Source organism: Ascaphus truei, chromosome 1, assembly GCF_040206685.1.
Source record: "Ascaphus truei isolate aAscTru1 chromosome 1, aAscTru1.hap1, whole genome shotgun sequence".
Lineage (NCBI taxonomy): Eukaryota > Metazoa > Chordata > Amphibia > Anura > Ascaphidae > Ascaphus > Ascaphus truei.
In genome coordinates, this window is record NC_134483.1 from 413,505,383 (window position 1) to 413,649,561 (window position 144,179).

Sequence of the window (144,179 nt, forward strand, 5' to 3'; positions counted from 1 at the left end):
CCTCACACAGTAAAACCTGCCCTGTTCTGCCTGTGACAGTGACATCACAGTATATTATATAAAGTGGGGAGAAGGTTCTAGAGGGCAGGTCCTCACGGTGAATAGTGTATATATGTTTAGAATATAGATGAGCCTAGGATAGGGTAAGGATTCCCTTTATTGTTTTATAGTCAGTGGCAGTCCCCTACTCAGAGAGCGTCCCTAGTAATTGCTCCATACTACTATCATGATTCACATAGAGGAAGCCTATACCTAGAAAGGGTTCCCCAAGCTGAGGAAGGTTACATACACCACTTGAACATACAACCAGGATGAACTCAGGGCCGCCGACAGTTTTCTTCGGGCCAAGAACTACAGTACTGAACCCGGGTTGTTGAGTGGGGGGGAGTGTATGAGGAGAAAGGCTATGAGGAGAAAGGCCCTACAAGTTGTTTAGCAGGGGGGAAGGGCCCTAAAAGTTCTTGATGGGGGAGGGGTAGGGCCCTTTGTACCAGTGGTGTGGTAGAGGCCCGTACAGGCAGCAGATAGTGGAAGTTCACCCCTTCAGTTGCCGGGCCCTGGATGAACCCAGAGCACCGCAAAGTTTACTACCCCTTTCCTTTGTTGTCCAGCTCAGAGAATATCTTGGCAACTCTGTGTCTTCTGTATTTCTACCCTAAAATGAATCTGACCTGATCTGAGTAAAGCTTCCAGGAAGGCCAACCCTTCTCATCCCTGACCACTCCCCAAGTTCAACCTGAAGTACCCCCTAACTTCAAAGGTCATCACCACCCCCTGATCTGCAATTTTGTTTTCCTCCATTCCCACTCTACTTAGACCCAAACATGCCATGACCATGGCTACTGCAGGGGGAGAAGCCCCCATCTAACGCCCCCACACATTACTGTAAATAGTCCAGATCCACAGAGCTCCGATAACGTTACATTTCCTAAAACAGCAATGGATAATATTTTCCCTGATGTTAACACATATCCGCAAAGCTAATTAGATACAAAAAGAATGGCCGTTCTCACTAGCATAGGCTTAATGTCTCGTTATTGTAGCATAATATTGCATTATCTTCCAGTAATGTGACTTTATTCCCATTTTGGCATTGCTCCAATCCAGATCCTGAAATACGTCTTTAACTCAAGTTGAGAAGGAGAGGGAAAAAATTGTATGTTAATTAACTGTCGCGTTACATCCAAGCAGACACTGCAAAATCCCTATTTCAGAGTTTGAATTTGAGTAATACCAAGTTTAAGTATTACCTAAATAACGTAACATTACCGCACTTTTGTGTATATTCGATGTTAGGGTAACACCTCATTTGCATGTCATTATCAATAACAGCCATTGTATAGTTAACATTAACCCATGTTTTCTTCTGTAAATAGAATTATGTTAACAAACAAACAAATCCATGAACTCTCCCCTTGCAGCTTGGTCTTAAGTGAGTGCTCCGCTCACTCACCAAGGAAATCCAACCGGATCTCCAAAAGAGAAGAAAGACAAAAAGACAAAGCACACCAGGGATAAGTAATCAGTAAAATTGTGTTAAAAATAGCAAGCAGTATCTGCAATTTACAATTAAAAACAAGATACGGAGCTCCAGAGGTTTGGTTCCAAGCTACTTAGATGGAATCCAGCAGCAGAGACCAAGTGCACCGGGTCTCCGAGCCAGCCAGGGAACCCTAGACTCTGAACGTCTGTCCATACAGATGACAGTAAAGGCGTGATGACAAACAGTGACGCAAAAACCTCAATGCATTTCGCCTGCAGATGTGCTTCATCAGGGGTAGTCGTCACATTGTTACTCCGGCTCTTAATTTCAACAGATTGATGAAACCAATCCAGGTGGAGCATACTTCATCACATAGCAAATATCTCAATACCTTTTTATCTAAACAGGATCATAATTATAATGAAATTTCCATGTGTTAAAAATGAAAATGATATAATCTATTATAAAGTACATATGAAGGGGATTCGTCATATACAGTACATACAGTGTATATATACAGTACATACAGTGTGTATATATATATATATATATATATATATATATATATACATACATACATATCATGACATTTTAAGTTATGGTGGGTGAAGAAGGCACAAAAAACCTCCACCGTTAGCATATAGCCAATAAAGAATATCACTTGTGAGCACATACACATGTCTCAGACAGGTCTGCACCCTGCCTTTCAACCATTATCACTTAGCATACAGTGCTCCCACTGCAGCAAGGGATTCTGGGAAATGACATGCAAATGAGCACACAATGTGTCACCTTATGCCTGGAATATCCATACACATGGAGCATATTTAAGCAGATGCATCGCTGTTCACACAGCTTTTAAGTCAAAACCACTCACACACGTTTCAACCTTGATGAGTATCATCAGTGTGAGGTTGGTTTACACTTGCTTTGCAATATTTCTAGGCTGGGTAGGTTTACCCATATATATATATATATATATATATATATAAAAATATAAATATATAAATGTAGAGGTATCAGTACCGTGTTAGCCAAGCTTCAATAATCAAAAAATAAATAGACGATACCGTTCTGTGGCTAACGAAATGCTTTTATTTGTGCGAGCTTTCGAGATATATATATATATATATATCTCTCGAAAGCTCGCACAAATAAAAGCATTTCGTTAGCCACAGAACGGTATCGTCTATTTATTTTTTGATTATTGAAGCTCGGCTAACAGGGTACTGATACCTCTACATTTATATATATATATCGAATAAGCAAGAACAATAGGCACTCCGTCGGGAAAATCAAGATGATGGGTGCAAATCCTATATAGAATAAATAGGCAATACGATACCGTGTTTGAGACGAATAACATATGTAACATCACCTTGAGAAAGGTCCCGCACGTAGGACCGAAACGTTGGATATGATGTCTTGATAATACAAAGTTTTTTGACTACCTTTTGGAGTGCTGCCTCTTGATATTCGTCTCAAACACGGTATCATATTGCCTATATATATATATATATATATATGTAAGAGAAAAATAAGCGCAAGCTCCATAGCGTGAGACTGTATGAAAAAATGTAATAGTACAAAAAATCAAAAAAGGGCTCTTGAACTCACACTCACAAGATGATAGAATTAAAACAGCATTTGTGAGATAAATTCTCAGTAGCAGTGACATCACTATCCGTGGTAAACAGCAGTCCCAGTTGTCAGTTGAATAATATTCTCAATCAGATATGAGATGAATGTAGAGCAAGTATGCACTATACAAGTGTTCCAATGAATCCCCGATGCTCCGGAGTAAAGCCGCAAGGAGCCTGGATATGAACCCCCTGGAACTGCTCCACACCACACGCTGCTTGTACCGGGTTGGAGGGGCTTCCTGCCTCCCGCTATGGAGAGTGTATCCAGAGACTGACAGGGAATAACTGTTGTAAACGTGCAGGGACTTTCTCATGGGCTGCCGTATGGTGACATCAGTGCATGCGATGCTACATCCTGACGCGTTTCGTCACGTGCCGTGACTTCATCAGAGGCTGACCACGTAGCAGCAGTGACTCCCCTAAATAGCCAATGTTGCTAAGCAACATCACAACAACTGCAATCAGTGGATAATTGTGTATTAATTACATATGGCGATGGCGCTGAGGGGGCGTACCTGCCGCTAGTAGGTCTGAGTAGCGGATATAAAAAAAACATACACGGACACTGATTAGATAAAATGCATAGATAGGTTTGAAGTGCTTCAAAGGGAAATGGTACATCTTCTGTTTTCCGCCCCCTCAGATGCATCGCGCTTCTCTTGCGCGCGGCGCAAGCACGTGGCAACGTGCACCGCTCCCCAGCTGCGTGGCAAATCCCATCAAGCCCATTTGTCTCCTGCAGCCTATCCTAGCCTCCGCTCCACCCCATCTCATTGGTTCCTGTTTCCCATAAGTACCCTGCTCTCACTCCCAGTCATTGCTGAGCATAACCTGTTGTAGCCTTGAACTCCTGCGTTTGTTGTGCCTTGCTCCTTGTCCCTGTAGTTTGTCTCTTCGTGTACCGACCAGGCTTGACCTTGGAACCCCTCTGGATATTGACCCCGGCTTACCCTCGGCACCGCGGACCTCTCCAACCCAGACCACGGCTAAACGGACCTCCCCGATTCTAACCTCTCCAACCCCAGACCACGACAATACGGACTTCCACTATTCTGATCTCTCCAACCCCAGACCACGGCTACCGGACTTTGACTATTCTGACCTCTTCATTCCAAGACCCCGGCAAGTATCAATTAACCCGCTCTCTCCAACCCAGACCCGGCTACGTTTGACAACCCGCCTACCAGGCACGCTTCCGCTGCTGTGGGTGCGTGGTTTGCTACTTCCCCACCTCAGTACCGGGGTCTTGTCTTGCTCGTGGGCAGCACAAGCGTTACAGGACTTTACTTCAGAAATTCGTCAATTGGTTTGAAAATGTGTTTGATTATATTATATTGTATGTAATAATATAGGCTACCCTATGTCCATTGAGGTATATACCAGATTCTGGTCCTCTGTATATCTTATAATTGGGTAAAATTATTATATAGCCTTTTTATCTTACACATATTAAGGTGCATACTTTAGCGCTACTTTATTGTTTGTGTCTATATATATATATACACACACACACACACACACACACGTGTTTGACTGTAAAACTAATTTTTATTTAATTTTCTAGTAATTTTATAATACAGAGTCCTCATGATTGAAGAGGAAAAACATAATAGTATAAAGCAGGCCTGCACAACCCGTAAAGTGAGAAGGGTCGAACTGCTCCAAGGAAAAAACTTTGGGCCGCTCAGGTAAAATCATCATTATCATCTCTCCTCCAGCACCTCTCATCATCATCATCCTCATATCTCCCCCAACACCCCTCATCATCATCCTCATATCTCCACCAGCACCCTTCATTATCATCCTCATATCTCCCCCAGAACCCTCACTATCAAGCTTTGCGATACTCCCCACCTATCTCTCATACCCCCATCTCTCCCCCTCACCCACACACAATACTCCCCCTCCACATCAAACACACAATAACCCCCTGCACACCACACACATCCTACCCCCCCTGCACCTCACATCCCTCTCCCCCCTGCACCTCACATCACTCTCCCCCCCATGCAACTCACACAACTCCCCCCCTGCACCTCACATCACTCTCCCCCCTGCACCTCACATCACTCTCCCCCCGCACCTCACATCACTCTCCCCCCGCACCTCACATCACTCTCCCCCCGCACCTCACATCACTCTCCCCCTGCACCTCACATCACTCTCCCCCCTGCACCTCACATCACTCCCCATGCACCTCAAATCACTCCCCCCCTGCATCACACAACTCTCTCCCCTGCACCTCCAATCACCCCCCCTGCACCTAGTATGACCCTACCCTGCACCTCCAATGACCCTCCCCTGCACCTCCAATGACCCCCCTTGCACCTCCAATGACCCCCCTTACACCACCAATGACTCCCCCCTGCACCTCCAATGACCCCCCCCCCCCCCCACCTTGGTTTGCTGCGGAGGCAGCAGGCACGGAAGTGCCTCAATGCTAGAGCGCGCTTCCGCTGTGGCTCGAGGGGGAGAGCTGGTTTCTGGGGGAGAGCGGGCTCTTTGGGGAGCGGGAGAGTGGACTCGAGAGGGAGGGGTAGAGAGGACTTGGGAGGGAGGGGGACAGCGGAAAGCCGCCGCGGCCGCACAGTAAGTGCAGGCGGCCCGCGGGCCGCTTGTTGTGCAGGCCTGGTATAAAGTATTTACATAAAGATAATATCATGTATTACAATATATTACAAAGTGCATATATAAAGTATAATGTATAGTATTAATGTGTGAAAAATGTATTATCTCTGATTAAGAGAAGTAGACATTGTAATCTAAAGTGATGTAAATGTGTAAACTTATGCAGAACGTAAAAATTGTATTATTCCCCGCATCATCGATTATGTCATTATTAACTGGGATGGAGAGGAAATATCTATATATCGATTTTTGTGGGTAAATTAAATACCAATCAATTTAATCTGAGATTTACTTTGGATACCTCTGTAGATAAGGTACATTTCTTAGATCAGGAATTTTTTATTACGGACGATATGATTCAGAGTAGTACATCCTTTAAGGAGGTTTATGTGAATTCATATCTGGATCCAACAAGTAACCAGGATACCTGATGGATTCATAATATCGCATACAGTCAGTTTCTATGTCTCAGAGGAATCGAGATTCCTAGATCAAGCACATTTTTTCAAAGATAAATTTAAGCAGAAATAATACAAAGTATTGTAGAAGCCTTTAAACGAGCACACAGACAGGATCGGAAACTTCTTTTAGGATATAAAGTTAGGAGGAATTATCCGAATAGACACTCTGGTCAGACAGTTTTACAGTCAGAGAATACTACTTCTATGGTGGATAAATGTATTAGGGGAACAGATACCTCTGTTGTTACTCCTCAAGCTACCAACTATGAGACCCCTTCTTTCATCCCTCAATATAACGGAGCTCACTGTAAAATCAGAAATATTCTAACTCATCATTGTAATGTTTTCCAATTAGACCCTGTCCTAGGGAATAGTCTACCTTCACAGCCAAAAGTCATCTTTAGTAGGGTTAAGAGTCTAACAAGCGTTTTGGCTCCCAGTATGATTTAGTCCTCTACTGGTGCCGCTGGTGTGCCCACGTTCATTAAAGTGTCCAAACCTAAGGGCCGTTATAAATATTCAGGGTATAAGGCCTGTATGTTTATGAGACCATCCAAACAGTTTCTATCCAAGTTGACTGGAGAGGGTTTTGATATTGGTACTTTAATCAACTGTAACACCAAGTTTGTGGAGTATCTCCTACAATGTGATTGTGGTTTGTAATACGTGGGGAAGACCATTTGGAAATCTCAAAATAAGGATTTTTGAACACCATAGAAATATTAAAAACATCAACAAAAACTTTGTAGATAAAGTCTTCACTTCTAGAACACTTTGAGGAGTCACCAATGTGAACCACAGGCCCTGCACTTTTCGACTATTGAATCTGTGATGAACGATATTTGTTCTAATAACAAAGATCTAACACAATTACGGATATGGAGCAATTTTGAATTTTCAAATTGCATACCAAATATCCATGGGGATTCAATGACACTATAGATATTACGCTGTTTTTTAAATAGTTCTTCCATTTTTTGCCCCCCCCCCTTTTTTTTTTCTTTATTTGTGTGCTCTTGTCTACTTATTATTGTCCATTTGTTGTTCAATTTATATTTTTTTTAGTTTTCGAACGTTGTTTGTCTGTATTTTTTGACCTCGTGATCTTTGAATTTTAACAGGATCATTCCCCTCTTCACACCAGTATATTTTTTGATTTTCATGATAACATATTTAAAGGGATACCATTATTACGTTCTGCGTGTTTACATCACTTTATATTATAATGTCTACCTCTATTAATCTGAGGGTTGTGTATTAATTAATACATTTTTCACTCATATATTAATATGTAGAAGATTCAATCACTTTACATGTGCACTTTGTTTGCACTCTGTAATATAATGTAATACGTGATTATCTTTATGTATTTACTTTACTTTATACTATAATATTTCCCTCTTCAATCACGAGGACTCTGTAATCTACAATTACTATAAAAGTACCTAAAAATGAGTTTTTCACTTAAACACTCATGTATATATATTCTTATATGTATATGACCAATCCACTTCATAATAAATTATATCATTTTCATTCTTAACACATGGAAAATGTCATTATAATTATGACCCTGTTTGGATACAAAGGGATTGAAACATTTGTTATGTGATGAAATATGCTGCACCTGGATTGTTCCAATAAATCTGTGAGTTTCAGCCAATCCACTACTCACTGTGGATATTTAAAAGTGAGAGTAACTGTGTGACCTCAACCCCTGATGAAGCACGGCTGCGTGCAAAACGCATTGAGGTTTTTGCGGCAGTGTTTGTCATCATGCCTGTACTGTCATCTGTACAGACAGACAATCCTCCAGTCTAGGTTTCCCTGGATAGTTGTCGACCCGATGCACTCGGTCCCTGCTGCTGGATTACACCTATGCACAACAGGACTCACCCTTTTGGAGCTCTGTATCTTGTTTTCAATTGTAAGTTGCAGTTACTTCTTTCCTGATTACTTATCCCTGGTGTGCTCGGTCTTTATGGCTTAATGGTATTTTATTTTTATTTGAAGATACACAAGAAGAAAATTCACGTGTTCTGATCCCAAAACACACCTCCGTTAAATTCTGATTTTCATATTACCTGGGTGAGACTTTTGTACTATTTGATTGAAACAACATAAAGTGATAAATCAGCTACTGTGTTGATAGTTTTACGACTTAGAAAAAGAAAAAAACTACCTTTCGCTTTGATAGAGGATGTAGAAAGGGTTCCCAATGTGATTCCCCTGGACCTCATTGGGAGTTGGCGTTTCCCGACTTGTGGTGGCAGTAGAGTACCTGATGTCCGGGATTGCCACAGTACAGGCCGAGACCAGCGTTAAGTCTATGCTGTTTCTCGTAGGATGACATCTTGTTGCCCCCAAGTTGCATAGGCTCTGGGATGTCTGGTGGAAGAGGTTCAGCTGTACCAGCATAAGAAGAAGGGGACCTCGAAGTAAGCTGCCGATAATGGGATCTTTCAGCTCTCCTGCAGTCGTTGATCTACGCGAACACATATGGCGATGAGTTCGAGATCGGTAGGACATTTGTGTGCCACGAGCTCAACCTTTAAAGTCTCAGTAAGACCGTGCCAGAAGGTGGCTGCTAACGTCTCGTTATTCCATCTGGTCTCAGCGGCTATAGTGCAAAACTCCAAGGCATATCTGGCCACCGATTGACTTCCATGAGAAATGCGAAAAAAGAAGCGGCAGTTACCTTGCGACTAGGCGTATCAAAGACTCTGCGGAATTCCCGGGTAAATTGTCCGATATCCTGAGTGAGATCCAATCTTCGTTCCCAGATGGGGAAAGCCCAGGCCAGGACATCATCAGTGAGTAGCGATATAATGTACACCACCTTGGATTTTTGAGAAATTAATCGAGAAGGCATTAGTTCGAACTGTATGAAACACTGATTCAAAAAGCCCCTGCACCCATGGGGTTCACCACTATAACGGTTAAGTGTGGGAAGTCGAGGTTCAGAAGAGGACATAGGCGTGGGAGCAGCAGTTGCAGCAGACGGCCTCGGAGGGACAGGACTAGGAAGAGAGGCTTGTACCCGGTTAGTAAGAGACATGAGATTCTGATGCAACAATTCCATGCGATGGTCATTTTGCTCAAAATATTTATCGATTTTAGAAAACATGCTGGCGTGCGTGCTCAAGACTCGCCCCACTTCAGCGGGGTCCATGTTTGTGGGGCTGAGCATACTGTAACGGAATGCTCACCACAAACAAGGCGTGACAGTGAGGCCGAGGTGGGGATTTGATATAACACCAATCCACAGCCACGTGGGCGCGTCTGGAGTGTAGATTGGTCGAGGTAGGAGGTCTGGATGGTCAGTAATACTTGCCGAGGTCGGTGTTGGAGAGTAGCGGATGGTAGGAGGTACTTAGCCATGGTCTGGATTGGAGAGAAGCGGATTGTCGTGGTACTTTGCCGTGGTCAGTATTGGAGAGAAGCGGATCGTCGAGGTACTTTGCCGAGGTCGGGATGGAGTGGTGCGCGTTGTTGTTAGCCAAGGTCAGGATAACAGAAGAGCGGAGTCCTGAGGAGTAGCCAAGGTCAGAAGCAAGGAAGAAGGAGCAAGGAGCAAGACAAGACTGTGGAGGCAAGATAGCAGTACTGTAAACACTTTGCACACAGGAAGGTTTATGCTCAGCTGATGAGCCAGTGGGCCGGCTGAGCATATAAGGAGTACAGGGACCAATGAGGACAAGGTGTAAGGAATCGGGGAACACGTCCTTTACGACGAGTTCCCTCCTTACCTGTCTTACCTCAGACCTCCGCTCTGGCACCAGTGTTTGCGCGCACTCCCGCTCTGCTTACAGAGCGCACGTGCAACTCTTCTAGTGTGCCACGGAGCTTAGCTCCACCCCCTCAGACGCGCCGCGCTTCTCACACGCGATGCGCACACGTGATGACGTGCACCGCTCCCCAGCTGTGTGGCGAGTATTCAGTTAGCCCACTTGTCTCCTGCAGCCAATCCTGCTGCCGAGCATCCGCTCCGCCTCCTTTCCTACTGGTTCCTGTTTCCGATAAGTACCCTGCAGTTCCTGTCATACCTTGCTGAGCATAACCTCTTGTAGCCTTGAGCTCCTACATCCATGTGCCCTGCTCCTTGTCTTGTCTTTTTCTTGCAGTTAAACCTTTGTGTACCGACCCGGCTTGTCCTTGGAATATCTCTGGCTATTGACCCCGGCTTATCCTCGACTGCTGATCTCTCCAACCCAGACCATGGCTATACGGACATCTACTATTCTGACATCTCCAACCCGAGACCACGGCTATACGGACTTCCACAATTCTGATCTCTCCAACCCCAGACCACGGCTAATGGACTTTGACTATTCTGAACTCTATACTCAAAGACCTCGGCAAGTATCGACTAACCCACTGTCTCCAACCCAGACCCGGCTACGATTGACAATCCGTCTGCCAGGCACGCTTCCGCTGCCGTGGGTGCGTGGTTTTCTACCTTCCCACCTCAGTACCGGGGTCCTGTCTTGCTCGTGGGCAGCGCAAGCGTTGCACAAGGCAGGAAGAGGCGAGACCATGAGAGGCTGACTGGATGCAGGAGACAGGTGTGGGGAGGATCCCAGAAGCGGAGAGGGGACGCGGCTCATGCACAGCTGACCACGCGCCGCGCACTGATGACGTTGCCGCGTGGGCAGAGTCTGGATGCGTGACCGGAGGGGACAGTACTTATGTCCGACCGGGATGTGCGCACGCCCCTAGCCTTGCGGCTAGTCCCAGGACCAGCAAGAAGAGTGTTAGGAATGACAGAAGGAGCAGGGGGCTCGATCACGGGTTGAGGTGGGCACTAAGTGCGCCACGTATGGCACGATCACGGATCCTGACACTTTCTTGACATTTAAAGTCTGCCTAAATATATGAAAGACTTTTATTTCACTAATACTTAGACAGACACCATTTTCACCGGCGTCTGTGTACTTCACATACACGCCTGCATAACAAATGACAGCCTAACGTCTATTTTTGCAGGAGAATCTGTCATTTGTACCCCTTAATCATGAAGAGTGTGGTTTGATTTGATTTGTGTTATTGAAATGCCAAATGCGTACCTGTTATTAGTCAGAATAGGTGTAAGGGCAGGATATCCTACTTTTAATAAAGCCCTCCAACTATGTGGTGACCGTTTGTCACCTCTGTCTGGTATGTATAAGTGATAATTCAAGAATGTTACCGTTTTCTTTGAGGCTATCAGCCCAGGATCTGGCTATCGTCCCTAGCCTTTTAAAATACATATATTTCACATGTAGTGGTCCATCAGTGATAGCAAAGGGCACTGCGGATTTGAGCAAAATAAACTCATTTATTGAGCCAACACTTGTGTTGGCTCAATAAATGAGTTTATTTTGCTCAAATCCGCAGTGCCCTTTGTTCCTTCATTCATCTGTCTTGGACTGATTGCAGGCTTTCATGCAAACATTGGAGCACCGGTAATTGTATGTTTTTTCCATTTTTGAGGTGTGCTGCATCACTCTATTTGTTCTGGACCATCAGTGATAGCCCCACGTCCAGCACCCAATTAAGCCCGCTTTGTAGATCAGCACAGACAAGGGTCTTGACCTGTCATAAACATAATTTCTTAGACAAACTGTAACCACATTAACCTCTGAAGCACCAGATTGATTAAAATACTTCATATTCCCCACCATTTTAATTACATGTTCTTTTCTATAATATGTGAGGGATAAGGAAAAGATAAAAGCAGTACAATCCACAGCTAACTCCAAGTTACAATAATTGCAAACACTGGGAGTTATGTATTAATCTCCCAAATGCAAAGTGGAGGAAAAAAAAAAAACTATGCACCATATATATTAAACAAAAAACAAATATACTATATTCCAGGGGAGTGCAAACTTTTGCTGCTGCACCCCCGTCTTGCCTGCCCCGGTGCTCGTGCCCTCCCCCTACCTTGGAGTTGCATTTGACGCTGCGGGGTCATGTGACATCACATGACCCCGCGTTGCCATAGCATTGCGTCACAGACGTCTGAATCACGGTTTTGCGCACCCCTGCTATATTCCATTGGTTCTCAACCTTTTTTTGAGTATGGGCACCCCTGGAGGATTTTAAAAATCTCGGACCACCCCTGCTCATAAGACCACAATCAACTGTTCTCACTCACACTTCATACTCACCCTTATTTTCAACACTCTCCACATTCACTACTTGTCACAATTCATATTCACCATTATTCTTAACACACTCTGCATTAACCTCCCTTGTCACTCATCCATTTTCTCAAAATGACACCCCTTCTCACATAGCACACATCACCTTTCTCTATCACCGCTGTGCTCAAACTGGGGGCGCAAGATTTTCTAGGGGGCACGGCGGTTACAGAGGCCCCACGCCATTCCCCAAGACATTTAAATTTAATGCAAGGGGAGGCGTGAGGCCTCTGTAACGTCCCTTACCTGCTGCCAGCCGGGTCTTCGGCAACGCGGCTTCAAATGTGACGTGTCGCCATGACAACGTGCATCAAATGACGCTGCGGGGTCATGTGACGTGACGTCACATGACCCGCAACGTCATATGACGCCAGGTTCTAAGCGGAGGGGAGGGCGGGGCGCAAACGCTGGGGCTCCCAGACAGGGGGGCACACACCAAAAACTTTGCGCACCCCTGCTCTATCACACACTCCACATTCATGGCAGGGAGGCTGTGATTCACCTTTCTTTTCTCTGCTCTGTGCCAGACAGCACAGAACCCTAGTTGAGAGACACTGCTCTATTCTTTGTTAATTCTGGTGTATTTTTTGCTCTTTATTTCCCATTTACGAGACTTTGATGCATAAATCCCCACTATCAGGATAAACCTGTAAAACTATTTAAAAATATTGATATTTGTCATCAAACCTACAGTTTGTGTACATGCAGCATACTAGCTAACCCTTCCTAATATTGTGGGAGACTCCCTTATAAATTGCTGAAAAATAGGATATATTTTTCACTTATGTTCCCTGAAAATGAAATTCCCTTAATTCAATGTAAAAAAGGCAACAACAAAAAAATCACACTAAACCTCCCCAAAAATGTTTTGTATGTCAGTATGACATGCAGTGCAAACCTGTGTATCTATAGCAGGGCCTTTCAACATGCGGCCCAGGGCCAAATCTGTTCAGCAAAGGGCTTCAATAGTTATCTAACTTCACCTTCAATTGTTATCTAACAATTGAAGTTGATCACCATTATGTGCATTCTTCATTATAAATGTTTTTTTCTTATGATGCGCCCCTCTCTCCCCTTTCCTTTCTGCATCCCTCTGAAAAAGGTTTGTGAAAATAATAATAATACAAATAGAAGTTTAAAATACTCTTGAATCCCTTCTTCCGCTAATAACTCCTTTTTAGGATCTGCCCCCGGTAGAATACTCGTTGTAGAGCCCTGCTGTTCAGCATCTAGATATCTGTGTGTGTATGTCTGGGACTTGTAGTCCTGTGTGTGTGTGCAGCTCTGCGCCTGCCCAAGGTGATCCCAGCACTTCCTGCTCCTCCTCCTCCTGCACACACTGCTCTCAGCGCCCTGCCCCGGACACTCACCAAAACTGAAAACAAAACTTTTTTTTGTGTCCAGAGAACACTTTCGTTTCTTCGGCATTTTTTTTTTTGATGCCTATTTCCCTTTCAGCTGCATCAGAATAGCTGCCACCAGCAATGCGCTGGGGGTCCTTGCTTGCTGGTGCACAGTAGCAGGGGGCCCTGTCTGTCATCTCCTCCTGGCACTGCACGTGGAGACCTGTGCATGCCACCCTATGCCCCTCTCATGCTCTCCAGAGACAGACTCCCTGCGGGTTTCATGCCACTTTCCCCTCCTGCCGTGCCCTCCCTCTGCCATGCAGGTTAGATAACGAGCAGCAGTGTCTGTGCTTTTGTTTCAGTTGGAATTTGCCTTCCTGGAGGTGAACAGGCAGCAGGGATGGAGGGGCACAGGGACACTGCCGGCTGTGCCAGGGCTAGTGGTGCCTGCAGCCAGGAAGAGGCTGCTATGGACACACACCTGAGGTCTCAGGGGCTGTACAGGAAGAGGATTGCCAAGGATGGCTCATGTCTCTTCAGGGCAGTGGCTGAGCAGGTACTTGTCATCATTATACCCTACATCATGCTACCAACCCAAAATGCACAAATAACATACCAGGGAGTAGACAAATTACAAGTGGAGGGGGTAAATATAAAGCCCCCCCCCCCCCTCCTCATACCCAGGTAGATATAGGTTATGTGCCATTCTACCAGATTCAGACATTACTAGGTATTTTTTTAAATAATATTGCTTCCTTATAATATATAAAATCTTTAGTTTTATTATGTTTTGAAATACAATACATCTGTTATTCTACCATTATTATGGATAGTTGTTTAAATATTTTCATTTATTGTGAGAGTATAGGTTTTTATTTTTCAATGATTGTATTGACATTATTGGAGTTTATTTGATTATCTTTTTATTCTTGCTTAATTATTGGTGATTTTATGATTTTACTATTATTGTCGTATTGTCATTTTCTTTACTTTTTATAATACTTGGTACTATTTGTATGAGATTTTTTAGATCTAATGATTTCATATCGAGCATTATTATTCACATGTTCACTGTGTAGGCCTGCAATGCTTTGCAAAGAGATTAATATTATTAGAAATAATATATTGATATTTTATAGTGCTATAATTACAAAGTAGTATTGTTAATAATAGTATTTTTTTGACCATTAAATTATACTGTCTTACTGATCAAGCATTATTCTTATCACTAGAATTTTTGTTAGCAGTGTTGATAATGAGGTTATTATTGAATTGAGGCTATTGTCAATACTATGATTGATTCCATTTACATTGTAATCTCAGGCAAGCCGTAGACCCTCCGTTCCTATTGTAATCGGCCTGCATCCAATTGTTATTTTGGCTGTTGCTCCCCCATTTTACCACGCTGTGGAATGTGTAGGGACTATTACCATAGTACTATTATTAGTACATGTAGTAGGCACACCCAGGCAAATGGTACATTTATTATTTATCTTTTAAGCACCATAACAAAAATGTGCAGACTCATATAAGCAGCGCTCCAAAAATGTCAGAGACTCATCAGACCAAAAAAATTGTCACTTATTCACCTTTTAGGGTTCCGTGGAGCTGCCTGATCAGACGGAAAGACCACGGGTGATCTTTGGTCTTTCCTGCACCGTGAAGCAGCTTCACAGAACCAGCACCCATTTTTCAATTGTCTAGGACGAATGGCATTTTATGAACCCTGCACATAGAATGAGATTGAACTACAGGCAGTGAAATGTTTTCTACGTTAAAACAAATCGATGCGGTGGAGGGTGATTCCTTTTTCCGCGACTCCAAAATGAGGCTTCTAAACTAAGTTGTCTAATTATCAGTCTCCTATGCGCAAACCTGGGCAAAATTGGAGCAACTAGCCACCAAATTGATAAAATAAGAGAAATACAGATGAAAGCAGCGGGATGTTTTTCTTTGATAAATTAGGTACAGTTTATATTTTTGGGGTCCAGTTTTGCCCCAGATTTGCAGTTGGGAGACTTTAACAAATAAAACAACCATTGGGAGAATAATCCAAGATATTGCCATGCGCAGGTTTGATTTCAAGAATCTAGTGATGATTAAAGTCAAGGGTTTGAGGCCCTCAACCCTACTTGAACATGTATGCTAGTGGTTACCAAGTATGGGTTCTATGTAGCAAGGCAACATTTGTGCAATTCTGTGGTAAAAAATAGTTATTGATATGTAAGGTGCCAATCTTTTGCCCCAGAATTGCACCACTTTTGCGTTGGTGCATAGATCCCCTTATTTTGTTCTTTTCCATCATAACAAAGGAACAGATCTTACCGCCATCGCATGTTTACAGGTCTGTCAGTATTTACGGCATATGTACTTTTTTACTTGATTTGCACTCTTAACTCTACAAACACCCTTATTGCGTAACCATAAAGCTTTTTATAGCTTTACTGCTGCTCCAACAACCAGAAGCTTAGAAACCACGGGAGTGAGATGCACCACTTTGTAGGTCCTTTCTGTATCGCCAGTGGCACTCATACCACTTATGGTTTGCTTCATTTGATTAGACCTTGAAGGACCTTTTTTATGGAGATCTTGAATAAGGTGAATGCCAGCTATGAGTACTGCATATAGCTGCTCTTTGGTCTCCCATGATGGCATTAACCTTGAGGGTCCTTGTGATGTCCGGTGTTTTTTCGCTTGTTTCTTGAAGGGCTCGGCCTCCACAGCTCACAGTTTCTGACGTCCATGCGGGGTCGTCACCATCGCGACAGTAGTGATCACATGGTTGTGTTGTCAGATAAGTGCAATGGACCTTTGTAAACGAGTCCATCCCTGGAACTGTAAAATAACAACTCTCTGCAGAGAAGGCACTGTCAGAGCAGCTGAACCCGTGTCTGCTTTCCACTCCAGGACAAAAATAAAGCTTTATGAAAATGTATTAACACTTAATTGTAGAAGTCCATCAGGTCCAATACATGTGGTTTATTCAATTGCTTGATGAGACAATTTCACATTTTTTAAATCTTTCTGATGAGAAAACTTGATCCATTTAGCACTTACAAATGCTAGTAAAATAATCAGAGGCAAAATAGAAATAATATCAGCATTGTAAAACTTATTGGCCCAGAGACAAAGCATAATCCGAGCTATCGCACTCAGAATCAGCGATGCCAGCCATTAAAGTCATTGTCAGATATAACCTATTTAGGCTCTGGCACGGATCGTGCATTGATGATTCCTGACCGTTGAGAACTTTTAAGGTCCTTGCCTTATTCTTTAATGTTTGCTTACTTTGATAAATCTCAAATGATGTCGTTTTCAGCGTGTGTGTATACATATTTGTCTGTGTATCTATCAATTTAGCTGTATATATGAACATATAGAGGGAGATATAGTTTTTATATAGAGCTATTGATGTTTTACAGAGATAAACATTATAATATGGGAGGTCTCAGTCACAGCGTAGGATCTTATGGGGTTTATTTACAGGGTACAAATCAGGAACAAAACATAAACAAAGAACCTAACTCCACTTTGGGGAGTACTGACTTAAGCTGAGTCCATGGTCAGCGCTTATCCGCTGGCCCGTGCTGAGGCGCGCTGACGCTTGTCAGTGAGCCCCTGCAGCCACAATGAGAGCGGCTTTAGCAGGGGCTCGCGCACGTTTCCGCAGGCGTGCGGAGGCATAGCTCTTAAAAAACCAAGAACCTAACTCCACTTTGGGGAGTGCTGACTAATGCCGAGTCCCCGCTGACGCTGAGCGCGCTCATGCTTGGAGAGCGCTCCAAGCATGAGCGCCGGGTGTCCTGGCATTTACACGTGGGGGGGGGCATTGCGGGTAGTTGAGCGCGCTAGAAAGTCTGTTTTTTTGTTTACATAAGCGCCGGACGCGGGTGAGCGCATGAGCGGGGACTTACATATATAGATATATGTAAGTAACCGCGGAAAGCGCCGCGCTCAGTGCTAGCGGGGACGCAGCCTAATCCATCTTAGTCGCTGACTAACTGTGGGAGAGCTAAGCTCTTTCCCCACCTTGCACTCTGTACCTATGGACAAGCAGCAGCTCCCCTTGCAGTCTCACAGGGCTGTCTGTGTATGCGCCTTCAGATCAGCGCAGCAGCAAACGGTCTGTCTTGCCTTTTACCCCGAACCTCATCAATTAAGGCTCATATGAGAGGGAAGGGAACACACCCTGGAAGGTGCTGGGTCCTATGTACCTCTCCTCAAACACCTTCTGCTTGAGCACATCACAAATATATAAATATTTATTTCTGCATGCGTTTTACCAGTAGTGTTTCCTTGTAGCAGCAGAGGATTGAACACCAGTAGCTGTGCTGAATTTCTGACTAATATGTGGAGCTGTACCCCTGTGCAGAGCAATACATTGCAAGCCCACCTGATCTGTAAAGCGCTTCAGTAAATAAATGTGCGGTCCCATGTTCTCAGCAAACAAACTTGTTTTACACATTTGCTTTTTATTGTTTCCACTTTCCCCAGAGCACATTTTCAATGATAAATACTGGCAGTAGTTTTTTATTTTGGAGCAATATTTATGCAAAATAATTTGTGATGGTCTCAAAAATGGCCACTGTTGTGAATTTTCAAACAGTGCTTTACGGCTCAGCCCTGATTAAACGTAGCTATAAACATTCTTTCTGTAGTAGGTAGTAGTCTTTGACTTGATTGCTAAGGAAGTTGGTATGTATTGTGGTTATGCTGTTACAACATAGACTTGATGGACAAAAGAAGCTATTCGTCATATACATATTTAAATAATGTACTTAACGAACAGTAAAAAGTACAAATTGTAAAATATGTTGTAAAAGGCAAAGTTATTTTACCTTATTGCACTTCCATTTATACTTTGACATGGGACTACACATTTTTAATGGGTGAACCAGCTTAACAAAGACCTGTTGGAAGAGGCGGTTATGTCTGCAATGCTGTTTTGTGTGGAATTTGATCTTTAGAAGGAGGTATTCCCTCCCCCTAATTTGCAGTCACAGCAAAGTAGATAGTTAGATGTTTGCTCTCATGAATTCTCATCCAACCATAACTAGCAATAAAATATGTTTTCCCTGCTTTATTCGTAGGTTCTGCACTCCCAGACACAACATCTGGAGATCCGGAAATCTTGTATAAATTATCTGCGTGCAAACAGAGGGCAGTATGAAGCGGTGAGTAGGACATTGATTTACTCAGAATGTTCCTGTTGCTGCAAGTTGTAACTCTGTCTTAATCCATCAAGCTCTGTTAGGATTTAACATACCCAAAAGGGTGTTAACTTCTATTCAAGTCAACAGAAGTTAACACCTGTTCGAGTGCATTAACACACAATGGAGCATGATGAATAACGCCATAAGGCTACGGTCCCGCTGCGCGTGCACAGCGCTTCACTGCGGTCTGTAGGCAGCTATTTAGGCGCTGGGGCGTGGCCAAAACGGGTCGGGTGGCCGCGGCAAGGCCAGGGGGTGCATTTGGCATACTACATTCCCTTCCTTTACACTATGTCCATTGGTACTGTTTTACAGTCCGTTCATTGTTTTCAGTGTAGTGTGTGTGTGATATTTATGCATGGCATACGTTACTTTTTTACATATGGCGCCCACCATATGCTGAGTGCTTTACTGTTGGAGCACACATAGAAATAACGAAACATAGATGGAGAACAGTATTAAATATAAGTGTGAAGAACAGGAAATGGGAAACTGCAACAAAGAGATTACAATCTAGTGTTTTTACAGAGATTAGTGTTTCACTCATACAGTGCTCTTTATGGTGTTGTGTGGTTCAGTGCTATCGCCGCCCTTGTGGCGTTACCTGAACATCATACCTGTTTTAGTGTATCTGCTGAATCTGCAATTGGAACAGTGGAAGAGAATGACCTATTCTGTTTCTGACTCAGAATCCTGACCACGGGATTGCTGTATCCTACCCAGGAGCTGGAGTGTCTGTGGCCCTCTGATGCCATGCATGTGACTGCAGAGAAAGTTATTCATGGACATGTTTGTTAATCCTTATTTTTTTCACTTTCTGTGTTTTAGTTTATTGAGGGGTCTTTTGAAGAGTATTTGAAATGTCTGGAAAATCCGCAGGTATGTAGAATACATAAGCTTTCTAAGGCGATTTTGTTTTAAAAAAATACTTTTGGCTTTAACAAGTAGTCGAAGTGCTTTTTATTCATTTGTGTATTTGTTTGTAAGTACTTTTTCAGCTTAGGAATAGTCATTGAGTTCTCAGTTCCAATTTCTCAGCATTTGATGACGAGAAAATCTCTATAACATATAGATGATAACATTCATACAAGGATATTAAGGTTGGAAAATTGAGCAAGATAAGCTCATGTAGGACATTGTTTAATAAAACACTGCTGAAGCAAAATAGATATATGGGGAGCATTCTGGAAATGTCATGGTGTGTTCTTTAGCGTCCCTATCTGGCGGCCTTCCCTAGAGCAACCACAACCTGAAAGAGACTTGGGTCCTATCTTGGCCCGAGGGGAGGGGGGGGGATCGGAATCTGGCCTAATCCGGGAGCCACTGGCACCCGGACACTACCTTCTCTCTTGGTGTTCCTGCTCCAACTGTCGCAACTGCCAGCAACATTCTATCCTGCATCTGTGGCTCCTTGATCCCTATTGGTTCTCCTGCCCACGTGATATTGCAGCCCCTGAGGCTGCTGGGACTTGAAGTCCCTAGGTCTCCTATGCGGAGCCTGCTCTAAGATGGCCGCCACTCGCGGCCGTACTGCGCATGTGCAAGACTGCTTGGCGCATGCGCCGCGGAGCTCCGGGGACCCGATCGCCACACAGCCCTGCCCCTGACAACCGCAGCCCTACCAGAGTGCTCCCTGCACCCATGCCGGGTACCCGGGTAGATCGGCAGCCGTTCCCCATCCCACAGACCTGAAGGTTGGGGCCTGGCTACAGTTAATATTGACCCCTCACTCGATTGCAATCATATCTATCCCCTACCACCACCCAATAAATATTTTTTTCCCCATGGAAACAACAAAAGACCACCTCTGTCATCAGCAGGTTGATGGTTTTACGATTTAGAAAAAAAACATGATCTAAAAAGACGTTTAAAAGGTGCCTAGGTGTATAAAAGACCACATACTTAGACACACCTGAGTTATACCAATAGATTCAGGCGAGTTTGGTTAATGTGATAAGACTAACTTTGAATGGCATGCTCCTAAATTTAAATGACAAATGGATATCTGTCCCTGCCGACCTCCTAGACATGAAGTGTCTGGCCTTATTGCATTCGTCTCCTTGAAACTATTAACAATATCAATGTTATCATTTAGAATAGAGGTGACATCTTCATTTTAAATAAAGTCCTGCAAGTAAGTGGTGATTTGTGTGTAACCCCCCTCAATGTGATGCACAAGTGATCACTCAAGACTGTCACAGTTTCCTTTGAAAGTGGCTTGTTTATACACGTCAGGATTTAATCCCATCCCTGGCAAAACAAATACCCTTATTTCTAGATTCTATCCGTCCCATACAACACACATGGTACTTTTAGTTGGCCATAAGTGTTAACCTACCAGTTAAGCCCTCTTTGTAGACCTGCACAGACCCAAGGAGCGTCTTGACCTGTCATAAATCCAATATATTGTATTTTTAAGACAATCAGTAAGTATATTCACCCCATAAGCACCAGATTGATTACAATACTTAATATTACCCACGCAGTGGAGCCTCCATTCCTGTACCTTTTTTCATAGACCACGTGGTACATGTTGTTGCATTATTGTGATAGAAAACATTTTTGTGTTATAAAACGATTAGAATGTGATCATTATTATTTACAAAACTAATAACATAAATTGATTTGAAACGTTTTTGAAATTTGAATAAATGTGTATATTACTGTGCATGTCCAAGAATAATTTTCAGCACGGCAATCTGGCAGCGTTTTATGCTATGTCGGACTGCACTTGAATGTTTTTTTTTTTTTTCCGTGAAAAGTGGTTGGTGGTGTAAATAATGACATGGCAGAAGCGACACTGGAAGCAGGAAGCTCCATTAGTTCACATGAGTTTGAGATTGATGATGTCATAGTGTGATGCATAGATTTTTGTAGCCAGACAGACACATGGCATTTGTTTTTCAAGTTATATGTCGAAGAAACATTTTGTTGCAAAAACGGGATCCATCTTTCCTTGGGGTGGTATGTTCCACACACATTTTGGCTGACCTTGTACTTTCAGATAGACTGAACTATTATTTCAGAGGGTAAAGGTCCTATTCAATATGTGCTGAAACGGTTTGCCTCTTGGTCAGGAACATTTAAGCCCTTTTTTAAATAAATGGAGCTGAGCTCTGCCCCCAGCATGGGAGAGACTGCATCACGGCATATTGAATGGGGTCTTGGAGCAGGCTAAGGCCTGGATTACAGTCCGTGCTGGCGCATGTCCGCTCGTCAGCATCGCAGCCGCCTCTCGCCTGTGCGATGTGTGAATATCACTCGTGATTGGCTGAACCGCTCACATGACGCAGCCGTCACTTAAAAAGACAAAAAATGTTTTGTCTTTTCAAAACGCGGCCCAGTTATCGCGCTCCATCGCTGCCACATAGGAATTCATCAATTTGTTGCTGTCGCGCAAACGCCATAGCATGGACTATAATCCCAGCCTAACTAGTGACTTCAGCTATAAGATAAAAGATCATTAATTAATTGGTTTCAAGGAAAGAAATGACACACATGTTAATTCAAGCAGAAAGCAGAATACTGTAAATGTGTATCTGTATAAAACAGGGATGGGGAACCTTTTTTTTCTGCCAAGGGCCATTTGGATATTTATAACCTCGTTCGCGGGCCATACAGACACAGACAGGCAGGCACACGGCAGGCACACAGCAGGCATGCAGGCACACAGAACCTCCCGATCAGGCGCGCGGCGGCCATTTTTTTTTTAAATTAGCGCGACCCCGGTTATAGCAGTTGCCTTAGCAGGGCCAGGCCAAATGATTTCGAGGGCCTTATTCGGCCCTCGGTCCTAACGTTCCCCACCCCTGGTATAAAACAAGGGTAAAATTGTCTATGGAAACAGAGTTTTAGAGGTTGCATCAACAACAAAAAAATGTTTTCAACTTTAAATGTCCAAATTAAGAATGTAATCCTTTCAGCGTTGTTGCATATACATTTCAGCCTAGAACTAGTTGAATTGTTAAAGCAGCCATACCCATTTTTTTTGCTTTTTATGTTTATCTTTATTTATATAGCGCAATCCTTGTACACATACACGACATGATAATATAACACATAATGGGAATAAGCGCTTGAGACATAAAAGTAACATTAGGAAAAGGAGACCCTGCCCCGAAGAGCTTACAATCTAAATAGTAAGTAGGCAGGTAAGTGTGTCTGCAAGGGTCCATGGTCCGTGCATATGAGATTTATAGTATCAGCCAGCGGATCTGCTTATATGCTTTGTTATAGAGATGGGTTTTAAGAAAGGTCCAAAAGGGGGAGAAAGAGGGTGACAGTCGGATAGTGTGGGGAAGGACATTGCAGAGGCGTGGGGCAGTGAGTGAGAGGTTTTAGATGCAAAAGACATCCTTGAGCAGAAAGCAAGAGTCGGGATGGTGTGTATTGAGAAATTAGGGCTGAGATGTAAGGAGGGGCAGAAGAGTGTAAAGTCTTAAAAGAGTGGTGGATAATTTTGTGAGTAATACAGGATGTAATAGGAAGCCGGGAGAGGGATTTCAGCAGGGGAGACGCTGAGACAGATTTAGGAGCACTGGTTAAGGTAATAATAAACCAACAGCATCACAGACTCCTGCATTAACACGTATGACTGAGTGGTGGTAAATAGTTTACTAATACAGGGAAAAGATAAACTGGGGGGTTACTGCTATGTAGAGCAGGAATGTCTCTTAGTGGCATGACTTATATTAGAAAGGAAACTTTTTTTTTTTTTTTTTTCACAGGATGAGGAACACAATTAGGGAGGACCTAAGTCAATCTAATGTGTGGTGATTGGTGTAAGAAGTTCCAATTTTAGGAACTTGGGGTACAGAAACCCCAAGTCAGGATAGGTGACACAGGGAAAGGGTCATACATACCATGGGTGTGATAGCATCTGCGTTGATGTACATCCGAACAAAAACACCAGTTAATTCAAAAGTGACCTGTTTTAGGAAGATATTTTTAACAGGTGTCGTAGTCCTGATGGCCTAGAAGAGTGGCAAATGTCACATTTGTCAAAACGTATGAAAGAGGCTGTGTGCTACAGCACTGGTACCCTTTACTTCAGTAAAGGGGAAATGAATAACAAAAGTGCTCAATGAAACATTTGCTGAATAGGTTATAATTAGCTGTTTAATAATGTCTACATCAGCATTGATTCCAACATTGATTTTAACAGACTGGGCAGTGGTATTGTGTTTTTCCTTTTGTATTTTTTGGTCTTTCTAGTATTAGTGGAGCTTGAATTAAGGCACAGGAATTACGTAAAGTTTGTTTTCCTTGGACTGGTTCTTAAAGTGATTTGAATTTAAAAGACATTGGTTTAGGGATCGATGGCAGAGTTGAGGTCAATTTTTTGATTCTTCAGAGAGGACGATGAGCAGTGGAGTGCTACGTAGTTTAGTACTGGAGCCTCTTGAGTGTCTTTATTGTTAACATTAAAGATGAGTTGGAACAGAATGTGTGTTTTTTATAGAGGTCTTAAAGCTGTAAAGTAGATGCAAGGGAAATGCACTTGCTGGAAGGTTATATAATGGGAGGAACTGCCTCTCGGCAACAGTAATTGAAGCAAATACACTAATCAAATTCAGACTAGATAGAGTACATAGACCACATTATAATATCTGCAGTCCGTTTCCATGTTTTATATTTACGTGTCCTCCCGTGTCGATATATATCTTCATTCTAGTCAATGGGTGTTATCCATGATCAGCCGCTTCGGGATCCGAAAAGTGGAGGAGGGACAACAATGCTCTAGATTTCTAGAACAAGGGACATGGGAATTTAGAAGAGGTAGAGGTTGAAACAATTTTCCACTGTAGTAGAAGTGACTAGCCTTTCATAATGGAATCACAAAAGTTAACAATTGGGGAACAATGGATGAAGATAAACTATAGTATGGTCTATAGCAGGGGTGCACAAACTGAGGGGCGCGCTAGATTTTCTGGGTGGGGGTGAACGGCAGTTATAGAGGTCCCGCGCTCTCCCCCAGGCATCTATAACACACTTGCCTTCCCTTCCAGCGATGCGTTGTCATGGTAACCCGGCATCAAATAACACCGCTGGGTCACGTTACCATGGCAACATGACGTCCCATGACCCCGCACGTCATTTGATGCCGAGCAGGGGTGGGGAGGGGAGGGCGAGGCGCCGAGGTGAGCAGGTAGGGGTGCGCATAGGGAAAATTTTGCGCACCCCTGGTCTATAGTATTGAAGTGAGTAGGTTAAAGTAAATGTAGGTTGTCCAAGTAAGTCTACTTATGTATTCAACTTATGTCTATCAACCTAAGCAGTGGGACATGGCTTAAGTGCTTTGTAATAATATACAAAAGTAATGAGTGTAAATACTATTAATTTCTGTGAATATTCCTAAACCCGCATTTAGCAAATCCATCTCTAAACACATTGTATAAAATGATTATTGCACAAAATGTATTTTAATTGTGCATTGTGTATATATAGTTTATTATTATAGATATTCTTTTAACAGTTATAGTGTATTGTTGTATGTAATGCAATACTCTTTCTGGAGATGTTTATTATAATGCATTTTTCTTATTGGCTTAATCACATGACAAGTCAAGGGTATTTACCCATTCCTTTCTGTTAAAGTGATTACGCAAAGAAATGCATTAGAGGAAGCTGCCGTATTTTACTACTTCTGGCAATTTCTACTCTTAATTCCATGCACTTTGGAATAATGGCAAATTGATGACGCAACTGATGATCATTTTAATTGGATTTCTAATTAATTTTCTTTCTTTCTTTTTTTTCCATCCAGGAATGGGTTGGTCAAGTGGAAATAAGTGCCCTTTCGCTAATGTTTAAGTAAGAGCTATATTTATATTGCAAATTAAAAGAGGGCGGCTAACTTGTTTGAAAAGTGCCCTGTGGCATCTATGACTGCTTTTAATAGGGTTACCATGTAACACACATTGTTTAGAGTTTTTAGTAATTAATTACTGTTTCCTTTAAAAAAAGAAACGCCTACTTTATTAGTTTCTGTAGCTTTACTCCAATATTTATATCAGTGGGTTTGTTTAATGTTCTCATTTATTGCAACATTTGACGTAGATTGCCTGTGGCTGCATTTCCCCTTAGGCTCTGTCCCATGTTGCTTCCACATCCATTCCTTGCTTGTGCCCACAATTACTTAACCATTGTTGTCCGAACATTGTACACACATGCACCATGGGTTAATGAAGCTTGATCAATTTGCAAAATGTACAAGTCGTGTGTTGCAAGTACGAGGAGCACAGGTAACCTGAGGCGAATATGAAAGCTGCAATATACATCCACTGCGGGCTGTACTATGTTATAACCAGTGGCAAATTACTTAAGATCTGCTGCGGACATTTTATGAACATTCTTTGTTTTTATTTCTTTTTTTTTTTTTATATATATATAGGAAAGATTTTATAATTTATCAAGAACCTAATGTTCCTCCTGCTTATGTCACTGAAAATGGCTTTTCTGAAAAGGTGAGTACAGTAGATGCTTCACGTGTTCTGCATTGATTAATGATACCAAAAGGTTAATCAATTAATTGTAGTATAGAAAGAACATGTACAAATGTTGTCTGTGAGAATGTAATTCATATTAAATTATCAAAGTTTTGTGCCACCAACTTTTTGGGCCTTGTAAAAGTGTATATATACCTATAATTATCTTACCTATGTGTTCAATACTGTAGTTTTTTTCAATTTTAGTCTTAGTCTTAGTTATTAAATGACAGTATAAAGAGACCCACCTCATAGGTAAAGTTATGCTACTTTGGAGATATATATGTATGTATGTGTATATATATATATATATATATATAATGTATGTATATATATATATACATATACACATATACATATACACACACACACACACACACACACACACACACACACACACACACTTAAAGCCCTTCCTGGCTGCACATGGGGGACGAATGTTCATGACATAGGGCCCAGCCTGACAGTCCTCACGAAGTACCAGGTATGTCACAAGGGCTCCTGAACTTCCAGTCCTCAGGACGTACCAGGTATGTCACAAGGGCTCCTGGCCTGTCCACCAGCCTTGTCAATGGTGCACTGTAAAGCTTAAATCACCTGAAACTGTCATAGGCCTTTTTAATGGATGCATTTCCCCTTAAAGTCTTCATTATGTTCAACTCTTTCCATGTAATTAATGAGTGTTTCACTTTTTTCCTATTGTAGATATTGCTGTGCTTTTCTAATGGAAATCATTATGACATTATCTACCCCATTGGTTTTCAAGAGCGCGCTGCTTTATGCCAATGTAAGTATCAATGCTATAGGACCTGACTGAATATGTACTTTAGCCTTCTTTGTTGAATCTCAGAAGCAACATTGCCTTCTCTGTTACTTAACAGATGAGTATGTTCTATTGCTTCCCAGAAAGTGTAATGCTTGTTCATTGATGCAGACATTGTATTGTATGTCTTTATTTATATAGCGCCATAAATGTACATAGCGCTTCACAGTAGTAATACATGTTATAATCATATAAATAACAAATAATATATATAACAGGTCATGGGAATAAGTGCTTCAGACATAAAAGTAACATTAAGGAAGAGGAGTCCCTGCTCCGAGGAGCTTACAATATAATTGGTAGGTAGGGGAACATATAGAGACAGTAGGAGGGAATTCTAGTAAGTGCGTCTACAGCTTTATGTATCGTGTCCAGGATAATCCAGTGCTATTCATATGCTTCTTTAAGCAAATGTGTCTTAAGGTGGGTCTTAAAGGTGGATAGAGAGGGTGCTAGTCGGGTATTGAGGGGAAGGGCATTCCAGAGGTGCGGGGCAGAAAGTGAGAAAAGTTTAAGGCGGGAGAGAGCTTTAGATACAAAGGGGGTAGAAAGAAGACATCCTTGAGAAGAATGCAAGAGTCGGGATGGTGCATAGCGAGAAATTAGGGCTGAGATGTAAGGAGGGGCAGAAGAGTGTAAAGCTTTACAAGTGAATTGAGTGTGAGACATGGGATTTGATCGGAAGTCAGGAGAGGCATTTCAGGAGGGGAGACGCGGATACAGATTTAGGAAAGAGTAGAGTGATTCTGGCAGCAGCGTTTAGGATAGATTGTAGGGGAGACAGGTGAGAGGCAGGAAGGCCGGACAGCAGGAGGTTGCAGTAATCGAGACGGGAGAGAATGAGGGCCTGAGTCAGAGTTTTAGCAGTCGAGTAACAGGAAAGGGCGTATCTTAGTTATATTGCGGAGGATAAAGCAACAAGTTTTAGAAACGTTTTGAATGTGAGAGGAGAATGAGAGAGAGGAATCGAGTGTGACCCCTAGGCAGCGTGCTTCGGCTACTGGGTGAATGATCGTATTTCCAACAGTAATGTGGAAGGAGGTAGTAGGGCCAGGTTTGGGAGGAAGTGTAAGGAGCTCTGTTTTTGCCATGTTAAGTTTCAGTCGGCGGATGGCCATCCAGGATGATATTCCAGAGAGGCAAACAGAAACGTTGGTCTGTATAGCAGGTGTAAGGTCAGGGGTTGAAAGGTAAATTTGTGTGTCGTCAGCATCGAGGTGATATTTAAACCCAAAAGATGTGATTAGGTCACCTAGAGAGAGAAAAGAGAAGGGGTCCCAGGACAGAGCCCTTGGGTACCCCCACAGAGATATCAATGGAGGAGGTGTTGGGAAAAGAGACACTGAAAGTACGATGGGAGAGGTAAGAGGAGATCCAGGATAGAGCTTTGTTCCGAATACCAAGAGTATGGAGAATGTGTAAGAGAAGAGGGTGGTCCACGGTATCAAATGCTGCAGAGAGGTCGAGTAATATGAGCAGAGTGTAATGACCTCTGTCTTTGGCAGCATGGAGGTCGTCGGTTATTTTAGTGAGGGCTGTTTCAGTAGAGTGAGCAGTGCGAAGCCAGATTGTAGAGGGTCTAGGAGAGAATAGGTGTTGAGAAAGTGTTGCAATCGAGAGAATACAAGACGTTCAAGGAGTTTGGAGGCAAAAGGCAGGAGGGAGACAGGTCGATAGTTAGAATGATAGGTAGGGTCAAGCTTGCTGTTTTTGAGTAATGGTATAACGGTTGCATGCTGGAAGGAGGATGGAAAGGTACCAAAGTAGAGGGAAAAGTTAAATATCTGTGTGAGAATAGGGATTATAGAAGGAGCAAGAGGTTTTAGGAGATGAGAGGGAATGGGATCAAGAGGGCAAGTGGTAGAGGGAGAAGAGGAGATCAGCAGTGACACATCCTCCTCAGAGATAGTGGAAAAAGAGTCAAGAAAGGCAGGAGGAGAGTTAGGAAGCGGTGTGGGATGGGAGGAGGCAACAGATGGGATGTTCTGCCGTATGGATTCCACCTTTTCCTTAAAAAAGTCAGCAAAGTCCTGAGGGGAGATGGAGGAAGAAGAGGAGGCAGCCGAGGGTGGTCTGAGTAGAGAGTCAAAGACAGAAAAGAGTCGGCGTGGGTTATACTTGTGTGTGTTGATTAGTGAGTTTGTTTAGCCTGAGAGCGGGCAGAGTTGAAACAGGACAGCATAAATTTGTAGTGAATGAAGTCTGCGAGCGTATGAGATTTCTCCCAGAGGCGTTCAGAGGAACGAGTGGAGGAACGCAGCATGCATTTGTGGGAGTTTAGCCAGGGTCTGGGGTTAGAAGGGCGAGGACGGCAGAGAGAAAGCGGGGCATGAAGATCAAGAGAGGAAGATAAGGCAGAGTTGTAGTTCCTGACCTGGTTGTCAGGGTTTGAAGCAGAGGAGAGGGAGGAGCGTAAAGTGGAATCAAAAGCTGGTAGGTTAATAGAGCACAGGTTTCTGCAAAAACGAGAGGTAGATGCAGATGGAGAGAAGCGAGAGAGAGAAAATGAGATGAGGTGAGGGAAAAGGGGAAATTGAGAAATCGGAGAGAGAGAAGTTTTTAGTGAAAACCAGGTCTAGGTAGTGGCCATCCTTGTGGGTGCTAGCTTCAATCCACTGTTGATGGCCAAAAGAAGGTTAGAGAGAGAAAGCGGGAAGCCCAAGGGAGAGAGGCGCCATTAATGTGGCAGTTGAAGTCCCCAAGGAGAAGAACATTAACACAGTACCTGTGTGAAGCACCTACAGCAGGACAACTATGTTGTTATGTAAGACAGGGTGCACAAACTTGCTACGCACCCCTCCACCCCCCGCATGCTCTACTCCTTGGTCGCCCGCCCCCCCTTTCCTTTAGTGTGGCGTCAAATGACGCTGCAGGGTCGTGACCCACGTCGCCATCTGATGTCACGTATACATGGCAATGGGCGGCATTTGACGCCGCGTGGCCATGGAGACGCATGACTGAAGCCGGGTAAGTAAGTTTACAGAGTACAGCCCCTCTGTTTGCGCACCACAGATGTAAGACATACTCCTTTAAAGCAGCAGTCCAAGCTGCCTTTTTTTTATTTTTAAATTACATTTTTTTCCCCCCTTTAATATGTGCATCAATACAATCCACACAATGATATGTAATTAGCTAAGTTGCAGAGCGATCGGTGAAGATTCGGCTCGGGGGTTCACTAAATGTCTGTCAGTGCAGCAGAAGAGGACCCAAGATGCAAAGTTCTGTGGGGAAGATCATGTGACCAGGCAGTCACTAGATACCATTGGTGCACTACCAGAGAGAGGGCAGGGAACAAAAAGGGGTGTGCCAGGGCCTGTTTCAGAAGAGGAAGGTGACTTTGTAAATGGTTGCTGTAGAAACAAAACGTGCCAGAAGTGTGACGGCACAAAGTGCCACAAACTAATCCCGTGACTTGGTTAGTGATCGCGTTGTAGCGACATAAATAAAAGAGGAGAGTTTGTTGGAGCAATGAGTGCGATATAACCTATCATTTCTTTTAAAAGACTTGTAAAGGTTCAGTGCGCGCTGTCCTTTCTTTCTGTCTCTTCCTGGTCTCTGCACTTCCCCCTGCTGCTCCCAGCCTCCCGTGATCAGCGGGGAATATCCAAACGCAAACACATATAAAGAGGCGCATAAGAAAAGAAACAAAAGACAAATTAGTCTATTAAAACACAATTTATAAGTGCGCTAGGAACATGTACAGGCAGTCCTCGTTTTACAACGCTTCGCTATACAACGAATGGCTTATCCAACGCTGTGCAATGCATACCTATATTCATTTTTACAACGCCAAAATGGCTTATCCAACGCTCTTACAACGTTGTGTATGTGTGTATATACATACACATTCACATAAACAACGTTGCAAAGCGTCGTAAGAGCGTATATATATAATTTTATACTATATCATATTATATTATACTATATAATATATTATTTATTATGTTATATTATATATATAATACAGTATATACACTATATAATTTATGTGTGTGCTGCATATCTTATTGCCTGCATAAAATATTTGGTGTATTTTAGTGTTAAAAATGCCTTCAGGAACGGAACCTTTCATTTAAACAGTATTCCTATGGGAAAGCGTGTTTCGCTTTACAACGTTTCGCTTTACAACGCCATTTTGAGTAACGCATTGTGTCGGATAACCGAGGACTGCCTGTACAACTTGCATAAAAATATGAGGTGGATCACAGTGATCCCAAACGTCCGCGATATCCCTGAGGAGGGCCCCAGATTCTCTGAAACCCCACGCCAAAGTTCCATTATTTAAAAGGAAACAGCTTCTGTGATAGGTATAAGAAGCCGGATCAACTCTCAATGGCGTCCTCGTGGGTATACGCGACTGCAGCTTCCGTGGTTCGTCATCACGAGACACGTCGCTGCTTGTGACCTCACCGTGACGCGTTTCGTGTCTTAAGCGACACTTCTTCAGGGCTTCTTATATCCATCACAGGGGCTGTTTCCTTTTAAATACTGGGACTTTGGCGTGGGGTTCAGAGAATCTGGGACCCTCCTCAGGGATATCGCGGACATTTGGGATCACTGTGATCCACCTCATATTTTTATGTTCCTAGTGTACTTATAAATTGTGTTTTAATTGACTAATTTGTCTTTTGTTTCTTCTCTTATGCGCCCCTTTATATATGTTTTCTTTTAAAAGAGCCATGATGTTCACTGAATGTCAAAATGGCCTTTGGTGTGCCTGATCTTATGTGCCTCAGTGAAAGCTATAACGGCATTTCAAGGGGTAATCTACATTTGTGACATATTGCTGCACACAATACTCCACACTGAGTCCATTCCACAACAAGCGGCCACTTTTACCTTTTGTTCCAACGTTGCCCCTTATTCCCTCTAGGTTGTAACTCACACGACCGGGCCCTCATTACCTTCTGCATCTGTTTGCACTTGTTTGTCCTTCTTTGAATGTAACTCTGTATGTAATATACACAACTCTGTACCCCCGTTATACCATGCCGTGGAATATGTTGACGCTTTACAAATAAACCATAATAATATTAATTGCTGCTTAGTCGGTCTGTTACATACCCCCTCTAGAGTCATGGGGCTGTACCTGTATGCAAGGTCATAAGTAGATGCATTGTTAGTGGAGAGGGAGGGGGAGGGGTGGGGAGTGGGGTTAGATGGTAGTCTATACATTTTAATTCATGTTGCTATAAAAGCTTTAAAAAGGAGAAAAATGTATTCTGCGCCAACATTCAGATTCTAAAATGAAACCTAATTTCTCACCTCCGTCAGTGTAGCAGTGCACTTTGGGCACTGTTTTTCAGCTAAAAGCTGCACTACACTTATCTCTTAACGCTCTCTGCAAAGTCGTAGATATCCCTAGAGAGCTGCTTGTGCTTAAAGTGCAGGGGAGGCCAACTCCAGTCCTCAAAGACCACCAGATATCCCTGCACAGGTGGCAATATCTTAAGGAAAGAAACCGTGCGCGCTGTCCTTTAAGACTCCTATCTCTTCACAGTCTGTGTAATTCTCCCTGCAGCTCCTGATCTCCCGTGATCAGCGGGGCAAGGTTTCCAGCTTACGTGAAGGAAATTAAGACACCGGATCAATACTCCAAGTGGTGTCCTTGATCCGGTGTCTTCATTTCCATCATGTGAGCTGGAAACCTTCTGTTCTTTTTCTCCAGCTGGGACTTTGGCGAGGGGCTTCAGTTACTGGGGGCCCTATCACATGTGGTGTTGCGAACGATTGGGATCACTGTGATCCACTCTCATTTTATGTGTGGTGTACATGGTCTAAGTGTACATATAAATTGTATTTTATTTACCTAATTTAGTCTTTGTTTTCATTCCTATGCGCCACCTTTATGTTGGTTTTCAGCACAGGTGGTGCAGTCGGTGACTGAGCCACTGATTGAGGCCCCTGTGCTGAAGCAGAGATATCCTTAAAACCTGACCTGTTGGTGACTCTTAAGGACTGGAGTTGTCCACTCCTGCACTATAAAACACTCAAACACAAACACTCCTGTCCACTCCTATAGTGCGACATGCTCTGTGGGTCTATGATACGCTGGAAGCTGCTCGTGTGGGTCTTATAGTGTGTACATTAGTAACAAATAATACTTTTTTTTTTAGTGGTTATGCAGTGTGCAATTCTTTCCCACCCTTTTATCTATAAAAGATCTTACTTAACATTCTTTTCATTTCCCTACAGCTATAGTTTTTGAGATGCTCTATGAGAAAGTCTTCGGTTTAGATGTTGGGAAATACAAGTTGGAAGCAGACACGGGGGACGTGACCGCTGAAGTGGATCGCTATGGCAGTGGCGGGTCAGGATCTGATACAGAAGATGACGACGCTGGGTAAGGACAATTAGAATTGGGGCGGGCACCGAGTAGTTTAAAGAATATTGCACATTATGAACATAGTGGTCATTTTGATGTATTTGTTTTTTCATCAGCAATGTGAATGATTAATGCAGGATAATTTAAATATGCCATGTGAAGAATGAACACAATAATACCAGAAAAGAAAATCTCTTTGAATTGAAAAAGTGTGTGTGTGTGTGTGTGTGTGTGTGTGTGTCTATTTACTTTAAGATATGCAAGATCTAAAATACATATATTAATAAACAGGTCATAAAATAAGTGATGTCAAAACTTTGCCCCTATATGTGTTTTATTGTGCACCAAATGGGAAGTGTTCAGCTGCGACATTGAAACTACTTCACATATTCATTTTTTTTTCATTCATTCATGTCGATCCTCTCTATTCATTGCAGGGATGAAAACAAAACCTTTGCTGATATGAATGGTTTTAAATCTCACAAAAATAACAAGGTAGGTCTAAGTCATTTTTTTAAGCATCTAGGCTTCGAGCAGTGGCTTACAGACGTTTAAAACCAATGGAACCCTTTACAAATGTATAGTGACTCTGTGGTACCCAACTCACCCTACGGTATGTACGTAGACATAATGTTGCTGTTGTAGAGTGTATATTCCCCAATGAAACCTAAAAGGGTAACCGCTTTCTATATAATCTAGAGTGTTAAAGTAATAACAGTGAACACATTTTTAGACATATTAAAATAGAACAAGAGGGCAAAATAAAATAAATGGCTCTTGAAGAACAAAATGTCAGCCATTACCAAGTTTGGTGTCATGGCGTCCCAGGGCTTGCTCACTGGCTGAAAACCACAGATTTAGCGCACTACTAAAAGCAGAAATTCCCCTATTCAAATCCCCCAGAGCTGAATCGTGCTATTTTGTATCTCCAGGGACACCGTATAGGACATTTGGCCGTGACCAAACCGCTGCGCGCACTCCGAAGCTATCTTTAAATAGCAATGTAACACCTTAAGCGCCGCCCGTTCCGACAAGCCATGTTTTACATGTCCCACTGAACATTTAAACATGGACGGTGCGGCAGTATGTGGAGCTTGTCAGGCGGACCATCTGGCGGGACGGAAGTGAGCGTGGCGGGACATTGTCATTTAAAGATGGCGTCTGAGCACAAGGTAGGTGCCCTGTGGCAAGGTGTTAGGCTGGTGAGTTGTCCTGACGGCGACATGCACCGGCAAAGCACCGGTAAAGCACCGGTGGCGTTTTGGTGGTTGCCAAAGGTCCCATTCCGCCAGGGACATTCCGATTCCCAAGATACTTTACCCGTTTATGTGCCAGTATTTCTTATCCTTTTTAGAGAGAGGAAGCCTCAGTCATCAGAGCATGACATCACGGCTTCCTATTCGATGACACCGGCAGCCATCTTTGATTATTTAACTTTTTATGTGCCTGTAAAATGAAAGCCAAATCCATTATGGTGAACAAAAAAAAGTGGGATTGCTTCTCTAACCGTTTCGCTGCTGTCTTGAGCACTTCTGGCAGTGAAAGGGTTAATATGTTTCTTTGTTTCCAGTGCGATTTTTATCAAGAACTACGACCTGCAAGGGAGGCTCCAAATAACATGATTTTTGTTATCTTTTTGGGGTTAACCTTTTCAGAGCCCCCGGTGTCACGTAGGGTCAGGCGATAACTACAAACATCCCTCGATTTAACGATATTAAGCAATTTATCTTGATAACAATATTTATTGGGATAAATACCAAATAGAAAACTAAAAAAATCGAAAGGCATCAAAAACGGTTTCTGGTCATTTATTGTGAAATATAATTCTTATAAAAATGCATTTCATGCTTAATAAGTGGGAGGGAAATCAAGAACAGGTGGGTCCCGGGTTACCCGCCGGAATCCACCCCGCAAACCGCCGTCGGATAGTGGACCGTCGGATTGAGGATCCCATGTTTATCCGCGGCGGTGAGCGTCGGATAACCCGGTCCGACGTCGGATAGCGGACCGTCGTATTAGGAGGACCACCTGTATATTTAATATTTCATTTTGCAAATGAAACGTTTATCAATTAAAAATGTATTTTACAATCAATGAATGAAAACCCCACTGAGCACTAAATGGATTGAGGAAGTTCTGAGTTTATTCTGAGTTGAATACATAATTAGTTGAGCTTTCTGATTTTTTTTTTTTTTAAATAAAATGTCCCCCTTCGGACATAGGAAATCTGAAATGGTAATTGATTATCACTAGGGAAATACTTTTTGGTTCTTCATTCTTTCCTCCTTGTTTGGTAATGTAATATGAATGATTACAAACTTTCCTGCGTTATGTGCTTCTACCGGTTACACTACCATCAGAAATAGTCCTCTCGTAGTATCAGGCAAAACAGAATGAGAAGATTCAATTTTTAAAGACTGCTTCTGAATGAGAGAATTGAACAAAATTCTCATCATCTCTGTATTTTGTCAATTTTAGCACAAATTGACCAAGCTGTATGGTTAATGCTAAGCCCTAGTCTCCCAACATCATCCCAAGCCATTTCGCAACTAAATATATTTATACTTGCTCAGTACCACAAGATTGGCACAAAGCAGATGTGGTGCTTATATTTAAAATGGGGGCTAGATCACAACCGGGGAAATCCAGACCTGTAAGTCTGACTTCAATAGTGGGGAAGCTACTTAAAAGTTTATTAAGGGATACAATCCTGGAATGCCTATTGAATAACAACATTATTATTATAGGCTAAAGCTGGTAAATTCAGTGCATTATTGAAATCCCTGCTCTCTGATTGGTTAAAATTCCGGGCATTATCCAATCAGTAATGGGCCGGAATTTTTGGCAGCTTGCCAAGTTTTTCAGCCAATCAGCTTTCAGGTTTCATTCACAAAGAGTGACATTTTCACTTAGGCAGGGGAGGTGATTGGACAGAATACATCAGCAAGGCACTGACTCCTCCCCCAGCCTTTCTGCAGAGAGCTCTGCTCAGGAGAGTGAAGGGAAAGGTTTGTGTGTCTGCTGAGTGTGTTTTGTGGGTGTAAAGGGGGTCAGCAGAATGTTTTATTAGTGTGTGTGTCTTCTGTTGGTGTTTTTTTGTGGGTGTAGAGGGAGCAGCAGAGTCTTGTTGGTGTGTTTTGTTCTTGTAGAGGGGGGCTGCAGTTTGTGTGGCTTCAGTGTGTGTTTTGTGGGTGGAGGAGGGGTGCAGAGTGTTTTGTTGATGTGTGTGGGGTTACAGGGGGCTGCAGTGGGTGAAGAGGGGTTGCTGCTGGTGTGTGTTTTTGTGGATGTAGAGGTGGCAGAGTCTGTTTTGTTGATTTGTGTGTCTGCAGTGTGTTTTGTAGGTACAGAGGGGTGGCTGCAGTGTGTGTTTTGTGGGTGGAGGAGGGGTGCAGAGTGTTTTGTGTGTGTGTGTATCTGCAGTGTGTAGGTTTACATGGGGGCTGCAGTGGGTGAAGAGGGGTGCTGCTGGTGTGTGTTTTATGTATGTAAAGGGGGCAGCAGTCTGTTTTGTTAGTGTGTGTGTGTAGAGGGGGGCTGGTGTGTGTTGTGTGTGTTTTGTGAGTGTAGAGGGTGGAGGAGGGCTGCAGTGTGTTTTGTGGGTGTAGAGGAGGGGGGCTGCACAGTGTGTAGGGGGGACTGCAGAGTGTGTTTGTGTGTACAGGGGGGGGTTGCAGTGTGTGTGTGTGTGCGCGCGTGTGTGTGTGTGTGTGTGTGTGTGTGTGTGTGTGTGTGTGTGTGTGTGTGTGTGTGTACAATTTACTTTTAATAAACTTGCAGTAAAACCATAAGATAAAAATCAATATGACTACAAAAATTTATCTTTTTTATGAAAAATTAAAAATAAGTCTACATTTAGCCTATAATAGTAATAATCCCTGAAGAACAAGGCATTACGGGCCAATAATGCCCTGGCTGGGTTAAAGTCCCTCGGCTTCGCCTCGGGCCTTCAACTCTTCCAGCTAGGTCATTATTAGCCAGTAATGCCCTGTTCTTCAGGGATTATTACTTAAGTAATCTTCTTTGAGGAGGTAAGTAGGAATTTAGACCAGGGTAATGCAGTTGATGTGTTTTACTTAGATTTTGAAAAGGCTTTTGATACGGTTCCACACAAGCATAGTCTACAAAATAAAGGAAATTGGTATTGGTAAAAATATTTGCACCTGGATTGAAAACTGGTTGAAGGATAGATGTCGGAGCGTTGTCACAAATGGAACCTTTTCGGGGTGGGGAAAAGTTGTACGTGTACCTCAAAACATTTAGCTGAAATGACTTGTAGTATTTGAATTGATCAAAATCTTTTGTTTAGAACAGTGCGCAAACTTTTCCCCTGTGCGCACCCCAGCCTAGTCTCCCCCAGAAAATCTAGCACCCCCTGGTTTAGAACAACTGAGCTCATGCTTTTCATACAGTACACCAGTGTGCCCGTTCGTTTGTACACTCCTTGAAAGAGGCAATCCAAGCCGCACTTACAAATAGACCTAGCACTGCTGGAGAAGTGTTTAAAACCCGCTATACAAATCAAAGGATACTCATTTATATTAAAACTCATTAAAAATGGCATTAAGAGCTGAATAATAATAGTTTTTTTTTTTTAAATGCAGTAAGTATTATCTAATACTACTGAACTCATTTATTTTTAGAAAAACACGCGTAGGATATTGCATGGATCGCCCCTTGGAGAGTACAGACTGGCCCAAGATAGCAGCTTGCAGTCCTTTTATATCTTCCTCTGTTCTCATTGCTGCCCATGGTGACCTGCTTGAAATGTATAAAGGCTGATTCATTTTGCCTGGCAGCCGTTACAGTAAACAGCAGGGGTTGCTATGTGAACCCTCCAGGCTTTTGGCCATTTTAAATACAATTTTAAATAAAATAAAAAACAGCTAGGGAGAAAAAAAATGCAAATAAAGTTGGTTGCCTGCTTTAACGCTTTGAGTGCCAGACGGGCTGCGGCTCAAGTGCCACAAACCCTGCAGCTCTCCGATCCTGTGACCGCTTCATCGCTGATAGGAGTCTATCCCCTTCGGTATATCGCGTCGGAGTTCAGGACCCAATCTCTTGGAGAGCCAGTCCCCGTGACATAGTAGCTATGTTCTGGGGCACTCAAAGGGTTAAAGGGCATCACTTGCTCCTTTAATATACAGACTGCCCTGGAACGCTACATTTCTTAGCAACTTGCGTACTTAACACTAGAAAAACACGGATATGACGGAAATTATAGGCATATTTTGGAATAACCATTCATATTTGTAAAACCAAGCAAACGGAGTACAAGCTATACAAATAGAAGATCTTTTATGTTTCTATCCGATTTTGTTGGTCTTGGAGATGTGTATGCTCAATGTAGTTTGTGATCCTTTTTTTTGACCATCATGAGAGTTCTTCATACTGTAGATGAAATTATAGTGTACAAAGCTTTCTGAAAGCTCGCCGGTTTCTACAAGTGTTGCGCAACTGTATACTATCATTTAATCTACTGTATGAAGAACTTTTTCATGCTTTTTTTTTTTTATATAATGAACATACCTTTAAGGTTTATGTTGGCATCTATAAGACAAAATCGGTTAAAAATAGGTACATTTGAGAAAAGCCCTCTCAAATGTAAGAAATAAGAAGAAAGAAAAAAAGCATATAATAGTTTAGAATGCTGGCCAGCATACAGAGCATGAATAAAACACGAAATACGTCACTTTGTATCACTGTCTAAGGCCTGTAATATAGTGGGTGCGCTTGCTGCGCCGTGCGAGCATGCGTCAATTATAATTGGCTGCGGTTAGCCAGCCTTTCTATATATAATATGGCCGTACGTGCGCATGTTAGTGAGCGTGGAGAAGACAGGAAAAAGTTTTTTTTTTTTGGCAGTGTGTGTGTGTGTGTGTGTGTGTGTGTGTGTGTGTGTGTATCAATATTGCACAATAAAAAAATTTTTTATTCATATATGTCATTTTTTTTTTTTTAAATAATATTTAATAAATTATTAACTCACACAATCTATATATACACACACACACACACACAGTACCTTCCCAGTCTGTTGCTCCCGGCAGCACGGACCGTACACACAAAAAGTGTGCGTCGCACGCCCGCACCTACTATAGAACAAGTGCGGCGGCCGGGTCACGCGTGCGGTTCAGCCAATGAGGGCAAATCAATCACGTGACGTCACGGACCTCGCTCCCAAACATTGAATGGGAGCGTCTCCTCCTCCAGCCCCCACAGGCCACGGATCGCCTGGACACGTCACACGCGTCATTTTTATGTGCAAAGCCCAAGACATATCTAAAAACAAACCTCTTTAAGAAAGCTCCGCTGCCTGATGCTATACATTGCGCTTGCAGTGTGTGTGTGTGTGTGTGTGTGTGTGTGTGTGTGTGTGTGTGTGTGTGTGTGTGTGTGTGTGTGTTTATCAACATTGCACAATAAAAATAATTTTTATTCATACATGTCATTTTTTTTTTTTTAAATAATATTTAATAAATTATTAACTCACACAATCTATACACCCATACACACAGTTACCCAGTGACACACACTGACACACACAGTACCTTCCCAGCCTGTTGCTCCCGGCAGCACGGACCATACACACAAAAAGTGCGTCGCACGCCCGCACCTACTGTAGAACAAGCCTTAAGTACCCACATTTTGCTACATCACAAATGATACCCAGGAGTCATTTGTGAGGTCATGTAAATAGAGGAGTCATTTGTCACCACAGGAACAGAATCTTGATGGTTGTGTTCTTTTTACAGGGAAGGCATGTTTTAATTTACTGTGAGTTTACATTTTTGACTCTGCGTATGCTTTTTTATATATGCTGTGAATGGCTCCCCATTTAGTCCCCTTGTTTGATTTGCGACCACAGTGTCAACGTTGAATTAGAATCTTTCTGTTTGTATGCTGTCCTAAAGCAGCTCTTTATATACGGAGTCTTATCCCCACCGCCCCCACAAAGAAATGGGCTTTAGTACATAGCATAACAATGTGTTTGTGTGTGCTTGTATTAGTTTAACGTTTCCTCTCTGTGGAGAAGGAAGACTCATTACTGTTTAGTAATAAACCATATTGATGTTCAAAGGACTAACATTTGTTGCCTTGGAAGCGGAAATTTTTCTTTCACAGGTACTGTATGCTGAGCCACTGCTGTGTGCGTTCCATTCAATTTCTGTGGTTCCTGAAGGTCCCACAGCTTGAATATCTAAATGTGTTTTGTTCCAGAAATTGAAATATATTTGTGTGTGTGTGTGTATATATATATCTATAGATATAGATATGTGTATATATATATATAAATATCTCCCCGTAGTGGTAGTGCTGACATGTAATTTGGGCGCCTGTGCTATTTTGTTTCTTATGCAGAATCAGCAGAGAAAGAATGGAAATCCCGCTGTTCCCCGACATGTTCTGCATTCACTTAATCCAGCCGTTTACAGAAATGTTGAGTATGAAGTTTGGCTGAAATCCCAAAGAGGTGAGATAATGTTAAAACTCATGTTGCACATGCTATGGGCAATATCCCAAGATTGAGGGGCTATTTTTGAACTATACCTGTTTGGTAGGTTCGGTTTTCAACTTGGCTACTTAACCCTTAACCCGATATTCCACAATGTAGTAGCTATGTATAAAAAATGCTCGTTCTCTTAGGGCTCAGGATACGATCTCCAATGATGGCGGGCAGAAGTGGGATGACTCCTCCCTTTCTGTTCCATCATTGTGACGAAGCGGTCACCTGATTGCGAGTGCAGGAGGGGACTGGGCATTCTGGCCCTCTGGCACTCAAAGGGTTAATATCAGCGAATTATAATTCATTGTAAAATTGTTGCTTCCTTCCCTCTACACTTTTGATGGGGGGAGGGGGAGGGGGAGGATGTGATGTCTCAACCTAGTGGTACTATTATAAAGCACTTTTGAATGAAAAGGTGCTAATTAATATAATTTTTTTAAACACATGCAGAACCTTTTAATTAATGCCATCTTTATGATACCAGCAGGTGCATAGAAATAAATATATGGGTTGGTTTTAGGGTGGTCTCTTTTTTGCAACTTCAACATACTGTGGGGCTTATGCAGAGAAGTACCTCCCAGAAAGGCTGAAATTCACTGCAGGATTGGCAATACATTTGGTCCTATGCAGAGTACTCCGTTAGCACGGTGTGCTTTAAATTGCTATTTAGGCGAGTTTCACTTGGCGTGAAACTCGCCATGTAGTGGCGCGCTGTATTTGCCCACAATACAGCCAACTTTTGTTGGCGGGCAAAATTTCCCCTGAACGCGCCATTTAGTAGCTCCGATTGACGCGTACATGCGCATCGGAGCTACTGGAATCGTGCGTGTTTCAGCATTGGCGAAATCACGCTTCTCGCCACACGTCTGGCGAATTTGAATTGCCCGCCATGGTCTCGCCAGGACAAGCTTCTCGCCTGCCTATTTTCGCCAAAAGATGGCGCTATTTCCTTTCTCTATCCTCTGCATAAGCCTTTGTATGTCTGATAAATAGCACTGTTCATTTCATCCATTTGCATGCTATGTGAGTTTCTTTTTATCATTAGATCATCATATCAAGGCCTTATAGATCGATAATAGTGGATTATCTATTGGTAACCAACCTCTTACATTGCTTTTCTCCCTCTACAAGCCAATACTTAATTCACACACAGACCAGTTTGTGTTCTTCTTGGTTCAGTCCTAGTTGGTCTAATAAATCTTATCATTATATGTATTAGAATTTTTTCTCTGCTTCTAAGCTTCTTCTATAGCGGGGACCCCTTATCCCCATAATCGTCTGCCCAGAAAATTTCTTTGTAACTAGACCGTTTCTTAGACAAGTGTGATATTTTTTTTTTAATATAAGGTTTTCCTTTGTAGCTGTGTTCCCTTTGCAGTGATGTATCGGTTAAAAATGATGTGTATGGTGCTTGGAATTTCCTGTACCAAAAACGACATCGCCAAATTGCAACATGGCACCCCCTGTTCTACTTTTAATTTTTTTTTTTAAATCCTTTGTAATGCAGCCATCTCTGTAATCACTTTGTCCAGTATGTTTTGAACCCAGTGCTTATCGGAGTTAAGGGAACACCTGAAAAACAGAACGTTGGGTGTAGAAGTCTATTCTCGGTCTGTCTGACTGTTCTACTGTTCTACTGAGCATTTGGCTGCGATTCATTTTTTTTGTGAGACTTTTGGCTAACAAAGGTCATATTGATATAGGTTCCCAAGTAGTACAATACAGGTTTTTGCTCAGAGATGCTTCAGTATGTGGATGCTTGTAGTGATTAAGCTATTGAATAATAATAACCTCCATGTACGTAGCACATATCGCTTCCATATATTAGCTACCTCTGAGACAGAAACTGTGTTATTCGTACTACCAATCTAATAGTAGGAAACTATGGCACAGAGATCTCGCCCAATTTTTACTAAGTAGACCTGATACAGAAGACACCTTCCAGTTTATTCACTTATATGGTGTCTTCTGAGTCTGAAAAGTGTCTTAAGAAGACAAACCCTTCATAAACATGGGCCAAAATGACTTGCGTGAATGTATATCTTTATTTAAATAGCGCCGTCCAGGAACATAGTGCTTCACGGCAGTAATACACATGGCTCAAGACGCAGCTTGCTTCACTCTGCAGCACCACCATTCATATATTGAATTTCTATAATTTTGCACATTGCCCTTATTGTAAGTCCATTTTTAGTGCCAGCCCTCAGGCGACTCAACACTGAACTTGCAACACTGCCATGCCTCCTCTGCTATTTATATTCGCTCTAACCTCACTTCTTTCCAAAGACACTTTTCTTTCTATAAGCCTTATATCGCTCATACAAACTTCTTTCCTATCTACGCCCCATGCTCTAAAAGAGGGGTGCGCAAACTGGGGGGTGGGAGATTGTCTGTCTGTGGGGGAGGGGGTGGGGTTTACAGAGGCCCCGCCCACTTCCCGAAGGCACTTAATATATGGCCAGGGTAGCGGCGAAGGCCTCTGTAAACTGCACTTACCTTGGCCCAGAAGGCGTCTAGAGACGCGGCGCCATGGCAACACGGCGTCATGATGCCCAGAACATCGGAGCCGAGGTAAGGGGCGGAGAGGGGGACAGCTGGCAGGGGGGCGCCGGGAAAATACACCCCGACAAGTCCTTCTCACACATTCGCTTTCTTGCCTTGCTTCTCCTTCTTGCTTCTCTGGATATTTCTCCCATTCCTGGTCCCTGTCTGATTTCTACATGCTCTGGTCCTCGCCTGCAAAATGCAACTTCACCACCTCGTGGAGTAAACCCCTCTAACCTCATACCCATCCCCTGCCACCCTCCCTCCTCTCTCCCTTTCTCCTGTGCCCTTTGGAATGCTCGCTCCCTTTCTAACAAGTTCCTCTCTGTGCATGACTTCTTTCTCTCTCACTCCCTGCTTCTCTTTGCTATAACTGAGACCTGGCTCACTCAGTCTGGCTCTGCACTGGCAGCTGCCCTCTCTTACGGTGGCTTTTCTTTCTCCCACACTGCGCGCCCTGATGGCAAAGGCAAACTGATTTGTTTGAATATGCCGCGCGGCGGCCGGGTCACGCGTGCGGTTCAGCCAATGAGGGCGAGCCAATCACGTGACGTCACGGGCCTCTCACCCGAACATTGAATGGGAGCGTCTCCTCCTCCAGCCCCCACATCGCCTGGACACGTCACGCTCGCCATTTCTATGTACAAAGCCCAAGACCTATCTAAAAACAAACCTCTTTAAGAAAGCTCCGCTGCCTGATGCTATACATTGCGCTTGCAGACACACTTACCGCAACACCCACCTACGTTTCTGCAAATTCTCCCTAATTACCACTTAGATTGTAAGCTCTTTGGGGCAGGGACTCCTTTTCCTATTGTTACTGTCATGTCTGAAGCGCTTATATGTGGTATATATTATGTCACGTGTATTACTGCTGTGAAGCGCTATATAAATAAAGCTATAATCATATAAAAGCTATAATAAATAATAGCATAATAATATAACACAATGGGAATAAGCGCTTCAGACTTGCCACAGATCACTTGGTGTGCAAATGAAATACAGTACAACAGTACTACACTATGTCTGTGTTTTTTAAATAATGTTCTGAGATTGCTGGAAATGAGGTACGACATCTAAATTATGGGGGTTCAGTAGAAAAAGAATATAGACTAGGTTTTTTTTTAAAAAAAATAACCTAAATCTAGGGGGATCTGATTCAATTTGTTTTCTAGGGAATGGTTTTAGATAATTTGCTAGATTAGAAGGTTTATGATGGTTAACTAGTTCTGCAACGTTTCCAGGTTGCTTTTAAATGTTAAAGTTGCAGTTCAAGCTGCCGTCTGGGGAAAAAAATATATATATATATTGGGTAACCAAGAGAGACACCTTTTCATTACACCTATATCTCTGGCAGCTGCTTTGATGACGCCTATGCTCCGATGCAACTTTGTGATTGGTTGACAACCTAGGGAGGCAGCACTGCAACTCCTCCTGTTCCTGTATAAATATCTGCACACCTCCACTAAACTTCTTAATCACTCCGGCATGAAGCCCCCCGCTGGGCGAAACTAGTAGAGTGTGTCTCTTGGTTACCCCCATGTCACTATTTGTTGCAAGATGAACTTTTTTGGGTGCACCCCCTGTGAATTTTATTTACCATCCTGACATATGGACATTTGGAGGAAATCTCTACCATCAGGATTCCTATGGACTCATCATCTCCATTAGGAGCTGAGTATTTCCCTGCTTGTCATTAGGGCTTTTATCGTTATGGGACTGTTTTTTCCACATTCAATTTAGCACTTGTTGCCATCAGTATTTTTTGTGGATCCTCTCATGCACCTTCATTTGTTCATGGATATGTGTACTATTTTTCTCATGCTATGTTTGCCCAGGGTATGAGTTTTTTTTCCATCTTTTTTCTCCCCCGTGTCTCCCCCTTGGTTTCTGTGTACTATATTTTTAGTATATAAGTTTATTGTAATTTATATATTTCTTCTGTTTCTATCAGTTTTTCTTGATTTGAATATTAGTTTAGGAGTTTAGTATTTAGCTTTTCTTTTTTCTTATTTTCTGGTAGTTAGGATTATTAAGGGGTGTCTGTTCTTTTATTGGCTGATTTGTATCTTTCCATTTATTTATTGGATATTTACTGAGATATGTTTTTTGGCTCATTAGTTCAGTTTTTTACTTAGCATGTGTTGATACTGTATATACTCATATCGTTTCTTGCTATTTATTTTTTGTTAGGTTACCATTAGTTTATGTATGTTTTTATGTTAGTGTGTTTCACTGCTTCTTATTAAAATCTTTGACGCATTTTCACTGCTGACTCATGGTTCCAGGTTTTTTTGTTTTCTTTTTTGATTTAGTTATTACAGGCTTATTGTGAGTGCTTAATATAGGGATCTTGTCAGTCTTTTTTGTGTGTTTATATATATATATATATATATATATATATATATATATATTTATTTTAATCAATATGTGCATTAATACAATCTGCACACTGATAAGTGTTTAGCTAAGCTGCAGATCGATTTGTTCTCCTGTAATCAACGGTAATAGGTTGCTTGCTCAGGGTTTTTTAATTCAGTTCTTGCACAGCATTTTGGGCAATGTAGTTCCTAGAATATGAGTGACTAGGCAGTTACTAGATACAATTGGTTCAATGCTAGAGAGAAGGCGGGGCTCAAGAGCCAGAGCCTATCAGAAGGGGAAGGGGGCTGTCACTTTGGAAATGCTTCTTACATTAGAAACATTAAAACTGTCTTTAAAACATTAATTTTTTTTTAATGCTACAAGTATTTTCTCATAGTACAGAACTGATTTATTTAAAAAAAAAAAACACATAGGATATTGCTTGAACTGCTGCTTTAAGGACAGAATATGCACAGCAAAGCTGCGTTTCAGGGATGTATGGATTTGTGTAATTTATGCATTTTGCTGCAATGGATGCGAGGTGCAGAATCGTATACATGGTAGACAATGACTGCTATTAACATCTGTTCATTAGTGCGTGTCTTGCTAACATTACAGTATTGGGTCACATGTTTGTTTTGCACTCTCAGCTGTGTGTGCCCACTATACCTTACAAAGGTTATTTGTTTTTAAATTCTTTTGTGTTTGTTTGTTTTCTTTAATCCTTTGTTAATTAGCAGCAAGTTTAACAGTAGGCAGAGTCTCAAAATGGCCTTTCAATCGATTTTATGCAGAACCAAAGTTGCTTGACTACTTCTGTGTATTCACATTAACCAGAAAACAAGAGCACCCTAAAGCTAACACTTTTCTATTTTGTGTTTACAGATCAGCAAAAACTTGACTTCTCCATCGCAGCTGGCATGCAGTATTCTGTTGGGGACAAATGCCAAGTGAGTATGGCATGTGAGGGTGCGCAATCAAACACATGGAATGTAGTGGCTATATTAACTTGTAATACTTGTACTACTGTAGCATATGGCAGCCTAACATCTGGTTATATTGGACTGAATATGATCAAATATAATATTGTATAAATGTGTGAAGGTTTCAGGGACTATCGCCCGGTTTCACTAACCTCCAACATCGGTTATCACACTTGAATTGCAGTTGATGTGGGGTTGCGGTGCGATAACCTATATAGGAGGTTAGCGAATTTCCCCTATGTTCGTTATATAATTCAGTACTTGGTAACCTTTGTTTTGAATTGTGTTGTGGTGTAGACACAATATGATACGCTCATGTTTTGTGTGGATTGTTTTTCGTCATTGCTGTACATTTCTGTCTTTAAATACTTGGGAAATCACCGTGAAATAAGTCTTAAATATAAAAAATAATGTCTACGAACCACTGCTACTAACACCACATGGTAATCTTTAGAATGCCAGCCTTCTATGATAATGGAAACCCATTTTGAAAGACTTATTTTGTTTGCAGGTTCGTTTAGAACCTGGTGGAAAGTTTTATAATGCCCATATCCAAGAAGTTGGTGCGGAAAATGGACCGGTAGTTGTGTTTGTTGAGGAGATGGGGAAGAAGTAAGTTTCCATATTTTAAATTAAAAAAAAAAAAGGTATTAAACACTTTAAGTACTGTTGTTTTCTTGTTGTCAAACAACTAGGAAGGCTGAGGAACGATGAGAAAAACTCCAGTTTTTATGTCCTTTAGCCCTGAATAGACTGGCTTTGCATTAAGTTGCCGGCCTCTCTGAAACGGAAAATGTTAAACGTGCAATCTCTCAATTTTTTCCTTTCTTTTAAAAGGTGACACTATACACTTATTTACATGTCCTTACCCAGAATCCTTGGCAGCAGTGGAAGCACTGTATGCTAAGAGAAAATGGTGAAAAGCGGGGTTGCAGACCTGTCTGAGACATGTGAATGTGCGCACAAGTGATATTTGTATTTACTTTCTTTCAGTAATACATAGTAAAGCACAGCATTTACAGTGTAAAAACGTGAACCCCTCTCCCCACCCCCCTTCTCCCCACCGTAACACCAGGATAATTCACAAATTATTAGGCAGCCAAACAATTATTTTCGGTGAAAGCTAATGGCTTCCAATTTTTACATTTCACAAGATCCAAGAATTTTTTTTTTCTTTACCAGACAGCGTTATTCTGCTCATTCAGGCATCCTTGATGGATTTGTTAGGTTATGAAATTACAAGGAATGTCTGTTGAATGGTTGGGAAATGCAGTGACAGGGGTATATCAGTGATTCCTTTGATGCAAAAGGGTAGCAGAGGTCTTAAGGTCTCGAGTCAGAGGGCAGCATTAGCAATTTACGGCCTGTACACATGTGACGCTGGCTAGTCTGAGAACCTTCCTAATGGCAACAGTGGCAGGGTTCTTCAGTATTCGTGAAAAGGAGTTTCCTCCTTTATTTGTAATTGTCTTCTGATTGGAGCGGTCAGGTCAGGAGGCACAAGAAAAACAACTAACATTTTGCAGAAGCTCAGGTGGATAATCGTTTTTTTAGTCATCTCATCAAATACGATGCCCACTGCTTTGTAAAATAGTCAAATCTAATTACCAGGAATAATGATGCAGACTTCTATGAAACAACCAATTACTAGTGTGGAATTCCTTCCTCACAATGTTGATATTTGTGTGGAGGGGCTCAGGTACAAGATACTTGATAAACAAGTACTGGGATTGTGTTGCTTATTATGCATCAAAGGTGTAGCCAGAAGCTTTATTTATGGATTGGAGGTAATAATGTTTTTTTGGAGTCTTGTGTTCTAAATTAAAAGTGCAGTTTTGGACCGTGTGAAGCGTGAATGTGTGTGCAATATTTCTGTACACTATTTTGTGTGTTTTTCTGATGAAGATAAAATGTGGCTGTCCCTGTACTCTACTTTCACTGTGACCAAGATTTTATTTTTTGTTTCAATATTTATTTTTGTAGACATGATGTTCAACTGAAAAACCTTAAACCACTTCTACAGACAATCAGCACTAGTACAGATACCTGGAACACTGTAGCAGGAAAAAAAATTAAAAAGGCTACTGCAAGTAGCCCAAGTGTGCAGCTTGGTAAGAAACTTTAAAAAAAAATAATAATGTTGTGGTCTTCATGCGAGTGGTTTTTGGTATTGGACGTAAAGTGATATTTTCTGTTTCTTATCTTTAGAGAAAGATTACAGAGGACAAAAGGGCTCTGGTAAACCAGTAAAACCCCCTCGTCTGCAGCAAGTTGCTGGAAACAAGCAGCACATGCTTTCTTCTCAATCACCAGATCAAGCCACCCAGTGTGAGACTAAGGGCCGGAGCAGGACTCCCCCAAAAGTGCCTGGAAGGTAAGCACATATATGTTATGCGGGGGTGGGGGGGGCGGGGGGCATCAGACAGTGCTGAAGTGGAAACTTGGATTGGAGTTTTTCATTATTAGGCTGTTTATTTTTCCCTGAAATGATACATTGAAATGTACATCTATGATAGGTTGATTTAAAGTCAAGTCTCTGTTTCCCCATCTTGGTTTCTGAGACCAAGGTTTTATTGTCAAGACCTTGGCTTTAGGCCTTTATGCAGGATGCCAGTTTCATAGCACGTGATCATATTCCGTTCATTCCTCATAGAATTGCTCAATTTGGTGTTTGTGGTATAAAACGTATACATTGCCCATGTCCACTGAAAATATTTGCAACAACTGTAGTGGAGAATACTGACAGAAAAACCTTGACCAGTGCAGAATAGCTGGCAAAAAAACATTTATTCACTCAGATTTGCAGTACTGCTGTCTTATCACAGGTTGTCAATCACCGGTGCCTCTCTCATAGTGATGGTCCATTTAAAGTACTATTGATGCAAGCTTTGCACATCTTCTGTGAATGGGCGAGTATTTTGTATGGCCTTTCCCAATATGCTTATACTGTTTGCTCCTACTGGAAATGTATAATTGTTACCATTGTTATTAAATATTGATAGATCTGGCAGCATACACATGCTGCACAGGATATCTTAGGACTTTGAAACTAAGTTTGCTTGTAGAATTCTTATGACCTTCTTTCCTAGCTGCTCACACATGGATATTGCTTCCATGTACTTATGGGAGTAAGTGGTGACTAAGTTTGATGTCTCCCTTCTGTCTGCAGGAAGGTCGAGAGGGAGCGAAGTGAGGATTCTAATTACTCCAAACGAGAGAGTGTCCACTTTGGTCTGTCTCCGGATGAGCGTAGGGAGAAACAAGCCATTGAGGAGTCTAAGTCTCTGTATGAAATTCAGAGCAGAGACGAGGATGCATTTCCTGCCCTTTCTGTAAGTGTCATTTCAGAGAATACAAATTTGCCAAACATGGAATTATATTTTGCTCTGATCTACAATGGAATGTATGAACTTAAATTCTTCAACTACTGCATTTCTTACTGAAATCAGAACCAATTGCACCCTTTCCTATTAAGGGCAGTAACACTATCATCTATCTTGTTACAGATGCACATTTCTTAAACATTACATTTTTCCTTTTTTACATTCACTTGAACTCTTGCTAAATCTTGCTGTTCCGTGGTGACTTTCACTACAAAAAAAACCAGCAGATGTAAACTGCTGTCCCGTGTTGACTGTTGCATCATTATATTAGTGCATGTTCCGGAATCACCGCTTTCTACCCCTACCACCTATTCAAAACAATGACTGCTTCGCTACTCATCTGGCTCTCGCCAATCTCTACTTCACCCTCCTGAAATCACTTTGACTATAAAGTTGTACAGGAATTACAAACGTCTCCTTCTTTCCTTCAAAGCTTTCCACGTTTCTGCCTCTCCTTTCATCTACAGTAGGTCTAATATTTCACTGTCACTACTCACGTCTTGCACTCTGCTTAATGCGATCTCCTCTCTATCTCCTATGTCTACTGCCATCTCAAGCCTTTAGACACGTTGGTCCATACCCCTGGAATGTTGTTCCTTTCTTTTTCTACCACGTTTCTTGGTTTATCTAATGGACCCATGTGAAATCTCACCCCAGAACACAACTATGCTACTCTCTCCTAACATCCTTACTTGTGTTCAGCAGGGCAGGGTCTCCCTTCTAATGCTCATTTGTATATTTGTCAAATGTTCGGGTTATGTCTCCAGGTATATCTAGTAATTAGGTCTTATTTACTATGTGTGTGTGTATCTATATATATATATATATATATATATATATAACACACACACACATATCTGTTAGAAAAGTCTTTGCGGTGTAATACTCCGGAATCAGGTTTGCAGTTCAAATCAAAAGTCTTTTATTTCTTCAATCGGCTTCAGCGTTTTATGTAGCAAGGACACATATTATTAGATACATCTGTTAGTCTTCAGTATCTAAGAAGGGAGTAACTTATGCTATATTCAGAGTGATTCTTATACCCTCAGAACAAAGAGATATAAATGTTCCCTCTCAGCTTCCATTATCATAGGTCTTCCAGTAAAAGACTAATACCAGTTTTATCACCCAAAAATCTACACTGTCTCAATATTTACCTTTAATTCTATTTGAAGCTGAGATCCTTCTCCTGATCTAACTATACATTCCTGAGTGAAATTCCGTACCTTATTAAAGATTTGTCAAATTATATTATATATCCAAATCTATCATAATCGTATTGTCAGATAATACTTCCATACATTTTACTGTATTAACACATACCATCCCTATTATTTTCCATTTTAACCAATCATTCCGATCAGTATGAACTACTGCAACATTTTCTACTTCTGGTGACCATCTTGATACATACTTTTTCATTCTATACCTTATTTGTTGGGGATGGGTATTGAAATTTGGAACCCAGATGGATGCTATGGGTAACTATTAATCGTTGCTGAACAGTTACTCCCTTCAATATTATTTGTTATATACCTTGCTCCTGTTATTTCTGATGGCATTATAATGGAAGTACTGTGTAACATCTGGCATTCCTTTTCCAAGGTTACCTGTACATCAATAGTTAATTGATTATACACATTGCTGGGTATCAAACAATTTACTTGAGAATCATAGTCTGCACGTTTAACCTGATTATCACTAATGTTGTTCTATTAAATCCTCCAACATTCTATATTATTTACTCTTACTACTCCCTGTATTATTTGATAAATTCTATCTATCCTTCTGCAAATCCCAGTGTCTTGGCTTTCTTCACCTACAATTCCTGTAAAGACACACTCATAAGAATATTGCATACATCTAACAACATTAGATTTTGTTTCACAATCCTTTGCTGTCCCCAAAGAAACGAGTATACTGTACAGAATATAACAATAAATGTCATTGTTCTGTATACTGACATCCCTCAATTCCAGATCTTTCGTCTTCATACTTCTTTCTTAGGTAAAAAGTTTCTTTGAGAGGAGTTCATCCGAATATTGTTCTGAATCGGTTATTGACTCGTGTCCTTCCTGTATCATGGATGCTTCACATCCAAATACTCGTACAGTCCATCCTCCAATGTTAAAAGTCATATGTAACATAAAAAACTGAACTGAATCATTGTACTTTAACCTTTACAACTAGCTTGTACGAATCAATGTGTAGTAACATTGAAACATTTGCCTTGGGTTTGGCATGAACACATTGTATTTACAGAACTGTTTGACCCATTTTCTTGAGAATAATATAAGATCCATCCCAACCTGCATACCATGGGCCAGGTTTTCGGAAACTTTTTACTATAACTTTCATTCCTGGAAGAAACTTATACATTGGATTTATCTTGGCAATCCCCTTTTTCTGTGGGGGCCATGTTATCTGCTGCAAAATATAAAAGTTTAGCTAACTGATTTTGCAATACAGACAAACATTGAGTATCTGATAGAAAAACTAGTCATTTGCCTTCCAGTCATTAACTCATGAAGCGTTAACTGTGTTTTCACATTGGGTGTTGCTCGAATAAACATAAGAACTCATGGTAAATAATGAAGTGTTTACCGTATATTGCTAGCATCTTTTTAAATCTTGATTTCAATGTCCTATTCATCCTTTCAACTATCCCCGCTGACTGTGGATGATATATAACATGAAAAAACTACTGGATCCCCAGCAGATAACATAAATGTTAATAATAATAATATTGCAGAATCTCGAACATTTCTCTATTCTTTCCTCAATATTTTAATTACCAATCATAATTAATTATAATTAATATCCCTAATATGTTTAATATATCTCCCCCCCCAACAAATATGTATGTTTTATAACCATATTTGTTGTGGTAAAATATACAATTTTTTTCCTGCAACTGTTTTTATATCTGCTGCAATCTTCCTGCTGCTTGAAAATCATACAGGACATGTTCATTTACAAAAACAAAACAGTCAGTTTCCTGTCATGAGTCTGAACAGAAAAACCTTAATAACTAAAATAAAACTTTGACCAAAAACATCTCTAAAATCTTCCCTATAAAACAAAATAAAAATTAATGTATTCATTATTAATAACCATTTATTTCTAATGTCAAAATACTTTTCTTTTTCTTAACTACTGTATTCCTTCCATATAAACCTTTGACCTTAAAAACAAATTCACTTATTTTAGTAGCGTCCTGGCCATGGATAGCTATCAATACAAATAACCTGTTTTTTTTGCACAATCTTTCTCTACTTATCACTGCTTAACTACCATCCTCCACTTTTTATTTTTATGCGGAGGAAAAAAACTTTTGAGTCTAAACAACAATCTATAAAGACATCGGACTCCTCCAATTTGTAAAAGAGATCTGTTCCATCTCCAGCATCTCCGTACAAATATGTTTTACCTTTATACTGCATCGATGCAATGCCATTAGCTGTTTAATACATTTAAACTGTCATCTTTTTACTGGTGTCATTAATATAAAAGATGTAAAAAAAAAAATCTTAAAACAAATAATTATTCCTAAAAAAAAAAAAAAAAAAAAATATATGTTAATTTTAAACTTCTACAGTGATTCTGTAATCTTACTTCACTCAGTATAACTTTTTTTTTTTTAAATAATATGACCACAAAAAACCCTTGGCTTAAAATCTGGACATATTGTCAATTGTCTATGAAAAATTAAACTCATCGAAAAAAACAAAAACGTTTACTTAACTTATTTTGGGGGGGAAAAAACTTGTATTCCAAATATATTTATTTATATACACACACACACACACACACACACACTGCAAGCGCAATGCATAGCATCAGGCAGCGGAGCTTTCTTAAAGAGGTTTGTTTTTAGATATGTCTTAGGCTTTGTACATAAAAATGACGCGTGTGACGTGTCCTACACACCTACACACCTACACACACACACACACACACACACACCTACACCTACACACACACACCTACATACCTAGACCTACACACACACACCTACATACCTAGACCTACACACACACCTACACACACACACACCTACACACACACTAGCTGAGAGACCCGGCGTTGCCCGGGAGTAAAATGTCCCGCTCCCTCCTCTCTCTCCACTCCTCCTGTCTGTTTCTCCGCTCCCCCCTATTTCTCCGCTCCCCCTCTCTTTCTCGGTTCCGCCCTCACCCCCCCTATTCCCATGTGCAGTACTGGACCCCCCCCCCCATGCGCAGCTCCTGTCCCTCAACCTACAGTGTCCCAGACACACACACACCGTGTCACAGACACACACGCACACACAGTGGACAGGAGATGAAGGGGGAGGGAGAGTGGAACGGCCGCCGATCCGAACAGGCGGCTTCCCCCTCCCCCCCGCACCCATCTCCCGCACCGCGCAGGCAACCAAGGGAGCGCCGTGGGCAAGGGGACCGGAGGGAAGGGCATGTACACACGGGACAGCCGTGACTGCACACACCCCCCCCACGCCCATCTCCCGCCCCATCGGGCGCCCCAATCTTCCCACAAATCCTTAGCTTCTTGCCACAAAGTGGTGCCTCCCACCACTTTGAGGCAGTGAGATGGATTTGTGGCAATGGGTGTTCAAGAAGATGTATAGTGGCACCGGCTAATGTGAGAAAGACTCTTGCCAACATGCTAAAATGAGGCCGGCATGGCAAGTAAGGCTTCAGCCCCCAAATATGCAAAACACCAACCAAAAAGCAATGGCCTTCATTCTCCAGGTGCCAGATTGTCCCTGGACTTGATAGTATTCAGGAAGACGGCATGATGGTGCTACGAATCCCCCAGAGGTTAAACAAAACTGTCATTCAAACCTCAATCTGGCTACACACAACTACTGGACTCTCACCAGTGAAGCAGCAATGCAAGAACTGGACAACGAACTTAAAAGGATGAAATGGGATATTTTTTGCCTTGATGAATTAAGAAAAAAAGCATGAAGACCTCATTGAGCTCAAAAGCGAACAACTATTCTATTTACAGAGGCACAGAAAATGGAAGAATCAGGGGAGTAGGCTTTATGGTTAACAAGAGATGGAGAAACAACATAGTGGACTCTGAAAGCTCATCGGAAACAGCAAAAATCATAATTCAGTTGACAAAGCATAATAAAAGTGCATGCCAAACATCGTCACACAGACAATGAAGTAGAAGACTTCCACCATGAAATCAACCAAATTGACAACAAAGGAAACTGTCATCTCTGGATCATTATGGGAGATTTCAATACAAAGATTTGTGCCGAGCAGAAAGACAAAGCATTAGTTAAGTATTGTTACGGCAAAAGGAATGAACGAGGAGACATATTGGTGGAATTTGCTGAATGGAAAAACTTTTACATCATTAATTCATTTTTTAAGAAGAATCCAAACAGAAAATGGACATGGAGTGGACCTAATGTAATCAAGAATTAAATTGACTATATCCTAACTAACAACAAATACGTGATTGAAGACTGCACAATCCTTAACCGTTTTGACACAAGGAGTGATCACCAATTGGTTCATTGCAAATTACATCAGAATTCGAAATTGAAAAAAGAAACCTGATGAAAAAGGGGGGAAAAATCAGCTTCAAAAACCCAAGAACAACGGCGAATAATTTCAACGAGAGCTGAAACATTGCTTTAGCTTGCTCAAAATGCACCGAAACACTTAACTGTTTGGTAATGAAGAACTTATTAAGATTGTAGTTAAAAGCGCAGAAAACTGTGGCAGAATCACCAACAAGAAACAGGTTTAAGAACATAGATGAGACAAAACAATTAATTAGGAGACAAAAAGAAATGAAGCAATCCCAAGACGAAAGAACAAGAATTGAATATGCAGAGTTGTGCAAGGCAATCCGCAAGCGTATAACAGAAAATGTAACTGTGATATGGTGAAGAAGACAATTGAAGATAACTAAAGCTTAAAGAAGACGAAGCTGTGATTTCAGTGCGATGATTTGCTTCTTCAAAATCATCAAACTAGACAATGGATTAACAATAAATGACTGTGTACTTTAAAAACAGTTAAGGACTTCTACGTGAAATTGTATGAGCATACAGATAACATGGCATAGTCCAACAGAGTGAGAAGAAACCACCAATGATGTCCCATGTGTCCTTTCAGAAGAAGTGGCAAATAAAATCCATGAAAAATGGGAAGGCCCCTGGGCCTGGATGGAATTACAACTGAAACCTTGAATTAATCTGGGGCAGAATTACAGAAAATCCTCAAATTCTTAACATGCTACTTGAAGAACAGGAACTCTCCAGAACAATTGAACAATATCTTGGTTATCTCATCCACAAAAAAGGCGACACATCAGACCTCAAACTACAGACCAATCAGTCTACTTCCAATCACTTACAAGATTTTTTACGAAGATGCTTACTAATCAACTGCAACAGACTGCTTTGCCCACCTAGAGAACAAGCGGGATCTTGCAGTGGATACATCAAAATGAACCACATCCATGTCGTATAGGATGTGATTTCCTGTAGTAATGAATACGATCTACCACTTGTCTTTGGATTCGTAGGGTCAAAAAAAAAGCATTTGATTCTGTGTACACCTCACCGGTTTTAAAGGCATTAAGAAGACAAAGTGTTGAAGAAGCGTACATTGATATTATAAGGAACATTTATGAGAATGCCACATCAACCATTACATTAAATGAAGATACAAGCAAGATGAGGATCAGCAAGGAAGTGCGAAAGGGAGACACCATGTCACCAAAGCTTTTCACAGCAACACTTGAAGAATTCTTCAAGACATTGAATACGGAAAAAAAAGGAATCAAAATCAACGGTTAATATTGTCACCTACGATTTGCAGATGACCTTGTTAGTGTTGCAACAAGTCCAGGAGCCCTCAAGCAACAAATCAGAGAGGTCACCGAAGCAAAGGAGAAGGTGGGCCTCCATATGAATCTCAGCAAGACCAAAGTGATTTTCAACAAATGAGTCAACACTGTGAAGATCGAAATAAATGGAAAAGAACTATAAGAAATCAACCAGCAAGTATCAATAGACGGGAACTTTTTGAATTAAATTTATAGGAGAATGAAGATGGAATGGAGCGCATTTGGAAGAAACAAGACAATCTTAAAGGGCACCTTCTACTGTATCTCAAAAGGAAAGCATTTAAGTAGTGTTGTCTGTGTCATGGTGGACCAGAACTTATCAACACTTTATATTTTTGGGATTCTCGATTGAACGCAACAAGGAGGGCAAAATAAATTGTCATTTATTTCCTTGATAGACAAACACACGATAACCTCAGAATACACTTACTGGGATGGGGAAACGAAATAAATTGTCCTTTGAACGAAAGATGAAGAAACAAAGTTTCTGGGTTACAATCCTTTGGTTAGGGCGCAACTTGCCTGCCTGATATTTCCATCAAATGTAAAAAGTTTATTCTGGTTCGTTCTGAGATCCCCAGCGCTAACGAATTCCTGAAGTAGGGGTAAATCCTTGGTTATGATGTTTTAACCCCTTGCATTCTGGAACCGCTGCCGCTGTACTTGGATGGGATCTTGAACCACGCTTGAAGAAATCATGAATCGCCACACTGGGAATAACTCGACAGGCATGGTTATAGAGTTTACAGTCCTATCCCTAACATGTGAGCCCAATCCCCTCCGTGGGAACATTTAACCCACCAATCCCTGTTCTGCCCATGCTAGGAACTTCTGGCAAAAGTGGCTTCATGGTTTGCACAGAGCATGTGCAACAGAAATTTCATCTTCCCTCACCTGGCCACTTGCTACTTAGCATATTTCATCCTGTTTTCTTCCTGAATGCCGCTCAGTCTAGCTAGGCCAAATTGGGACCCTTTTGATCTAAGATTATTGGGGCTTCAATTAGCATGGAAGGGCTAACAAATTATTTGGTCTTTCCTGTTAACAAGAGGTTAACACCTTTGAATCCTGCTAAGCATTTCAAAGCCCAGGATTACACCCCCCCAAGTGGCATCTCCTGTCTAATGTTAATTTCCTTACTCTTAACATATAAGCATGTTAATACATTCCTTGCTGGGCACAGGAACAGCTTCCTGGTGGTACCTTTTAAAATATAAGTAAAATACAGTATGTATATATATATATATATATATAATATATATATGTATATATATATATGTATATATATATATATATATACACACACACACACACACACACACACACTTTATGTATGTGTGGGGGACCCCAAACAATATGTATGGGCTTTTAACCCCTTCTGTCCCAACACGATTTAGGGTTAATCAGCCGGGCATACTACCTTTATTATTGGCCTGATTAACCCCCGATCGTCACAGACTGCCTTACCCACTTGCTATATGTATGTGAATCGTAGACCCTAAATGTGAAGTCAATTCAGAAGCATCAGAACTATGTACCGGCAGGCCCCGCTCGTATGGCGGATTACGTTCCCTGGCGCCGAAAAGCGAAAATCGTCAAAAAGCAGAACCGCCGATTTTCAGCTTCTGTGCATGTGTAGACTTGTAGTCCCCCCTTCCGTGCATGCGCGAACTCGACCGCACCCCCGTTTTGTACATGCGCGGCCTCGGGCGTCCCCGTTCTGCGCATGCGCAGACATGGCGGCCGCCTTCTCGGTACCGCCGTATTGGCGGATCGCCGAGAAGCGGGGTCCTATTGTATGCTTTGTATTACCCGAAGAGACAGGAAAAATTAATGATCAAAACCAAACAAAAGTCTGTGACATCATCACTAGGGTGAATACTTTATGAATTAATTCCTCAAAAGGGCTATGCTAACTGGTTTGGTACTTAGTTTGGTACTTAGTAAGATTTGAGCTATACTAAATAAAAGAAGCGCTTCGCTTCTCGGCGATCTGCAAATGCGGCGGTACCGAGATGGGGGCCGCCATGTGTGCGCATGCGCACAATGGGGACACCCGAAGACACGCATGTACAGAACGGGGAAGCGACAGAATTTGTGCATGCGCAGAATGGGGGGACTGCAAGTCTGCGCATGCGCAAAAACTGAAAATCACCGGTTCCGCCTTTTGGCGATTTCCGCTTTGTGGCGGCGCCAGGGAACATAACCCGTGTACGAGTGGGGCCCGCCTGTACATAGTTCTATAATGTAACCACAAAAGACAAAACAGAGTTATAATTCCAATAGTCAACATGTTGTTTATATTATTCCTGCTGAATATGTAAATAATGTAAATTTTAAAAATTGTTTTATGTAAATAATTTGTATGATTTGGAGTTGTAGTTTTTATTTTTTAAGAATACTATACTATGATTTTAGTGATTATCATTAAAAGTAATTTTTTAATTCGTAATGTTTAACTTTCACTCAGCATCAGCAGAAAGACAATTTACAACATATTGGCATATGCCAATTAAAGCATGCAACACGAGGTCACAATGACACATCCTTTACTGTTCATGAATTGTCTATTACCAGGATCTATAGCATAATTCACTTTTTGCTATCAACTTTTGGTCTATTTCCATGAACAATTAAGAATATGGAGTAAGGATTACGGAAAAAGACAGGTTTACTAACCCATACATTAATGACTAGTGTGTGTTGTAAAGGATCTCAACTGTTAAAGGAGCAATCCCGCATAGCTGACCAAAAAAAACATTATTTAGTAAAGCATTTAGCAATGTAATTGGCTTCTAGAAACTATTCTAACTGTGCTTAAAGCAAAGATTTGGCGGGTTTTGTTTCTTTGGAAAAGTATTACAAATTTAACTTCTTGGGGGTCTCTGAATAGGGAAGTATTTGTCAATCACGTTTTTTATTATTATTTTAATTTTTTTTTCCGCCTGCCCTTGTCAGTGGTCTGGGAAGGAGGAGGGACTCAGGCTGGGCAAGGTCTTAGAAAGTAGTGAGATTTAAATAAAAAAATAATAATTGTAAGGGTCATATTTCAGTAAAAAAAAATAAGGCATCAGTCATCCAGATTTAACCCCTTAAACATGTCATTACCATCAGTGCACTTTGGTCATAGGAGGGATTGCACCTTTTAATCAGTTAATACAAGTCTTTGACCGAGTACCATCTTGTGTGACCGTGGGCAAGCCTCATGCTTCTACATATTAGACTGTATATCCCTTTGTTATTATGCAGTAGTGCAGTATATACTGCAAGTGCTACTTGAACTTCTAATGCATTGCTTTGTGCTTTTTCTCAGACTCCACCAGTTGATCAGACTGCCACTCAGACTACTGAAGCCTTCCCTGCGAAAAAGATGTCCAGTCTGAAAACTGAGAGAAGCACCAGAAGAAAATCAGAAGGAGACGATCGTAGAGACAAAGGTTTACTTTATTTACAGTACTAGGCAGCCCTAATAAAATATTTCGGGAGTATAGGGGTATACAAGTGATGTAACATTTATTAAACAATGCTTCAATCATTCACATTTAATCCATTACACCCATCAGTGATATCAGTCCATTTTAGTCGTAGGTGGGGCTGCATTTTTGAAGATTCAGTCTTCCGCATTCATTATTGAATGGTTGTTTGACGTTCGTGACGAGCTTAACCCAATAAGTAAAAATGCTATTCCAAAAATGTGAACATTTCCTTAAAAAAAAAAAAAAAAAAGGACTTTCTATGGCAATTTTGTAGTCAACCCAGTGAAATTCATACATCGTCCTTTTAAAAGAACTTTTAGATAATACAATTTTTATTTTTTTAAGAATTCCCCTTTGTTTAGTTAATATTTTTACATGAGAAAATATGTGGTGGTCGCAAAGAGGAATTCTTAAAAAAATAAAAATTGTTTTATCTGGGGCAGATAAGAAATAAAACGTTTTTTTTTTTAATTTATTTTTTATTGTGTGGCTAACAAGAGTATTGTTGGTTAAGAGGCACAAGTCATATTTTCTGTAAGTAGATAGAGCGGAATCCTGGAGTGGGTGATTTTGAATTCTCATGTAAAAGCTGATGAATTCTGGTTTGTTTCATGTTTGTTTATGAAGTCATTGGTCAAAGAATGATGATAGTAGGAGGTATGGAGAACCACTACTTTTTATTTACAACCCACCACTTTCTTATGGAGAAATGGATAGTTCCACTGACTAATGAAAGAAAATGTTTCCATTTTAGGAAGCCTTTTCTCAGTTTGCTCTTTCCAGGCTTTAATATTGTATAGGAGCTGAACAGAGAACTGATTATTAACTCTAGGAGGACATCAAAAAGGTGTGGTAGTAATTATATAAAATATATATTAAATACATTTGAGCATGTAACTGGTTGTGTAGGTGATGTTAGGATAAATTAGAGGATCAAAAATAGGAGGCGACACAGCAATGGGGTATGAGGAATAAAGTGGGAAATTATTTTCCTGCGTGGTCTGAGTGAAGCCTCACAAGAGCCTTGTACCTCAGTTAGCAGCCCTGTGTCTCTGGCACACCCGGTGTGGAGTAGCGATTGTGCACAGTCTTGCTCCTCCAGCTGACTTGTCTCCGTGTGTAGATCAAATAGATAGGTGTTTGTTTTTTTAGTATTTCTTGTTTTTGAATGTTTTTTTATGTAGTTTAATAAACCATTTATATCCTATTTTGCTGGCGAGTTTTCCACATTTTTTTCCTGGAGCGGCGGTCTTCCCGATCTATGCACCTTTCTTTCCTTGTTTAATATTATATACATCTTTCTAAACTATAGCCAACACAGCTTTTCCTCATCTACGTCATACATGATACCATAACTTGTTTGGAGACACTTCAACTACTGGCCAGGTTACTAGAGTACTTTTGACAGCTACCCCATGGGGAGTTTTATTCTTCCAAATATGTTGGTTCCCTTGTAGAAGAGAGATCAATGTCAAGCAAGGGAAACCACACATTCATGGGCATGCAAATGTGAAAGAGATTTGACTTTAGAGAAGCCCCATGCAGGGATTGTACTTGCAAACCTACGAAAATACTCGTGATTGTCACGAATCTCATAGTCAATAGTGCCCAAATGTAGAAGAAGAACATTCTAGCTGTGAGCCCATGTCACAGTGACTCCTTCCTTAATTATTTTCCGGGGTTTTACCTTCGCTGTAATCTGAGCTGGGTGATGCCGATTGGAGCCTCTTTTGTCGCTTCATGTGCATTTTGCTCTTTGTGACATGCTACTTTTTCTCTTCTGCCCCAGTATATGATGGGTACTAATATTTAGCGCAGCAGAGGTCACAGGGCAAATGCCACAGCCATAAGGGCGTCCTGCACATGAAGCTGTATAGAAAGCTACAATCAGAATCCTGTCCCACAGAGCTACATCACAGAAATGTCAGATATCACAGATTTGCATTATTAAGGAACCAAAAGGTGTGGACATTAGATCTCCTATGTAATAGCTAAGTTATTTAAGTTTGTGTTCTATCATTTCATTTCAGCTTCCAAACTGGTGCAGCCAGCAAAAGTGAGAGACCTGAAAGTAGCCAAGGTGAATTCTATCCCCCTCATTTTTTTTTTTACCAAGGGTGTAACTGAAAATCCCCAAAAGGTAGAATATATCATTCTTGTATAACATGAAAGGTAGAATACATCATTCTTGTATAACATGCCTGACAGAGGTCATTTTCAGAAACTAAATGAGGAAGAGTGGTAACTTCCGACAGCTCGTTGGAGAGTTCTGGTATCGAATGTAATTGAATTGATGAAACGCTGTTTTAATGACTGATGGGTATAGCAAAGTGAATATTGGAGAGTTCTACTTTGGTTGACATCAGCCAAATATTTTTAAGTCTCCTACCACCACTGAAGGGCATCAAACACATATGTAGGGTCACGAAGCATACATTGACAGTGCCAGTTTCGTTCATTTTAAAAAAAAAAATGTAAAAAAAAACCAAAGCATTTCCTGCATTAAAAAAAAAAAAAAATGTATTTAAATGTCACCAGGATTGTAATGCACATATAAGGGACAATGACCTGAAAAGAGAATATATACTGTAAGCATTTTGTGGAACACCGAAATAGAGAAGATATGTAGACTGTAGTGATGTGCTTTATAATAGATATTAATTACCTTGTTTGGATGCTATAACTAGAACATTCCTGGCCTTTTTGCAACTGAATGTGATTAACGTACGATTTAAATAAAGTGTTTTTACTAAGAATGGGGACCCACATTTTCTTGTGGCCTGCGTGACGTGCATTGGTAGAGGGAGGTGACTCCACTAACAGCTGATCTTTTATTTTGTTGTTGTGTTGAACCCGGAAATGTTTGCCTGCTATTTCCAAGTTAAAACCTTGTGAAAAGGAGAATATCCGTTGGTGTGGAACAAATCTATTTATGACTTGGGTTAAAACTTGTACCTTGTGATGTTGTTTCAAGTAATTGCATCTCTATCAAACTATTTGAAGTGGTCTCCACGCCTGTATTTTATAGGGTCACTGCCTTGGAAGCGGCTAAACTAATTACGTCTGAAAATGCTATTTACAGCACTGTCAGAAAAAGAAAAACACATTAATATTATTCTATCTTTACTTCACAGGAAGGAATGGAGCATTTTGCTACCTCAGATGATGTTGGTTTACATGGTAATGCCCCTGCTCTTCCAACCCCTGCTGAGCACCAGACACTAACCACAGTGCCTTCTATGCCCTCAACTGCACCAACCTGGTCAGGTCAGTCTAACATGTCACTAGCGATACACTTGGGTTCTTGCTTGCCACTTGTTTTCCAGCAATGCTGGTTAACTGGTGGAAACCGTTAACTGGAGCAATGTTCTCAGCTCCACAATATCAACAAATAAGGAGTTCCAAGTGATGGACTCATTGTAATCGGGAAGATGCGATCAGACCATTCCAGATCTTTTGGCTTATAACAAATACCACGGCAAGGCATTCCAACCACATCTCATCTCTTACACGAGAGGTTTCCAAACATAAATGTCCGTAGAATCAAATGTTATTTCCTTAGCTATACCACACATTCATTGTCCCTCTGCCACTGAGACATACAGGCCCAGATTTAGTAAGTGGTGGTATGCTGTAAGAGAGGGGTGCGCAAACTTTCTGCGCTGCGCCTCCCTGCCTGCTCAGCCCCAGTGCCCGCGCTTACCCCTTACCTAGGAACCAGCGTCAAATGACGCCACTGCGTCATTTGAAGCGCTTTGCCATGGCGACACGGCATCAAATGACGCCGCGGGGTAATGTGTCGTCACGTCGCATGATAAATGACGCTGCGTTGCCATGGCGACGCATCAACCGAAGCCAAGTTAAGTAAGTTACAGAGGCCTCGCGCACTCCCCGACATTTAATTTAAATGCTTTGGGGAGGCGCGTGGCGCCTCTGTACCCACCGCATCCCCCCCAAAATAATCTTGCGTCCCCCGGTTTGTGCACCCCTGCTGTAAGACACCATATGGCCCATCCACTTGAATGGGCTGATAGTCAATCACTTGTTTGAATATTAATGATTCAAAGGGGCAGTCACTCCCAGGAACAAAGTAAACTAATGGCAGAGGCCTGTTTAATACGTTAAATGTGGATAATAAGCGCCACTTTTTACAAAATCAGAAATGTTTTAACTATTTTTTTTTTTTTTGTGAACTTGTTCTTTATTTGCAATTTCTTTAAGAAAAGTGGGGGGTGGGATACAGAACAAAAAGAGGGTGACGTGTTGCTTTTGGATTACATACATTTGTATCATATATATAACACATTTAATGAGGTAAACATTAACGACATCACTGTTAGGACAGCGTATAAAATAACTAATACAAAAAATCAACTAAAAAGACTGGGAGAAGGGAAAAGAAAAAGAAGAAAAAATGTCATTGCTTTTGGAATATTTTTCCACTTGTTCGTATATCGTAAGAACGTACTAACAATCGTACAAAAACTATTTTTTCTTAACATTTCAGAAGGTAGTTGAGTGACAGACGATCCTCAAAGTAGATTTAGTTTTATTTAAACACAATACACAATTAGGGTTAATAGTATTGCTCTGCCCTCCTGTTATGAGGACACGCATCCTGGTCTAGGCAGAGAATATCTCTCAAAGCACCAGTGTATATATACTTGTAAAAAATAAACATTAATCATTCACACCTCATCCTGCACATGCGTATTTCTTCCCCCCCTAAAATCCCTCTATCCTAATCAGCCTAACCTTTTACCCTAATCCCCTAACCTAAAAACCTAATCCCTTACCCTAAAACCCCTATCCTTAACCCCCTAGCCGCTAAATTAACCCTTAAATTAACTTACCTTTTTGGCGATGAAACTGCTGCTGAAACCTTACAGATGTAACAGACGATATTGCTCCCGCAGGTGAAAGGTCATGACAACGCCGCCCACTTTACACGCACAACTAATTTAAAACAAGGGCTGCTTCTCCCACTAGCATGTTGTGCATGTCCCAAAGGAAAACACCAGTACAATAACATCTGCTGCATCTGTATTGCTTGTCCCTGTATATTTGATTGTCCGTTTCCTTGCATTTTAAAAAACTCTGTGGTTGGCCCTCTAACCAATCAAATAATAACAATTACATGTTATTATAGAACAGAAGCTACGGAATAAGCAGTTCTCTGTCTCTTTACACATCCTACCTTGAACCGTAAAATAATTGTAAAAATAAGCTGGTCAGCTACATTTCTGAAATTGATCACTGATGTTTTTGAATTCTCAGGTATTTCAGCGCAAATAGCTGCTTCTCCAGGAACGGCGTCTGATTTTAGCATGTTACAGGCGGAAGTAGCATCGGCTCCGTTCCCACCACTGCCCGTTCCAGTGCCAGCAGTTAACCAGCCTCTACTGCCTTTACCTCAGACTATGAGTCCTTATCAGGACCCACTGTATCCTGGGTTGCCTTTTAATGAGGCGGGGGAAAGAGCCAGTGCACCTCCTTACTCCTTCTGTAAGAGTGGAGAAGACCTTCCTAATGGTAAGTAGCAGACTTTGTTTATTATTGTTTATGTTGCTTCAGCTATCGAAATATTTCAACATTTGTTCAAGATAACAAATGTACGATATGCATTCTGAATTTGTATTTTCTTAAATTTTTCTCTGTTCCGATAATGTAGACAATGTTTCAAAATAGGTAAAAGTTGTATGTGTTTTCTGAAGTGGGGAACCTGGCTTGAATTCCGGGTGGGGTGGAGTGGAGAGAGAGAGAGATAATATTTGATTACATCTTAATTTAAATCCTAATAATAGGTAACGATAACCTTGTCAAACAAATTACACAAAAACATGATACTTTTTCAACATTTATCCACAAATGAAATGATTCAACATTCAATATCCATGTGTGAAAAAGTATGTTAACCTTTAGATTCAGTGCCTGACAGCACCCCCTTGAGCAGCAATTACTTCAACTAAGTGTTTCCTGTAACTGCTGGTCAGTCTCACATCGGCTTTGAGGAATTATGGCCCATTCCTCCTTACAGAAATGCTATGATATTTGAGGGCTTCCTTGCATGGATAGCTCGCTTCCGGTTCTGCCACAACATTTCAATGGAGTTTAGGTCCGGACTTTGACTAGGCCATTATAAAACGTGAAATTTCTTCTTCTGCAGCCGTTCTTTTGTAGATCTGCTTGTATATTTAGGATAATTTTCTTGTCGCATGAAACACTTTCGGTTCAGTTTCAGCTGACAAATGAATGGCCTTCTCCTATAGAATCTTCTGATACAATGCAGAATTCATAGATGTGTTAATAATGGCAAGCCATCCAGGTCCTGAGGCATCAAAGCAGCCTTAAACCATCACATTCCCACCACCATGCTTGACGGTTGGGATGAGGTTCTTTTGTTCGAACGAGGTGTTTGGTTTTCGCCAAACATAAAGTTTCTCTTTAAGGCCAAAAAGTTCTACCTTTGACTTGTCTGTCCATAGAATATTGTTCCAGAAGTCTGGTGGATCATCTATGTTCTCTTTGGCGAACTTCAGACGGGCAGCAATGTTCTTTTTAGAGAGCAGTGGTTTCCTCCTGGCTATCCTTCCATGACCACCATTCTTGTTCAGTCTTTTTCTGATACTTAAGTCAGGAACACTAACATTAGCTCAGGCGAGAGCGGCCTGCAGATCCTTGGGTTTTACTCTGGGGTTCTTTGTGACTTCCTGGATGATTTGCCAGTTTGTTCTTGGATAGATTTGGGTAGGATGACTGCTCCTGGGTAGAGGTACTGTGGTCTTGAACTTTTTCCATTTGTAGACTATCTGTCGGATAGTGGATTGTTGGAGCCCAACATCCTTAGTCTAGAAAGGGTTACAAAGCTATATCTGAGGTCCTCAGAGATTTCTTTTGACCGTGGCAAGATGTTTCCACACACATGTACTGTATGGCGAAGACCAAACTCACTAAGCTACTGATCTTTATATAGGGTGGGACCTTCCAAACTCACATCTGAAGATCTCCCTAATTATTTCAACACCTGATTCTAATTATCCCCTTTAATTTAGCTGATAAAACCCGGGTTTCACTTACTTTTGCACAATAATTTTGACTCTTAATTACTCATTGTTTGTCCAATTCATACATCATTTTGTTTCAAAAGACATTGAATTGGTTAATATAAACCCTATTGGCTATTTAAGAAAATAACTTTTGTTTCAAGAATGTTATCATGGAAAAACTATGGAATTTCTGTGACTATCCTTGGAATTCACAAACACTTTCTCGCCCCTGTATACCCAAAAGTACTTACCTTGCAGTGCTATGTTGTCTTGTTCCTGCAGTTGTGTTTGGGTGAAGTACTTTTGAATTGATATATCTGATTATCGTACATGCACTTGTCAAAATATTTACCTTCATATTGTTCCTTAGGTGTACCTTACATTGTTGCTATTTTTTTATTTTATACATCATCGGTGTAGAGGTAAAACTCATTAAGTGCATTTTTGCCAACAACTCATTATATGCACTTCCTGACTTGGAATTTCTTGATATTTCAATTAAAAAACCCATTGAGTGCCTATTTAGTCATAGTTCAGAGTTACCAAAACATGACACTCATTAAGTATGATTTTGAAATGTTCTGGCCTGGGTACTCTAGAAAGTGGGAATATGTACGTAGCTCAAAATAGGAAGGTACTGTCAAGCTTCTTTGAAAAAAAAAAAAAATGCAAAAAGTGTTTTGTTCGACATATATATATAATCGTTTCAGGGACCATTCACCAACTATCTTACACACAACCTTTACAAAACCATGTAACCGTATTAATCTCAGCATTGCTTTGTTCTACAAGTGTTTAATTCTACCATTATCAGGAATGACATTCCAGCAGGGCGATGTCATTAGATAACATAATATTGTTGATTTTTCTTCACTACACCTTCTTCACCTTTTTATTTTTGAATCTTTTAGATAAAAGCATCCTTCGTTTTTTCTTCAACCTTGGCGTAAAGGTATTTTTTCCACTTCTTCAATAATTGTTCTTTTAACGGGTGGGTGAGGGGAGGGGGGGATACTGTGTCGTGAAATGCTTTGTGATGTAAGTTAACACAAATAAGGGGGGGTGGAGGGGGAAAAGGTCCATACATTGATGTATCTGACACATTCCTGGGAAGTGACCTTGGCTTTATTACCACCACCAAATCACCAGTATTTATTTACCCTTATTAAGATCTACCATGTGCATTGAGGCCTGTATGATCAGGACAAGGTTCAAAGACACAACTTTCTATTGCTATTTAATTTTGAAGGAGGCTCATGATGTTTCCTAAACATAGTTACGAAGTAGAGGAGGTTGAAAAAAAGACACATGTCCATCAAGTTCAACCTATGCTAAATGGAGACGACAGATTTTGATCCAGAGGAAGGCAAACTCAAAACCCCAGTGAACCATCATCCAACGCTGTCTCATAAGGGGAAAAATAAATTCCTTCCTTACTCCAAATAATGACAATCTGATTTCTAACTGGATCAACATCCTTCCCATGTTTACTTATTTGGTATATCCCTATATACCTTTCCTTTCTAAAAAGATGTTGAAACCTTTTTTTAATAATTGTTTAGTTTATTTTACAATGGACATAAACATGTCTCTGTCTGCCTGATCTATTGGTGCATACATATTTTTATGCATGTGTGCTATAAAACTAACTGCAATTAAGTGTTTAATGCAGCCTAACTTTTCTCATTTATTTATTCCTACAGGCATATTCCTGTCCCATGTGGGCCCCGCATTCTTATTTGTACCCTCTTCATCAGGCTTACTGGAACATGTGCAGGATGTACCCCAACATTCCTGTGTACCCACATAACCATTGGGTGCAGGAAGCTTCAGTAAATCAGAGTGAAGTAGATCCTTTGCTCCTAATCCACCAGAATGAAGTGAGGATGGAGGGTCAGTGTTCACAAGCTGCAACTATATCTTCTCCAACACTGGTAGCTTCGCCGGTTCACGTCCCTGGCACTGCAGGACAAATATCGAACCTTAGTGGAGCAGGGGTAATGAACCAAGTCCAGCCTCCAAGCTGTGATTTTGAAGAGCCGTTGGCTGGCAAGACCATGTTTCCGCAACCGGCATTTGGGCAGGGCACATATTTAGGAGCTGTCCCAATAGCACCCTCTTTCTTCCCTCACTTTTGGTATGGATACCCATACCAAGGGTACATTGAGAACCAAGTGGTAAGGCAGAACGTTTTCATGAACCCTCAGGATCTAGATTCACCAGAAAACCTTTTGTCAGGGGCCGGTGAAGAAAATAATTCTTCCATTCAAGGAGCAATAAAGCAGTCTCTGGATGCACTGGGTGACCGCGAACCTGATATGCCGCCACTTTCCAACACTACCACAAGCACTGAGTCTGGTCCGTACTCATCTTCTGGCAAAATAGAACTGATGGCCATGAACGCACGGCAGAGCGTTCCAGCACAGATAAAGGACAAAGACAACCAGTTGGCTCTACCTGTTCCTATACAGACGGAAACTGGTGAATTTGGCTGTGCTGCACAAGAATGTAAGGAAACAGCGGAGAAGGAAATAGATGCAGTAGCCGCAGGCACCGTACAGATGAATCCCCCTGAAGAAAAGGCACTCAGAACAAGGGAAGAAAGTTCAGAGGATGAGCGTGAGGTGTCTAATATTCTGAATAGTGGCAGATCAAAGCAGTTCTACAGTCAGACATATGGCACTAGGAGGCCTAGGAATGATAGGGGTTATCAACCCAGCAGAGGGGGCTACCAGCATGTGAGAAGTGAAGAGGGCTGGAGAGGACAGAGAGGAAGAGAGGACGGCTTTCAGCATCACCGAAACATCAGGGGCAGGCCATCTAGAAGACGGCCTATGGGGGACACGTATAGAGCATATCATGAATAGAGATTCCAGTGGGAAACTTGGAGTTGGTTTATTTTTTTGAATGTCGGGAGAGTCTGTTCGAAAGAAAGTAGAGACATTAATATCCTTTCATGATTGGGTTCAGGAAAATGTTTGAGAAGACGGAAACAAAAACCCCAAACTTTATATTTTCGGTCTTTTCGGCTTATTTCTTATACTTTTTCATTTATTTCATAGAATTGCTAATACGATAAAATGGACAATGATATGTGGGGATTGTTTCAAATAAAATGAAAATAAAATGTGGCCACAAGGTCATATTGAGCTTTTTTTCCCCCCCTTTAAATAGGGGTTTGAATTTGAGAATTAGTAGGGGTTATATGGGGTTGGGAAATTTCTACTGTGGGGACGGCTGTAGTGTGCCACGAACTTCTTCAACAGTGAAGACGTTTCTTAAAATGGTGTTGCAGTGGAAAATTGGGATTAAGTGTTACACCAAATATAAGTGTGTTAATTTGAGTGCATAAATGCCTTAGATTTATATAGGGTTATAATATAGTTCAGCCTTTATGACTGTTACTTTTGATTGTGCTTCCATTCCAAAGGCCTTTCATCCCTGAATCTTCTAACCCCTGCCAGCACAGAAGGGGGAGGAACTTGAATGTTTTTTTTGCTCCAGAGTGTTCCTTATGGTGAAATAATGTAAATAGCTATTGGTTTAACTACTTAAATGCTGGAGAGACCTGGAATGTACTACAGCCTCCACAGCACTGAATGAGTTGGGCAGAACTTTAGACCTTACCGCATGTCATCCTGAGACTATAGGCTTGAGTTTGTCTTCATTCTCTGTAACCATGCAGGCCTTTTCCCAAGTGCTCAGAACTGGGTGTTAATTAAAAATAAAAAATACACGAGGACGGAATTGACATCACATCATGAGATTGGGTTATGTTGACAGTAACGCCAGCTACAGGTTGGTCTGCACAGGCTGTGTCAGTTGTTATATCATGCCATTTGTGGGGCTCGGGCAAGCTGCCAGAAACAGCTGCCCTTGGATGGGAAGAGTACAGATTGAAGGGGATAGCTGCTAGCAATAACTTATAGGAATGATTGACCGTTTTGGCTCCAGCGGCACAGAACAAGCGATAAAAGAAGCTGCGCATGCTATGCTTTGCAAACTTATTTCTGCACTGACATATCTTAAAGACTTTATGAGAAGATGTGTAAGCACATCAAGTATTTTGTTTTAACATTTGTGCTGACAAAAATACACAAACTCCATACTTCTCAATACATTATGTATATTAAGCTGCATAGGGTTTAACATATTTAGATTATTTTTGTGTGACCTATTTAGTTTCTCTAATGTTCAGTTATCATCATATCTTCTTAAATAGTTTTTCCTTGCTGCGGACTTTTGAATGTTTTGATTATCTATGTGAATTTATGACTTGTGCTTGATACTTTGTGGTTTCTCAAAAGGGTATGTTATGTCATATTAAACATTTTTGAGTACTGTTTATTTAGAAAATATCCATCACTGTCCTTATGTTCTACCCTCTCCCCCCCCCTTCAATATATCCATAAAATACTGATGTAGAGCCAATAATCCATACACAAGACTTCCTTTTGTTGCCCATGTGCCTGCAAAAACAGCATTATTTAAACCCCTTCTTAATGCTATTGCAAAATCTAAAGCCCACAATGAAGGCCCCTCAAAAAGAATGTATAGTTCACCCCACTTGAAAAAATATAACTTTTAGGTACATCTTTGTTTATTTATTTATAAAAATGTTTTACCAGGAAGTAATACATTGAGAGTTACCTCTCGTTTTCAAGTATGTCCTGGGTAAAGTTCTTTGTTGTGGGAGAGCAGATGTTGAGGATAACGCAGCGTCCGTAACCAACACAAAAGCCTTTCCTTGCTGTATTTGCTTCCCCAGTACTGTTTGGAAAGGGGGTTTAAAGGTAGTGGGGACAGAAGATGTAATTGTTGGAGAACTACACTAATACATTTGGGGTCTCTTTGGGACTTTTTAAAGTAAAATACATTTTACAAGGTTGAATACTTTGATGCAGCAGGTTTATTTGAACACAAGGGGATTCAAGCTAAGGAACCTTAATGGCAATGTTTTTGTTTCCTATTGCAAACGTCACCTATAGTATGCTTAAGGTGTTACATACACTCAAAGGGGTGATGTATCATGGTACCCTTGCTGCAAAACTGGGCCAAATAAACTGCAGCACATATATAGGAGAAAGGGACCCAATTGAAGTCTGAGAGACTGCTACATCATCCCCCATATATATAATTTATTCCCACCATTTGATCTCTGATTTACGATCTGTTTTATGTAACTTTACCACACAATATTGTCACTATTTATATATGGTCTGGAGAGGAGATCAGAGTACACGGGGACAGCCCAAGTCCTGCAGAATAGCTACATTGCAATATTTCTGAATGTGAGTGCATAGGATCTCAGGAAATGTTGATAGCGCCCATTTTTGGGGATTATAACATTAAAATTGTATTTCCTTCTTACTTTTTTTTTAATTGTATCTGTTTTTTGTGAGTCATTTTGAAATTGTAATTAAGAAGAGGATATCTGGGAAAGCTTTGCACCCACGTAACAGCGTGTTCAAACTCAGAAAATTCACTCTTCATACAATCTTATCAATTAATTTATATGTTGTACTTCACTATTGCTTTGATGATTATTATTATTATTATAGGCCACATTCATATTTTATTATATTTTACATAATTTTTATGGCTGATTTCAAAGAGACCTTTTAAGAGCCACAGGTAAGGATCTTGCGCTCGCGCTGTCCTCTTAAAATGAATCAGTTTGCAGTGGTAATGTATAGGATTATACTCCTCAAATGCTCCTATAATGGAGAACTCCCTAGAGAGTTCTCCAAGTAACAGAGAAAAGCAAAACACACACCAGCGCACCACGGATTAGTAAAATATAACAATATTTAATATAAGTTCACATGGACCACAACTATACAATAAAAGATCAATAAATGAACAAACATATAACACATATGGCTACTCCTACTCTGTGGATGCTATACCAATACTAAGCTTCATAGAAGCACGGAAAAAATAACAAGGTAATATCTAAATAACACCCACCCAGTTATAAAATACCCAACTGAGGGGAACGAATACTGACCACAAAGTGGTAGCAGGGGCGCAGTGTGGACGCGCACTGTCCGGACTGCGCGAACACACGGCAAACAAGTCTTCTCTGCAAACACTTCCTGGTCTCGCGTTCCAGCCAATGGGAAACTGCGCAGGGCTGCCTCTCGTGACCTCTACGCGTTTCGCAACAACGTGCTTCGTCAGGAGTGCACGACTGGGGCAGCTCATGCTGAAGCTTGAAGCTTAGTATTGGAATAGCATCCTCAGAGTAGGAGTAGCCATATGTGTTATATGTTTCTTTGTTTGGTGTTTGTTCATTTATTGACCTTTTAAGAGGCTTTTTTTTTCTTTTAAGTAAACTAGTCCGATTTCATAAATCATAATCTCATATGATGCCATTTTTTTTCCCTGCGTGTGCACATTATTGGTTGTTTGAATTTGAAAAATATGATTTTCACAAAACGATCTTGAACAGTAATTTAACAACATTGATCCAGCTGTGTGATCGCACTAAATGTTCTGTCTTCTTGCATAAAAAAAGGACATGCTTCATGTTGTAAATACTATCCTCTGGCCATATTATTGTTCTTACCCTGTCCTCAAGGCCTATTGTACTTAAACTGTGAGCAAAAGCTACAAGCATTATAATACAATACAAAGAGGCAGCTTCGTCAATCTCTGATGCAGGGTATGTACTGCAATTGGCTTGAATAGCAGTTCAGGCCTGATTAGGTGCAATAGACTGCATTAGAGCTTGATGAATCCCGATGAGAGATTGAATCCCGATGAGAGACAATGAACATACAGTATCTGCGTCTCAAACCTTACATCCATTTTTACCAAATTGTAAATCTTGTCCCATGCAAACGAAGGCCATCACAATGATGGTGCATAATTCAGATACTGTTGAAATACAGCAATAGTTCTTTGAAATGCAAAATCACTTGGGGATTTGAGACAAAATGTATGTGAAAATTAAAAGTATACGGAAATGTAAAAAGAAAACGGCATGACTTTTTTTTGCTCTTTTAAAATGACGTTCACAAGAGATGTTGCTGGTTGGCGTGACAGATGCCAGCCATTTGCATTGCTTTCATATAACGTTGAACTTAAATTGCAGGGTATTTTTTTTTCCTTCTCCGGTAAACCACTCGAGCTCCAAAATGAAATACACGCACGTTTTGAAAAGGCTTAAAATGCATTTAAAGGTCTGCATGTAAAAAGGTGTAATCTCACTTAGTCCAGATCAAAATCAAGTTTTAATTAAGATTGTTTTGTTATATCTAACTTGGCATAACCAATTTGCAGATTTCTGGAAGTAAATTTGTTTAACCCCTTTGCTGCCAAGAGATCCTGCGACACTGCCTTGCAGTACATTTCTGTGTACAGTAGGGCCCGCTTCTCGGCAATACGGCAGTACTGCGAAGGGGGCCCGCCGAGTCCGTGCATGCACAGAAGAGGGCACTCTGGGACGGCGTAGAGTTAGGAGTGAAGGGAAATCGCCGGTGGACATAGCCAATGCTATGTTCTGCTTGTCGGCGATTTCCGCTTTACGGCAGCGGCCTGGAACGGAACCCGCCGTATGAGTAGGGCCCTAGTGCACTCGTTTAGGGTTACACTAAAAGCATATGATAGCACTGCAATCACAATAGAACACATACTGCAGGCTAACCTTACTTTTTAGCCTGTGCTGCTTTGTTGGTTCTGTTATATACCAAACAAGATACCTGCTTGTTAATGAGAAACTGTAGGTGAGGCCTCCAGTGCACATGGGGTATATATATAAATATACTGTGATAGAAAATCTGCAGTTGCTGTGCGAAAACAATAACCTGCCTTTAGTTTTGACACAACTTTTGTGCAGCAACGATATTACCTGGCAACGTATTGGCAGCAAAATAATTTTAAAGGAATGCGTCTTTTTATTTCTTTAAAAAAAAGAGGCCTAACAAGTTTCAAAATGTAATGTGGACACCTTTTTAAATGTGTGTATGACAGTAACATGGTATCATATCTAAGAGAAACCTACAAAATGATTAGGATTACCCTTGTCTATGAAACCAAAAGTATTTCCCGGGTGGATTTGTTTAGATTTTGGCTGTATAATGCTGCAAATGTTGCTATTTTCTTTCTTTTATTTATTTGTGTGTGTGTTTTCCTTTTCATCACTATTATGGTTTACCCTAAAGCACACACATTAGTTTGGAAGATATGAACAAATAAAGCTTCCCGCGATGCATCTTATACTTTCCCATTAAAAAGCTGGAATTCATAATCATGTGTCTTCAACAAAGGGACATTGTGTAGCATGGTAACCTGGATGGGGAAACATTCTCCTGCTCCCCCCCCCCCCCTTAAAAAAAAAAAAAAAAAAAAAATAACATTGGCCAATGTACACGTACAGCTGTAGGGTCATGTCGTGCTTTGTGCTTTGTTGGAAGGTAACAATTGTTGGAAGGTAAGAGCAATTTGCCACAAGCTTAAAAATGTGCGTAACCTTTTACAACTGTATACAACATATTTTGAGTGTCCAAAACTTATCCTAGAACAGGGGTGCGCAAACGTCCCCTGCAGTGCCCCGCTGCCTGCTCTCCGCGCCCCCCCTCTTTACCTTGTCTTTGGCGTCACGACCACATGGCATCATTGGAAGAGCGCCGGGCCTCTCCAACCGCCGCACACCCCAGTTTGCACAGCCCTGTTCTAGAAGGCACTACTCAAGAATTTACTTGAATGGAAATCTGTATCTAAAAATGTAACTGGACTTTCTTGCAGTCTCCGGAGCCGCGGCTGAAAAAAAAAAAGCTTAAAGCCGCGGCTCCCGAGATAGTGAGGCTATGACATCGGGGGAGGGGGAAACACATGCTTCCGAATTGAACCCCACCCCCGAGCGATGATCCTGGTACCCGGGCAGTTGCACCGATTACCCCAGTGCCGGAAACGTGTGTAAATGATAGATATATATATACAGGCAGTCCTCGGTTATCCGACACAATGCGTTACTCAAAATGGCGTAAAGCGAAACACGTTTTCCCATAGGAACACTGTTTAAATGAAAGGTTCCGTTCCTGAAAGCATTTTTAACACTAAAATACACCAAATATTTTATGCAGGCAATAAGATATGCAGCACACACATAAATTATATAGTGTATATACTGTATTATATATATAATATAACAAAATAAATAATATATTAGATAGTATAATATAATATTATATAGTATAATATATATATATACGCTCTTACGACGCTTTGCAACAATGTTTATGTGAATGTGTATATATATACACATGCACAACGTTGCACAGCGTCGTAAGAGCGTTGGATAAGCCATTTTGGTGTTGTAAAAATGAACATAGGTATGCATTGCATAGCGTTGGATAAGCCATTCATTGTAAAGCGAAGCGTTGTAAAACGAGGACTGCCTGTATCTATAACACAAATTATAATTATATATTTATAATTTTATATATATACATATATATAATTTGTGTTGCAGATAAATAAATCTTTAAAGTGTGCAATTAACGCCTTTGATGCAGGCGAGGCTACGAAGACATTTAGTGTCCTCTGCTGAGCGGAAGGGATTTATAGTACAGGCTTGTGGAAAGTATGCTTCTATTAGTCGTACAAAGATCTATACCTTCTGAAGTGTTTATGGAAGAAGGTAAGCTTCATATTCTTTGATGCATCATTTTGTATGTGTTTCAAAGACTCCTGTTTATTTTTATATGTTGTGGTTTTGTAGCTTTAAAGTGTTAGAAACCTATCAGAATGTATAAGTAATAAATGCCCTACACAGTGTGCTGCTGCATTGTACATACAAAGTATGCCTGTATTAAAATGTTTGTCCTCCAATACAGGTCTTGTTTGTGTTTAATGTTGTATTGTACATTATGGAAATGAGCGTTTGAACAGCACCTTATGCAGTAAAGATTAAGGCCCATATTTACTAAGCAGTCTTCTCCTATAAGACCTTTCAGCACTAGAAGACCCTTTACAGCACATTGACCTGGGTGGGTTATAAGAAGTCTCCATAAGACTGCTTTGTAAATGTGGCCGTAAATACCACTGAGCAGCATGTTGGCATTGCAGTGAAATGAAAGCTCTCAAACATCTATATTGTATATCAAACATCAAATATTCCCTCACACGGTCCCTCCCTCCAAGCTCCACAACCCACCCCACTTAAATTGGCAGCTCCCGATATATACCAGTGATGACCACTCTATTGAGAGACTTCCTCCAGTAGAGCGGTAAAGGGAATGTGCTGCAGGAAAGGGTTAACTGTGACATGGTTGCAGCATAAGGCCTTATCCAGGGTGGAAACTGGCGATCTAGCGCTGCTCCCTGCTCGGCCGTGCTTTTCCTGGCCGGCTGGGGGCGCGGCCCCGACGTCACGGAGCTGGTTCGCCCTCATTGGGCGAACCGCTCACGTGACGCACTTGCGAGCAGCAAAATCAACTTTGCTTGGTGAGCGCCAAGCAGGCGCGCCCGCCCGCTCACGCAGGCCACTTGCATTGTCGCAACGTGTCCAGCGTGAGCGCGTCCGCTCAACGCCACCCTGGACGAGGCCTAATAATGCTTTGGCCAAAGGATCGACTAATGACCCTTACTTATGAGAATAACAGATATTGGTTAACTTCATTTGTGATGCTGGATGTCGCATTTTTGTTGTTATCTTTTGTCATTAAATATTCTTGCCCATGTTTGACTTTCCTTTTACAATGTATTTGTTTCACAGCTCTCTAGATTTAATCAAAAGCCTAGTTGTAGAAAAGCGCATTAAAATACATCAGTCTGCAAAATTCATACTGGTTTAACTACAAGCTAGTTGTGTGCTTCTATATTGAGTTAAGATGCAACTGCTGTCGTGACTGCAATGTTGCATTGATCAGACCTTTGACTCGTTTAAAAAAAAAATCATTTTTTTTTTTAAGTGAACCACAAAAATGAGAAATGTAGTGGAGGGAGAGATGTAGTATTGATTGTTTTGTTTTTTTTTGCTTGTTAGTCTATCTGAAGGAAGTAGTCTAAGACGTTTCTCAAACAGATTTAGTTTAATGGCAGAGCATGCAATTAGGATAAATAGTGCCATATTGCGTCAGTGTGATGAGGATAAGAACCCTCGTCTAAACAAAGAATCTTTCCCAACTCGCCAGTATATATACTAGTAAAAAAACATCCCTATGTCATTCTCGCATCATTCTGCACATGCCTATTTTCCTCATCCTGGCTTAATCTTCAGTGCAAATGTGGACAAATATTCACCCAGCGCTCCCGTCAAAATGTGTAAAAGCTAAATAGGAAAAGCACACTTAATAGTGCAAAGATAGTGCTTAATTGATACAGATAGAGTTAAATAATGCAAAGTAAAAATACACCAAGCTAAAACCTTCGGAACAGACACTGGTTTTCGCAGCTCAACTCTCACTGGACCTTCCTTTGTGGTCCTCCGTAATAGTTATTGTAGAAGATTCAGGGAGCGCAGAAAACCGGTGGTTACATAAAAAATTAAAAGAAAAACACAAATAGGGCAATTCTATATGAACACAGGAACAGTCAATTAAACTTCAAGCGAAACTTACACTCACATTAGATAGGGAATAGTCAGGCATTAAGTCCCACAGGTAGTCTGTTAGTGTAGGTATTTTAATAGAATCTTTGCTTGAATGTAGAGAGCCCAAAACAATGCTGCATGAACTCACAAGCCCCAAAAAGAAGAAATAGACAAGATGGTCACAATATATTAAGAATACCCAAAATGAGCAATGGTAACTCGCATAGTAGCCCCATGTAGAGGCATTGTACAGTTGCGTGGTGTCCGGTAGTGGAGGCTGGTACACCGCTGGAAGTGGCACTTCTACAAGGGAGTTGATGCGCTTTCAGTGATCGACGCCCACACGCAATGATGTCAATCCTCGGGCAGCTCCTATCACCACTGTCTGGAATCAGGACTCTACGCGTTTCGCAGGTTTGCATCGTCAGGGGTCCTTGAAGGTGGTTAGCACCGAAACGCTGGATCTCTGTGACTATTTCAGTCATTAAATTACTTTTTTGCATTAACTTCTTTGCATCATTCTTTAGTGTGCACGGCATCCCCCATTTGCTATTTATGCTTGTAACCTGACTAGGTTGCCTGCCTGTAGCACCCATGCTTTCGTCTCCTTTTACTCATGTCCCCTTGCATTATGGACATTCCAAATTCCATGTTCTTGATTCCTCCTTTTGTGTTTGTGAATACAAACGTGGATAGATCCAAACATATGTAGCCACGTGTAAAATTGGTGTACATATCTCTTTCTCATGCTGGCAGTAAACCTGGTAAGTATGCAGGATTGCCAGTAGTCATCATGGAGGCTTGCCCTCAAACCCTGGTGAGGTGTCATATGTCCCAAAGGATGTGACAACATGCTTGGTATCCACCCTTAGTGACATCAGAGATGTGCCTGTTCCTGAGGTGCCTGCCTAAAGTTAGTGCAGTTCCTGTTGTTGTGCTGCCTCTGTTCAGTAAGAGGCGCGTGAAGGTCTGCAACAGTGTTGCAGTAGTCTCATGCTAGCTGTGAGTCTGTGCAGCTAGAAGCAGACAGAGAAGCTGTTGAATCTCCCTAAGGGGAGAGGTGGAAAGCAAATCCATTAGGAGAAGGAGGAACTTTCCAGATGGAGGGCAGCAAAGGAATGAGCGGCTAAGCTGATAGCTGTGAGGGGCAGCTGGCCCATACCACCATGCCAATAAAGATGACCTTGAATAAAGACACTTCACTGTGTGAGTCTGGCATTACTCAACAGAGGAAGGCATCACCAAGAAGGAGTTCCTCATCAGAACCATCTCCTTGCGGACGCAGAGATCCTGATGAGGTGGAGACGCTGCACTGGATATAGGTAGGACTCATGCACACTACCTCAGCTGCCTGTCTGGGTTGGCAATACCCACACAACATCATGCGGGAGACTCAGGAGTCCTGTTGCCAACAGGTGCACCACCAGATACTACACTGTAATGGGGACTGGTTAGACCACAGGGGCCAATGTGAGATTGGGTGGGTCAGGCTAGGCCAGAAAATCCGTTACATTTGGAGGCGCTGCTGAGATACCTGTCAACAGGACAGGCTTTTGCTAGGCACACTGGGAAACAGGGAGAGTGTCTGCTGCCACTTTGTGCTGTGTTGGGACGGACCTAGGGGTAGTCGGGGCTGATGGCGTTTGTCAGTTCGCAGGGACGACCTAGGGGCCTGAAAGGAGTTGGGGGTTTGGAGCCGGGCTATAGCTGTCCTAGTCACCTTGAGGCAGTGCTAGTTGGTAGGATGCCTAAAGGGATAGCCTGTTAACGTGGTCAGGAATTCTGGAGAGGGTCTGCGCTAGGCTAGCCAACAGTAGGTAGACGCCCAAGTACTGCATGGAAGAGCCAGAGTACTCTAGCCCATTCCAGACCACTTACCGAAGGGAGCACAGACTGGGAGGAAGGAGATACAGCAGACAGAGAGAGTGAGCCTAGCCTGAGGTAGTGCAAACACGAGTCAAGCCTACATTAGGTACACAAGGTGGTGCATCAAGGCAATCTTTATTGTACCGGTGTGGTAGCTGTCCCGCAGAGAGGAGCTCCATGTACAATAATCGAAAGTACAGCAACGAAATGGCGACCGCAAAAGTGGAGAATCCACGCGGTACGGAAAGTCCAAAATGGTGGACGGAGGCAGATGGAGGGAGCGCATGTAGTGTGCGTTCCGCTGAAGAGCAAGCTACTGATGTGACTTTGGCAAGCCTGTTGTGGAGTGGCGCGAAAGCTGTGGCCGCGCCGTTCTGGTCCTGCCTAGGGCCGCGGAGTATTACTCCGGATGATAGCGAGGAGGACATTGTCGTAATGTGTGGGGAGAATGGTGAATTTGCTTGCCAGTCAGCGTACAACACACAAAAAGCTACCTCAGTTGCTAAAGAGATTGGCGATGCAAATCAAAATGGCGGCTCCAGCTTCCCTGGGAGACCGCGTGGGCCAGTTGCAGAAAATTCTGCAAATGCGGGACTTGCAGAGAGTTGGCCAGGAGTGGCGCCAACAGGAAAACCCCGCCCTGATGGGGGGTATGGCGCGAAAGCTGCGGCCGCGCTTTCTTGGACTATGACCAGCTCAGCCCCAGTGCTGGGTCACCCGATAAATCTATGGGACCTCCCCCTAATCTCATAGTTAAAACCCTTGACCCTGTCACTTTTTCATCTGGGTCCCAGTCTAGCCAAGGGTTGTCTGGGGAGTCCCGAGCCACTTTTGAAGAATGGACTGGGGAGAATCTGGACAGGGGTGATTGCTTTACATCCGATGAGGGAGCGGGGAGGGAAATGCATAGGAGAAAAGAGTCATCTTGTACGAGTAATACTGATTGCAATGCTAATATAAAATATAGGCCTAAGAGCCTTGGTCCAATTCTAGGTCAACTGCGACATCAGGAGTTTCGTCTGGGGATTTAGGTAATGTCGCTCATATTGTGCCTATTGCCCGGGGAACCCCCTATCTACCTCCAGTGTCGGCAAAGGTTGCCAGGGATCGCCAAAAGCTATTACTTTATTTTCACCATCCAAGGGAGGGAGAAATTGAGTTTGAGATGGATTCCACTGATGAGGATAGAGGATATAGTTCTGATGAACTTGGACTATGACCAGCTCAGCCCCAGTGCTGGGTCACCCGATAAATCTATGGGACCTCCCCCTAATCTCAACCAGGGGGGAGTGGTTTCCAATTATGCCCCGTGGGCATGACTCCAGCGGAGCAAGGAGCTGGTGAACCGGCCGTATCATTACAGAAAGTAGTTCCTGTAATCAGTGCTGCCCGCGGAAAAGAGGACAAGGATTTTGCAAGCAAGATGGCTGCAGGAAATTGGCCGGGATTGGCGCCAAATAAGGAGTTACGCTCAGGGGGTAGTGGCACGAAATCGGAGGCCGCGCCCCCCAGGACTGTGAAAAGTTCAGCCCCTGTGCCAGGGCATCCAATTAACTTGTGGGACCCTCCCCAAATATTCACCAGGGGGAGGGGTCTCTACCTCTGCCAAGCGAGACCCGAGTTGTCTGAGGGAGGAGCTGGATGTGAGCTTCCTTTCCCTCAGTTGCGAGGAGCTGGTGAACAGGAGAGATCACTGCGCAAAGTGTCTCCCGTAACCAGCACTACAAAGAGCGAGATGGACATTGGGGTATATCCCTATTCATTGCCAGGAGGCTTCCTGGTAGTCACGGCTGGGGACAAAGAGACATTGCGGTGCCTGTGCAGCTCTGAGCAGAGAGGTGGAAAAGCTAGCACCACGGCAAGGTGTCCCCAATGTGGCATCCACTACCTAGGGGCCATGCAGCCCTTCGTACCAGGGCAGACCGAGGAGGCGGGAGCGGACACAGCCATGCTGACGGCTGAAGCCCCGTGCGTGGTCCGGAGAACCTGTTGATGCCGGAGTATGGGGATCACTCCTAATAATCAGAACGGAGCCTGAAGAGAAAGGGGCCTACAAACGTGGTGAGAACCCGGAACCTCACCGTCGGTCCCCTGCGGGAGTGCCACTCCCCGAGTCGGAGTTCGGCTCCTCGAAAGAGGAACAAGCGACCCTATCCTACCGGCGGACCACTACAGCGGTGCTGGAAAAGGACCGGCACTTACCTGTGTCGCGGTGGAGCGGAGTCTCGTGTCGCCGGTGCAGAAACAACCTGAGAGGCGGAGTCCCATGGCCGTGGTGACTGGCGGAGTCGATGGCGGAGGAAGAACCACCCCGAGCTGACGGAGCGGTGAGACACATCCTTACCCTCCACAGGTGCCGGTGGTGGCAACGGCGGAGGAAGGCCTAGCCCAGACCCGAGCGGAGCGGAGAGCAGAACCATCACTTCCGGCGGCGGATGTCGTTCTGGAGGAAGAGGTTCCGGTTGGGAACCCATCGCAAGATGGCGGCGAATCCCGCGAGATCCATGACATAATTTCCGGTGGGCACAGCGGAACCGGATGGAACAAGGACACGGGTGAACCGGAAGGCCAGTCCGATGGTACCAGGCAAGGTAGCGAGATGTTGCGGGTCATAGCCCCGCGTATGCCGGCAGTGTTTCCCTATGCCCAACCCCCGGCCATAGTTAAAACCCTTGACCCTGTCACTTTTTCATCTGGGTCCCAGTCTAGCCAAGGGTTGTCTGGGGAGTCCCGAGCCACTTTTGAAGAATGGACTGGGGAGAATCTGGACAGGGGTGATTGCTTTACATCCGATGAGGGAGCGGGGAGGGAAATGCATAGGAGAAAAGAGTCATCTTGTACGAGTAATACTGATTGCAATGCTAATATAAAATATAGGCCTAAGAGCCTTGGTCCAATTCTAGGTCAACTGCGACATCAGGAGTTTCGTCTGGGGATTTAGGTAATGTCGCTCATATTGTGCCTATTGCCCGGGGAACCCCCTATCTACCTCCAGTGTCGGCAAGGGTTGCCAGGGATCGCCAAAAGCTATTACTTTATTTTCACCATCCAAGGGAGGGAGAAATTGAGTTTGAGATGGATTCCACTGATGAGGATAGAGGATATAGTTATGATGAGGAGGAAGGATCAGACGAGGAGAATTGGGATACTGATAGTTCCATAGAAAATTGGGATCGTGAAGTATCAGATGAAAATTGGTATACTGAGACAGCAGAAAGGATAGCTTACATCTCTAGGAAATGCCTTAAGGAAGTGTATGGGCATGATCCTCTCAGTCCACTATCATCCAGGCCAGAGTTATGGGCTGTTTGTGGGTGTCCAGTATGTCACCCAGAGTGTTACAGCATTACTGCTCTAAACCCAGTGGACTATGCTGTGCGTAGGCCACCTTAAGAGGGTATGGTAGTACCACTAATGGATAGTCCATCAGGGAGTAATCCTGGTTGTTATACATCTACGTTAGGATGTCTCTGTTATTATGTTATGATGAAGATATGTACTGTAATGTGTATTGTGTTTTGCAGTGCTACCTGAAGGAAGGTTCCGCAAATTTAGATCCCAGCCGGAAAGTTGGGTTCCACCAGGGGGAGAATGTAGCCATGTGTAAAATTGGTGTACATATCTCTTTCCCATGCTGGCAGTAAACCTGGTAAGTATGCAGGATTGCCAGTAGTCATCATGGAGGTTTGCCCTCAAACCCTGGTGAGGTGTCATATGTCCCAAAGGAAGTGACAACATGCTTGGTGTCCACCCTTAGTGACATCAGAGATGTGCCTGTTCCTGAGGTGATATAAGACACAGCACTGCCTAAAGTTAGTGCAGTTCCTGTTGTGCTGCCTCTGTTCAGTAAGAGGCATGTGAAGGTCTGCAACAGTGTTGCAGTAGTCTCATGCTAGCTGTGAGTCTGTGCAGCTAGAAGCAGACAGAGAAGCTGTTGAATCTCCCTAAGGGGAGAGGTGGAAAGCAACTCCATTAGGAGAAGGAGGAACTTTCCAGATGGAGGGCAGCAAAGGAATGAGCGGCTAAGCTGATAGCTGTGAGGGGCAGCTGGCCCATACCACCATGCCAATAAAGATGACCTTGAATAAAGACACTTCACTGTGTGAGTCTGGCACTACTCAAATGAGGAAGGCATCACCAAGAAGGAGTTCCTCATCAGAACCATCTCCTTGCGGACGCAGAGATCCTGATGAGGTGGAGGCGCTGCACTGGATATAGGTAGGACTCATGCACACTACCTCAGCTGCCTGTCTGGGTTGGCAATCCCCACACAACATCATGCGGGAGACTCAGGAGTCCTGTTGCCAACAGGTGCACCACCAGATACTACACTGTAATGGGGACTGGTTAGACCACAGGGGCCAATGTGAGATTGGGTGGGTCAGGCTAGGCCAGAAAATCCGTTACACATATATATAACCAAATCTACACCAACAATAGTGCAAGTGATCATGTGATAAAAAATGTAAAGCAGCTAAAAATTAACCCTCTGCAAACCGTTCCAGGGTCTGTATGAATCTTGTCTTTCTTCCAGGTGACGGGAACGCAGAGTGTTCAGTATATATGAAAATATAAAATGAAGAAAAAATAGTGCGACCAATATAATGTAGTGAATTATTAAATATAAGTGATATCTTTCCACTCACAAATTTCTCCTTGTAGTTAAAGCATGTTAGAGACATATTCTCTCTATAACTGGAGCAGCGGTGAAGCAAGACATCAATAGGGGTCTTCCCAGGGTAGTTTAGTTTGGATACTTTTCTTATATCCCTCAGAGATGAGGAAAGAAAGACTCACATAGTGTGGTATGTTCAAAGGTCTATTCGAAATCACAGCAAATGATAATGATAGTACTCACGTTTGTATACATGAAATTGGCGTTTTACAAGTGCTGGGGATTTAGTCTGTGGCGTCTCAATCTCCGGCACGTGTCTCCTTTCCCAATCCCTCCGTCACTTCCGGTGACGAGTCGACTACGGGCGGAACTGGTAGGGACACGCTGATACCGTTGCCAGGAATCCTGCCCAAGCTGTGCAGAATACAAGACGAGAAGTCCTGGCAACGGTATCAGCGTGTCCCTACCAGTTCTGCCCGTAGTCGACTCGTCACCGGAAGTGACGGAGGGATTGTACTACAAGGAGCAATTTGTGAGTAGAAAGATATCACTTATATTTAATAATTCACTACATTATATTGGTCGCACTATTTTTTCTTCATTTTATATTAATCATCATTGATCAATTTCCAAAACATTCTTCATCTTCTGCATTCTTTTGGCATAACATGTAAGGAGGATTCTTCTTTCCAGTGTTCACAGCTAGTACCTAAGGCCTCGGGCATGGTCAGCGCTTATGCGCTGACCCGTGCTGAGGCGCGCTGCTGCTCGGTACTGAGCCCCTGCAGCCGTAATGAGAGCGGCTTTAGCAGGGGCTCGTGCACGCTTGCGGAAGCGTGTGTCTCACCGTGTATTGAGATTTCCCTGCTTGCCGGAGCGCAGGGCCGGTCACGTGAGCGGTTCGCCCAATGAGGGCGAACCAGCTCCCGTTCCGCCCCCTGACGGCGCGCTGTGTAAGGCCAGGGAAAGCACCGCTTTCCCTGAGCCTCAGCACTGTTAAAGGCACTATGTCCCAAGCCTTAGGCTGAGTCCACACTGCCGCTGAGCTCGCTCATGCTTGGAGAGTGGTGATGTCACCAGCTCTCCAAGCATGAGCGACGTGCTCTCTCTCCCTCTTTCCCCCCCTATTGCGCTCTCTCCCCCCCATTGCGCTCTCTCCCCTTCCCCTCTCTAGCCCTCTTCCCTCCTCTCTCCCCCATTGCGCACTCTCCCCTTCCCCTCTCTAGCCCCCTTCCCTCCTCTCTCCCTCCCTTCCCTCCTCTCTCCCTCCCTTCCCTCCTCTCTCCCTCCCTTCCCTCCTCTCCCTCCCCCTTCCCTCCTCCTGTCTCTCTCCCCTCCCTCCTCTCTCTCCCTTTCCTCCTCTCGTTTCTCTCCCCCCTTCCCCCCTCTCTCCTTTCTCCCCCCTCCCTCTCTCCTTTCTCCCCCCCCCCTTCCCCCCCTTTATTACCCTCCCCCCTCTCCCCCTCCCCCCCACACCACTTTGTTTGCCCCCCCACACCACACCACTTTGTTTGCCCCCCCACACCACTTTGTTTGCCCCCCACACCACTATGTTTGCCCCCCACACCACTTTGTTTGCCCCCCCACAACACACCACTTTGTTTGCCCCCCCACACCACACCACTTTGTTTGCCCCCCCCCACCACACCACTTTGTTTGCCCCCCCACACCACACCACTTTGTTTGCCCCCCCACACCACACCACTTTGTTTGCCCCCCCCACACCACACCACTTTGTTTGCCACCCCACCCCCCCCACACCACACCACTTTGTTTGCCCCCCCACACCACACCACTTTGTTTGCCCCCCCCCACACCACACCACTTTGTTTGCCCCCCCCCCACACCACACCACTTTGTTTGCCCCCCCCCACACCCCCCACACCACACCACTTTGTTGGCCCCCCCACACCACACCACACCACTTTGTTTGCCCCCCCACACCACACCACACCACATTGTTTGCCCCCCACACCCCCCACACCACACCACTGTTGGCCCCCCCACACCACACCACTTTGTTTGCCCCCCCCACACCACACCACTTTGTTTTCCCCCCCACGCCCCCCACACCACACCACTGTTGGCCCCCCCACCCCACACCACTTTGTTTGCCCGCCCCACACCACTTTGTTTGCCCCCCACACCACTTTGTTTGCCCCCCCACACCACACCACTTTGTTTGCCCCCCACACACCACACCACTTTGTTTGCCCCCCCCACACCACACCACTTTGTTTGCCCCCCCCACACCACACCACTTTGTTTGAACCCCCACACCCCCCACACCACACCACTTTGTTGGCCCCCCCACACCACACCACTTTGTTGGCCCCCCCACACCACACCACTTTGTTTGCCCCCCCCCACACCACACCACTTTGTTTGCCCCCCCACCCCCCCCACACCACACCACTGTTGCCCCCCCCCACACCACATCACTTTGTTTGCCCCCCCACACCACACCACTTTGTTTGCCCCCCCCACACCACACCACTTTGTTTCCCCCCCCCCCCACACCACTTTGTTTGCCCCCCCCCACACCACACCACTTTGTTTGCCCCCCCACACCCCACCAGTCCGTTTTGCCCCCCCCACCAGTCCGTTTTGCCCCCCCCACCAGTCCGTTTTGCCCCCCCCCACCAGTCCATTTTGCCCACCCCCCACCAGTCAGTTTTGCCCCCCCCCCACCAGTCCGTTTTGCCCCCCCCACCAGTCCGTTTTGCCCCCCCCACACCACCAGTCCGTTTTGCCCCCCCACACCACCAGTCCGTTTTGCCCCCCCACACCACCAGTCCGTTTTGCCCCCCCACACCACCAGTCCGTTTTGACACCCCCCACCAGTCCGTTTTGCCCCCCCCCCCACCAGTCCGTTTTGCCCCCCCCCCACCAGTCCGTCTTGCCCCCCCCACCCACCAGTCCGTTTTGCCCCCCCACCAGTCCGTTTTGCCCCCACCCACCAGTCCGTTGTGCCCCCCCACCAGTCCGTTTTGCCCCCCCCAGTCCGTTTTGCCCCCCCCCCAGTCCATTTTGCCCCTCCCCCAGTCCATTTTGCCCCCCTCCCCCAGTCCGTTTTGCCCCCCCCAGTCCGTTTTGCCCCCCCCAGTCCGTTTTGCCCCCCCCCCAGTCCGTTTTGCCCCCCCCCCAGGTCCGTTTTGCCCCCCCAGTCCGTTTTGCCCCCCCAGTCCATTTTGCCCCCCCAGTCCGTTTTGCCCCCCCCCCAGTCCGTTTTGCCCCCCCCCCCCCGTCCGTTTTGCCCCCCCAGTCCATTTTGCCCCCCCCCCAGTCCATTTTGCCCCCACCCCCGTCCGGTTTGCCCCCCCCCAGTCCGTTTTGCCCCCTCCCAGTCCGTTTTGCCCCCCCTCCCAGTCCATTTTGCCCCCCCTCCCAGTCCGTTTTGCCCCCCCTCCCAGTCCGTTTTGCCCCCCCTCCCAGTCCGTTTTGCCCCCCCTCCCAGTCCGTTTTGCCCCCCCTCCCAGTCCGTTTTGCCCCCCCCCCCACCAGTCCGTTTTGCCCCCCCCCCACCAGTCCGTTTTGCCCCCCCCCCCACCAGTCCGTTTTGCCTCCCCCCACCAGTCCGTTTTGCCCCCCCCCCCACCAGTCCGTTTTGCCCCCCCCCCCCACCAGTCCGTTTTGCCCCCCCCCCACCAGTCCGTTTTGCCCCCCCCCCCACCAGTCCGTTTTGCCCCCCCCCACCAGTCCGTTTTGCCCCCCCCCCCCACCAGTCCGTTTTGGCCCCCCCCCCACCAGTCCGTTTTGCCCCCCCCCCCACCAGTCCGTTTTGCCCCCCCCCCCACCAGTCCGTTTTGCCCCCCCCCCACCAGTCCGTTTTGCCCCCCCCCACCAGTCCGTTTTGCCCCCCCCCACCAGTCTGTTTTGCCCCCCCCCATAGTCCGTTTTGCCCCCCCCCCAGTCTGTGTTGCCCCCCCCTCAGTCCGTTTTGCCCCCCCCCCTCAGTCCGTTTTGCCCCCCCCCTCAGTCCATTTTGCCCCCCCCCCTCAGCCCGTTTTGCCCCCCCCCTCAGTCCGTTTTGCGCCCCCCCCTCAGTCCGTTTTGCCCCCCCCAGTCCGTTTTGTCCCCCCCAGTCCGTTTTGCCCCCCCCCCAGTCCGTTTTGCCCCCCCAGTCCGTTTTGCCCCCCCCCAGTCCGTTTTGCCCCCCCCCAGTCCGTTTTGCCCCCCCCCAGTCCGTTTTGCCCCCCCCCCAGTCCGTTTTGCCCCCCCCCAGTCCGTTTTGCCCCCCCCGTCCGTTTTGCCCCCCCCCCGTCCGTTTTGCCCTCCCCGTCCGTTTTGCCCCCTCCCCAGTCCGTTTTGCCCCCCCCAGTCCGTTTTGCCCCCCCCAGTCCGTTTTGCCCCCCCCCAGTCCGTTTTGCCCCCCCCAGTCCGTTTTGCCCCCCCCAGTCCGTTTTGCCCCCCCCACCAGTCCGTTTTTGCCCCCCCCACCAGTCAGTTTTGCCCCCCCCCACCAGTCCGTTTTGCCCCCCCCCAGTCCGTTTTGCCCCCCCCCCAGTCCGTTTTGCCCCCCCCCAGTCCGTTTTGCCCCCCCCCACCAGTCTGTTTTGCCCCCCCCCCACCAGTCTGTTTTGCCCCCCCCCCACCAGTCCGTTTTGCCCCCCCCGCCCACCAGTCCGTTTTGCCCCCCCCGCCCACCAGTCCGTTTTGCCCCCCCCCCCGCCCACCAGTCCGTTTTGCCCCCCCCGCCCACCAGTCCGTTTTGCCCCCCCCGCCCACCAGTCCGTTTTGCCCCCCCCGCCCACCAGTCCGTTTTGCCCCCCCCGCCCACCAGTCCGTTTTGCCCCCCCCGCCCACCAGTCCGTTTTGCCCCCCCCGCCCACCAGTCCGTTTTGCCCCCCCCGCCCACCAGTCCGTTTTGCCCCCCCCGCCCACCAGTCCGTTTTGCCCCCCCCGCCCACCAGTCCGTTTTGCCACCCCGCCCACCAGTCCGTTTTGCCCCCCCCAGTCTGTTTTGCCCCCCCCCCAGTCCGTTTTGCCCCCCCCGCCCACCAGTCCGTTTTGCCCCCCGCCCACCAGTCCGTTTTGCCCCCCCCGCCCACCAGTCCGTTTTGCCCCCCCGCCCACCAGTCCGTTTTGCCCCCCCCAGTCCGTTTTGCCCCTCCCCCCCAGTCCGTTTTGCCCCCCCCAGTCCGTTTTGCCCCCCCCCACCAGTCCGTCTTGCCCCCCCCCCACCAGTCCGTCTTGCCCCCCCCCACCAGTCCGTCTTGCCCCCCCCACCAGTCCATCTTGCCCCCCCCCACCAGTCCGTCTTGCCCCCCCCCCACCAGTCCGTCTTGCCCCCCACACCAGTCCGTCTTGCCCCCCCACACCAGTCCGTCTTGCCCCCCCACACCAGTCCGTCTTGCCACCCCACACCAGTCCGTCTTGCCACCCCACACCAGTCCGTCTTGCCCCCCACACCAGTCCGTCTTGCCCCCCCCCACCAGTCCGTCTTGCCCCCCCCCCCACCAGTCCGTCTTGCCCCCCCCCCACCAGTCCGTCTTGCCCCCCCCCCACCAGTCCGTCTTGCCCCCCCCCCCACCAGTCCGTCATGCCCCCCCCCCACCAGTCCGTCTTGCCCCCCCCCCACCAGTCCGTCATGCCCCCCCCCCACCAGTCCGTCTTGCACCCCCCCCACCAGTCCGTCTTGCCCCCCCCCCACCAGTCCGTCTTTCCCCCCCCCCACCAGTCCGTCTTGCCCCCCCCCACCAGTCCGTCTTGCCCCCCCCCACCAGTCCGTCTTGCCCCCCCCCCCACTAGTCCGTCTTGCCCCCCCCCCACCAGTCCGTCTTTCCCCCCCCCCACCAGTCCGTCTTGCCCCCCCCCACCAGTCCGTCTTGCCCCCCGCCCACCAGTCCGTTTTGCCCCCCCCGCCCACCAGTCCGTTTTGCCCCCCCCGCCCACCAGTCCGTTTTGCCCCCCCCCGCCCACCAGTCCGTTTTGCCCCCCCCCCAGTCCGTTATGCCCCCCCCACCAGTCCGTTTTGCCCCCCCCGCCCACCAGTCCGTTTTGCCCCCCGCCCACCAGTCCGTTTTGCCCCCCGCCCACCAGTCCGTTTTGCCCCCCCCGCCCACCAGTCCGTTTTGCCCCCACCGCCCACCAGTCCGTTTTGCCCCCCCCGCCCACCAGTCCGTTTTGCCCCCCCCGCCCACCAGTCCGTTTTGCCCCCCCCCCGCCCACCAGTCCGTTTTGCCCCCCCCCCGCCCACCAGTCCGTTTTGCCCCCCCCCGCCCACCAGTCCGTTTTGCCCCCCCCGCCCACCAGTCCGTTTTGCCCCCCCCGCCCACCAGTCCGTTTTGCCCCCCCGCCCACCAGTCCGTTTTGCCCCCCCCAGTCCATTTTGCCCCTCCCCCCCAGTCCGTTTTGCCCCCCCCCAGTCCGTTTTGCCCCCCCCCACCAGTCCGTCTTGCCCCCCCCCCACCAGTCCGTCTTGCCCCCCCCCACCAGTCCGTCTTGCCCCCCCCACCAGTCCGTCTTGCCCCCCCCCACCAGTCCGTCTTGCCCCCCCCCCCACCAGTCCGTCTTGCCCCCCACACCAGTCCGTCTTGCCCCCCCACACCAGTCCGTCTTGCCCCCCCACACCAGTCCGTCTTGCCACCCCACACCAGTCCGTCTTGCCACCCCACACCAGTCCGTCTTGCCCCCCACACCAGTCCGTCTTGCCCCCCCCCACCAGTCCGTCTTGCCCCCCCCCCCACCAGTCCGTCTTGCTCCCCCCCACCAGTCCGTCTTGCCCCCCCCCCACCAGTCCGTCATGCCCCCCCCCCACCAGTCCGTCTTGCCCCCCCCCCACCAGTCCGTCATGCCCCCCCCCCACCAGTCCGTCTTGCACCCCCCCCACCAGTCCGTCTTGCCCCCCCCCCCACCAGTCCGTCTTTCCCCCCCCCACCAGTCCGTCTTGCCCCCCCCCACCAGTCCGTTTTGCCCCCCCCCACCAGTCCGTTTTGCCCCCCCCCCACCAGTCTGTTTTGCCCCCCCCCATAGTCCGTTTTGCCCACCCCCAGTCTGTGTTGCCCCCCCCTCAGTCCGTTTTGCCCCCCCCCCTCAGTCCGTTTTGCCCCCCCCCTCAGTCCGTTTTGCCCCCCCCCCTCAGCCCGTTTTGCCCCCCCCCCTCAGTCCGTTTTGCGCCCCCCCCTCAGTCCGTTTTGCCCCCCCCAGTCCGTTTTGTCCCCCCCCGTCCGTTTTGCCCCCCCCCCGTCCGTTTTGCCCCCCCCGTCCGTTTTGCCCCCTCCCCAGTCCGTTTTGCCCCCCCCAGTCCGTTTTGCCCCCCCCAGTCCGTTTTGCCCCCCCCAGTCCGTTTTGCCCCCCCCAGTCCGTTTTGCCCCCCCCACCAGTCCGTTTTTGCCCTCCCCACCAGTCAGTTTTGCCCCCCCCCACCAGTCCGTTTTGCCCCCCCCCAGTCCGTTTTGCCCCCCCCCAGTCCGTTTTGCCCCCCCCCAGTCCGTTTTGCCCCCCCCCACCAGTCTGTTTTGCCCCCCCCCACCAGTCTGTTTTGCCCCCCCCCCACCAGTCCGTTTTGCCCCCCCCGCCCACCAGTCCGTTTTGCCCCCCCCGCCCACCAGTCCGTTTTGCCCCCCCCGCCCACCAGTCCGTTTTGCCCCCCCCGCCCACCAGTCCGTTTTGCCCCCCCCGCCCACCAGTCCGTTTTGCCCCCCCCGCCCACCAGTCCGTTTTGCCCCCCCCGCCCACCAGTCCGTTTTGCCCCCCCCGCCCACCAGTCCGTTTTGCCCCCCCCCGCCCACCAGTCCGTTTTGCCCCCCCCCGCCCACCAGTCCGTTTTGCCCCCCCCGCCCACCAGTCCGTTTTGCCCCCCCCGCCCACCAGTCCGTTTTGCCCCCCCCGCCCACCAGTCCATTTTGCCACCCCGCCCACCAGTCCGTTTTGCCCCCCCCAGTCCGTTTTGCCCCCCCCCCCAGTCCGTTTTGCCCCCCCCGCCCACCAGTCCGTTTTGCCCCCCGCCCACCAGTCCGTTTTGCCCCCCCCGCCCACCAGTCCGTTTTGCCCCCCCTGCCCACCAGTCCATTTTGCCCCCCCCGCCCACCAGTCCGTTTTGCCCCCCCCACCCACCAGTCCGTTTTGCCCCCCCCGCCCACCAGTCCGTTTTGCCCCCCCGCCCACCAGTCCGTTTTGCCCCCCCCCGCCCACCAGTCCGTTTTGCCCCCCCCCCAGTCCGTTATGCCCCCCCCACCAGTCCGTTTTGCCCCCCCCGCCCACCAGTCCGTTTTGCCCCCCGCCCACCAGTCCGTTTTGCCCCCCGCCCACCAGTCCGTTTTGCCCCCCCCGCCCACCAGTCCGTTTCGCCCCCACCGCCCACCAGTCCGTTTTGCCCCCCCCGCCCACCAGTCCGTTTTGCCCCCCCCGCCCACCAGTCCGTTTTGCCCCCCCCCGCCCACCAGTCCGTTTTGCCCCCCCCCGCCCACCAGTCCGTTTTGCCCCCCCCCGCCCACCAGTCCGTTTTGCCCCCCCCGCCCACCAGTCCGTTTTGCCCCCCCCAGTCCGTTTTGCCCCCCCCCACCAGTCCGTCTTGCCCCCCCCCCACCAGTCCGTCTTGCCCCCCCCCACCAGTCCGTCTTGCCCCCCCCACCAGTCCATCTTGCCCCCCGCCCACCAGTCCGTTTTGCCCCCCCCAGTCCGTTTTGCCCCTCCCCCCCAGTCCGTTTTGCCCCCCCCAGTCCGTTTTGCCCCCCCCCACCAGTCCGTCTTGCCCCCCCCCCACCAGTCCGTCTTGCCCCCCCCCCACCAGTCCGTCTTGCCCCCCCCACCAGTCCATCTTGCCCCCCCCCACCAGTCCGTCTTGCCCCCCCCCCACCAGTCCGTCTTGCCCCCCACACCAGTCCGTCTTGCCCCCCCACACCAGTCCGTCTTGCCCCCCCACACCAGTCCGTCTTGCCACCCCACACCAGTCCGTCTTGCCACCCCACACCAGTCCGTCTTGCCCCCCACACCAGTCCGTCTTGCCCCCCCCCACCAGTCCGTCTTGCCCCCCCCCCCACCAGTCCGTCTTGCCCCCCCCCCACCAGTCCGTCTTGCCCCCCCCCCACCAGTCCGTCTTGCCCCCCCCCCCCACCAGTCCGTCATGCCCCCCCCCCACCAGTCCGTCTTGCCCCCCCCCCACCAGTCCGTCATGCCCCCCCCCCACCAGTCCGTCTTGCACCCCCCCACCAGTCCGTCTTGCCCCCCCCCCACCAGTCCGTCTTTCCCCCCCCCCCACCAGTCCGTCTTGCCCCCCCCCACCAGTCCGTCTTGCCCCCCCCCACCAGTCCGTCTTGCCCCCCCCCCCACTAGTCCGTCTTGCCCCCCCCCCACCAGTCCGTCTTTCCCCCCCCCCACCAGTCCGTCTTGCCCCCCCCCACCAGTCCGTCTTGCCCCCCGCCCACCAGTCCGTTTTGCCCCCCCCGCCCACCAGTCCGTTTTGCCCCCCCCGCCCACCAGTCCGTTTTGCCCCCCCCCGCCCACCAGTCCGTTTTGCCCCCCCCCAGTCCGTTATGCCCCCCCCACCAGTCCGTTTTGCCCCCCCCGCCCACCAGTCCGTTTTGCCCCCCGCCCACCAGTCCGTTTTGCCCCCGCCCACCAGTCCGTTTTGCCCCCCCCGCCCACCAGTCCGTTTTGCCCCCACCGCCCACCAGTCCGTTTTGCCCCCCCCGCCCACCAGTCCGTTTTGCCCCCCCCCCGCCCACCAGTCCGTTTTGCCCCCCCCCGCCCACCAGTCCGTTTTGCCCCCCCCCGCCCACCAGTCCGTTTTGCCCCCCCCGCCCACCAGTCCGTTTTGCCCCCCCCGCCCACCAGTCCGTTTTGCCCCCCCGCCCACCAGTCCGTTTTGCCCCCCCCAGTCCGTTTTGCCCCTCCCCCCCAGTCCGTTTTGCCCCCCCCAGTCCGTTTTGCCCCCCCCCACCAGTCCGTCTTGCCCCCCCCCCACCAGTCCGTCTTGCCCCCCCCCACCAGTCCGTCTTGCCCCCCCCACCAGTCCGTCTTGCCCCCCCCCACCAGTCCGTCTTGCCCCCCCCCCCACCAGTCCGTCTTGCCCCCCACACCAGTCCGTCTTGCCCCCCCACACCAGTCCGTCTTGCCCCCCCACACCAGTCCGTCTTGCCACCCCACACCAGTCCGTCTTGCCACCCCACACCAGTCCGTCTTGCCCCCCACACCAGTCCGTCTTGCCCCCCCCCACCAGTCCGTCTTGCCCCCCCCCCCACCAGTCCGTCTTGCTCCCCCCCACCAGTCCGTCTTGCCCCCCCCCCACCAGTCCGTCATGCCCCCCCCCACCAGTCCGTCTTGCCCCCCCCCCACCAGTCCGTCATGCCCCCCCCCCACCAGTCCGTCTTGCACCCCCCCCACCAGTCCGTCTTGCCCCCCCCCCCACCAGTCCGTCTTTCCCCCCCCCACCAGTCCGTCTTGCCCCCCCCCACCAGTCCGTTTTGCCCCCCCCCACCAGTCCGTTTTGCCCCCCCCCCACCAGTCTGTTTTGCCCCCCCCCATAGTCCGTTTTGCCCACCCCCAGTCTGTGTTGCCCCCCCCTCAGTCCGTTTTGCCCCCCCCCCTCAGTCCGTTTTGCCCCCCCCCTCAGTCCGTTTTGCCCCCCCCCCTCAGCCCGTTTTGCCCCCCCCCCTCAGTCCGTTTTGCGCCCCCCCCTCAGTCCGTTTTGCCCCCCCCAGTCCGTTTTGTCCCCCCCCGTCCGTTTTGCCCCCCCCCCGTCCGTTTTGCCCCCCCCGTCCGTTTTGCCCCCTCCCCAGTCCGTTTTGCCCCCCCCAGTCCGTTTTGCCCCCCCCAGTCCGTTTTGCCCCCCCCAGTCCGTTTTGCCCCCCCCAGTCCGTTTTGCCCCCCCCACCAGTCCGTTTTTGCCCTCCCCACCAGTCAGTTTTGCCCCCCCCCACCAGTCCGTTTTGCCCCCCCCCAGTCCGTTTTGCCCCCCCCCCAGTCCGTTTTGCCCCCCCCCAGTCCGTTTTGCCCCCCCCCCACCAGTCTGTTTTGCCCCCCCCCACCAGTCTGTTTTGCCCCCCCCCCACCAGTCCGTTTTGCCCCCCCCGCCCACCAGTCCGTTTTGCCCCCCCCGCCCACCAGTCCGTTTTGCCCCCCCCGCCCACCAGTCCGTTTTGCCCCCCCCGCCCACCAGTCCGTTTTGCCCCCCCCGCCCACCAGTCCGTTTTGCCCCCCCCGCCCACCAGTCCGTTTTGCCCCCCCCGCCCACCAGTCCGTTTTGCCCCCCCCGCCCACCAGTCCGTTTTGCCCCCCCCCGCCCACCAGTCCGTTTTGCCCCCCCCCGCCCACCAGTCCGTTTTGCCCCCCCCGCCCACCAGTCCGTTTTGCCCCCCCCGCCCACCAGTCCGTTTTGCCCCCCCCCGCCCACCAGTCCATTTTGCCACCCCGCCCACCAGTCCGTTTTGCCCCCCCCAGTCCGTTTTGCCCCCCCCCCCAGTCCGTTTTGCCCCCCCCGCCCACCAGTCCGTTTTGCCCCCCGCCCACCAGTCCGTTTTGCCCCCCCCGCCCACCAGTCCGTTTTGCCCCCCCTGCCCACCAGTCCATTTTGCCCCCCCCGCCCACCAGTCCGTTTTGCCCCCCCCACCCACCAGTCCGTTTTGCCCCCCCCGCCCACCAGTCCGTTTTGCCCCCCCGCCCACCAGTCCGTTTTGCCCCCCCCCGCCCACCAGTCCGTTTTGCCCCCCCCCCAGTCCGTTATGCCCCCCCCACCAGTCCGTTTTGCCCCCCCCGCCCACCAGTCCGTTTTGCCCCCCGCCCACCAGTCCGTTTTGCCCCCCGCCCACCAGTCCGTTTTGCCCCCCCCCGCCCACCAGTCCGTTTCGCCCCCACCGCCCACCAGTCCGTTTTGCCCCCCCCGCCCACCAGTCCGTTTTGCCCCCCCCGCCCACCAGTCCGTTTTGCCCCCCCCCGCCCACCAGTCCGTTTGCCCCCCCCCGCCCACCAGTCCGTTTTGCCCCCCCCCGCCCACCAGTCCGTTTTGCCCCCCCCGCCCACCAGTCCGTTTTGCCCCCCCCAGTCCGTTTTGCCCCCCCCCACCAGTCCGTCTTGCCCCCCCCCCCACCAGTCCGTCTTGCCCCCCCCCACCAGTCCGTCTTGCCCCCCCCACCAGTCCATCTTGCCCCCCCCCACCAGTCCGTCTTGCCCCCCCCCCACCAGTCCGTCTTGCCCCCCACACCAGTCCGTCTTGCCCCCCCACACCAGTCCGTCTTGCCCCCCCACACCAGTCCGTCTTGCCACCCCACACCAGTCCGTCTTGCCACCCCACACCAGTCCGTCTTGCCCCCCACACCAGTCCGTCTTGCCCACCCCCACCAGTCCGTCTTGCCCACCCCCACCAGTCCGTCTTGCCCCCCCCCCCCACCAGTCCGTCTTGCCCCCCCCCCCACCAGTCCGTCTTGCCCCCCCCCCACCAGTCCGTCTTGCCCCCCCCCCCACCAGTCCGTCATGCCCCCCCCCACCAGTCCGTCTTGCCCCCCCCCCACCAGTCCGTCATGCCCCCCCCCCACCAGTCCGTCTTGCACCCCCCCCACCAGTCCGTCTTGCCCCCCCCCCCACCAGTCCGTCTTTCCCCCCCCCCACCAGTCCGTCTTGCCCCCCCCCACCAGTCCGTCTTGCCCCCCCCCACCAGTCCGTCTTGCCCCCCCCCCCACTAGTCCGTCTTGCCCCCCCCCACTAGTCCGTTTTGCCCCCCCCCACCAGTCCGTTTTGCCCCCCCACCAGTCCGTTTTGCCCCCCCCCACCAGTCCGTTTTGCCCCCCCCACCACCAGTCCGTTTTGCCCCCCCCCCACCAGTCCGTTTTGCCCCCCCCCACCAGTCCGTTTTGCCCCCCCCCCCCCACCAGTCCGTTTTGCCCCCCCCCACCAGTCCGTTTTGCCCCCCCCCCACCAGTCCGTTTTGCCCCCACCAGTCCGTTTTGCCCCCCCCCCACCAGTCCGTTTTGCCCCCCCCCCCCCACCAGTCCGTTTTGCCCCCCTCACCAGTCCGTTTTGCCCCCCCCCCCCTCACCAGTCCGTTTTGCCCCCCCCCCTCACCAGTCCGTTTTGCCTTCCCCCCCACCAGTCCGTCTTGCCCCCCCCCCACCAGTCCGTTTTGCCCCCCCCCCCCACCAGTCCGTTTTGCCCCCCCCACCAGTCCGTTTTGCCCCCCTCACCAGTCCGTTTTGCCCCCCCCCCTCACCAGTCCGTTTTGCCCCCCCCCTCACCAGTCCGTTTTGCCTTCCCCCCCACCAGTCCGTCTTGCCCCCCCCACCAGTCCGTCTTGCCCCCCCCCACCAGTCCGTCTTGCCAACCCCCCCACTAGTCCGTCTTGCCCACCCCCACCAGTCCGTTTTGCCCCCCCCCACCAGTCCGTTTTGCCCCCCCCCCACCAGTCCGTTTTGCCCCCCCCCCCACCAGTCCGTTTTGCCCCCCCCCCCCACCAGTCCGTTTTGCCCCCCCCCCCACCAGTCCGTTTTGCCCCCCCCCCCCACCAGTCCGTTTTGCCCCCCCCCCACCAGTCCGTTTTGCCCCCCCCCCACTAGTCCGTTTTGCCCCCCCCCTCACCAGTCCGTTTTGCCCCCCCCACTGTCCGTTTTGCCCCCCCCTCACCAGTCCGTTTTGCCCCCCCCAGTCCGTTTTGCCCCCCCCAGTCCGTTTTGCCCCCCCCAGTCCGTTTTGCCCCCCCCAGTCCGTTTTGCCCCCCCCCCAGTCCGTTTTGCCCCCCCCAGTCCGTTTTGCCCCCCCCAGTCCGTTTTGCCCCCCCCCCAGTCCGTTTTGCCCCCCCCCCCAGTCCGTTTTGCCCCCCCCCCCAGTCCGTTTTGCCCCCCCCCCAGTCCGTTTTGCCCCCCCCCCAGTCCGTTTTGCCCCCCCCGTCCGTTTTGCCCCCTCCCCAGTCCGTTTTGCCCCCTCCCCAGTCCGTTTTGCCCCCCCCAGTCCGTTTTGCCCCCCCCCCCACCAGTCCGTTTTGCCCCCCCCCCCACCAGTCCGTTTTGCCCCCCCCACCAGTCCGTTTTTTCCCCCCTCCACCAGTCCGTTTTGCCCCCCCCCCGTCCGTTTTGCCCCCTCCCCAGTCCGTTTTGCCCCCTCCCCAGTCCGTTTTGCCCCCCCCAGTCCGTTTTGCCCCCGTCCGTTTTGCCCCCCCCAGTCCGTTTTGCCCCCCCCCCCAGTCCGTTTTGCCCCCCCCCACCAGTCCGTTTTGCCCCCCAGTCCGTTTTGCCCCCCCCACCAGTCCGTTTTGCCCCCCCACCAGTCCGTTTTGCCCCCCCCAGTCCGTTTTGCCCCCCCCAGTCCGTTTTGCCCCCCCCCAGTCCGTTTTGCCCCCCCCCCAGTCCGTTTTGCCCCCCCCCAGTCCGTTTTGCCCCCCCCCCACCAGTCTGTTTTGCCCCCCCCCACCAGTCTGTTTTGCCCCCCCCACCAGTCTGTTTTGCCCCCCCCCACCAGTCCGTTTTGCCCCCCCCGCCCACCAGTCCGTTTTGCCCCCCCCGCCCACCAGTCCGTTTTGCCCCCTCCGCCCACCAGTCCGTTTTGCCCCCCCCGCCCACCAGTCCGTTTTGCCCCCCCCGCCCACCAGTCCGTTTTGCCCCCCCCGCCCACCAGTCCGTTTTGCCCCCCCCGCCCACCAGTCCGTTTTGCCCCCCCCGCCCACCAGTCCGTTTTGCCCCCCCCGCCCACCAGTCCGTTTTGCCCCCCCCGCCCACCAGTCTGTTTTGCCCCCCCCCGCCCACCAGTCCGTTTTGCCCCCCCCGCCCACCAGTCCGTTTTGCCCCCCCCAGTCCGTTTTGCCCCCCCCCCCAGTCCGTTTTGCCCCCCCCCCCAGTCCGTTTTGCCCCCCCCCAGTCCGTTTTGCCCCCCCCAGTCCGTTTTGCCCCCTCCCCAGTCCGTTTTGCCCCCTCCCCAGTCCGTTTTGCCCCCTCCCCAGTCCGTTTTGCCCCCTCCCCAGTCCGTTTTGCCCCCCCCAGTCCGTTTTGCCCCCCCCAGTCCGTTTGGCCCCCCCCAGTCCGTTTCCCCCCCCCCCCAGTCCGTTTTGCCCCTCCCCCCACCAGTCCGTTTTGCCCCCCCCCAGTCCGTTTTGCCCCCCCCACCAGTCCGTTTTTGCCCCCCCCCACCAGTCAGTTTTGCCCCCCCCCCCAGTCCGTTTTGCCCCCCCCACCAGTCCGTTTTGCCCCCCCCGTCAGTTTTGCCCCCCCCCCAGTCCGTTTTGCCCCCCCCCAGTCCGTTTTGCCCCCCCCCACCAGTCTGTTTTGCCCCCCCCCACCAGTCTGTTTTGCCCCCCCCCCCACCAGTCCGTTTTGCCCCCCCCGCCCACCAGTCCGTTTTGCCCCCCCCGCCCACCAGTCCGTTTTGCCCCCCCCGCCCACCAGTCCGTTTTGCCCCCCCCGCCCACCAGTCCGTTTTGCCCCCCCCGCCCACCAGTCCGTTTTGCCCCCCCCGCCCACCAGTCCGTTTTGCCCCCCCCGCCCACCAGTCCGTTTTGCCCCCCCCCGCCCACCAGTCCGTTTTGCCCCCCCCGCCCACCAGTCCGTTTTGCCCCCTCCGCCCACCAGTCCGTTTTGCCCCCCCCGCCCACCAGTCCGTTTTGCCCCCCCCGCCCACCAGTCCGTTTTGCCCCCCCCGCCCACCAGTCCGTTTGCCCCCCCCGCCCACCAGTCCGTTTTGCCCCCCCCGCCCACCAGTCCGTTTTGCCCCCCCCGCCCACCAGTCCGTTTTGCCCCCCCCGCCCACCAGTCCGTTTTGCCCCCCCCGCCCACCAGTCCGTTTTGCCCCCCCCCGCCCACCAGTCCGTTTTGCCCCCCCCGCCCACCAGTCCGTTTTGCCCCCCCCAGTCCGTTTTGCCCCCCCCCCAGTCCGTTTTGCCCCCCCCCCAGTCCGTTTTGCCCCCCCCCAGTCCGTTTTGCCCCCCCCCAGTCCGTTTTGCCCCCTCCCCAGTCCGTTTTGCCCCCTCCCCAGTCCGTTTTGCCCCCTCCCCAGTCCGTTTTGCCCCCTCCCCAGTCCGTTTTGCCCCCCCCAGTCCGTTTTGCCCCCCCCAGTCCGTTTGGCCCCCCCCAGTCCGTTTCCCCCCCCCCCCAGTCCGTTTTGCCCCTCCCCCCACCAGTCCGTTTTGCCCCCCCCAGTCCGTTTTGCCCCCCCCACCAGTCCGTTTTTGCCCCCCCCCACCAGTCAGTTTTGCCCCCCCCCCCAGTCCGTTTTGCCCCCCCCACCAGTCCGTTTTGCCCCCCCGTCAGTTTTGCCCCCCCCCCCAGTCCGTTTTGCCCCCCCCCAGTCCGTTTTGCCCCCCCCCACCAGTCTGTTTTGCCCCCCCCCACCAGTCTGTTTTGCCCCCCCCCCACCAGTCCGTTTTGCCCCCCCCGCCCACCAGTCCGTTTTGCCCCCCCCGCCCACCAGTCCGTTTTGCCCCCCCCGCCCACCAGTCCGTTTTGCCCCCCCCGCCCACCAGTCCGTTTTGCCCCCCCCGCCCACCAGTCCGTTTTGCCCCCCCCGCCCACCAGTCCGTTTTGCCCCCTCCGCCCACCAGTCCGTTTTGCCCCCCCCGCCCACCAGTCCGTTTTGCCCCCCCCGCCCACCAGTCCGTTTTGCCCCCCCCGCCCACCAGTCCGTTTTGCCCCCCCCGCCCACCAGTCCGTTTTGCCCCCCCCGCCCACCAGTCCGTTTTGCCCCCCCCGCCCACCAGTCCGTTTTGCCCCCCCCGCCCACCAGTCCGTTTTGCCCCCCCCGCCCACCAGTCCGTTTTGCCCCCCCCCGCCCACCAGTCCGTTTTGCCCCCCCCGCCCACCAGTCCGTTTTGCCCCCCCCAGTCCGTTTTGCCCCCCCCCCAGTCCGTTTTGCCCCCCCCCCAGTCCGTTTTGCCCCCCCCCAGTCCGTTTTGCCCCCCCCCAGTCCGTTTTGCCCCCTCCCCAGTCCGTTTTGCCCCCTCCCCAGTCCGTTTTGCCCCCTCCCCAGTCCGTTTTGCCCCCTCCCCAGTCCGTTTTGCCCCCCCCAGTCCGTTTTGCCCCCCCCAGTCCGTTTGGCCCCCCCCAGTCCGTTTCCCCCCCCCCCCAGTCCGTTTTGCCCCTCCCCCCACCAGTCCGTTTTGCCCCCCCCAGTCCGTTTTGCCCCCCCCACCAGTCCGTTTTTGCCCCCCCCCACCAGTCAGTTTTGCCCCCCCCCCCAGTCCGTTTTGCCCCCCCCACCAGTCCGTTTTGCCCCCCCGTCAGTTTTGCCCCCCCCCCCAGTCCGTTTTGCCCCCCCCCAGTCCGTTTTGCCCCCCCCCACCAGTCTGTTTTGCCCCCCCCCACCAGTCTGTTTTGCCCCCCCCCCACCAGTCCGTTTTGCCCCCCCCGCCCACCAGTCCGTTTTGCCCCCCCCGCCCACCAGTCCGTTTTGCCCCCCCCGCCCACCAGTCCGTTTTGCCCCCCCCGCCCACCAGTCCGTTTTGCCCCCCCCGCCCACCAGTCCGTTTTGCCCCCCCCGCCCACCAGTCCGTTTTGCCCCCCCCGCCCACCAGTCCGTTTTGCCCCCCCCGCCCACCAGTCCGTTTTGCCCCCCCCGCCCACCAGTCCGTTTTGCCCCCCCCGCCCACCAGTCCATTTTGCCCCCCCCGCCCACCAGTCCGTTTTGCCACCCCGCCCACCAGTCCGTTTTGCCCCCCCCAGTCCGTTTTGCCCCCCCCCCAGTCCGTTTTGCCCCCCCCGCCCACCAGTCCGTTTTGCCCCCCGCCCACCAGTCCGTTTTGCCCCCCCCGCCCACCAGTCCGTTTTGCCCCCCCTGCCCACCAGTCCATTTTGCCCGCCCGCCCACCAGTCCGTTTTGCCCCCCCCGCCCACCAGTCCGTTTTGCCCCCCCCGCCCACCAGTCCGTTTTGCCTCCCCCGCCCACCAGTCCGTTTTGCCCCCCCCGCCCACCAGTCCGTTTTGCCCCCCCCGCCCACCAGTCCGTTTTGCCCCCCCCCGCCCACCAGTCCGTTTTGCCCCCCCCGCCCACCAGTCCGTTTTGCCCCCCCCCGCCCACCAGTCCGTTTTGCCCCCCCCCCCCCAGTCCGTTATGCCCCCCCCACCAGTCCGTTTTGCCCCCCCCGCCCACCAGTCCGTTTTGCCCCCCGCCCACCAGTCCGTTTTGCCCCCCCCGCCCACCAGTCCGTTTTGCCCCCACCGCCCACCAGTCTGTTTTGCCCCCCCCGCCCACCAGTCCGTTTTGCCCCCCCCGCCCACCAGTCAGTTTTGCCCCCCCCCGCCCACCAGTCCGTTTTGCCCCCCCCCGCCCACCAGTCCGTTTTGCCCCCCCCCGCCCACCAGTCCGTTTTGCCCCCCCCGCCCACCAGTCCGTTTTGCCCCCCCCGCCCACCAGTCCGTTTTGCCCCCCCGCCCACCAGTCCGTTTTGCCCCCCCCAGTCCGTTTTGCCCCTCCCCCCCAGTCCGTTTTGCCCCCCCAGTCCGTTTTGCCCCCCCCACCAGTCCGTCTTGCCCCCCCCCCACCTGTCCGTCTTGCCCCCCCCCACCAGTCCGTCTTGCCCCCCCCACCAGTCCATCTTGCCCCCCCCCACCAGTCCGTCTTGCCCCCCCCCCACCAGTCCGTCTTGCCCCCCCACACCAGTCCGTCTTGCCCCCCCACACCAGTCCGTCTTTCCCCCCCACACCAGTCCGTCTTGCCACCCCACACCAGTCCGTCTTGCCCCCCACACCAGTCCGTCTTGCCCCCCCCCACCAGTCCGTCTTGCCCCCCCCCCCACCAGTCCGTCTTGCCCCCCCCCCCACCAGTCCGTCTTGCCCCCCCCCCACCAGTCCGTCTTGCCCCCCCCCACCAGTCCGTCTTGCCCCCCCCCCACCAGTCCGTCATGCCCCCCCCCCACCAGTCCGTCTTGCCCCCCCCCCACCAGTCCGTCATGCCCTCCCCCCACCAGTCCGTCTTGCCCCCCCCCCACCAGTCCGTCTTGCCCCCCCCCCCCACCAGTCCGTCTTTCCCCCCCCCCACCAGTCCGTCTTGCCCCCCCCCACCAGTCCGTCTTGCCCCCCCCCACCAGTCCGTCTTGCCCCCCCCCCACTAGTCCGTCTTGCCCCCCCCCACTAGTCCGTCTTGCCCCCCCCCACCAGTCCGTTTTGCCCCCCCACCAGTCCGTTTTGCCCCCCCCCCCACCAGTCCGTTTTGCCCCCCCCACCACCAGTCCGTTTTGCCCCCCCCCCACCAGTCCGTTTTGCCCCCCCCCACCAGTCCGTTTTGCCCCCCCCCACCAGTCCGTTTTGCCCCCCCCCCACCAGTCCGTTTTGCCCCCCCCCCACCAGTCCGTTTTGCCCCCCCCCACCAGTCCGTTTTGCCCCCACCAGTCCGTTTTGCCCCCCCCCCACCAGTCCGTTTTGCCCCCCCCCCACCAGTCCGTTTTGCCCCCCTCACCAGTCCGTTTTGCCCCCCCCCCCCTCACCAGTCCGTTTTGCCCCCCCCCTCACCAGTCCGTTTTGCCTTCCCCCCCACCAGTCCGTCTTGCCCCCCCCCCACCAGTCCGTTTTGCCCCCCCCCCCCCACCAGTCCGTTTTGCCCCCCCCCCCCACCAGTCCGTTTTGCCCCCCTCACCAGTCCGTTTTGCCCCCCCCCCTCACCAGTCCGTTTTGCCCCCCCCCTCACCAGTCCGTTTTGCCTTCCCCCCCACCAGTCCGTCTTGCCCCCCCCACCAGTCCGTCTTGCCCCCCCCCACCAGTCCGTCTTGCCAACCCCCCACTAGTCCGTCTTGCCCACCCCCACCAGTCCGTTTTGCCCCCCCCCACCAGTCCGTTTTGCCCCCCCCCACCAGTCTGTTTTGCCCCCCCCCCCCACCAGTCCGTTTTGCCCCCCCCCCACCAGTCCGTTTTGCCCCCCCCCACCAGTCCGTTTTGCCCCCCCCCCACCAGTCCGTTTTGCCCCCCCCCCCCACTAGTCCGTTTTGCCCCCCCCCTCACCAGTCCGTTTTGCCCCCCCCACTGTCCGTTTTGCCCCCCCCCCCCCTCACCAGTCCGTTTTGCCCCCCCCAGTCCGTTTTGCCCCCCCCAGTCCGTTTTGCCCCCCCCAGTCCGTTTTGCCCCCCCCAGTCCGTTTTGCCCCCCCAGTCCGTTTTGCCCCCCCCAGTCCGTTTTGCCCCCCCCCAGTCCGTTTTGCCCCCCCCCCAGTCCGTTTTGCCCCCCCCCCCAGTCCGTTTTGCCCCCCCCCCCAGTCCGTTTTGCCCCCCCCGTCCGTTTTGCCCCCCCCCCCAGTCCGTTTTGCCCCCCCCGTCCGTTTTGCCCCCCCCCCCCCCCGTCCGTTTTGCCCCCTCCCCAGTCCGTTTTGCCCCCTCCCCAGTCCGTTTTGCCCCCCCCAGTCCGTTTTGCCCCCCCCCCCACCAGTCCGTTTTGCCCCCCCCACCAGTCCGTTTTTTCCCCCCCCCACCAGTCCGTTTTGCCCCCCCCCGTCCGTTTTGCCCCCTCCCCAGTCCGTTTTGCCCCCTCCCCAGTCCGTTTTGCCCCCCCCAGTCCGTTTTGCCCCCCCCAGTCCGTTTTGCCCCCCCCAGTCCGTTTTGCCCCCCCCCAGTCCGTTTTGCCCCCCCCCAGTCCGTTTTGCCCCCCCCCACCAGTCCGTTTTGCCCCCCCCAGTCCGTTTTGCCCCCCCCACCAGTCCGTTTTGCCCCCCCACCAGTCCGTTTTGCCCCCCCCCAGTCCGTTTTGCCCCCCCCAGTCCGTTTTGCCCCCCCCCAGTCCGTTTTGCCCCCCCCCAGTCCGTTTTGCCCCCCCCCACCAGTCTGTTTTGCCCCCCCACCAGTCTGTTTTGCCCCCCCCCCCCACCAGTCTGTTTTGCCCCCCCCCACCAGTCTGTTTTGCCCCCCCCCCCACCAGTCCGTTTTGCCCCCCCCGCCCACCAGTCCGTTTTGCCCCCCCCGCCCACCAGTCCGTTTTGCCCCCTCCGCCCACCAGTCCGTTTTGCCCCCCCCGCCCACCAGTCCGTTTTGCCCCCCCCGCCCACCAGTCCGTTTTGCCCCCCCCGCCCACCAGTCCGTTTTGCCCCCCCCGCCCACCAGTCCGTTTTGCCCCCCCCGCCCACCAGTCCGTTTTGCCCCCCCCCGCCCACCAGTCCGTTTTGCCCCCCCCGCCCACCAGTCCGTTTTGCCCCCCCCGCCCACCAGTCCGTTTTGCCCCCCCCGCCCACCAGTCCGTTTTGCCCCCCCAGTCCGTTTTGCCCCCCCCCCCCCAGTCCGTTTTGCCCCCCCCCCCCAGTCCGTTTTGCCCCCCCCAGTCCGTTTTGCCCCCCCCCAGTCCGTTTTGCCCCCCCCCCGTCCGTTTTGCCCCCTCCCCAGTCCGTTTTGCCCCCTCCCCAGTCCGTTTTGCCCCCTCCCCAGTCCGTTTTGCCCCCCCCAGTCCGTTTTGCCCCCCCCAGTCCGTTTGGCCCCCCCCCAGTCCGTTTTGCCCCCCCCCCCACCAGTCCGTTTTGCCCCCCCCAGTCCGTTTTGCCCCCCCCACCAGTCCGTTTTTGCCCCCCCCCACCAGTCAGTTTTGCCCCCCCCCACCAGTCCGTTTTGCCCCCCCCACCAGTCCGTTTTGCCCCCCCCAGTCCGTTTTGCCCCCCCCCCCCAGTCCGTTTTGCCCCCCCCCCAGTCCGTTTTGCCCCCCCCCACCAGTCTGTTTTGCCCCCCCCCACCAGTCTGTTTTGCCCCCCCCACCAGTCTGTTTTGCCCCCCCCCACCAGTCTGTTTTGCCCCCCCACCAGTCTGTTTTGCCCCCCCCGCCCACCAGTCCGTTTTGCCCCCCCCCCCACCAGTCCGTTTTGCCCCCCCCGCCCACCAGTCCGTTTTGCCCCCCCCCGCCCACCAGTCCGTTTTGCCCCCCCCGCCCACCAGTCCGTTTTGCCCCCCCCCGCCCACCAGTCCGTTTTGCCCCCCCCAGTCCGTTTTGCCCCCCCCGTCCGTTTTGCCCCCCCCCCCCCCCCGTCCGTTTTGCCCCCTCCCCAGTCCGTTTTGCCCCCTCCCCAGTCCGTTTTGCCCCCTCCCCAGTCCGTTTTGCCCCCTCCCCAGTCCGTTTTGCCCCCCCCAGTCCGTTTTGCCCCCCCCCCCCACCAGTCCGTTTTGCCCCCCCCACCAGTCCGTTTTTTCCCCCCCCCACCAGTCCGTTTTGCCCCCCCCCGTCCGTTTTGCCCCCTCCCCAGTCCGTTTTGCCCCCTCCCCAGTCCGTTTTGCCCCCCCCAGTCCGTTTTGCCCCCCCCAGTCCGTTTTGCCCCCCCCCCAGTCCGTTTTGCCCCCCCCCAGTCCGTTTTGCCCCCCCCCACCAGTCCGTTTTGCCCCCCCCAGTCCGTTTTGCCCCCCCCACCAGTCCGTTTTGCCCCCCCACCAGTCCGTTTTGCCCCCCCCCAGTCCGTTTTGCCCCCCCCAGTCCGTTTTGCCCCCCCCCAGTCCGTTTTGCCCCCCCCCAGTCCGTTTTGCCCCCCCCCACCAGTCTGTTTTGCCCCCCCACCAGTCTGTTTTGCCCCCCCCCCCCACCAGTCTGTTTTGCCCCCCCCCACCAGTCTGTTTTGCCCCCCCCCCCACCAGTCCGTTTTGCCCCCCCCGCCCACCAGTCCGTTTTGCCCCCCCCGCCCACCAGTCCGTTTTGCCCCCTCCGCCCACCAGTCCGTTTTGCCCCCCCCGCCCACCAGTCCGTTTTGCCCCCCCCGCCCACCAGTCCGTTTTGCCCCCCCCGCCCACCAGTCCGTTTTGCCCCCCCCGCCCACCAGTCCGTTTTGCCCCCCCCGCCCACCAGTCCGTTTTGCCCCCCCCCGCCCACCAGTCCGTTTTGCCCCCCCCGCCCACCAGTCCGTTTTGCCCCCGCCGCCCACCAGTCCGTTTTGCCCCCCCCGCCCACCAGTCCGTTTTGCCCCCCCAGTCCGTTTTGCCCCCCCCCCCCAGTCCGTTTTGCCCCCCCCCCCCAGTCCGTTTTGCCCCCCCCAGTCCGTTTTGCCCCCCCCCCAGTCCGTTTTGCCCCCCCCCCGTCCGTTTTGCCCCCTCCCCAGTCCGTTTTGCCCCCTCCCCAGTCCGTTTTGCCCCCTCCCCAGTCCGTTTTGCCCCCCCCAGTCCGTTTTGCCCCCCCCAGTCCGTTTGGCCCCCCCCAGTCCGTTTTCCCCCCCCCCAGTCCGTTTTGCCCCCCCCCCACCAGTCCGTTTTGCCCCCCCCAGTCCGTTTTGCCCCCCCCACCAGTCCGTTTTTGCCCCCCCCCACCAGTCAGTTTTGCCCCCCCCCACCAGTCCGTTTTGCCCCCCCCACCAGTCCGTTTTGCCCCCCCCAGTCCGTTTTGCCCCCCCCCCCAGTCCGTTTTGCCCCCCCCCCAGTCCGTTTTGCCCCCCCCCCAGTCCGTTTTGCCCCCCCCCCCCAGTCCGTTTTGCCCCCCCCCAGTCCGTTTTGCCCCCCCCAGTCCGTTTTGCCCCCCCCCCACCAGTCCGTCTTGCCCCCCCCAGTCCGTTTTGCCCCCCCCACCAGTCCGTTTTTGCCCCCCCCCCAGTCAGTTTTGCCCCCCCACCAGTCCGTTTTGCCCCCCCCAGTCCGTTTTGCCCCCCCCCAGTCCGTTTTGCCCCCCCCCCAGTCCGTTTTGCCCCCCCACCAGTCCGTTTTACCCCCCCACCAGTCTGTTTTGCCCCCCCCCACCAGTCTGTTTTGCCCCCCCCACCAGTCTGTTTTGCCCCCCCCCACGAGTCTGTTTTGCCCCCCCCCACCAGTCCGTTTTGCCCCCCCCCGCCCACCAGTCCGTTTTGCCCCCCCCGCCCACCAGTCCGTTTTCCCCCCCCGCCCACCAGTCCGTTTTGCCCCCCCCCGCCCACCAGTCCGTTTTGCCCCCCCCCAGTCCGTTTTGCCCCCCCCAGTCCGTTTTGCCCCCCCCAGTCCGTTTTGCCCCCCCCAGTCCGTTTTGCCCCCTCCCCAGTCCGTTTTGCCCCCCCCCAGTCCGTTTTGCCCCCCCCAGTCCGTTTTGCCCCCCCCCCCCCAGTCCGTTTTGCCCCCCCCCCAGTCCGTTTTGCCCCCCCCCCACCAGTCTGTTTTGCCCCCCCCCACCAGTCTGTTTTGCAACCCCCCACCAGTCTGTTTTGCCCCCCCCACCAGTCTGTTTTGCCCCCCCACCAGTCTGTTTTGCCCCCCCCGCCCACCAGTCCGTTTTGCCCCCCCCCCCACCAGTCCGTTTTGCCCCCCCCGCCCACCAGTCCGTTTTGCCCCCCCCCGCCCACCAGTCCGTTTTGCCCCCCCCGCCCACCAGTCCGTTTTGCCCCCCCCAGTCCGTTTTGCCCCCCCCCCCAGTCCGTTTTGCCCCCCCCCCCCCCAGTCCGTTTTGCCCCCCCCCCGTCCGTTTTGCCCCCCCCCCCAGTCCGTTTTGCCCCCCCTTCACCAGTCCGTCTTGCCCCCCCCCACCAGTCAATCTTGCCCCCCCCCCCCACCAGTCCGTCTTGCCCCCCCCCACCAGTCCGTCTTGCCCCCCCCACCAGTCCATCTTGCCCCCCCCCCACCAGTCCGTCTTGCCCCCCCCCCCACCAGTCCGTCTTGCCCCCCCCCCACCAGTCCGTCTTGCCCCCACACACCAGTCCGTCTTGCCCCCCCACACCAGTCCGTCTTGCCCCCCCACACCAGTCCGTCTTGCCCCCCCAGTCCGTTTTGCCCCCCCCCCAGTCCGTTTTGCCCCCCCCCAGTCCGTTTTGCCCCCCCCCAGTCCGTTTTGCCCCCCCCCAGTCCGTTTTGCCCCCCCCCGTCCGTTTTGCCCCCTCCCCAGTCCGTTTTGCCCCCTCCCCAGTCCGTTTTGCCCCCTCCCCAGTCCGTTTTGCCCCCTCCCCAGTCCGTTTTGCCCCCCCCAGTCCGTTTTGCCCCCCCCAGTCCGTTTGGCCCCCCCCAGTCCGTTTTGCCCCCCCCAGTCCGTTTTGCCCCCCCCAGTCCGTTTTGCCCCCCCCCCCACCAGTCCGTTTTGCCCCCCCCAGTCCGTTTTGCCCCCCCCACCAGTCCGTTTTTGTCCCCCCCCCCAGTCAGTTTTGCCCCCCCACCAGTCCGTTTTGCCCCCCCCCACCAGTCTGTTTTGCCCCCCCCACCAGTCCGTTTTGCCCCCCCCCACCAGTCTGTTTTGCCCCCCCCACCAGTCTGTTTTGCCCCCCCACCAGTCTGTTTTGCCCCCCCCGCCCACCAGTCCGTTTTGCCCCCCCCCCCACCAGTCCGTTTTGCCCCCTCCCCAGTCCGTTTTGCCCCCTCCCCAGTCCGTTTTGCCCCCTCCCCAGTCCGTTTTGCCCCCCCCAGTCCGTTTTGCCCCCCCCAGTCCGTTTTGCCCCCCCCAGTCCGTTTGGCCCCCCCCAGTCCGTTTTGCCCCCCCCAGTCCGTTTTGCCCCCCCCAGTCCGTTTTGCCCCCCCCCAGTCCGTTTTGCCCCCCCCACCAGTCCGTTTTTGCCCCCCCCCACCAGTCAGTTTTGCCCCCCCCCCACCAGTCCGTTTTGCCCCCCCCCAGTCCGTTTTGCCCCCCCCAGTCCGTTTTGCCCCCCCCCCCAGTCCGTTTTGCCCCCCCCCAGTCCGTTTTGCCCCCCCCCACCAGTCTGTTTTGCCCCCCCCCACCAGTCTGTTTTGCCCCCCCACCAGTCTGTTTTGCCCCCCCACCAGTCTGTTTTGCCCCCCCCGCCCACCAGTCCGTTTTGCCCCCCCCCACCAGTCCGTTTTGCCCCCCCCGCCCACCAGTCCGTTTTGCCCCCCCCCGCCCACCAGTCCGTTTTGCCCCCCCCGCCCACCAGTCCGTTTTGCCCCCCCCAGTCCGTTTTGCCCCCCCCCCAGTCCGTTTTGCCCCCCCCCCCAGTCCGTTTTGCCGCCCCCCCAGTCCGTTTTGCCCCCCCCCCAGTCCGTTTTGCCCCCCCCCCACCAGTCCGTCTTGCCCCCCCCCCACCAGTCAATCTTGCCCCCCCCCCCACCAGTCCGTCTTGCCCCCCCCCACCAGTCCGTCTTGCCCCCTCCACCAGTCCATCTTGCCCCCCCCCACCAGTCCGTCTTGCCCCCCCCCAGCACTTGCCCCCCCCCAGCAGTCCGTCTTGCCCCCCCCCCCACCAGTCCGTCTTGCCCCCCCACACCAGTCCGTCTTGCCCCCCCACACCAGTCCGTCTTGCCCCCCCACACCAGTCCGTCTTGCCCCCCCAGTCCGTTTTGCCCCCCCCCCAGTCCGTTTTGCCCCCCCCCAGTCCGTTTTGCCCCCCCCAGTCCGTTTTGCCCCCCCCCAGTCCGTTTTGCCCCCCCCGTCCGTTTTGCCCCCTCCCCAGTCCGTTTTGCCCCCTCCCCAGTCCGTTTTGCCCCCTCCCCAGTCCGTTTTGCCCCCTCCCCAGTCCGTTTTGCCCCCTCCCCAGTCCGTTTTGCCCCCCCCAGTCCGTTTGGCCCCCCCCAGTCCGTTTTGCCCCCCCCAGTCCGTTTTGCCCCCCCCAGTCCGTTTTGCCCCCCCCAGTCCGTTTTGCCCCCCCCAGTCCGTTTTGCCCCCCCCCCCCACCAGTCCGTTTTGCCCCCCCAGTCCGTTTTGCCCCCCCCACCAGTCCGTTTTTGTCCCCCCCCCCAGTCAGTTTTGCCCCCCCACCAGTCCGTTTTGCCCCCCCCCCAGTCCGTTTTGCCCCCCCCCAGTCCGTTTTGCCCCCCCCCCAGTCCGTTTTGCCCCCCCACCAGTCCGTTTTGCCCCCCCCCACCAGTCTGTTTTGCCCCCCCCACCAGTCTGTTTTGCCCCCCCCCACCAGTCTGTTTTGCCCCCCCCACCAGTCTGTTTTGCCCCCCCAACCAGTCTGTTTTGCCCCCCCCCACCAGTCCGTTTTGCCCCCCCCCACCAGTCCGTTTTGCCCCCCCCCGCCCACCAGTCCGTTTTGCCCCCCCCCGCCCACCAGTCCGTTTTGCCCCCCCCGCCCACCAGTCCGTTTTGCCCCCCCCGCCCACCAGTCCGTTTTGCCCCCCCCCCCACCAGTCCGTTTTGCCCCCCCCCGCCCACCAGTCCGTTTTGCCCCCCCCGCCCACCAGTCCGTTTTGCCCCCCCCGCCCACCAGTCCGTTTTGCCCCCCCCGCCCACCAGTCCGTTTTGCCCCCCCCGCCCACCAGTCCGTTTTGCCCCCCCCAGTCCGTTTTGCCCCCCCCAGTCCGTTTTGCCCCCCCCCAGTCCGTTTTGCCCCCCCCAGTCCGTTTTGCCCCCCCCAGTCCGTTTTGCCCCCCCCAGTCCGTTTTGCCCCCCCCCCCAGTCCGTTTTGCCCCCCCCCCAGTCCGTTTTGCCCCCCCACCCACCAGTCCGTCTTGCCCCCCCACACCAGTCCGTCTTGCCCCCCCACACCAGTCCGTCTTGCCCCCCCACACCAGTCCGTCTTGCCCCCCCACACCAGTCCGTCTTGCCCCCCCACACCAGTCCGTCTTGCCCCCCCACACCAGTCCGTCTTGCCCCCCCCCCACCAGTCCGTCTTGCTCCCCCCCCCACCAGTCCGTCTTGCCCCCCCCCCCACCAGTCCGTCTTGCCCCCCCCCCACCAGTCCGTCTTGCCCCCCCCCCCACCAGTCCGTCTTGCCCCACCCCCCCCACCAGTCCGTCTTGCCTCCCCCCACACCAGTCCGTCTTGCCCCCCCCCACCAGTCCGTCTTGCCCCCCCCCACTAGTCCGTCTTGCCCCCCCCCACTAGTCCGTCTTGCCCCCCCCCCCACTAGTCCGTCTTGCCCCCCCCCACCAGTCCGTTTTGCCCCCCCCACCAGTCCGTTTTGCCCCCCCCCACCAGTCCGTTTTGCCCCCCCCCCCACCAGTCCGTTTTGCCCCCCCCCCCCCACCAGTCCGTTTTGCCCCCCCCCCACCAGTCCGTTTTGCCCCCCCCCCCACCAGTCCGTTTTGCCCCCCCCCCACCAGTCCGTTTTGCCCCCACCAGTCCGTTTTGCCCCCCCCCCCACCAGTCCGTTTTGCCCCCCCCCCACCAGTCCGTTTTGCCCCCCCCCCACCAGTCCGTTTTGCCCCCCTCACCAGTCCGTTTTGCCCCCCTCACCAGTCCGTTTTGCCCCCCCCCCTCACCAGTCCGTTTTGCCCCCCCCTGTCCATTTTGCCCCCCCCCCTCACCAGTCCGTTTTGCCTTCCCCCCCACCAGTCCGTCTTGCCCCCCCCCACCAGTCCGTCTTGCCCCCCCCCCACCAGTCCGTCTTGCCCCCCCCCCACCAGTCCGTCTTGCCCCCCCCACCAGTCCGTCTTGCCCCCCCCCCACCAGTCCGTCTTGCCCCCCCCCACTAGTCCGTCTTGCCCCCCCCCCACTAGTCCGTCTTGCCCACCCCCACCAGTCCCTTTTGCCCCCCCCCCCCCACCAGTCCGTTTTGCCCCCCCACCAGTCCGTTTTGGCCCCCCCCCACCAGTCCGTTTTGCCCCCCCCCCACCAGTCCGTTTTGCCCCCCCCCCCACCAGTCCGTTTTGCCCCCCCCCCACCAGTCCGTTTTGCCCCCCCCCCACCAGTCCGTTTTGCCTTCCCCCCCACCAGTCCGTCTTGCCCCCCCCCCACCAGTCCGTCTTGCCCCCCCCCACCAGTCCGTCTTGCCCCCCCCCCACCAGTCCGTCTTGCCCCCCCCACCAGTCCGTCTTGCCCCCCCCACCAGTCCGTCTTGCCCCCCCCCACCAGTCCGTCTTGCCCCCCCCCACCAGTCCGTCTTGCCCCCCCCCACCAGTCCGTCTTGCCCCCCCCCCACTAGTCCGTCTTGCCCACCCCCACCAGTCCGTTTTGCCCCCCCCCCCCACCAGTCCGTTTTGCCCCCCCCCCCACCAGTCCGTTTTGCCCCCCCCCACCAGTCCGTTTTGCCCCCCCCCACCAGTCCGTTTTGCCCCCCCCCCACCAGTCCGTTTTGCCCCCCTCCACCAGTCCGTTTTGCCCCCCCCCCACCAGTCCGTTTTGCCCCCCCCCACCAGTCCGTTTTGCCCCCCCCCCCTCACCAGTCCGTTTTGCCCCCCCCCCTCACCAGTCCGTTTTGCCCCCCCCCCTCACCAGTCCGTTTTGCCCCCCCCCACCAGTCCGTCTTGCCCCCCCCCCCACCAGTCCGTCTTGCCCCCCCCCCACCAGTCCGTCTTGCCCCCCCCACAAGTCCGTCTTGCCCCCCCCACCAGTCCGTCTTGCCCCCCCCCCCACCAGTCCGTCTTGCCCCCCCCCCACCAGTCCGTCTTGCCCCCCCCCCACCAGTCCGTCTTGCCCCCCCACACCAGTCCGTCTTGCCCCCCCACACCAGTCCGTCTTGCCCCCCCACACCAGTCCGTCTTGCCCCCCCACACCAGTCCGTCTTGCCCCCCCACACCAGTCCGTCTTGCCCCCCCCACACCAGTCCGTCTTGCCCCCCCCCCCCACCAGTCCGTCTTGCCCCCCCCCCCCACCAGTCCGTCTTGCCCCCCCCCCCACCAGTCCGTCTTGCCCCCCCCCCCACCAGTCCGTCTTGCCCCCCCCCCCACCAGTCCGTCTTGCCCCCCCCCACCAGTCCGTCTTGCCCCCCCCCCACCAGTCCGTCTTGCCCCCCCCCCACCAGTCCGTCTTGCCCCCCCCCCCACCAGTCCGTCATGCCCCCCCCCCACCAGTCCGTCTTGCCCCCCCCCCACCAGTCCGTCTTGCCCCCCCCCCCACCAGTCCGTCTTGCCCCCCCCCACACCAGTCCGTCTTGCCCCCCCCCACCAGTCCGTCTTGCCCCCCCCCACCAGTCCATCTTGCCCCCCCCCCCACTAGTCCGTCTTGCCCCCCCCCACTAGTCCGTCTTGCCCCCCCCCACCAGTCCGTTTTGCCCCCCCCCACCAGTCCGTTTTGCCCCCCCCCTCCAGTCCGTTTTGCCCCCCCCCCCACCAGTCCGTTTTGCCCCCCCCCCACCAGTCCGTTTTGCCCCCCCCCCACCAGTCCGTTTTGCCCCCCCCACCAGTCCGTTTTGCCCCCCCCCACCAGTCCGTTTTGCCCCCCCCCACCAGTCCGTCTTGCCCCCCCCCCACCAGTCCGTCTTGCCCCCCCCCCACCAGTCCGTCTTGCCCCCCCCCCCACCAGTCCGTCATGCCCCCCCCCACCAGTCCGTCTTGCCCCCCCCCCACCAGTCCGTCTTGCCCCCCCCCCCACCAGTCCGTCTTGCCCCCCCCCACACCAGTCCGTCTTGCCCCCCCCCACACCAGTCCGTCTTGCCCCCCCCCCACCAGTCCGTCTTGCCCCCACCCACCAGTCCGTCTTGCCCCCCCCCCCACTAGTCCGTCTTGCCCCCCCCCCACTAGTCCGTCTTGCCCCCCCCCACCAGTCCGTTTTGCCCCCCCCCCACCAGTCCGTTTTGCCCCCCCCCCCCCACCAGTCCGTTTTGCCCCCCCACCAGTCCGTTTTGCCCCCCCCCCCCACCAGTCCGTTTTGCCCCCACCAGTCCGTTTTGCCCCCCCCCCCCCCACCAGTCCGTTTTGCCCCCCCCCCACCAGTCCGTTTTGCCCCCCCCCCCCACCAGTCCGTTTTGCCCCCCTCACCAGTCCGTTTTGCCCCCCCCCCTCACCAGTCCGTTTTGCCCCCCCCCTGTCCATTTTGCCCCCCCCCTGTCCATTTTGCCCCCCCCCCTCACCAGTCCGTTTTGCCTTCCCCCCCACCAGTCCGTCTTGCCCCCCCCCACCAGTCCGTCTTGCCAACCCCCCCCACCAGTCCGTCTTGCCCCCCCCCACCAGTCCGTCTTGCCCCCCCCACCAGTCCGTCTTGCCCCCCCCCACCAGTCCGTCTTGCCCCCCCCACCAGTCCGTCTTGCCCCCCCCCACCAGTCCGTCTTGCCCCCCCCCCACTAGTCCGTCTTGCCCCCCCCCCACTAGTCCGTCTTGCCCACCCCCACCAGTCCCTTTTGCCCCCCCCCACCAGTCCCTTTTGCCCCCCCCCACCAGTCCGTTTTGCCCCCCCCCCACCAGTCCATTTTGCCCCCCCCCCCACCAGTCCGTTTTGCCCCCCCCCCCACCAGTCCGTTTTGCCCCCCCCCCACCAGTCCGTTTTGCCTTCCCCCCCACCAGTCCGTCTTGCCCCCCCCCACCAGTCCGTCTTGCCCCCCCCCCCACCAGTCCGTCTTGCCCCCCCCCCCACCAGTCCGTCTTGCCCCCCCCCACCAGTCCGTCTTGCCCCCCCCCACCAGTCCGTCTTGCCCCCCCCCACCAGTCCGTCTTGCCCCCCCCCACCAGTCCGTCTTGCCCCCCCCCCACTAGTCCGTCTTGCCCACCCCCACCAGTCCGTTTTGCCCCCCCCCACCAGTCCGTTTTGCCCCCCCCACCAGTCCGTTTTGCCCCCCCACCAGTCCGTTTTGCCCCCCCCCCACCAGTCCGTTTTGCCCCCCCCCCACCAGTCCGTTTTGCCCCCCCCACCAGTCCGTTTTGCCCCCCCCCCCACCAGTCCGTTTTGCCCCCCCCCCACCAGTCCGTTTTGCCCCCCCCCCACCAGTCCGTTTTGCCCCCCCCCCCTCACCAGTCCGTTTTGCCCCCCCCCCCCTCACCAGTCCGTTTTGCCCCCCCCCTCACCAGTCCGTTTTGCCCCCCCCTGTCCGTTTTGCCCCTCCCCTCACCAGTCCGTTTTGCCCCCCCCCCCTCACCAGTCCGTTTTGCCCTCCCCTCACCAGTCCGTTTTGCCCCCCCCTCACCAGTCCGTTTTGCCCCCCCCTCACCAGTCCGTTTTGCCCCCCCCCTCACCAGTCCGTTTTGCCCCCCCCCACCAGTCCGTTTTGCCCCCCCCCCCCCCTCACCAGTCCGTTTTGCCCCCCCCCCCCCCTCACCAGTCCGTTTTGCCCCCCCCCCTCACCAGTCCGTTTTGCCCCCCCCCTCACCAGTCCGTTTTGCCCCCCCCCCTCACCCCACCAGTCCGTTTTGCCCCCCCCCCCCCACCCCACCAGTCCGTTTTGCCCCCCCCCCACCCCACCAGTCCGTTTTGCCCCCCCCCCCCACCCCACCAGTCCGTTTTGCCCCCCCCCCCACCCCACCAGTCCGTTTTGCCCCCCCCCCCACCCCACCCCACCAGTCCGTTTTGCCCCCCCCCCACCCCACCAGTCCGTTTTGCCCCCCCCCCCCACCCCACCAGTCCGTTTTGCCCCCCCCCCCACCCCACCAGTCCGTTTTGCCCCCCCCCCCACCAGTCCGTTTTGCCCCCCCCCCCCACCAGTCCGTTTTGCCCCCCCCCCCCACCAGTCCGTTTTGCCCCCCCCCCCACCCGTGCGTTTTGCCCCCCCCCCCACCCGTGCGTTTTGCCCCCCCCCCACCCGTGCGTTTTGCCCCCCCCCACCCGTGCGTTTTGCCCCCCCCCCACCCGTGCGTTTTGCCCCCCCCCACCCGTGCGTTTTGCCCCCCCCCCCCACCAGTCCGTTTTGCCCCCCCCCCCCACCAGTCCGTTTTGCCCCCCCCCCCCACCAGTCCGTTTTGCCCCCCCCCCCCACCAGTCCGTTTTGCCCCCCCCCCCCACCAGTCCGTTTTGCCCCCCCCCCCCACCAGTCCGTTTTGCCCCCCCCCCCCACCAGTCCGTTTTGCCCCCCCCCCACCAGTCCGTTTTGCCCCCCCCCCCACCAGTCCGTTTTGCCCCCCCCCCACCAGTCCGTTTTGCCCCCCCCCCACCAGTCTGTTTTGCCCCCCCCCCACCAGTGTTTTGCCCCCCCCCACCAGTCTGTTTTGCCCCCCCCCACCAGTCTGTTTTGCCCCCCCCGTCTGTTTTGCCCCCCCCAGTCCGTTTTGCCCCCCCCAGTCCGTTTTGCCCCCCCCACCAGTCCGTTTGCACCCAGCAGCAGTAGTAGTCAATTTGCCCCCTCCACCCCCCAGCAGCAGTAGTAGAGTCAGTTTGCCCCCTCCACCCCCCAGCAGCAGTAGTAGAGTCAGTTTGCCCCCTCCACCCCCCCCCAGCAGCAGTAGTAGTCAGTTTGCCCCCTCCACCCCCCAGCAGCAGTAGTATTAGTCAGTTTGCCCCCTCCACCCCCCCAGCAGCAGTAGTAGAGTCAGTTTGCCCCCTCCACCCCCCAGCAGCAGTAGTATTAGTCAGTTTGCCCCCTCCACCCCCCAGCAGCAGCAGTATTAGTCGGTTTGCCCCCTCCACCCCCCAGCAACAGCAGTAGTATTAGTCAGTTTGCCCCCTCCACCCCCCAGCAGCAGTAGTAGAGTCAGTTTGCCCCCTCCACCCCCCCCAGCAGTAGTAGAGTCAGTTTGCCCCCTCCACCCCCCAGCAGCAGCAGTATTAGTCGGTTTGCCCCCTCCACCCCCCAGCAGCAGTAGTAGAGTCAGTTTGCCCCCTCCACCCCCCCCCAGCAGCAGTAGTAGTCAGTTTGCCGCCTCCACCCCCCAGCAGCAGTAGTATTAGTCAGTTTGCCCCCTCCACCCCCCCCAGCAGTAGTAGAGTCAGTTTGCCCCCTCCACCCCCCAGCAGCAGCAGTAGTAGTAGTCAGTTTGCCCCCTCCACCCCCCAGCAGCAGTAGTAGAGTCAGTTTGCCCCCTCCACCCCCCCCAGCAGCAGTAGTAGTCAGTTTGCCCCCTCCACCCCCCAGCAGCAGTAGTATTAGTCAGTTTGCCCCCTCCACCCCCCCAGCAGCAGTAGTAGAGTCAGTTTGCCCCCTCCACCCCCCAGCAGCAGTAGTATTAGTCAGTTTGCCCCCTCCACCCCCCAGCAGCAGCAGTATTAGTCGGTTTGCCCCCTCCACCCCCCAGCAACAGCAGTAGTATTAGTCAGTTTGCCCCCTCCACCCCCAGCAGCAGTAGTATTAGTCAGTTTGCCCCCTCCACCCCCCAGCAGCAGTAGTAGAGTCAGTTTGCCCCCTCCACCCCCCCCAGCAGTAGTAGAGTCAGTTTGCCCCCTCCACCCCCCCCCAGCAGTAGTAGAGTCAGTTTGCCCCCTCCACCCCCCAGCAGCAGCAGTAGTAGTAGTCAGTTTGCCCCCTCCACCCCCCAGCAGCAGTAGTAGTAGTCAGTTTGCCACCTCCACCCCCCAGCAGCAGTAGTATTAGTCAGTTTGCCCCCTCCACCCCCCAGCAGCAGTAGTAGTAGTCAGTTTGCCACCTCCACCCCCCAGCAGCAGTAGTAGAGTCAGTTTGCCCCCTCCACCCCCCCCCCAGCAGTAGTAGAGTCAGTTTGCCCCCTCCTTTCCATTTCTCTCTGCTCCCTCTCGGCTAAAAATGTCATGTTGTGTAATTAGAACACGCCCTCTCTTCCCATTGGTCAGAGCAATGACCCTGCTCTCAGCAGGAAAGTATCTCTCCCTTGTCTCCCCAAGCAGAACGTGTGCACGCGCATGAGCGCGCGAGCACAGCGGAGAGGGGATGTCACGATCAACATTGCAGAAGGTAAGCGCTCCAAGCGAGCTCAGCGCCAGTGGGGACTCAGCCTAAATAGTGTGGTGTCTTAGGCCAGGTTCCCAGTGGCTGCGGCGGAGTACACTACGGCGTGCCTGCCCCACAGCCCTCTATGGGGCAGGCCCGAGTGGCTGTGTGTGGGTGCGCAAAGCGCTGTGACACGTGCACTGGCAGGGAAGACAAGAAATTTTGTCTTCCCGTGCCGCGATCAGCGGTCGGCACGCACCAATAGAAGGGCAGATATGCAGTCATGGCCCCGCACTCACCTAGAGCTCCCCTACAGACCACCGCCAATCGCGGCTTTAAACTGCACGTGCCGCCAGGTGCGCTTGCTGCAGGTGAGACTGGGGCTGTAGCCTTAGGCCCCGCTCCCTCAGTCAGCACGCCCGCACTGCAGACAGGCGGCACGCTGACAGGCACAGACCGCGATATGCAGTCTGTAGGGAGCCGGAGGGGGGGGGGGCGTGGTTTGAGCGGAGGGACCCGCTACTCCCCCCCCCCCCCCTCCTAGGGCTCGGTCTCCCAGGCTGCAGGAGGGAGCTGCTGCGGGCTGCTGGAAGGAAGGTAAGATCCCTCACACACTCACCTTGTGTAGGAAGCTGTCTGACAGCTCCCGCTCCCGATAGGCTCACAGCCACACCACGTGACACGTCACCGCTCGGGATCACAATTTTCTTGCATCCCCTGGCGGCTGACGCGTCACAGCACGTAGTGAGCCGTGCAGCGAGGGGGGACTGGGACCGGCTTAGGATTCCCCTGCTGGTGGGGAACGCTCACACGGCCGCCCGCGCCGCGGGTCCCAGCCTTAAGGAGGGACCCACGGGAGATCAGGTGTCTCTCTGGAGATAAACTTCCATTCTGTCTTCTCCTTAGTCCTATCAGACACTTCAGCAGATGGAGAATAAGCACCCAAACACGGAAGTTGTCACATGTATAAATGAACAAGCTTTATTTGATTAAATCAGTGGCATCTGCAAGCAGTTAACACATTTTTACTTTTGAACATAGCTATTGTAAGTTTAGATTTTTCTTAATTGAGATTTCTCATCACTTTGAAGTTGAGCAGGATTATAGATAAACTCCAACAACCTGTAACTCAATGATAGAATAACCGCACATTCTACATTAACCCTTTAAGCCTAAAAGGTGCATTTACACTAACAGGAGGAACTTTAAAACTTCAGATATGGTTAAAATCTAGGTACTTGATGCCTTAATAAAAAAAAAAAAACTGTAGGTATTATAAAAAGATTTGGTTTCCAATTATATATTTTTTAAATGGGGTTAAAGATATGATGAGCCAACTCCCCCTTAATGCAGCAATCCACTCCCCCAGAGGGGACTGCAGAACAGAACCATGGTATTCAAGCTACCTGGGACCATCCAATCACAATAAGTGGAAGCAGGCACTACAGATTTTATATATTGCAAATTTATTGCCAATAGATCAACGTAACGTTTCGACCTCACAAGGCCTTTCTCAAGAGTAAATGGCCATTTACTCTTGAGAAAGGCCTTGTGAAGTCGAAACGTTACGTTGATCTATTGGCAATAAATTTGCAATATATAAAATCCGTAGTGCCTGCTTCTTCCACTTATTCGGTTTAATTTGATTACCATGCAGATATTCCTGAACCAGGAGCACCGGCATTTGTATTGAAATTATTTTTTCATTATAGGTGTGCAGCAGTTCCCTTATCACATTGACCATCAAATCGCAGGCATTAATTGTTGTACTTTTGCCAGTGTATACTGTATGTAAAAACAGATTGCGGCTTTAAACTTCAGATTACATCAGAAGATTTTTATTTTTTAGATTTGCAATGCTTGTTTTAACTTTTAAAGCATCAACTTCCTGGCTTTAAGATCTTCAAGCCTGACGGTGAGGTGTTGAAAAGAAAAGCAGTCTCAATATTCAGACTTTCCATTGCAGCCCTCAAAAAAAGAAACGTTCAATAAATTAAGTGCATCAGTTTTAATTTCGGTATCTGCAAATGTACACAGTAACAGAAGTTTGCAAGTACTATTTCATAAAAGTGTAAATGTTATGGTTTTCTGAAAATAAATCTATGCAATGCCCTTTATTATAGATGTGATTTTAAATCCAAAAATACTACACTACAGTACTCCTCCTAGATAAGTCTTTAAAATCACATCTCATGCAACCACATGGAGTCTATTTGCACCCTGGCTTTTGAATGTGCTAATTGGACCAATAGTGTTTTTGGTTCCTCTTCATATCTAGGTGCAGCAAAGTTTAACGTTCTGATTTTTATATATTCAACATGTATAGTACTTTTTCTTCATATATATTATTTGTTTATAATTAATGCTTTGTTCTATACCATTCATATATGAAGATGAAACACTTGCAGAAGTAGAGGCCAACAATGAGTCATTGGCTTGCATGAGGAACATGAACTCAATGTACAGGCATACCCCGGTTTAAGGACACTCGCTTTAAGTACACTCACGAGTAAGTACATATCGCTCAATAGGCAAATGGCAGCTCACGCATGCGCCTGTCAGCACGTCCTGAACCGCAATACCAGCTCCCTACCTGTACTGAAGCTGTGCGCAAGCGGGGAGACGATAGAGCCTGTTACAAATGCGTTATTTACATCAGTTATACACGTATATGACGATTGCAGTACAGTACATGCATCGATAAGTGGGAAAAAGGTAGTGCTTCACTTTAAGTACATTTTCGCTTTACATACATGCTCCGGCCCCATTGTGTACGGTAATGCAGGGTATGCCTGTACGGCATCCAAATAACTTGGTAAGGCTGCGGCCCCGCTGCCTGCCTCAAATCCCCGTCTGCAGAGAGCTGCAGGGTAAAAGACAGGGGTGTGACATCACCCGGCAGGTTCTCCCTCATTGGCTGAACCACCGGGGGGTATGGCCTAGTGCTCCGTCGCAACTCCTGCTCTCAATTTTCTTGAGAGCAGGTGTTTGTCGGTGCAGCCCCCCCTCGCAGCGGGCCCGGCCCCATTGTGGGACGGATCTTGTCCCTGCAGCGTCCGCCACAGCGGGTGCTGCAGTAGTCAGCGGGGACCTGGCCGTAGAAGTGAAGACTAAGGAAAGGAAACATGGAGGTCCTACACCATGATAGCTACCAATGGCCTCCTTCCAATTGGACAATGCTGCAGTCTATTAAAACGGGAGATTGCACCTTTTAATCCACCAGGAGCTTTAGTTTCTCTTCGAAAAATTAGAAATTGCATTTTGCAGGGCCTCTTAAGGCAAGCACTGGTCCAACCTTCGCCCACCCAGTCTTTATTAGAGACAAATGAATAGCAGAGGTAAGAGAATGAGGTTTTGCCCCTGTGCAAACCCATTGAGCACACTAAAGGGAGTTGGACATATGGGATCAAACCCGCCGAGGTCTGAACACAAAAAAAAAAACAACTTTGGTCCAAGGAGGAATTTACCCTTTAAAAAAGGTAAGAGCTCTTCCAAAGGGGGGGAAAAAACAGACATAATATTGTGATATCATGGAAAGAGGAAAATAAAATGACAAATGCAGAGAAGCTCCAACTTGTGCCCCAATCTAGAAACAAACTGAGTAGCAAAGGCCACAACCTGAAAAGGTTGTCTGCCTGATGGATGCACTTAGAAAGGAATCCTTTCAAAGGACAAATAGGAAACCATTACCATTAACTGCCTCAGACGAGTGTAGGAGTGTAAAACACATCTACCCTGAGGTATCACAAATGGTACAAGTTCTTAACTTACTTTAGTGCTGTCTCAATTTAGTATAAGCACACAATTTGGGGGCATGAGATACTTTGATCAGATCATCATGGAAGAGGAGGGGAGAGTATGAACAGAGGCTGCAGGAACCAGTATTCAAATGGTCACATCTCAACTCTTTATTGCAGAATGTGACCAAGAGTAAAGCAAGCAATCCATTATGCTAGATATATATTTTGGGTGGAACTGGATCCGCTAAGTTAACTAGTCACTACTTTCTTATCCCTGGTGATACTTGTTTGTCTTATTACACACAAAGAAAAAAAAGTGATACATATATAATTGCTGGAGGCCATTAGTTTCTAAGCAAAGATCCCGACCAGGAGCTACCCAGGTTCCAGGCCCTTTTCAGGTGAGACGTTACTTCTATATAAGACTTGATAGCATTTGCAAGTGGTGTATGGAGATAAAACAGTCAGAAGCAATCATTCACTTTAGGTGGATGTTTATTTGTCAAAACCTCCAAGAGGTTTAGGCTCTCTTTAAAATAGGATTGTACGGTTTGTGTCAGCATTCTTTGTAAACCATATTGGAAAGAAACAATTTCCAAAGTCCTAAAATTATGGGGGGGAATTGATCATATTGGTAAATGAATAAATTAGATTTTATGTTTTTAAACTATAGAGCAATCTGAATTTGTTTTGTAATGGTCCAGGAACACAGAATGAAAACAAGTTTTCCTAGGTCACCAATTACAACGCAGCATTTGGGTTGTTTACACTGTAGAATTCTACTGGAACATAATGCAGTATGTTTGAGTTCCATTTCAATAGAACCTGATCAAGTTTCATACAACAGAAAGCGGTTTTATTTATTTTGTTTTAGTAAGTGTTGAAGATTTCCATTGACTGAAGTTTAGTCATCCAAGAAAAAGTAGTTTCCACTTTTCTTTTGATCCACATCCTAATGGGGAAAACAAAGTTAAAATGAAAAACAAACGTTTAATAGGTAAATGCAAAATTTCAAGACAAAGTAGTCAGTTAAATTACTTCGTGGCATCAAATACAATTTCAGTAGTAAGTGGTGTATTTTAAAACAAAATAGTATATGTTAGAAATTAATTTAATTTGCGGTGTATTCTTGTCTACCGCTGCCTGGCTCATCTACTTCTACATTTATTTCCAAGAAAGTTTTGTCATCTCTTGTAATTTCCACGTTACGGTTAGGCCTCTTATATTGACATATCAGAGATCACATTGCAGTAAATATTCGCCATGTCTAATTGCCATACATTTCCATGGGAGCAGGTGCAGAGCTGAAGTGAAGACAATATGGTGATCGCAAAAACAAAGAAATGGGAAAAGAAAATTAGTACCAATGCATAATATGGCATATGTGCCCAGGACATACTTGAAAACGAGAGGTAACTCTCAATGTATTACTTCCTGGTAAAATATTTTATAAATAAAATAAATAAATAATATAGCCAAATGATACAATATCAATGAGGATGGGATGAACCAGGAGGGGATGGTGATCAATAATCATAAAACCACTCACACGGCCCTGTGTGGGTGCCTGCCCATCACAAAGTGCTACGTCTCTCGTAGGGAACCTCTTCCTTGGTGGCTGGTGGTTTTATAAATCTCAGAGGAAATGGAGAAAAGCCACAATTGATATATATAATCCGTAAATGGGAATAGTAATATGGCTAAAATATCATAAGAAACCACTCGCACGGCCATGTGTGAGTGACCGCCCATCACAAAGTACTCGGCCTCTTCTGGGAAATCACTTCTGAGGTCACTGGTTGTATAGGTAATCTCAAAGAAAGATGGGAGGAGATCGCAATTGGTGTATGCCACTTGTAGGTGACAGTGATACTACACACAAGTTACACTCACATGGCCATATGTGAGTGGGGGGCACTCGGAGAAATCCAATCCACACTGCCTGGTGATTGGAATCAAGTCTTCTGGTGTTACTCATGCACATAATATGCCAGAAAGTAAAAACGGAGTAGTTTATTAACTTCTATCAGCATTCACACTGTGTGTAGTATCACTGTCACCTACTAGTGGCATACACCACTTGCGATCTCCTCCCATCTTTCTTTGAGATTACCTATACAACCAGTGACCTCAGAAGTGATTTCCCAGAAGAGGCCGAGTACTTTGTGATGGGCGGTCACTCACACATGGCCGTGCGAGTGGTTTCTTATGATATTTTAGCCATATTACTATTGCTATTCCCATTTACGGATATATATATCAATTGTGGCTTTTCTCCATTTCCTCTGAGATTTATAAAACCACCAGCCACCAAGGAAGAGGTTCCCTACGAGAGACGCAGCACTTTGTGATGGGCAGGCACCCACACAGGGCCGTGTGAGTGGTTTTATGATTTTTGATCACAATCCCCATCTCATTGAAATTGTATCATTGGGCTATATGCCATATTATGCATTGGTACTAATTTTCTTTTTCCATCTCTGGTTTTGCGCTCACCATATTGTGTCTCCATACTGTGTGAGGATCCTGGGAGACCTTCTTTCGGCTGAGGAATTGGGGCCAGTATTTTATTCATTTATTAAATCTTACCACACACCTCTCAGTTTTTTTCCCATGATTTAGGGACCATTAAGTATATCATATTGTATAAGGAGCGCACCAGTTTTTCCTTTTTAGCAGAGCTGAAGTGGTCAGCCCCAGAACAAAAAGAACATTTGCAACGCACCAATTAATGACTAAACTTTTTAAAATGAAGTTGTATTAAACGTATGTTAAACACCATTACATATGTTTGTGTTTCTATTTGAGATATTAGTTGTAGGTCGCAGATATCTGCATTGGACCAAGCCGACACAGTTGAATTACTTTCAATGATCTGTATTAAGAATGCTCTGTATCCTTTCATATACACTAAAGCTCTCATACCACTACAAATCTATTGTACATTTTGCCCGCAACTCTTAACCTTCTTCCCACATAATACCAAAACAAACAGTGTTCTTACCTTGATAGAGTTAAGTTTGTTTATTCTTGGTCTATAGTTATTTGGATCTCTTCTAAAAGTGATTTCCAGCTGAGACAAAAATTTGTTCATACCAGCCAACAGTGTCTGAGGACTAGAGGAAAAAAGTACATTATATATACACAAATACATATACGTACACACACATTAAGTGGGAGCTTACTATCCCAGGGAGGCTTTCATTTAAAAAAAAAAAAAGCCTTTGAACTATATGTTATCCCCCCAACATTATGAAATTACAGCTGACAGCTATTTGTAGCTAGGCAGAAATGCAGATACATAGAATTATAGATATAAAGGGTTAGTCACGTTAAATAACAATAAGATATTTTGAAGACCTCTACCTGTTTGCAACAGTGTCCGTAGATGGGATACCATCAAAGACTATAACACGGTCTGCAAGATAGGTGGCCATGATGAAATCGTGCTCCACAACAAAGGCTGTTTTCTTTGCGTGGAGTATAAATCTGCCAAGAGAGAACCCATCAGTTCCCAGCACGGTAACAGACTTTCATACGTGTTGGAACTTTACCAACCATTACCTTTTAACGACTCTGGCTGCCATGAGACGTTGCTCGGAGTCTAGATATGCTGAAGGCTCATCAATTAGGTAGACATCGGCAGGTTTACCTAGACAAAGAGCCAACGCCACGCGCTGAAGCTCACCACCAGACAATGTCTGCACCTGTTCATGGACAAGAGAGAAGCTTAGCACACCAAATACAAACAGAAAGAGCATTATAATTATGTCAAGACAACAGTGATTGTCAGAGTCCAACAGAGGTAAACGTGAAGTTTTACAGTTTAGTGTTAGGACCTGCAAATTTGGTTATGCTTTGATGCAGCTTGCAGGCTTATAACGCCAAAGGGTTTAACTAAACGACCCTTACTCATGAAAATATTATTATTGATGTATTTAACTATATACTATTTACTATATATTTTCTCACATTGGATGTAGCATTGGGCTTTTCTGTCTTTTGTTGTATACATAATAAAAAAAAAAGCCGAATACCTCTTGATCAATAATGCTTTCAATCTGCATTGGTTTCATTACATCAGTCACAAACTGTGGATGTGTGTAGGCATCTCTGATCTTTTCATGCAGCAGCTGGCGGACAGATCCCTATTTAAAACAAAGGAGGGGCAATGTTACAAAAGTACACCTTGGCCTAAATGCAAGATGATCTACAAACATGGTATTTAAAGTTAACACCCCTCTAATCAGACAGGAAACCGGTCTGTTTAATCACTGAAAATACACAGAACAGGAAATATGAAAACTTACTGTTGATTTGGGGCTGATTTTCTGTGGTTTGTAACTCACATTAAGAACTGGTACGTCACCTGTTATATGAAAATGTATGCGTTACAGCACTGATTCGTGGATACAGCCTTTAATGCATCATTAAAGCTGCAGTTCAAGCAATATCATACACGTATTTTCTTTTAATAAATCAGTTCTGTACTATGAGAAAATACTTGTAGCATTTAAAAAAAACTATTTTAAAGAAATGTTTAATGTATTCTAATGTAAGGCATTTTTGTTCCTATAGTAACCATATACAAAGTCACATCCCCCTCCCTTCTGACACAGCATCACCTTTTTGAGCCCTGCCCTCTCTCTAGCAGTGAACCGATTGAATCTAGTGCCTGCCTGGTCACATGATCTTCCTCACAGAACTTTGGCTGTCAGTGCAGCAGAAGAGGACCCAAGATGCATTTACGATGCAATTGGTAAACACAGAGCCAAATCTTCAGCGATCGATCACATGAGAACGGATTCATTGGCAACTTAGCTAATCGCTTGTCAGTGTGTAGATAAACGACATCTTGAATTGCAGCTTTAAGAGTCACTTTGATCTTTACCTCCTTCATCTGGTTTCAGCCTTCCAGCAAGCATTCGGATAAAGGTGGTCTTTCCAGTTCCTGTCAAGGAACACACAAAAATATATGTTATAGCGCAGTAATTTTCTCTCTCTCACACACACCAATTCACATATTTATACATGACTCCTAGTACCGATGTGTAGTAAGAAAACCCATGCCAAGCCGTGGCAATATAGAATACATATGACCCCAAAAATTTTTACATTTTGGAATTCTCCCCACAGTATTCCAGCATGTGAGTTAGTAGTGTTTCATGTGAATCAGTTTCCTCAAGAACTACATTGGTGTCATTATCTCTTCGTTTTATTTTTTATTTTTAAAACTCTGTTAGAAGCAGAGGGTCTCCGAAGCTGAAGCGTGTTTATTTCAGCTCCAGGGCCCCCTGCTTCCAGAGATACTTACCTCAGAAGGGTGCGGCGTATCAGTACAGTACAGACTGGGCACCGAATATGGCAGTTAAAAAGTCCTGCGGGGCACTAGAAAGCCGCAAAGTCTTTCCTTGCAGCGTCCTATTGGCCCCCGTGACCATTAAAACCAGCAGAGAGAAACCGGCAGCCCCTTTAGAAGTAAGTGTCTCGGGGACTGGAGCTTTTCTCAAAGGCACAGGTGCTTTCAGTTCTTTTTCTTAGTTTTCCAATGGAAAACACTTCTAGTAGCATGCTGCAGTATACAGTACCGTGCATATCATTGCTCTAAGCAAAATACTGTGGTAAAAAAAAGCCTGCTGCGTGGATATCGCACAATCAGAAATAAAAATAGCCCCCCCGCTTAAACAGGACAAGTTTAAAATAAAAAAATAAAAAGTTACAAAGCCGTCACTTCAAGGTATGTGGAACTACAGGTGGACAAATGTAAGAGGCTGTCTGGCACACAATAACTTCTGGTTGGAGAGAATATCACCTGCCGGTGCTCACGGACAAGAAGAGACAATCCTGCAGAGTCCCCAGGGGTTCACAAGTAGAGAGCAAAATCCAGGCACATGGACTTCAATATAGCAAATGTATTCAGCAAAAAAAGAACGAAACGTTGGTTCTTTTTTGCTGAATAAATTTGCTACATTGAAGTCCATGTGCCTGGATTTTGCCCTCTACACGTGGAACTACAGGTGGACACCACAACAGGTTGCACTGGTGATTCAAAGCCAATATAAAAAAAACACATTTGGGAGGGGACAGAAAAAAATATTCAATGGCATAAGCATTAAAATCAGTGTGATTCACAAGAACTAGAAGGGTTAAAAAAAAATTTTGGTCATACAAAGAAGTTACCCGTTAGAAGATTTTATGGAAAAAATACAATTAATCAGCAAATACAGAAATCTGCAGTTTTTTTTTTTTTAAATTAACGTTTTTATCCTGGTTCAAGCATGTTTGATAGTTCACCTCATATGTTAGAAAGAGAAGCCCACATACGTGTCGCAGAATACGTACCATTCTCCCCCAACATCACCATGATCTCCGAGTCGGTGAATTCCCCAGCTACAATGCGAAGCTGGAAGTCCCCGAGCAGCTTCCTCATGGAGGGGTACTTGTACATGCACATCTTTTTAATCTCTTCTTCATTCGCAGTTTCGGCCACTTTAAACACCAGAGACGTGTCCCTAAATCTTAGGTTTTCAGTTGGAACATATCCATCGAGGAAAATGTTTATGCCTGTCAGAGAGAGATGGGTCGTTATCTGAAAAACTCGTCTTGGGTGGGGTTCCCCAAAAGAGAGGGCTGAAAAACGCTGCATAAAAATTACACATAAGCAAGCATGTTACCAATTGTATGAGAAAAAAAACTAAAAAGAGAAATGAAATATTACATTACATCCTAAACCTCAAATGTTGTACAATTTGAAAAATAAAATAAAAAAAACTGATGCGCGGGTTACAACCATCAGTGATCAGCAGAAATTAACGAGTAACCTGGAATAAAAAGTATTAATTAGATTAGGGATGAGGCAGCAAATTCAACCCTAAAAAACTCAGGTAGCACAATGAAGAATTGAAATGTAGATTAGATTTAAGGCATTTAGTACCAATCAAAGAATATTATAAATGGAGGTGCTGTGCTAATCAAATAACACGTGGCATAAAAACATTCCCATCTGAAACATTATAAGGAGTTAGGACAAATACCTTCTCGGACACTGAAAGGCATGGTTACCACTCCATATGCACTTGGCACACCATACAAGCAGCAAATGAAGTCGGAGAGATAATCTAGCACACTCAAGTCGTGCTCCACAACAATGATGTATCTGAAACACACACAAAGCTAATCAACGGCAACCGAAAAATACGTCTTACAATAACCACACGTGCTGCACCTGATTGACATTAAACATCCTAAACGAATATTGCATTGCATGCGATTGCTCTATGTGCGCCTGATTTAGACAAAGGTAAAGTAAATTAATCCTTTATTGGACATTCTGGCAGGGAGTTGGAGAGAGTAATTCATTACCTACCTGCCACTGTTTGTGTTAAGCCCCTGCTCTTTTTGATATATTTTATTTTACAATATAAATACTGTGCTGAATCACACCATTTTCAGTACCAATGCTGTGCATTTTTGTCATTCTATTTTATATGCTCTTAGAAACTGCTGGTTTTACTTTACTGATCCTTATTTTTTTTATATATTTATGCCATTTGCCTATTAACCAATAGCAATGGACTGCTATTAAAATAGCAAATAAAAATACAATGTGTGATCACATGGTCTGCTTAGATCTCAAAAAACCCCAAATATTATATTTAGTAGGCCAGATACAGAACCAACGGAGAAACGGATGGCTGCAACATTTTCTTACCTATCAGGATCAATCAGAGATCTGATTGTAATGGCAGCCTTCAGTCGTTGCTTCACATCCAAGTAACTAGATGGCTCATCAAACATGAAGCTTTAGCAACAAAAAGGAAAACATAAGTTACCGCTCTCACAAAACACGTTCTAGTAAAACTAACAAGAAAACAAACCCTGTAGATTCATTTCAATGTTTAGCTCAGTGTTTCTAAATCAGGGCTCCATGCAATTTTCAGGTCATTTAAAAATTGTATTCAAATATCAGACACGCTATTAGAGAGGGTTGGGGTTCCTTACAATGCATCTGATCTCAAACACGCTATTAGAGAGTTGGGGTTCTGCAGAATTTCACATAGGTTTCCTTAACCAACATAAAGTTGGAAACCATTTAGCTTCTCAACAGAACATGTGAATGTTTTATAATAATGTAAATATCTTAATAACTGTGGCTGCTGCTGTTCACAACTCACAAACTGAACAGACGAGTTTAGCTAGCAGAAAGAGAGGGGTGATGCCACAATACAGGTAATTGGCGAGACCTCACCTAGAATACTGCATTCAATTCTTCTTGGAAGGACGTAAATAAATTGTAGATTGTGCAAAAAAAGGGCTACTGAGAAAGTGCATAACCTAATGGCATAAGATGTTACGGGGAAAGACTACAGGACTTTAAACATGGACAGCTTAGAGCAGGGGTGCACAAACATTTTGTTTAGGGCAACAGGAGTTATAGGGAGTGGTTATATGGTAACAGATTTTGTTCTGAAGGGCTGGCCGCATGTGATGTATATCATGTTGACCACCCCTGGCTTGGGAGGATAAAAGGGAGAGGGGCGGGGGGGGGGGGTTCAATCAAAATATTTAAATACATAAAGAGTTTCAACAAAGTACAGGAGGGAAGCATATTTCAGAGAAATAGAAGTGCTAGAACAAGAGGCCCTTCTCTGAAGCTGAGAGGGTGGTATGGCAAAAGGGAAATATGAGGAAATACTTAACGGAAAGAGTGGTAGATACATGGAATAGCCCCCCAACAGAGGTGGTAGGGTCTAATACAGTAATGGATAGACATGCTATGGATAGACATAAGGATATCCTAAATACAAGAGAGCCAGGGATCAATCAGGGTGTGAGCAGAAAGGAAAATGGCCACGTGTCATATCTGCCGTCAAATTCTGTTACTTCATAAAATGTATGGACATTGTCTTGAGTTATATTAGGCCTCGATTATACCAGCGGCGGCCGGGCACGCTCCCTCAGGGCGATGCGCCGCCTGAATCCTGCAGGCGGGAGGCATGGCCCTGACATCACGTGAGCGATTCGCCCTCATTGGCTGAACCGCTCGTGTGATGCGGGAAAATCAATTTCCCAGATCTGCTCTAAATTCGCGCGCTTGGCCACCTCGTCCGCACGTACGTGCTCAGTGGAAACCATGGATTTTATGGCGCGCGCCCGCCTGCTTTCGGTATAAGCACGGACTTAACATGAAACCATAGACATTTGGCTAATTAAATCCTCCTCGAATATAATGAACCACAGTGGGTACATGGAAAAAAAACCCTCAAAAACGGGAGACAAATGTTAATTCAAAATGCAAAACGGAGGTACCAGCACAGAGCATGTCACGCACACGTAATCTAACGGCCAGGGCATAAAAGGAATAGTTTCCTACATGTCAGCTTTCTGGATGCAAACAACAGCACAAGCAAATCGTTGAAGCTCTCCTCCAGAAAGGTCCTCCACATTTCGGTTTCTCAGATGGGTCAAATCTAAAAACACAAAATATTTTCATGAGAACTTTGATATCTACACAAATGATGAGATATAGCTCCAAAAGATTACCTCATATTTAAGAGGAAACATTACATTAGAAGATTTGCATTTCTTCTATCAAAACAAAAGAAGCACTTTAGTAATCGATAACAATAGAGCTACCTTTCCCAATTAACAAGTGAAACAGGAAAGTGAAGCACCAGCAAGCTGTTTACATCAAGAAAATGTATAATTATGTAGATTTCACTCACCAAGCTGTTTACATACAATAGTTTGGGTCTTAGTTTCATCCTTTCTATCCAAAATGGTACCCACAGGGCCCTGTAAGGACAAAGCAAAGCAAAAATAGCAATTCCCAGTCACACTCATTAAGACAACAGGTTGCCGTGGTAACAGTGGATGATTTTGAAAAAAATGAATGGTTATAAATACAATGAAGTGTCAATAGTGTTATAGCTTCATTTTGGTTTGGAAGGATTGCCGCTTTAACACAATTCCAACCTCCACCTATCTGGTGTTTAGTTCGGTTGAATCCTCTATAATCTGCTCTATGAGGTCTAAATTGATTTGAGCTCTGATTTTCAAGGTGTAGTTCCTTTTATTATCATCATCATCATCATCATCATCATCATCATCATCATCATCATTTTTTATTTGTGAAGCACAAACATACTCTGCAACGCTGTACAATAGGGTACAGAGTTATGTATATTACAAAAACAAACCGTTACATACAGGGGAGGACAAACATGCACAGATACAAAAAGGTAACGAGGGCCCTGCTCATGAGAGATACCACCGCTCCTAATATGACCTAGTTATAATGTGAGCTCCATGTAATGCCCTTCAATGCATCCTTCTTATGTTTACTTTTTGATTGTACTTTAAGAAGTTAAACAGGCCTAAAGGCTGCAGCATTGTGCACGTGACAATGCTCGCTCTTTAATCTCATTCTCTCCATATCACCAGCCAGCTGTTTTCCAAAGACAAAGGATCTGATCAGAAAAGGGTTTTTATCTTAATCTTCTTTCGGTTTATTAGAAATAAAATAGTAATAAAAAAAAAGAAGAATCAGCAAGCAGGGAAAAAACCCCAGAGTATTGTGAAGAAATCTTTGAAAAAAATTAAAACATACAAGGGGAACTGCCCCTTTAAACGAATTCTATAAAAACATTGGGTTAGAATACTATAAACTAGGGAAAAAATGGACAAGTAACTATATACATTAATATTCTGATGCATTGGGGCAAAGCACAATTCTTTAAGGAATCATACCACCAGTTTTCAGAATACATGCACTTTCTTTTGTACTGTACCAGTTACGATATGTTTCAAATCGCACCGTCTTCCATACGCATGGCCATATTGCCACATCGCCAATACATGGGTGTTAAATAACTTGCTTCACGTACACCAGTGAAATGAATAAAACCTTTTTAAACAACATGCACATGTCCCTGTAGTCTCTTGCTCACACAAATGTACTGACCTTTGCAGCTTTTGGGATTTGGTCCACATATTGAGGTTTAATGATGGCCTTCAGGTCATCTTCCAGGATCTTGGTAAAGTAGTTCTGTAACTCAGACCCTCTGAAATAGGTCAAGATTTCTTGCCAATCAGGTGGATCCTACAAGAGAGAACTAAGTCAGTAGGGAGTGTAAATATACACTAACCTCAAACAATAGGTGACAAATGAAAGAATATATAGCTCAAGGGTTTCTCAAGCCAGTGTATCTCAATAGTGCATACGTTTGCTTGGTAATTCAATGTTCATTCCTAAAACCTGGCCTGGCTGGGGTTCCTTAAGGAGAGGGTAGAAAAACATTAATATACCTAATATTTAATTCACGCAAACATGCGTGTAAAGGAATTATTATAATGACCTGTAAAAACACTGAGTTTGCGGTTTTATATTGGACACGTGGTAATAATGCAATACCTTCAAGGCACAGCGGTGCATTCAGATTCATAATATATATATTTTCCTCAGCAACATAAAACTAGTAGAGAGATTGTGCAATCAGCCTCATCGTAAATCTAAGTTCTCACATAAGTCCTGCGCTCTAAAAACTTACATCATACTTCCCAAGGTTAGGCTTTTGCTTTCCAGCCAAAATTTTCAAAGCAGTCGATTTTCCAATACCGTTGGTGCCAACCAATCCCAGCACTTCACCGGGACGGGGAATAGGCAACCTACATAGAAAACACCAGTGTCACGTCATAGGATTTGCAGTTTTGATTTTGCTAGCTATTTTATAGTAGTGCTATGGCTTTTCAATTCAAGAATGGAGGGCGCAAATTGAAGCGGAGGTAATGTTGGAAGATACCTGCAAGAATTTGTCCTCAAAGATGTTACCATTACCAACCCACCTAATCTAAAGTTTTCTATGTACCGCATTAAGGTGCAGTTCCTCCCAGGACTAAAGAGAACTAAGGGCAGCAATATGTTATGGAGTTAAATGTAGGTCACTGGCACTTTAAAAACTCAGTAATTACAGACGTGAAAGGCTTTACTGTTCCCTCAGTTGTGATATTCTGGCCAAAGCCATTACATTCTAGGGAAACTCCATGATATTCTAAGTTAGAACAGGATAGATCATGTAAAGAAAGCTAATGTTCCTAGCACACAAGATACACAGGATAGATCATGTAAAGAAAACAAATGTTCCTAGCACACAAGATACACAGGATAGATCATGTAAAGAAAACGAATGTTCCTAGCACACAGGATACACAGGATAGATCATGTAAAGAAAGCTAATGTTCCTAGCACACAAGATACACAGGATAGATCATGTAAAGAAAGCTAATGTTCCTAGCACACAAGATACACAGGATAGATTATGTGATCCGGGGAAACCATGCCACGTGCCACATCTACATAAGCATTTCAAATACAATTGAAACCTTTAATGCTTCTGTAGTAACCAAATACTTTTGAGGGCTTCACCTATTCAAAAGACCGTTTGAGGACAAAAAAATTGGTTGCTACTTTTTCCCCTTTCTTGTTTTATATAAAGTAGTTCTACCACCATCACTAGCCACACAGTACCAGCTCTCACAAAAAAATAAGCAAAAAGGTTTCGCTTTAGGGGGAGGGGTGGTGGAATCTTTCAAAGGACGACAGTTATATTTTAATCAACTTGCTAAATGTAAGTGTGTTCCTATTCCTTTTAAACATTTATTTGAATAGAAATGTTCACCTGTGAAGCTTGAAAGCATTGGCACAATATCTGTGCGTGGTTTCTTTCGCTAGGTTGCTCGGCAAGTTGACTATGGACAAGGCTCCAAAAGGACATTTCTGCAAAAAGAAAATGGATTGGCATTTCATCCAAATAGTCATACATTTTAGACGTTCTGAATATGCACACTGCAATTTGTGCTTTCCGTTAATGTAGTTCTGTTTAAGATCCACTTGTTCAGAACATTTACCAGAATAGTGCAATAAATGATGTGTGTGACGGTAGGGAGTTGCCAGCCTGCATTAATAAAAGGTCACGCCCGGCTGGCTGCCTCTAGTAACCGTATGTCAAGGGCTGAAGTGTCAGCTCTTGGGTCTAGTTGTGCACCTTAATGTATTCTCCTGTATTTCTGTCCCCATTTTACGGTCCCCTGCAGGAATGTAAGCTAGGGACGCCAGGTATAGTTAGGATTCCTGTTAGGGATTAGCTGCAAGACAGGGACTTTGGGAGCAGGAGTTTAAGGGTGGATATTAGGGAGCAACTATGATTAAAAAAACTGCGTAATGTGTTCCTGACAGGAGTAGCCGGTAGTACTGTTATGATACCCACAAAAGTGTATCATTTGCGGGTACTCATCTGTACATAAGGACGGAGTGGGCTATGGAAGTCGCATGTAAATATAGCAAAAACCTGACCCGTTTGTGGGCTTTACCTTTTCCCCTTGTCCCAGAAACATGAAACTTCAGGAGTCTAAGTTTTAGGTGGGATATTTGGGTGGAAATGTATTCCTTTTGTTTGCAGGAGTTCAGAGGACAAAGTTATCGGAAGTCCCCCAATTCTCATCGGCGTGCAGGCACGATTTGCGGGTACGTGGGGTGAATTACATTGGGGATGCACAGTGTTCCCCAGACTCCTGGTTTTCGAGCCTAGGTATCCCAGACTAATTTCCCACACATATATAAGGTTCCCCAGGGTTTATACTTTATTAAAGTATGGTTTATAGTGTTTTATACTGTATGTATAAATGTCTATGCAGTTAGCCTGAGCATTTACATAGGTGCCAGGATGTCTGCATAGACATCTAGCTCAAAGGAGAAACAGGATGTCCAGAGGTGTTGGGCCATTTGGCTGAGCAGGGGAAGGCCAAGTGCCAGCTCCAGAGAATAAAGGGCACCCCGCTGGGCACCTTTTGTACTGCCAGACCTGGGGGAGCCTGCCCAGCAGGTGGCAATAAGTTGGCTGGGGGAAGATGCTGTTTGGCACACCCCTTCCTCTGACATCAGCAGCCAGATCAGCCCCGCCGATTGGCTGGTGGGAAAAGTTCCCATGCTCTGACTGGTGGGCAGTCCCTGTTCCTCTTAGACATAGGAAACCGCTGGCAGGTTTTCCCTGGTGCTTTGCTCGCAATAGCAAAGCACTAGGCATTGAGGTGCCAGGGAAGCCTAGCCTAGCTGAGGACAAGTTCTGAGGAATAATGTTACTTGTTCCAGGTTTATTCCAGCGACGTGGAGCGATCAGGGTAAACCTCTGCTGAAGCAGGCGCCCTGCACCTAGTTGACGTTAGTTTTCAACCCCAGTGTGTATTCTGTCTGTATTTTGTATTTCTTTTGTGTGTCCAAGGTTTTACTCTGAATAAACCCAATTTTATTTCACTACCTTGTTTTGCCTAGTGAATGATCCCAGATATAAAAAAGTGTTAAAAGTCCTGGTGTATCAATGCAAGAAGGTCTGAGCATAAATGTTGGCATGTTTGAATAGAAGATCAGAATTCAACATGTGTTTTGGGATCAGAACATGGGAATTCTCTTCTACTCCATTAGACCTCTCTGGGACATGACCTGTGACATATGGTAACGTACTGTATAGGGCTCTCAGCTGCATGCAGGACCATTCCTCTCTCTGTCCCATGCCGCAGAGCTTCCACTGCCGGTGTGACGGGGCTCTCTGACGTCAGCGCGCCGAAGTAAGCTTGGCCCGGCTTCCGGCGGCGCCAATGTCCGAGAGGCCTGTCGCGCACCGGCAGTGGAAGCTCAGAATTGTGTGAGGGGGAAGGGAATGACTGAGCGTGGGGTAATTGGGAGAGGAGAGAGGGGGTGAGTGAGGAAAAGAGGGAGTAAGACACAGGCGAGAGAAATACATGTGTGAGGAGTGAGCGTGGGGTAATTGATGGAGGGGGGTGAGAGGTGAGACAGAGAGAAATATATGAGAAGAGGGAAATAGAGGGGGCTCGCGAGGTATGAAATGGGGCTCACAACACTGTATGCGTATTAACCCTGGTTGCATATCTTAATCACATGCTCACAGGTGTGCCATTATACGTGACAATGAGTGTGAAAATTCTAGTCTTTTTGCTGCAATCCTGGTTACTCAAACCTAGTGCATATAAACTATACATTTACAATAAGCCACCCATGATCAGCTCACCCAACATTTTAGCCACCAGAAGGGAAAATGCTTGATGGATTGTTTTGCCCAATATACTTTAATACTCTGTTTGTTGTGCTGATCAAAAAAAAGTCTACTTTTGTGACTAGACTGTATTTATCAAACTACATATAAAATAAAAAAATGTTTGAGTAACAAACAAGACTCCTATAATTTCACTAGCAGTGACACTAGAATTGTTACTGTTAATTACATGATCTCCTATGGCTAAACTGTTTTGTTTTTTTTCTTCCAACCATGGTATGCACGAGTCTTTCAGGCGCTTTTGAGCTGCTATTGGAAAGTGCTAAATTATAGAATTTAATAAAGACTAATCTGACTTCAAATATGATCTCTTATTAAAAGCAATGGCTTACGTTTTCTGTAGTGAGCCTCTAAAGATGCTGTGTTGCAAGGCAGGCTGAACTGGATGTATTCTCTTGGCCATTATATTTTATTAAGAAAATAAAAGTGGCCTCCCCACAGAGATGATGTAACTAATGTAGAATAATTCATACAGTACTGTACATGTTTTGTAACCTAGATTGGGACATATAAATCCCTTCAAGAATTGAAAATGAGCAGAGGTGGGCCAATATAGCTTTGATTTATAGGTTTCTTTTTCTAGTCTGTTGCAAGAGCTGCCAATAATACATATGTTACCTTGATGCAGATACCACAACCAATACACAGGGTTTCAGAAATCCAGACGATTTTACTTTGTGGAGTCACCTCTATGCACAGTTTTCCTACGAAGATAATAAAAATGGAACTGAAGATTGATCAAACATCAGCAGATTAAATGCTTTCAATTTCATTTTCAAACAAGAGTATAAAGAAACAATTCTAAGTGTGTTATTTTCATAGTACTCTGACATAACAGAGCAGATCTGCACTTGTACTACTGTATATGCAGTGCAATCCTATCAGTCAAGGTAAAAGCACTGCTACTGGAAACACTTGGTGAAAGGGGCATTGCACATCATAGCAACATTGACTCCGCAGCCTGACATTGAGGAGAGCCATTTTTATATCCCAAAATGGGACTAGAGGAATGAAACACTGCAATGGTCAACCATTGTTTCCCAGCAGGTTGCAAGACTAACTCAGTCCTTTATCATCACTAGCTCCGATATCAATGGCTGGGTGGATCAATATTGATGGAGTGCCTCATATTTATTGTTACCTGCCCAACTATTTGTTTGGCTTTTAAATCAAGATGGCTTGGGGAAGATATATATATATTTCACATACAGGTTAAAATGATGTAGCGGGAGGTCAGGCTACAGTGAGCCTGGCTTAGTTTTGTGCGTTCGTCTAAAAGTGGGGTTATCCCAGAGCAGGTTGCTCTTAGGCCGTGTCCATAGTAGACGCGCACGCTCGTGACCGAGCGTATGACCAAGGCCCTGTGCTCTCCCCCGGCAATCAATTTAAATGTTGTGTGGAAAAGCGCGGGGCTCGGTTAAGCACGCCCATAAAAAATTCACGCCCCCGAGCTTGACAGCTGTTTGTATTAACCCATGTCACATACACAAGTCACGTGCTCACCCGTGTGTCATTCGTGACAAAGATTTTAAAGCCCTTTTAAAACTGGTTTCCATTATAAATCCGATTTTTTCCTTAGATGTGGCGGCAACTTTGGAACCACTGTAATTACTCCAACTACACTATCAAGAGACTAGTATGTATTGTATATGCCAGTTATTTTTTTGTGTGCCAAACTCTTATTTTGGACCTAAATTTGAAAGACTATAAAATTCAGCGTAAAAACAGCAGCCACTTTATGACACTTTAAAAACAAAAAATACAAACATATCTCAAGTGCTACTTACTATAGAAGAATGACAAATACACGATGAAAGGCATACTAAATGTGTACATCACCATATCTATGCTTTTAAGTCAATGTCTTAAGACAATGATAACCAAAGAGAGCAACTTACCCATTCGAACAACAGGGCAACTCTTCTTGCATTCTTGCCGACATTTCTTTGGCTTGCACTTGTCGTGGCTGACAATGGCTATTCTTGTTAGCTTGTCTGCCATTTTGCCTGGTGTAGCAGTATCTGCAGCAGCAGACTTCTACGGACAGCTATGAAAAACCCAGACCTAAAAAGAAAATAGGGGCATAACTATATATGTGTCAACTACTATTTAATGCACAATTGTAAAAAAAAAATATTGTTTCACCATGCAATTTCCCCCCCCCCCCCCACAGGCTGTATACCTGCTAGATATTATTGCGTGATGCACTAGGATCCCCTCCAGCATTCAAGAAAAGATTATTAATATCCCCTTGCTCTAGGACTTCCAACGCATTACTTAATTCTTCACTGTATGTAACTAGGGCTATGCAATAACAAAACAATTCCCACGGCAACGATATTAAGAAATTTATCATGATGATACCTAGCGTGATCTATATCTGTCGAATAAGGAGGATAGAATAGAACACCAAACAGATGGTGAAAACAGGAGACCTCAATAACAATTTTAAAGCATTATTTTTTTACTGCAATATTACTACATATTGCTATGGTGTTCATCTCAACATGCCACAATTATATCATAAACCTTTGTAATATGCCTAAATTCTCACACACTTGTATGTGAAAAATTATAGAACAGGAAATAAAAATATCCCTTATGAGCACATTCGTAAACACGTCCTCATCCCTTTCCCAATCATCTCTTGACATGCAGGCAGGGATTCTGGGTAATGACATGCAAATGAGACCTCAGTGTGTCACTTATTTCTTCTTATTCATTTTAACATGGATCCCTATAAAGCTTACGCCTGCCGTACGTATTACACCGCCTTTTCTGTACAGCCTGGGTTACAGAAGTGCATAGCCAGTAAACCTACTTACAGACAGCAGTTTTGACCTTTTGGGTCTCAGTGGAAGGTTGCTTCCTGGCTTATATAGAGCAAAAGATGCCCAGTTATGTACAGATTATTGTTTCGGGAAAGATGTAGCAAACTCCAACATAAGCTCAGCAACACAGTACAAAGGCATTTTTTTTTCAGTCTAGTGCAAAAGTGCAGGACAACATATACTGCTCACCCCTTGCTTTTCCCTACAATGTTTACATGTCAAGATGCTGCCAAGTTCGTGTCCCTATACTGCAACTGAACTTAATAAAATAAATTCATCAGCAGGTTCCTCAATAAATATTTAGATGGTCAACAAAGGGAACCCAATATAACTTGCCTTTCTAAACCCAAACCGGCAATGTAGTTACACATTAAAATATTATATAAACTTTAATGAATTAGGATATAAATTCAGATCTTCCAGTTTCCATTGTTCTACAATTCTGCTACTTGGTCATAAAATCTTCCCTGCAGGAAGTAAGGCGGGGAACTTTAGGAATTGTTACATTTGTAAGATCTAATGTTTCTTTATTGTCCAGTGCAAGAACTGATATTTTGCAATACGTTTTCATGGCCCCATCAAGTGCTAGCAAGCCATGGGTGGGGCAGTCACAAAGCTAGAAAGTCTCCCAATATAACTCTCAGCATAAAGTGGTTGTAACTTGTACTCCACCTCTGTTCCCTTTTAGACATCAGTGTAACCACCATTAATTTCTACACCTTTTCGCATTGAATAATATGGATACCAACATGCAACGTTTGCCATCTTAACATGGATTATATGATGGCAAAAATGCCAATGCATTCACCTGCTGGGCATGGCTTTGTAATGTAATTTATTAACACATATGCAGTTTTTTTTTTAAAACAAACTGTCCTGGGCCACACTAGTTCTTTGTGAAGTAAAATAGATACTCATTTCATATGTACACAAAGTACACCTGTATAGAAATTACTAATTTCTAAAATCTGATATGGCTGATGGCACCCGACTGCAGAAAGGGACGATTAGCCATGGTCGTTTCGGCCCTGAAGTAGGTATTACATTTAGGACAATTAGTTAGGATTAGAGGTGAGTTTTTAGGGTTAGGGAATACATTACCTGTGGCGGCAAACTGTCCTGGCAGCCAAATGTCCGTAAGGGTCACAGCTAATGGTTCTAGACACCCAGACTACCTGCCCAATATGCTTGAGAACCATCTGGAGCATGCAGGTTTTGTTTTAGTTGTACTTTCTATTTTTATGTGTCACCCCATCCCCATATCTTTGTTTTCATTCAGTGAAAGTATATTATGGGCTTGGTATCCTTTTGGTTTAAAAACGTAATTTACAATTAAAAGTGTAAAAAAATACAATTCAGAGTATGGATGAGTGATTTAATGGATAAAGGGATTATGTAAAAAACAGTCTCTGAAAGCAATTCAGAAAAAGAGCAAGTAATAAGTAGATATAATAGAACACAAATGTGTTAGAGGATTCTCAAAATTAGACCATTTATCTTAGCATGGGCGTTCAAAAATAAAATCACATCACTGAAACAACTAAGGAGGGCAAGTCTTAATTTTTTTTTTAAACTGCAACTGTAATCATCTTCCATATCTAGCTGGCAACTGTAGGAGACTTGTTAAAATAACTTCACACCGTATTCAATGTCTTCACAGTATGACCACTACTGTATTTCTTGTTAAACGCTACACAGAGTTAAGTATAATAATGTAATTAAGACTCATTTAATTTAGTAAGAGTTATAAGCAGATCACTGATGTTTTAAAGCACATAAAATCCATTGCAGTGCATAGACAAGTGCAAGACTAGATGAATAAGGGCCATCCTTACCTATTGTACACCAGTTAATGGTGGCATTTTGTCATTATTGTGTACACATCCCAGAGAACTCTGCTGGCATTTTGTGTATAAATTATAGGAAGGTAGATTTGGTATTGCCAATCAGCTGACAGGCAGAACAATACATAGTGCTGGGAAACCCTCAGCACACTTACCATATGTTTCCATTCTAATGACAGGGAAACATGCAAAATGTACACAACCAAAAGCCGAGATGTGTTATGGGAAGCAATGAAGCCCAGCTCGTACTGATCATATCTTTACACTGACTCCATATTAATGGTTAACCCCCTGCCAAACAAGTGGGTTTGCCACACATTCACAATACTTTGACACAAGTCTATAGCATTGGACAGATTAACCCTTCGATTGGAACAGTATCTGAATAGTGATTGAGGAAGGGGACAATTGACATCGCATTAAATGGACTAAGGGTTTTTGTGAATGAGTGTAAAACCAAGTCACTAACATTGCTGTATAAGAATGCGTGTGTTTGCCCTGAACATAAAACTGTGCAAAATAAGGAAACAATTGTGTGTGTATATTAACAACCCAACACACTACGCTAAGCGCTGATGGTTCTTCTCCCTGCATTGTGTTACAGGTCTCCCCGAGTAGTACATTTGCCCGCCACCCTGTCACTTCAGCAGTATACAGACACATAACAACATGCAGTTACTAGGGTGTGAGGATGTATGATCCCATTACCACTGCGCTGCGACCCCTAATT

The 144,179-nt window shown here is 48.2% G+C and overlaps 2 protein-coding genes across 3 annotated transcripts in view; one reads left to right on the forward strand and one right to left on the reverse strand.

The window, feature by feature from the left end:
• The first annotated feature begins 13,711 nt into the window (after positions 1-13,711).
• OTUD4 (OTU deubiquitinase 4) lies at positions 13,712-76,203 on the forward strand. Of its 2 annotated transcripts, XM_075614188.1 has the most exons (20): positions 13,715-14,302; positions 18,837-18,920; positions 19,788-19,838; positions 25,726-25,772; positions 26,353-26,425; positions 27,152-27,233; positions 33,465-33,612; positions 34,032-34,089; positions 40,957-41,068; positions 46,895-46,959; positions 47,504-47,604; positions 48,976-49,103; positions 49,201-49,366; positions 50,162-50,324; positions 60,568-60,691; positions 62,761-62,810; positions 63,865-63,997; positions 66,008-66,262; positions 68,688-68,728; positions 69,480-76,203. In XM_075614188.1, the coding sequence occupies exons 1-20, from the start codon at positions 14,147-14,149 to the stop codon at positions 70,641-70,643; spliced, it is 3,201 nt and encodes a 1,066-aa protein (XP_075470303.1). In that variant the 5' UTR covers positions 13,715-14,146; the 3' UTR covers positions 70,644-76,203. The 2 variants fall into 2 exon arrangements, 1 of the variants encoding a protein (XP_075470303.1); XR_012803845.1 differs by lacking the exons at positions 50,162-50,324; positions 66,008-66,262; positions 68,688-68,728; positions 69,480-76,203 and having other exon boundaries at positions 13,712-14,302; positions 63,865-63,953.
• A 47,923-nt stretch (positions 76,204-124,126) lies between these two features.
• ABCE1 (ATP binding cassette subfamily E member 1) overlaps positions 124,127-144,179 on the reverse strand; it is a 20,555-nt gene continuing 502 nt past the window's right edge. The window contains exons 2-18 of the mRNA XM_075614206.1: positions 140,673-140,838; positions 139,393-139,478; positions 136,327-136,424; positions 135,199-135,316; positions 134,613-134,750; positions 133,375-133,444; positions 133,023-133,119; positions 131,361-131,450; positions 130,684-130,805; positions 129,992-130,213; positions 128,541-128,600; positions 127,960-128,018; positions 127,687-127,797; positions 127,214-127,356; positions 127,016-127,138; positions 126,654-126,765; positions 124,127-124,601 (exon numbers count right to left, since the gene is read on the reverse strand). Of these exons, the coding sequence (XP_075470321.1) occupies positions 124,554-124,601; positions 126,654-126,765; positions 127,016-127,138; positions 127,214-127,356; positions 127,687-127,797; positions 127,960-128,018; positions 128,541-128,600; positions 129,992-130,213; positions 130,684-130,805; positions 131,361-131,450; positions 133,023-133,119; positions 133,375-133,444; positions 134,613-134,750; positions 135,199-135,316; positions 136,327-136,424; positions 139,393-139,478; positions 140,673-140,775 (1,800 nt within the window). The 5' untranslated portion in view covers positions 140,776-140,838 and the 3' untranslated portion in view covers positions 124,127-124,553. The remainder of the gene's footprint in view (positions 124,602-126,653; positions 126,766-127,015; positions 127,139-127,213; positions 127,357-127,686; positions 127,798-127,959; positions 128,019-128,540; positions 128,601-129,991; positions 130,214-130,683; positions 130,806-131,360; positions 131,451-133,022; positions 133,120-133,374; positions 133,445-134,612; positions 134,751-135,198; positions 135,317-136,326; positions 136,425-139,392; positions 139,479-140,672; positions 140,839-144,179) is intronic.

What these genes read in the sequence shown, in the direction of transcription:
- OTUD4 (XM_075614188.1), top strand. Translation starts at nt 14,147, where the DNA reads ATGGAGGGGCACAGGGACACTGCCGGCTGTGCCAGGGCTAGTGGTGCC. An exon ending in TTGGCTGAAATCCCAAAGAG is followed by an intron (nt 41,069 to 46,894) that starts GTGAGATAATGT and finishes TTGTGTTTACAG; the next exon opens with ATCAGCAAAAACTTGACTTC. An exon ending in TAGCCCAAGTGTGCAGCTTG is followed by an intron (nt 49,104 to 49,200) that starts GTAAGAAACTTT and finishes TCTTATCTTTAG; the next exon opens with AGAAAGATTACAGAGGACAA.